General features: G+C 41.0%; 3 protein-coding genes and 1 non-coding gene across 17 annotated transcripts; 3 read left to right on the forward strand and 1 right to left on the reverse strand.

Moving 5' to 3' along the window:
* The first annotated feature begins 8924 nt into the window (after positions 1 to 8924).
* SCYL3 (SCY1 like pseudokinase 3) lies at positions 8925 to 43494 on the forward strand. 7 transcript variants are annotated; one of them, XM_072946148.1, is made up of 14 exons: positions 8927 to 9374; positions 14529 to 14745; positions 21112 to 21297; positions 23154 to 23267; positions 25126 to 25182; positions 26311 to 26413; positions 27554 to 27665; positions 29353 to 29430; positions 30995 to 31134; positions 31780 to 31964; positions 39022 to 39193; positions 40625 to 40786; positions 41596 to 42305; positions 42807 to 43494. In XM_072946148.1, exons 2-14 carry the CDS (start codon positions 14581 to 14583, stop codon positions 42864 to 42866), a joined length of 2244 nt encoding a protein of 747 aa, XP_072802249.1. In that variant the 5' UTR covers positions 8927 to 9374; positions 14529 to 14580; the 3' UTR covers positions 42867 to 43494. The 7 variants fall into 7 exon arrangements, with proteins under 7 accessions (XP_072802254.1, XP_072802249.1, XP_072802255.1 ...); XM_072946150.1 differs by having other exon boundaries at positions 8940 to 9066; XM_072946151.1 differs by lacking the exon at positions 8927 to 9374 and adding an exon at positions 9645 to 9665.
* Positions 25917 to 25989, forward strand: TRNAA-CGC (transfer RNA alanine (anticodon CGC)). Its single transcript has one exon. It is a non-coding gene; the product is annotated as a tRNA-Ala (tRNA).
* FIRRM (FIGNL1 interacting regulator of recombination and mitosis) lies at positions 43495 to 82767 on the reverse strand. 4 transcript variants are annotated; one of them, XM_072946143.1, is made up of 24 exons: positions 82603 to 82767; positions 79688 to 79727; positions 78411 to 78499; positions 76899 to 77003; positions 76273 to 76413; positions 75355 to 75520; positions 73681 to 73765; positions 71893 to 72031; positions 67087 to 67167; positions 65583 to 65647; positions 62331 to 62479; positions 61929 to 62058; positions 60646 to 60832; positions 59751 to 59833; positions 59358 to 59409; positions 57991 to 58080; positions 53198 to 53383; positions 51264 to 51386; positions 50082 to 50177; positions 48153 to 48266; positions 46462 to 46566; positions 45983 to 46063; positions 44941 to 45060; positions 43495 to 43833 (listed from the first exon to the last, which is right to left on the reverse strand). In XM_072946143.1, exons 1-24 carry the CDS (start codon positions 82711 to 82713, stop codon positions 43645 to 43647), a joined length of 2727 nt encoding a protein of 908 aa, XP_072802244.1. In that variant the 5' UTR covers positions 82714 to 82767; the 3' UTR covers positions 43495 to 43644. The 4 variants fall into 4 exon arrangements, with proteins under 4 accessions (XP_072802244.1, XP_072802245.1, XP_072802247.1 ...); XM_072946144.1 differs by having other exon boundaries at positions 79684 to 79727; positions 82603 to 82659; XM_072946146.1 differs by lacking the exons at positions 76273 to 76413; positions 76899 to 77003; positions 78411 to 78499; positions 79688 to 79727; positions 82603 to 82767 and having other exon boundaries at positions 73681 to 73725; positions 75355 to 75463.
* A 58-nt stretch (positions 82768 to 82825) lies between these two features.
* METTL18 (methyltransferase 18, RPL3 N3(tau)-histidine) lies at positions 82826 to 85310 on the forward strand. Of its 5 annotated transcripts, none has more exons than XM_015245077.3 (2): positions 82826 to 83167; positions 83930 to 85310. In XM_015245077.3, the coding sequence occupies exon 2, from the start codon at positions 84140 to 84142 to the stop codon at positions 85262 to 85264; it is 1125 nt and encodes a 374-aa protein (XP_015100563.2). In that variant the 5' UTR covers positions 82826 to 83167; positions 83930 to 84139; the 3' UTR covers positions 85265 to 85310. The 5 variants fall into 5 exon arrangements, with proteins under 5 accessions (XP_015100563.2, XP_031544606.2, XP_006211164.2 ...); XM_031688746.2 differs by having other exon boundaries at positions 82826 to 83152; XM_006211102.4 differs by having other exon boundaries at positions 82826 to 83039.
* Positions 85311 to 107827: the final 22517 nt, after the last annotated feature.

Genomic DNA, 107827 nt, shown 5'->3' on the forward strand with positions numbered 1-107827 from the left:
CCATGTTACTTGTTTATTGTTGGATAGATTTTTGTGATTGAAAAAATGAAAGCGGTCTCTGGTCAAGACCAGTAGTCTCGGGGCTACTCATCTTTCACGCCACTCTTCCAACTGTCTGACTGCATTTTAGCAGTCACTGTGGCAACGTGACTCAGAGCCCTGAGCACCAACGTAGGGCAGCAAGTCAAGGCTGTTTGTTGTTACTCCCACCAGAAGCCCTAAAGAATCCATCTGCCATGCTGCCTGGGAAACGGTACCCTAGGAACACAATCCTTAGACCTATCTGTAATATCTGGTGAGCTGGGACATCAGAGTATATTCGATTGGCTTTCACTAGTTTAGAGCCCAATTTTTACATGTCAGTTGCTTTTAAGGGCAGTGCCAACTCTCAGAATGTTGTCTGAACCCACCTTCCTAACACGTCCATGAAAAGAATCAGTGATGGGCAGAATTCCTACTGTCCCAGTTTTCCTTTTATAGGTGTACGTTTCAGGTTAGAGCGTCTATTTCATTGTTCTATTCAGAAACCTCATCAACCGAGTAGCTAGCTACACGTAACACCAGTGCTTCTGATAGTTTCCTTTTCCGCAGTGGTTTCCATTAATTATCTAGCCATTTTGTTTTCATCTACTTGACTATACGGTCAGTCCATTAGCTATAGCCCACCAACCAGCTGGCTTCCTGTGCTGTCTGCATTGAGTCTGCCTGGAGCTAAGCATATTGTGCCAGTTGGCTTGGTCCTGCTTCAAGGGAATGGACGGAAGGAAGAAGCCCAGCATTTAACCTAATTCCAGGTTACGATAGCCCTGCCATCCTTGACCCACAAGTAGTCTTTGTGTTTCCACTGTTAATTCTGCCAGTGCTGTTTCATTTTAGCAGAGGTCCTTCTTTGATCTCAGCTGACATAGCCATCCCTTAGAATAGGGGAGGACCAGTGTTTGTCCTGCCACCTGCTTGTGAGTGTAACAGTTTGGCCCCTTCCTTAAAGCACCATTGTTATTTTAATCAGGTCAGGATCTAGGCCATCTTCTGGTTTGTTCAGTTTTAACTGATCTAAAGTACAATTAGAAGCTTTGCTACCATGTCTGTAGGCACCAGGCCTATGAGGCTTTTCAACACACAGGTCCCACTAGATAGAAAGTGGTTGTTTTCCTAAGGATATAAATTTGTCTGTGTTCCCTGGAATTCCTTGCATCAGAGTACCACTGGTGGCTGCTGCGCTTTTCCTGACCCCACAGAGATCATTCACAGATCTAAGATCCAAAGCCCACAGCAAGTAATGCCACTAAAGAAAATTCAGGGACAGATGGAGTCAGCTATTTTTAATTGGTCTTATATCATTCAGAGTTTGATCAGAAAAACAAAACCGCTCTGAGTGATACAGCATATGGAATTTGTTATATAGACTATATAATTGTGGGAACCAGTGGAGAAGTCTATGAAAAACTTTCTTCTGTGTCTTGTGTGGGGCTTGAAGTTGCTATAGATCCACTGAACTAGGCAGGTGGGAATCGAATAGAGAACATGGCCAGGGAGCAAAAGCTGGGACCTAACTAAGGAACATTCCCTGACGCCCTGAGTAAAAGGAAGTAGCAAATGTGCCTGCACAATTTCAGATTTGCCATAAACCAACGACTGCCATGTGTCTCCCCTTGCTCCCTTTTTGAATGGGAGTGTACTTAGTGGTGGTCTTGTCCCTGGCTCAGAAGGTCCCAACCGAGGTCCCTGAAGACAAGCAGGATCAACTGCTAGAGGTGAATAAGCTTTCAGAGGATTCCAGCCCCCCACCATCAACACACCCCTCCTACAGAGGACACCGTGTGAGCCAAAATGAGCTGCCCTGCCAAGGCCTGCCCCAGCCCTTACAGATCTGTGAACAGAATAAGTGTTGTTCGAAGCTACTAAATTGGTGATGATTTGTTATGCAGCAATTGATTACTGATATAAATTGAGATCTTTACAAGCCTGTACAAATGTTTCAAATTACAAATACTGTGCCTTCCTTAAAACTTTCAGTTTCTCTTCACAGCAGCACCACCAGTATTTTCCACAGATACGAAGACTCTGGATTCACGAGAATGATTACCCAAATGAAGAGCAATCACGCACAGCAGCATACCACCCTGTAGTGTGAATCATTTAATCCATTTCTCAGCAAAGTTATCATCAGTTCCTGCAAATCATCATCACTGAAGGCCACTTAGAAATATTTTGATTACCAGAGGCCCAACACACAGGGTATAAAGTATACAGAAAGCCTTTTATTTGATCCTCATGACTGCTCAGTAGAGAAACCCTGCAGCTAATTCACGTGTGAGGAGAAAAGCTTAGCATGCACTTTACTGTCTCTACATCTTTTCTCTGCCAGGCTCCATCTTGCTAGCTTGGTAGTTTGGGGAACTGAGGTATGTGATTCTGGAAGCTGGAGGTTGGTTAACTGCTACTTAAAAGCAGCATAAATACCTCTTATGAGTTGTCTCTTTTTCCTCCTTCCCTGCAATTTACCAGTGTCGCAAGTCGGCTGTGTCAGCAGCAGCGGGCTGGGCAAGGCCTGACTGTCAGACTGAGCCCCGCAGAGCGCGGACTTCCGGTTTGCAGCAGGCGGGACAGGGAGCCGCTGGCTGCAGCCCAGGCTCCAGGAGCGCCAGTGAGGGAAGCCTTGAGCTTTCTCAGTTAGCTCGCCTTTCAGAGCTCGTTCCTGGGCTGAGGGAATCCGTTTTAACTCAGCGACCGTGGAGAGGAGGCCTGCGGTTTTGGAAGAGGGCTTGGGCTCTGCAGACTGTACTGTTGCGACACGGGCGTCTTTCCTGTCCGCGAGGCTGGGCACACTACAGTGTCACTGGGCTGAAGAACTCATGCCTGACGGACTCTACTTACTCCATACTGTCGGGGAAAGAAGTGAAAAAGAGTAAAAGCTGGGAAAAGAAGCAGGTGAAAGAACCCAGGGGATCAGTGAAGAGTTGCTGTGAGAAAAGGGGGAAATTCTTTTCAAGAAGCTTTGGTACCAATAGTGAGGGCGAAAGCTCACACGAGGAGCTCTGAACGCCCTGGGGTCTGTTCGTTCACTTGTTAAAATGTTCCCTGACCACAGGAAACTCTTTGCAGAATCTCTTTATCCCACAAGCACTCAGTGCTTCTCCCTTGACTCAGAACTTGGACTGGGGTGGGTGTTTGCAGGGAGGAGGGAAGGAACTCAGGAGCCATGGCAGCCCTGAGCTGCTCTGGGAAGGACTCATGGAGTGGTACACAGAGGAAGTTTTTTCTTTTTTTTTTAAAAAGAAACACAGCAAATAGGTTTTAACTTGTGTTGAGCTAGAAGCACAGCTTTGGGGAGAACTGAGAAACGAACAGAGGCTCACACGTCACTCTTTGTTGCCTTAAGTAGGTAACGTTAACTTAACGGCCATGTACACCTCATCAGGAGACATGCACAGGCCTTCATCTCTCCTGTCGAAGCTTTGCAGCTGCTATGACATGGTCCCGACGCCCCAAGACTGTTACCACATAGTGAGGAACTATGAGCACCGTTTTATCAGATGTAAGACTGACTATAAGAGCTTCCAGTCTTAAGTTTGCATTTCAGTTTCTTATTCCTTTATTATCTTTAAAATTACAAAAGTAATCTATGCCCACTGTGTCACATAAAACAAACAACGTGTAGCTGTATCATGAAGGGAAAAGTAATCCCCTCCCTCCCCGACGCTGTGACTGTTCACAGGCTGGTGTAGATCTTTCCCCGCTTCCACGCATTCGTTCCTCAATAAACGTCTGTTGACAACTTACAGTGAGGGTTAGATCAACGAACAAAAGAAAGATTCTTTTCCTTATAGCAGGGGAGAAAGAAGCCATTAAAATACAAATTTTTTTTAAAAGAATGAGGTCTCTCAGGTAAATAGACATGTTTGGGGCGCTGCATCCCCGAGGCCATGGAAAGACGAGGAGGGTGCGAGCGTGAAAGGAATGAGAACTCTGATTACAGAAGCCAACCTTGGGGTCTGGACCAGTCACAGAACAGCAGTAACAGAATGTAGCACTGATTGAAAGTTTCACGTGGTAGCCCTTTACCTAATCTAACCCTCACAAAACGCACGTGGTAGCTACTCCTTTAATTCCTAATTTGCAGCTGAGAACGCGGACGCTGAGTAAAGTCAATTTGCCCAAGAACACTCCGGACGGTGAGCAGCAAAACCGAGGCTCACACGGAGGTCTGCTGACTTTTTTGGAGCCTGCCCTGTTGGAAGAAAATATGCAGTTGTTACCCCAAAAGGTAAAGACCCCAGTTCTCGTCATACCCAAAAGACAAGTTTACAGTCGGGAGATGGTGCGTTGTGTAGCTAAAGATTTTAAAAGATTTATTTAAAATAAGGAAAAGTACACCTCCATGAACGGGAGGCAGGCTGATCCAAGGGAGGAAGTGCGGTGGGTTTTGTCTCCTCTTCTCTTACACCCTTGCTTAGAGGTGGTCTTTTGGTTGATGGACGGCTCTTGCCCCTGGAATGCTGAGTCGTGTTTGGCCCCTTTTGTGCACGTCCTTACCCATAGTGTACACAGAAAAACCCATGGGGTGTGGGTGGGGGGCTAAATCGCAATGTTGCAATGTTAATTATAATACAACAAGCACTGGGTCCTGTCCAGTTAGGTCCTTTCTGCTACCTTGCAGTCACCTCTGCTGGGTTGTAACCGGTTTCTTGCTGGCGCTTATTTAGAAGAAGTAAAGTCCCTTTATGCTGGAGGCGGTCACCACGCCATCTTCCAGACCATCCTTCCTTTCCTCCACCTATCTGCCCGGTGCCCCTGCTTACCTTACTACCTAACACAATGAGGTTGAAATAGTCTTAGGGAGGGCAAAGCAGGGAAATAGCTAGAAGCGATCTGGTCAGAAAGTGGTGCTGTGGTTTTGAAAACGATGCACAGTTAAGACTATAGGGTATGACCTGAGGAACGCTCGGATGTTTCCCAGGCATGACTCGGAAGGGTGGCCACGGGTGGCTGTGCTTGCTAGATTCTAGTGTCTGGTCCTCAGCTTTGCTGGACTGGAACTGAGAAATTGGACACCAGCTATGATCAAGGTCTAGGAGAAAAAAATAAACTCAAAAAAGACATGCACATAAAAGCAAGAAATAATGTATTAATTTACAATGCAAAGTAGAAACAGAAAGTATGAATACCTAGTTAGGGTGCATGGACTCTGGAAGTATGTTTCCGAGGGTTGGATACAGCTCAAGTGGTAGAGTGTGTGTTTAGCATGCACAAGGTCCTAAGTTCAGTCCCCAGTACCTCCATTAAAAAATGAAAATAAAGAAACCTAATTACTCCCCCCACCAAAAAAGACCAAAATCTAAATTTTATATATATATATATATATATATATATATATATATATATTTTTTTTTTTTTGGAGAAAAGCAACATGAAAGAAAACATTACATAAACCTCTTTTTGTCCAACCTTGATTAAAAAGGAATCATGGTGGTGGTGTGCTCAAGCCCGCTCACAGGAGTCGCTCATACAAACTGATGAGAGCTGACTGAAATGTTTAGGCATTTTGGAAGCCAGTTGTTAAACACAGCCATTACTAAAAATTAAGTTATATAATTAAATAGATTATAATTTAAAAGGTGAGAAAAACTTAAGAACACATCATTTAAAATTTATTTTACTCTTTTATTATTATCTAAGCTCAGAGGTTATTTATATCTATTATATCTCTATGATGGAAATACTATATAATGGTAGACCACATCTCTTCCCAACTCTGAATTCAGTGATGTCACTTTGGTACCCTGAAGTTGGCCATGGTGGGAGTATTCACACTATAGAAATCGGCAAATGCTACAAATCGGGGCTTGTTTAGTGTTTTGTTGATTGTCTAGACTTAACAAAGTGATGAAGAAATGTTAATAACAATTCAAATTAAACTTAAAAGTGCGTCTTGACTGTAGCTGTTACATTGTGATAGCATGAAAAATGGAGGAAAAGTCTTCTAGTACTCAAAACTATAATCAGATTCAGCATAGAAGTTAACTCACATCGATGAAGGAGTGACATTCCAACATACATTGTTGTTGTTTCAATTTCATCTTAACTGTTAATATAAATTGACACAGTAACCAACATTCATGTCAGAACGACACTCATTCATCAATTGCACCCCGAGGTAATTCTCAGTTGGCTAGTGGAATCTGCAATAAAGAATATTATATATTTCATTATTATACTTGTAAATTATATGCTACATATCCTTCATATACCTTTTTCAATGAAATTACAGCAACATTTATTTTTTATCTTGTTTTTTAATTGAAGTGTAGTTGACTTACAATATTGTGTTAGTTTCAGATGTCCAACAAAATGATTCATCTATACACGTATTTCACATACTTTATATCAATAAACTTCATAAACTGTTCAACATTTACCAGCACATCGTTGAATAATGGACAAAGAATCTCACACAGAGAGGAAGTAGTCTCTAGAGTTCATTTGCTAAGATACTGTGTTATGTTGTAGTTGTTTCTCTGTGTTGAATACAGGTGAAGCATATAAGATATCGGGATACTTACAACCTGCTGAGACCCTTATGCGCAGATTTTTATGTCCTATCTAGATGTCTCCAGTGACTCTTCAGACTTGTCCAGCCATCAGTCAATCTGATAGCTCCACTTGGATGTATGACCATTCTGCAAATTTGCTATGGCCTCACCATGAACCCAATTGCTGGAGCCAAACCAAAGGCAGCAACCTTGATTCCTTACTTTCTTTTAGTACGTACCATTAACTCTGTATCTTAGTGAGCCTGGGCTGCCAAAATACCTGAGACTCAACAGAATGACAGACATGTGTATCTTCACTGCCCTAGTGAGAGCTGTCTTCCTGGTCTGCAGGTGACCACCTTCTCACCTGTCCTCACGTGGCAGAGACAGAATAAACTCTCTGGTGTCTCTTACAAGGGCACTAATCCATCATGAGGAGCTCACTCTCATGACCTCATCTACCCTAATTATTTCCCAAAGGCCCATCTCCAAAGGTGGTCAGGGCTTCACACGAATTAGTGTTTCAGGTTTCAAGATCTGAATTTGGTGGTGGTGGTTGTGGGGGAACAATTCAGTCCATAGCCCTCTATCCTAAAATATATTCCTGGACACCTCACCTCTCTTCCTTCTCCCCTAGCTCAAGGCACTTCATCCTCCATGTACAAACTATTGCTAACGTCTCCTAACTTGTCTCCTTGTTGCTCTTCTCTCTTCTTAGGAGTTTCCACATGAAAGCCAGTGTGAGCTTTTAAAACCATAGACTAGATTGTTACTCTCTTGCTTAAAATCCTCAGTGGCTTCCAAATGCTTTCCCACAACCCTGAAGCTCCAGCCTCTCTCAGCAGCCTCTTCATGACCACTCTCCCTTCACGTACTGCACTCCAGCCACCCTGGCCCTCTTCCTGTTCCTTAAACAATCTAAGCTAGTCCCTGCCTTGGGACCTTTCCAGTTGCTGTTCCTGTGCCAGGAATAGTTTACCCACAGATCTGCACATAACTGACTCCTCGTCACTCTGTGTTCAGATCAAATATCACCTTTTCAAAGCGGCCCTCTTTGGGGGTCCATCTAAAACAACTCCCTTTCCTCTCCTGTCTTCCCTCTACCCTGTTGCTCTCTATCACATTAGGGTGGCAATGTTGCATAGTGGGTTAAGAACATGAAATCTGTAGGCCAACTACTCTGTGCTATTGCCAGCTGTGTGACTTCGGTCAACTTACCTAACCTCTCTGTGCATCAGTTTCTTCATGTGTAAAGTGAGACTGATGTATGGTGTCAGTGAATTAATACATGAATTATCAAACATACAGTAAGTACTCAACATATCTTAGCTACTGTTATTATCATTACACGACTTTGTTTTATTTTTTCAGAGAATTTACCATTATATGAGCTTACCTTTATTCGTTTGTATACTTATTGTCTCTCTCTCCCCTTATCATCACTCCCAACCCCCACCTCCCTTCCAAGATGTGAGGTCTGTGAGGGCAGGAAATTTACCGTGTTTTGTTTGCTAATGTTTCAGCAGTCTCTAGGGCAGAGGCTGGCACACATTGAACACTTAGAAAGTATTTGCTGACCAACTAAATGAACAAGGAGCAAATGTCAGAAAAGCCTCAGAGTAACCAGGGAAGTGTAGAGTCATTTAGCGCATATCCAGCTTCACACACAGTAGTTTGAAACTTATATGTTGGTGGTGGGGCAGAGCACTTCGCAAAATAAAAACAACATTCCTAGCACTAAGCTACTAGCATCTCCTCAATCACCTAAAAAAAAATATATATATAGCTCTATTTAGGCCTCTCGAAGAACACACTTTTCTGCAATGATTTTATCTCCTTCCTTCTTTTCTTGGTGGTCAGAGCAATGCATGGCTCAGAAAAGGTGTGTGTTAAATATCTGTGGGATGAACACAGTCTGTAACATGAGGTTTTAAATTCTATCACATTTGTATAGCGTGTACAGTTGACTGTGAGGTTGTAGAAGCATTAAACAGCAGCGCTGACTCCTACTAAGATCACGTGGACGGTAATAGAATATTCTAAAGGGTTTGAGTCGTGTAGTTTAAAAACTATCACTTACATCCATTTTATTCTCACTACACCCTAATAAGTAGGAACTATTAATATTAATAAGCACTACTAATATTAATAATCCTAATCTGACTCTTTGCTTAATTAAGCGCAACTTCAGACTCTGACCAATAGACTTCAGCTGGAATCACCTCGACCTCCGCGAGCTTCAGCGGCAGCTCAGTACGACTTGGGCCGACGCAGCGCAGCCAATCCGGGCTGCGGGGTGAGTGACGTCACCTCCTGAAAGCCCTCCCAATTTCCTTAGTACTCTTATTTTTTTTCTGCCACGCCTCTTTTCTATTTGTCAGAGGCGGCCGGCGGCCATTTTAGGTTCGGGCGGAAATCGAGTTAAGACGGTCCCTTGAAAAGCCTAAAAATTAAAATCAAGACAGATTTGCGCGTTCAACGCAAAGCCAAAGAGAGAAGACATCTTCACAGACCAACTATACTGCTGGGGGCTGTGAGTGAAGCGCGGGTCGGCACGGGGGCCCACACTCAAGATGGCACCGGCCTGAGAGCCACCGGTGCGGCCGCTCTATCTCGGTTCCGGGTTGGTGCGCCTCAGTGGTGGCGTTGGAGGGCTGAAGGCTGGCATTCTGTCCGGCTTCCGGACCCGTCTCTATGGTGTCGGAGGGACCAGACCTCGGAAGATTGTGGGCGTAGTGGCCAGAGCGTCACGGGGGAGGCGAGGGTGGTTGGTGTCAACAGTGGGCGAAGAGGGGACCGAAGTGAAGACCCTCGGCCGCCTCCCCCGCCGCCCTCCCGCAGGTAACAGGGAGCCCCGCGCTGCGTCCCCCGTCAGTGCGGGCCTGGGCCGCGGGGGAGGGGGCCGGGCCGGGAGCGAGGCGGTGGGCGCGCGCGCCCGGCTCGCGGGCCTGCGCTTGGGGCGAGCTCGGCGCGGTGCCGCTGCCGGTTGAACCCTGCTCTCCGCCTCCGCGCAGCCTGCCCCTGCTCTTTGCTGGGCGCCTGGCGAACCTGGGCTTCGCGGGCGGCCCCCGCCCCGCGGAGTCGGCGGCCGGTGCAATCGGAGGAAGTCGCGGAGCCGGGCCTCGCGGGCAGGTGTGGAAAGTGAGGGGCTAGCGAAGCGGGAGCGCCGTCCCCGCCCCTCAGCGACCCCAAGGAGTCGCGGTTGGCCCCCCCCGTCCGCCCGCCCGCGGTCCCGGGGCGCCGTCCTCGCCGCGGGTAGGGCGAGTGTGCGCGGCGGGGCGGGACCGTCCCGGGCGCGGCGGGGCCGAGCTGCGGGGGCCTGGGGTCGCGCCCGCCCTGCGATGCTGCCTCCGTTCTTGACCCAAGACCAGTGCCAGGCCCCCGAGGCCCAGCTGGCTCCTGTCTTTGGGTAGTGCTTTTTGTTGAGAATAAAGATGAAACATTTCTCGGAAAATCCTATGTGGGAAACCATGTGGCTACTCAGTTGAGTGCTGAATTTTCGAATCCCTGTTATTACTGTTTTTAAGGACCCTTGTGCGTACCCATGTAACATTCCTTGTCAGCTGAAATCATACTTAGTTCTTTTGGCCCTTAAGGGCTTCGTTACGTATTGCTGGGCTGAGTTCAGTACAGGGAAATATATACGTGAAACAGATTAAAGCAAAGGGCCGAAGTAGTGTGACCACGAGATAAAATACCACTCGATACAGAGTGTCCTTTGAACTCAGTGCAAACGCTTATCGTTGGAACTTCCTGGCCAAGGGAGCCAGGATCAGGATCATTTCGGTTAATTTCTCCGAAAGGAACAGAGGGAGAGAGAGTTCCCCGGGCGACACTGATTTCTTAGTTTAGTGATGAGTTGCCCAGTGACCTAGACAAGGGCTTTTGTAATCCCACAGGTGGCCGGGAAACTTGATGTGCTGCCTGAGGAGGCAAAAGGATGGAGGAAGACAGGTGAACACCATTTAGGAAAGAAGACCGTGATGCATACTCAAGTCAGAAACTCCCCAACAGTTTATTGTAGAGAGTGAAAATGGCAAATTCTGCAAAATAGTCCATGTGAATATCACAATATTAGAATATCCTTCTCTGCCTTTTTGTAACTTTTTAATTTCAAAGTTAAAAGATTCTGTGTCTTCCCCTTCACCTCTTGAAACAAAAAAGCATTTTGGAAATCCATGTGTCATTGTTTATTAGTCTTCGTGAAGTTCCCTTTAGCTGAGTTACTATTTTTAAAGCACTCTCTCTATCCACAGTCTCTGTGTCTCTTAGGATAGAGTTGTGTAAAGAATTAAGAATTACTGCTTTTAAGACATCCTCAAATTGCAGTCAACAGTTCATCCTTTTATTTCCCCCTAATGAAGTTTGCACCAGACATAGGATAAAACCCAGCTACTCTGTAAGCATTGCTCTGATGGTATCAGTAGATTTCTGTCAACATTAGTCATGCTTTTAAACCAGTTTAACCCCCCAAAATGTCATCCTTTCGAATTCTCACAAGAAAGTGACTCATTCCTTTTAATTTTTAAGTGGTATTTCTTGGGGTCTTAGACCAAATATGCACTGCTAAGAAAAACTCCCAGTTTTAACATCTTCCTAAAGCTTTTATAAAGTTAATGATCTTGTAGTGGAATTCATAATTTAAAAAATTTTATTTATTTTGCTTGGGGGTTTTGTTTTTGTTTGAGGGGTGGGGGTAGGAATTAGGTTTATTTATTTAGTTATTTTAATGGAAGTACTAGGGATTGAACCCAGGACCTTGATGCATGCTAGGCGTGTCCTCTCTCACTGAGCTAAACCCTCCCTGCTCATAATGTTAAGTGAAAGGTTAAAAGGTGCTGTAAGGCCTAGTATTCCCGCAAGGAAGGATTTTGCTATTTAGAAATGACTAAGTGAATGTCCATTGCTGTACCTCTGCTTGCTGGCATGCATTTAGCCGGAGCACTGGCCCTGAATTCTCGTGACCGTTTTATCTCCTTTGGAGACTAATATAAAAACTAAATAGCAGCATGCTTTTCTGCCAGGATTTTCATTTTCTCATAGTTCCTTACGTGTGGGTTTTGGAAGGCTGTACTTTGTGGCTAGGGCGCACTTTCCCCAGTAGCACGTCTCTAACTCATTGCCCTAGTCTGACAGGTTTTCCAGACACGAGTGGTTAAAGAGAACTCCTGCTTGTGAAATGGCAGTTGTTTTTGAAGAACATAGACCCATTCAAGGCACCTCAGGTGTACCTCAGGCTACCCCTGATGGGAAGGGTGGCAGTGAGGCAGAGAGGACGTGAATTTGAAGCTGGCTTTCCTGAAGTCTCGAGATGGGGTAGGGATGTGACCTTGTGAATCTAAGTTACTCTCCCAGTGTTTGCTTTTCCTTCTGCTGCCGGCCGGCTTCCTCTGTGCTTGCCAAGTTCCTGCTCTCACATGGCTTTGGCTTGCTGTAGCCCTAACTCTACCACATGGCATCCTTTTACCTTCAGCTGTGCTGCTAATAGACAGAAGTACCTCTTGTTCATTCAGATTCCTGGGGCAGACAGTGATCATCCAGCTAGACTCTTCATGCAGGCCGTGGGTCCTACAGATGGCTAATATGTCTGTTGACTGCGCTTTGGCCCAGGGCAGGAACCTGACCTATTAACTGTGCCCAAGAAGAGGGGAGCAAGATCCTAGTACTAAACACGACCTTCCCTACTGGGGTGGGGGGTTGGGGGGCAAGTCACAGGCTGGGCGGGCACCACACCATCTGTAGAATAGCGGAATTAACAGTAGTTGCTTCTCTCCATGATCCTACATAAATGTTAATTTTATTTGTGGCCCCAGTAGAAAGGGGAGTGTTACCTACACGGTTGACCCTTGAATGACATGGGTTTGAATCACACGAGCCCATTTACATGCAGATTTTTTCCAGTAAATTCCCACTGCAGGACTTCACGATCTGCAGGTGGTTGGATCCCCTTGGCTGGTTGAATCCACCAAGCTGACCTGCAGGTGGGGAAGGTCAACTGAGAAGCTAGACAGCTTTGGACTGTGAGGGTGTCAGTGTCCTTAATCCCTGTGTTTTTCAGGGGTCACATGTGGTTGAGATACGTGACGTTTTTAATACTGTTTTTTGGGTTTCCTTTACTTCTCTGTCATTCTGAAGAAAGATAAATTGCTAGGTAGGCAGGAACTCAGTGGATTTGTTACAGAACCAGCTTAGTTCTTATCCTCAGATTTGAAAAAAACTTCAGTTTTGCATAGCTGTAGCCCTTATATGCTGTGCTCCTTATGTGATGTGTGTGGGTCTGTAGCACTTAAAATTCTGTTTTGGGTCTGTGTTTTGAGCAACATTATATACTCTGATAACTTCGCAAGTGTTGTGTAGAACTTCACCAAAGTAGGGGAAAAATCCAGGTGGAGGTTCTTTATATAATGATTATTGGGTTTATATCTACCCCAAGGATGCAGATTTTAAACTGAAAATTTTAAAGGCCTACATAGAATTTTTGGCTGTGTTAATTTAGAGCTAGCAACTTGCCACCCTGCCAGAGTTAGAAAAAACTCTTTTTTATCTTTTATTTTTAAAATTACAGTAAAGCCAGAACTGAAAACTGACTGCCCCAGGCTTTTCAGACATATGTTGCTTGTCCTGTACAGGTTTGAAAACACTTGAGCCAGCATTGAAAAACACGGAAATTTCCACATAAATATTCAGACTCTTGGCTCTTTGTGATAAATGGCATGATCTGGCAGCTTCAAGACTGCCGTCCTGGTTGGAATGTTGTGGTGGCGGGTCCCCTTCAGAGTGCACGCTGGGTCGCAGGAGGTGCCTGTGCACACAGTAGGCCCTTTGCTACCCTACCGGTACCACTGGTGTGCTGAGCATTGCCTGTTGTGACCATGAGAGTTTGTATCCCTGTTGTAAAGGGATATGTTCTTAATTGTAGAAGATCTGGGAGGTGCAGGCAAATGTGTGTCTGAATGCGCGTGAGTCACGCACAATCTGACCCGCACAACAAGCCTCTGTTAATACTTCAGCATTTTTCATGTCTTTGTGTGTGTGTGTGTGTAGCTACTGATACATGGATTTCTTTTTAAAACACCTTTATTAAGGTATAATTGACATGTAATAAACCTACAATATTTGAAGTACAGTTTTGTAAGTTTTGGTATTTGTAGTCACCCATCAACATAATCATAATCAAGATGCTGAATATATCCTTTGCCTCCAAAGTTTCCTTATACTCCTTTGTAACCCTTTCCTCTCCCCTGGTCCCTCTAACTGCCCCCACCCCGGGAAACCACTGATCTATTTCCTGTCATAGAGTAGTCTGCGTTTTCTTGAATGTCATGTGCGTGTGTGGGTTGTTTTTTTAGCATTTGAGGTTATACAGTTTTGCACTTTCCCCTTTTTAGCATAACTGGGAAGAGCAGTGGGATTGCACTTTTTCTTATATTTATTGTCGTTTGTATTCAGTGAGTTGTCTGTTTCCTTTCCCATTATTCCGCTGGTGTTTTAGTGTTTTGTTTTTTTTTAATTGGGTGGGATGGTTGTATGAGCTCTCTGTTAACATGCTTTTCATCATTGCTAGAAATGTTCTCCAGGTTATATTGTTTTTCTTATAATTTTAAGTTACTTTAGACATACAGAAGCTTATTTTTGAATGATCAAGTTTTGCAACACTTTCCTCTGTGAGGCAGGCTATGCGAGTGGCTTAGGGAGCAAGAGAGCTCTTCTGTGTCTGACTCCCTTTCTACTAGGAAAGGGGTGGGGGGGCAGGGGTTGGGGCCAACAGTCACTGTGTGTCTATTTGGTTACGTGCATTTTTCCTAGAGCTGTTGTCAGTTGACAAGCATTGCGGGAAACTTGCTGAGCATTTACTGTTTTTAGTGTCAAACGGCCTAGTTATCGAGGGTTGCAGGAACTTGTAGGTGTCGGTGTCTGTGTCAGGGCAGTTGGCTGTCTGGCTCATGTCGCAGATGGAGATACAATGTGTGGAAATCTCTTCTGTTTTCTTTCAAGGCTGCTGGGATTTGAGGAGGAGCTGCAGCAGCACCGCCTCGAGGCATAAGGGATGGGATCAGAGAACAGCGCTTTGAAGAGCTATGCACTGAAAGATCCACCCTTCACCTTGCCCTCCGGGCTTGCCGTGTACCCCGCGGTGCTGCAGGATGGCAAATTCGCTTCGGTTTTTGTGTATAAGAGAGAAAACGAAGATAAAGTTAATAAAGCTGCCAAGGTACCGTAACAGGCAACTAGTTAGTACTTTTTACTTTTTTGTTTTCTATTAAAATATATGAAATTAATAAAGTTCAAAGGCAGTAGGCCATAGGAATTGTATTTTTATTCATGTCCTTGGAAAATAGAGGAGTCCTTACTTCATGGGAATACCTCCAGCCTACATGAAGGGGTGCGGTAGCATAGATCAGCCGGCGGCTTCACACCACTCGGCGGGCTAGCTGTCATCGCATCTTATTTTTTAGTGAGGTTTGGGAGGTGATTTTACATGGCTCACAGAAGATGAAGGGAGCTAACCTAGCTTAGCAAAACTGCCGTAAGTATTGCCAGCATTTTGTCTAGCGTATGGATGATGGACCTGGGAATTAAGCATTTTAAGAACTGTTTTTCCTTTTCCTGAGGCATTGTGATGCTCCTAGAAAGAACGTGAAACTGGAACGTTGGACTGGAGGCCCCAGGAAGACCGTGACCTGGGCTCCAGCTCTTGCTGGGAGGGGCTTAGAGCGTTGGCTTCCGGAGGCTTCGGCTGCCTCCTTCGGAAGGAGGTCCTCCCGGCCTCACTCCCTCTAAGCCTTGCTCCTGGGCAAGGGCGCCGGCGCTGGCGCGTGCGCGTGCTGGCCAGCCTGCTGTCCGGGGACCCTGTCCTCTCGGTAGGAAAAATGATCCTACCTTGGGTACAGTTCAGTAAAACAACCTTAAGTGACTTTTCAAATTGGACAGAGCAGAAGCATTCGCTGATATTTCCTTGGGTAGTCAGCCATTCAGATTATCTTCGGGAAGGTTGCGAAAAGGCAAGTGTAGCTGCGAGAATGAACTCTTCAGTGTTCACTGTGGCAGGCACACTCCTCAGGCTGGTTTGATACTTCTGTTCTGTTAAGAGTTATCTGTGTTACCTTGAGTCGCTTTGTACTATCAACAGGTGTGAAACACTGATGTCTCTTTCATGGGTCTGTTTAAATGATTTGTACCTTTTTCATCATTATAGAGGGCTATATTCAATCTATAATATCAGTCATACAATTTCGGCATTTTATGTGTCACACCAGTTTATTATTTGATATCTTTGAAGAGGCATGACGTTAACAGTTATAAGGTGGTTCCTAAGGAAAATGTTCCTCTCAGGATGCACTTCCACGAATGAATTGTGGTAAAGAGTATGCTGGCTGTTGTACGGCTGAGTAGTTTGGCTTTTTGGTGAGATCACGTGTTTGTCTCTTTTCCATCCCATCTAGGAATTTGTAATAATTTTTTATTATGATTTTGCAAAAGATAACATGCCTTGCCTCCCTGTCTTATTCTTGGGTGCAGTTAGTATCTGACACACTTCCTGTTATTTTCATCTAGTAAGGCTGCACATTTTTTAAATAAAGTGACTATTATTGTGAAGTACTAGGGATTTATAATTTTTCTTAGTATTTTTTTTTTGAAAAGACCGTAAGATTTTTAAAAATTAGATTAATCTTTATGGTATATATACCAAGAAAGTTGAACAGCCCAGCTCATGAAGGTTTTAAAGAGGAAAAACAAAGATCAACACTTGATGTTTGAGGACTTCTGTCCTGCAGGAATTGCAGAACTTGAGAGGGGAGATTTTTTTCTTCCTTATTACGTGTGCATGCCTGTCTGAGCCACAACTGAGTCTTTTCCAGTAGTTTATACTTGTCTGTTATGTTCTTCAGGACATCCTGTGGCTTTGAGTACTGAGCCGTGAGTCTGAGAAATTTGAAATGGCAACACAATGATAGAGTTTAGATTCAGGTCACAGTGCTTGAGAAATGTGTGGCATTGCGTCATATTTTAAGAACTTGACTTCCTAGACACCTGAAATATTAAAGCAATATAGTGAGCTTGCCTCACTTTCTCTGGAGCTCAGGTCCCTAACCCCACCCTTGATAGTTCTAATGACCATGTCAAGCTTACACACAATGCTTTCCTTGCCGGATACTGCTGGGTGGTGAACATACTCTTCCTCCGCTCTTGTAAATAAAAATGACACTCACAACACACTGACTCTGACAGAAGGTGAAATGCTGGTACAACCTTTGGCCACAAAGGAACATCAGAAATACTTCAAAAGTGCATCTTACCTTCTCGTTTTATCTTGAAGTCATTAGCTATAAGAATATGATTTTTCTGACCAGTGATTATGACCCATTTCTAACCCTTAGCCTCATTAAGGAATGACAGATCCTAAGTCAGAACTTGGTTACTGTGTTTTGCTGGAATCTGAGTGCTTGGTTTGGACATAACACAAAGTACAAGCTCAGAGAGTGGCTCCCGAGTGTCTATACCGAGCGGCCACGTTGGGGGGGGTAGGCGTATAGACGCAGAGCACGCGCTCTGTTTGGTGCCTTGGCAGATGGGACGCTCTTCTCCACGATGGGTTCAGGCTGCTTCGTGGAAGGGCGGTCAGCATATTTGAGGACCCACGGTGCATGGGCACGAGAAGGAAGCAGAAGAGCTGACTGCTGTGCTTGAAACGCGCGCCTTCTGTGTGGGGTCGGCTGTGCTGCGCTTTCTTAGAGTGACGTTTTCTCTCTGTTCCCCTCCCTCTCGGCCCTTTTCTGTGCTATTTAGAACCCTTATTCCAGCAAATCAACTTCCCTGCATTGTCAGCTTTTTAAAAACTGATTTCCTTCATCTCGTGATCAAAATCTGGTTCTTTTACAAGGCTCCTAACATTATTCAGAAGAACTTTGGAAGTGTCCCGGCTCCCTCAGGTGTGATAGGGTCACCAGGGGGGCCTGGCCCCTTACCAGTTCCCATCACAGTTTTCAGGCTTCACGTTCTCGCCCTTTCTTCTCTAAATATCCGTCAGATCCTCTCTTCTGGGCTCCAGATCTATCTCTACCTGCCTGTTGAGCACCTCCACCTGGATGTTCCACCAGCACCTCAAATGCAGGCTTTGCAACATGGAACCCTTTATCCGTTTCCCTTTCTGCATTTTGTTTCTAGTTTATGATCTAACCTCCAGGCAGTGGGCATGTAAGGATAGACTATATTTCTATCTTTGCCCAGATCTGCATCTCAGGGGTACAAGGAAGAATATTTCTCCCTGAAAATTCTTGCTGTCTAGGTTAGACGTCTTGTTATTTTGTTGTATTTCCCTAACAGTGAAATTAAGGCTTTCTCCCTGTCTAAAAACCTGCAAGAAGTTAAGAACTACTACTTTGGTTGTTTTCAAAGTGAAATAGCAAACCAGTGGTAGACTGGTAATGAAAAGTGAAGCCCCATAAGGATTGAATTAATTCTCTGGATAGCTGAGTCATAACTGGCTCCTAAAAAGTAGAAATAGTTTCTGTTCATGACAGGAATCTCACACTTAAGATCTCTGTGTGAGCATAGGTAAGTGCACATACTGGCAAATGATCCAGTACTACTCATGTTCGGTAATAAAAGTTCCTAGTCAGAATGCTCTTTCCAAGACCAGCACCTAGTACAGTGGATGGTATCGAGTTGCTTTGGGACAGATGCTTTCATGGCGCTGACTGAACAAGAGTCAGCTTCCTCCACCAGAACCAGGGGCGTTAATCGCTTTAACTGATGTGCGTTGAGAAAATATCTTACTTACACTTAGCATCTTGTTGTTCCCTCTGTTCTTTGGAGCAGCAGAAATTTGAATTAAGAAATATTCCTATTTGATTCTTAACTACTAACCTTTCCTACAAATCTGTGCATAATTTATGCATAATGTTGTGTGTGCCTAAGGGGAGTGACAAATCAGGTTCTCGCTGAGTTAACTGCCTTGTTCGGAATCACGCAGGGAGTTACTCCTTCCTTTCTTCCTTCGTTAAACAAACAAAAAGTCACTTTAGACCAAGCTTTTCTTGCTGTGGATTACGTTAATACTTTCTAGTGTTCCATTTCAGTGTATCTCGATTGGGGGGCTGTATGATTGTGCTAAGGATTTCAGTATCCATAACTAGCTTTTAGTGGTCCACTTGTGGTTAGTATTGTACCTCAGTCACGTAAAATGCAGAAGCCTTGGACTCCTGCTGGTGTCTCCAGCCCCCTGCCCTGCTGTTGTTTTGTTAAATATATATCAGTTGTGCGCGCCCAGGCACACCAACACATCACACACATTGAAAGTACCAGGCAGTGTTACAGTATTGACTTCACATAGTCATATATATTTAAAATAAGAGGTAAAAGTGTAGCCTTTAAATTTATTCTGATATTTACTATGTCCCATGCTCTTCCTTTAATCTTGAAGAGCCAAGTTTCCCTTTGGCATCTTTTCCTCTTCAGCCTGAAAAACGTGCTTCAGCATTTTTGTAGAGCAGGTCTTCTAACTGAAACTCTTCTGTTTTCCATGATCAAAAATGCCTTTATTTTGCCATCTTTCCTGAAGGATATTTTTTTTTTAGATAGAGAATGCAGGGTTGATCATTTTTTTCTTTCAGTACTTTAAACATAGTTCCCCTTTGTCTTTTGGCCTCTATTTTCTTAATGAGAAGTTAGTATCATTCAGTTTGTTATTTCTTTCCCCCAATGTGTAATTTTTTTTCTAGCTTCCAAGATTTTTAAAAATTTATCTTTAATTTTCAGGAGTTTGATGATAATGTGTTTTGACGTAGTTTTCTTTGGTTTATTCTTTTTGGTTTTCATTGAACTTCTTAAATCTGTAAACTTAAGTAATTTGGCCAAATTTGGGAAATTTTCAGCCGTTATATTCTTTATGCCCCAATTCTTCTTTCTTTTCTGGAACTCCAGTTATGTCATGAGACCTCTTGTTATTGTAACACAGGTTTCTGAAGCTCTGATTTTTTAAAAAAAATAACGTTTTCCTTTCTATTCTTTAGATTGGTTAACATCTTCGCGTTCACTAACTCTTACGCTTATCGCCATCGTTCTGTTATTGAGTCCATCCATTGAATTTTTAATTTGTAATTTTTTATTTTTAATTTCTAACATTTCTGTTTAGTTCTTTTATGTAACATTCATTTCTCTTCTGAGAACTTGCATCTTTCACCTTATTTCATAACTGTTTCCTTTACCTGAGGGGAGAATGGTTATAATAACCTGCTTCAAATTCTCTCTGGTAGGAAGTTCTCATATCTGGTGTTTCTGGTCCATCTTAGGGTTGATGTTTGCTGGTTGTCTTTTCACACTTTCGTGTCTGCTGAGTGATGTTGCCTCCTGGGCATCTCGAATGTCATGCAGGGTAGACTCTTGGTTCTGTTATAATCCTCTGGAGAATGTTGGTGGTTTCTGTTTAGCAGGCAGTCAATCCCCTTAGGTTCACGCTTCATGTTTTTTAGCCACTCTCCTCTTGCCCTTCTGTGCATAGTAGTTCAAACCTCAGTTCATTTCTCAAACCTGTGCTTTGCTGGTTTGGGTCTGTCTTGTGCATGGTTGGTCCAGGGGTCCATTTGGGACCTGGGTAGGGATACAGATAACTAGGGCATCTCCTTCTCCAGCTCTCTCTCCTCTGGGAGAGCCTCCTCGTCCTCCGGCCTGCCTTTCTGTGATTCTCCTGGCCAGAAGGATGGCACGGTGTCTGTCAGAGTTCTAGCCACCTTTGCTGCACTTCCCTGCAACTGGGACCTGCCTTCAGTGCACAGCTGTGAGAAGGGGCAGTCCCTGACCAGGAAGCTCACCCCCATGAGCGACCCCGCTCCATGATCTACACGTTGTTGTTTCCTTTTCAGAGTCTCAGATAGTTGGTTTGGGCACTTGGTTCAGAGTTTATAGCAGTAATCACTGGGAGAGCTGGGCTCTCAGGGGCCTTACACTGCCATAATGGAATTGCAGGTCTCTGTAAGTTACCTAAATGTTGGTAAAGTGAATACTGTCACAACAGTCCTTTGCCTTAATTCAAATTTGGGGGGTAGGAGGGGGAAGTAGGAAGCTGGAAAGGACTTTGCATGTAAGTAAACATCCTCTGACTTGACTGAAATGTGTATGAAACTGTAATTAATCTGGTTTTGAATCATTAACTTCGTCAGCTCCTCTGTTTGTATTTTATTTTATTTTACTTAAATTATAGTTGATTTACAGTGTTGTGTTAATTTCTGGTAAACAGCATAGTGAGTCATATATATATGTATATATATAATATGTATTCCTTTTCATATTCTTTTTCATTATAGCCCATTACAAAGTATTGAATATAGTTCCATGTGCTGTACAGGAGGACCTTGTTGTTTGTTTATTTAATAATAGTAGTTAATATCTGCAAATCCCCAGCTTCCAGTTTATCCCTCCCCACCCTCTTTACCCCCTGGTAGCCATAAGTTTGTTTTCTGTCTGTAAGTCTGTCTCTGGTAAATAAGTTCATTTGTGTCCTTTTTTTTTTTTTTAAGATTCCACATATAAGTGATATCATACGGTATTTTTTTCTTTCTCTTTCTCTGTGTTTTTAAAGCACCTGAAGACACTTCGTCACCCTTGCTTGCTAAGATTTTTATCGTGCACTGTGGAAGCAGATGGCATTCATCTTGTCACCGAGCGAGTGCAGCCTCTGGAAGTGGCTTTGGAGACACTGTCTTCTGCAGAGGTCTGCGCTGGGATCTATGACATATTGCTGGCTCTTATCTTCCTCCACGACAGAGTAAGTAACCTGGACACAGTCTGCCTCACAGGCTTTCCTGTCGCCCCGGCCGGAGGGCGGAGGGGACGATGTGTATGGTTGTACTTGTGGCTTACGATATCTGTAGAAATCAGAAGTTACCGTTCTTACCAGAAAGCTCCGCAAGGGAAAAGAGCACATGGGAAGGCATGAGGGATGCTGCAGACAGGTGGTTTGTGGAACGGACAATGAGGTCTTCGTCCCTGGGCAGTTATTTGTACAACTTGATTTCTGTTTACTGTCGTCTCTCTCTAGTTTTGGTCAAGTCTTTACCTGAAAACAACCATGGCTGGTGTTTGCTATTAAGACAAAATAAAGGTTTAAGAACCTCAGTGCTGCTGTGGACCAGAGTTCCTATTTGTTTTCAGTAGGTTTTTTTTTTCCCTATTTTAGATTATTAAATTACCATTTCTTAGAAAGAGGCAGTTTTACACACCCCTTCCCATCGAGTAGGCGGTACCAGAGAGAGACAGCCGCCTAACACTGTGGCGATGTTTGTGCTGAGGGGAGAAAGTGGGAGTTCCTATGTTTACTTCTGGTCTGTTTCTTAACAGTATTATTGAGCTACTGCTTCTTAATCGAATTTACATCTCAAGCATTAAGGCCTTTGGCAGCACCCCCAAGATTAAAAAAAAAACACCAGTCACAGGTTAGAAACCCTTACATTTGACTCATTTTAGTGCTTTTTTTTTTTTTGAAATGTTCTGTTAATGGGAGACAGACTCTCCGCATATCACTTTGGAATTGTCACCTCTTAAAAGTATGTCTGAGATTCATATACGAAGAGGTGTTAATGCTCCCCTGTGGAGGAGTATCTTCCTTGTTGGAGAAGTGCATGAATGTGGTGAAAAGCCTGAACAGCCTGAGAGTGCAGGTGGGGGCCCGTCCGCCTGCCCTCCGTGAGCCCAGCGCCCTGCTCCTCCCCGCGGACAGCCGCGGGGGTCGGCGGGGGGTCGGCGTGTCGCCCAGAGGTGGTGTTTGTGCGTAAACAGCAGGCACCTCTGTGCTCTCGCTCCTTTGCGTTTTCTCAAATGGAAACGCACCACACATACTATTCTAAGCTTCCCTTTGAAAAATATATATCTTGGAGTGTTTTCTATAAAAATGTGTGCATATCTGGTCTGGCGGGTAGAGTGTTTAAAATGCACGTGAGCTACTGGGATGACTGATTTCTGGTTTGGAAAAAAACCGAACTTCAACCCCGTTCTCGTTCTCTTCTTCCCTTTCATTTATTTGACTGTACTTTTTTTTTTATAGTTTTAAATTTGGCTCGTCTGTGGTCTGTGGGATATTTCTGATGGTCCTTTTCCTTCCATTTTCCTCTCCTTCAGGCAGAATTTTTGTAATGGCTACTGACAAGCTTTCAGGTGAAGTGGATCTGGGTTCGTGATAGAATGTAGGTGAGAAAGAATTTAGAGGAGGTAATTAATACAATAACCTCTGGGAGCGAAGATAAACTTTATCTTGAAGGGCACTGGAAGCAGATGTAGGTTATACAGACTTGCAGATTCATGTTTAAGGGCCCTTGTACCTCCTGACTCCCGTGGAGATGGGTTTGTGTAATATCCGTGCAGCGGCCTTAATGTCTTTATTAACCTGCCTCACCCGGCAGGGGGAGAGAACAGAAGCCTTTCCATTGTATTTTCCTTCTTTCTAACCTCGTAATGCTTAAGCAGGCTCATTCAGTTGGCCATTTCCTTAAAGTTGTAGTTCTGTTTATTATGCCACAAGTAGGCAGACTTGCTGTAATTTTTTTTTTTTTTTTGGTGACTAGTACTCAGTTCTTAGAACTCTTACTTAAACTGGAGTGCAGGCTTCTTCCTATTCTTTCTCTCCAGGGACACCTCACACACAACAACGTCTGTCTGTCGTCTGTGTTTGTGAGTGAGGACGGGCACTGGAAGCTGGGAGGCATGGAGACGGTCTGTCAGGTTCCTCAGGCCACACCAGAGGTAAGCTGGGCCGCAGGCCTCCTTGTTCTTCAGGATTTGAGAGCGTCCTGGTGTGCGTTTCGTGCTCAGGGCCTTCCCTTCAGGCTTAGATTTGGAGGTATGACTTTTTGTCAACACTCATGTTCGTAGAATTGTAGGATTTTATTCTCTGGAGGGGCGCTAGGGGTCATTGATTCTTTCCTCCTCATTTTATAGCTGAGGAACGTGAGTTGGAGAGAGGTGAAGCGGCTTGGTCAGATTTTTAATTAAGTGCCCCTCCTCTGGGCTCCTGTAATACCCTGTACTCAGTTCTACCCCTGCGTGTTTCGTGCTGAAAGCACCGCTGTGTGTCTGTCTTCCCTGCTAGTGGTTGGACGCCCCTAGGTTAGCATATTTGTCTTCACACATCCACCTAGAACAGTGCCTGGTGTGTATTGGGGACCCGAGAAACGCTCACTGAATAGTCGTTCCAGTCACGCATTACGTCTAAGAGCTGGCATCCGGGGCTGTGCGTCTGGATGCCTCCTGGTGGGCCGTGTGCTGCTGCCCGGGGGCTTGCTGTAATTCTGTCTGACAAAGCTCAGCCAGCCTTCCTGTTCTCTGTCTTGTTTCTTGTTTTCGCCATTTTGCATGTTGCCACTAGACTGACTCTTTTTAAAAAAGCAAAACCACTCCCATCATAATGTCCCGACTGCCGGGGCGGCTCGCTGACTTACCTGGCTCGGCCTCATGTCCCCTGTTCGCTGCTGTGCGGCCTCTGCCCGGGGGCCTCATGGGATGTGCGTCTTCAGGGGCTTGGGCTCAGTTCAGATGCTGCTCCGCCCCGAGGTCAGAGACGTTCCTCTGATCATTTCTGCTCCTGTCGATCGCTTTCTCCTCAGAACTCGTGTGATCAATGTAGCAGGACGTAGTTCTTCCTGTGGGACATCTCCCAGGTTTTTAACCGCAGCATACAAGGCCCTTCACAGCCTCCCCCAAGCCCACCTTCAGCTCCAGTTACCACTCAGTTACTGGGCCGCACGCTGGTGCAGCCTCTCCATGCAGCCCCGCTGTGTTCTCGTGTGTGCCACTCCTCCGCCCTCGTCTGTCTTTGTGCGTGGTCCTCCCCTGGGCCCTCTACAGGGTGCAGGTGAGGCTGCGGTCCAGCTGAAGCCTGAATCTGGCCGAATCTCCTCTCCACGAAGCCCTGCCCTGGGCCTTCCCTTCCCAGCAAGATCAGCCGTCCTCCTGGGCCTCCACTCAGCACGTGTTACTGCAGTTCCCAGGTTACATTCTGGGTTCTGAGCACCTGGCTGGGGGCGGGGATTTTTTGCATCATTTTGTTTTCCTACTGCCCTAAATGGCTTTTGGGACATACAAGCTCTTGAAAAATTATCTTTGAATCATGGATGCATTTCCTTGTTCTGTGGATGCTGGCTTTGTCTCTGTAGTTTGTAAGGTCCTCCTGTGTCTCTTGTGGCAGCAGGCCTGTGACCGACCTGAGTCAGCGAGCAGATGAATGATGGGTTTGTTCTACTCCAGAGCAGCCTTTTACTTCTTAATATCTACGCACGATGAGAGGGAAGTGTTTCTGATTTCCTTATAAGGAAATTAGATACAGAGATGCCTCTAAACACCAGAGGGTGCGTGTGAAACCAGCCGAAGGGGAGAGGAGAGGAAACTGGTGCTTGTTTCCCACTAAGCCTTGTGCTGGGGCAGGTGCCGTAGTTTCGTTTTTCAGTTACGAGGATTTTAAGTGCGTGTATTTAGTGGGTGGTATTGGTTTGAAGGTTTCGGTGCTGCTGTGGCCGTTGCTCTTTGCTTTTGTAACTTGATGTGAGAAACAGGTTCACCAAACATAATGTGTGAGTTACTTTCCTCAATTTATTTCTCTGTCTAGTTCCTGAGGAGTATTCGGTCAGTCAGAGACCCGGCATCCATCCCTCCTGAAGAGTCGGTAAGAAGATAACCCTTCAGATGCAGCGAAGGCTTCTCTGTGTAACCGAGTATGAAGCTGAGAAAACCTTCCCCCTGCCCACCTCTCTGCTGCGTCACAGACGCCCCACACTTCCTCTGGCCTTGAAGGCTTCTGACATTAATCTTACCTCCACAGCAGGGAGCCTTTTCCTTGGCACTCAGCTTCCATTTTTGTCACACAGATACTGTGATGTCGCTCAAAGATCAGAGGTCCCTCGATGTGAGCGGGGCTGAAGCTTCACAGCCACTTCAGGGCAGGTCTCTGTACCTTACTGGCAGGCGTGATGGCGGAGGAAGCCCCAGCCCCTCCCCGGGGTCGCCCACACCGGTCGTCTGCCTGTCTGCCACTAGTTGGGGTTCCAGGTTGTGAGGAAGAGTGCTTATTCATAGTATGGTGTCCGTGGAGAAAGGTTATGCTTCGCAGTAAATCCAAAAGCAGTTGCTTTCTCCAAATTTGTTCTTGTAACCACTGTTGAAAACACTGGTCCCCAAAGACGCATTTAGTGTGTTTCACAGGAAACACAAGCCCAACTCGAAACTGAAGTAGAAACCTAAGTCTCGAAATAAATCAGGTTTACTCAGATCAGTACTATGTGTATACATTAGTGTTTTTTAAGCTGATGATTTGTGAGTTTTGAATCAATTTAGGAGTCCTGACCAGTATTTTAAGGGAGGGGGAAAAAAAAGGAAGAAAATAGAAAGTAACATTGAGGGGGAGGGTATAGCTCAGGGGTAGAGCATGTGTTTCGCATGCATGAGGTCCTGGGTTCAATCCCCAGTGCCTCCATTAAAAATAAATAAGTAAACCTAATCACCCCCTCCCTCCCAAAAAAAGTTTAAAAAAAAAAGAAAGTAATATTGGACATTTTGGGTAGTAAGGCTGAGTATTTTATGCCACAGACATAAGTTCTGACCCTGTTTTCTTTTTGTTCTTTTGATATTATTATCTTTGATAAGTTTTATTTACTAATAGTTTTAAGAGTCTGTAAATGAGTATATGGTGCTGCGTAGTTCTGAGTATGGTAAATGCAAAAATGGGAGAAAGGAAAGCCTGAGAAACGGCTTGTAAGGCAGGTCCGCTGGTTTTAATGGTCTTCACTGCTTTCAGTCTCCAGAGTTCACCACTCTGCCGGAGTCACAAGGACACGCCCGAGATGCCTATTCTTTTGGGACATTGGTGGAAAGTTTGCTCACAATCCTAAGTGAACAGGGTGAGTTGGAGTCACACTGCACATCCACAGAGTAAGTGGGGAGACCGTCCACAGCCTGTCCTGTGCGGATGCAGAGGCCTGCAGTCTTTGATCTTAGTAAGGAACCTGTTTGCTCACCCAGGAACCTGTTTAGGGCAGATCTTAGTAGCAGTGAAGGGAGAAGCTTTGGGTCTCTTTACTTTGCAGAATAGTTAAAAGAATTTTCATTAGGAAGCACTTTGAGCTCTGCTATCAGCCTCATGTCATTAGCTTATTAATTGGCGTTGGTATTTATGGTCAAAAGACACTGTTCCTTACCAGCCAGCCAGTAAGTGGATGCTGGTATTGGTTTACATGTAGTGATCTGAAGAACAGAGGAAGAGTCAACGTTTTTAATTAATTTCTAAATCAGGCTTAACGTTTCTTTATCTCCGTTCCTTCTTTTGATTTTTTTTCTTTCTGATTTTCACTTACTCGTTACCTTTTCCCGCTGCCCCGTGAAGCCCGGGCGGCGGGGCGCACTGCTCCCTCCCGAGCCCCCCCCCGCTGCCGGCCGCCGAGGCACCTGTTCAGGGTGCGGGCTCCGCGCCGCGCTGAGCCCCTCGCCGGCCTGCGTCTCGCGTTGCCGCAGCTGCGTGCGGCTCCAACGCGGTTTCCTGTGTCTGGGTCGCGCGCTGTTCTGAATTTATAAGCACCGTTCAGCTGTGGGCACACTCTGAGTTTTCCCAGCCTAAATGCCTGAGAATTAAGCCCTCAGGCCCCCCCTGTGGGCGATGAACTCACTCCTGTGTCTGGAATGTGGTGATTATGTACTGTCCTTGGGAGAAGTGAATACAGCCCTTCCTGTAGCTTCCTGTGTCCTGTGGGAGAGGACGCTTGGGTGCACAGGCCCTCGGACGTCCTCCTCCAGGCCTGAGCGGAGTGGGACTGACAGTCAGGGGGCAAGAGGGCCCCTGGGGGGGGGGACGACAGCGAGGGGGCTGCACGCGTCGGCAGGCCGTCTTCTACACCTGCCGCGGAGCTGGGCTGAGGGCGCCGCAACAGCCAGGGCTTTGTTTGTTTGGGCTTTTTCAGGTTGGTCTTTGCTCCCGTCAGTCTCCAGCTGTAGAGGCCCTGAAAGGAGGCGAAGGCCTGGGCACTAACTGTAGCTCTGGATTTCAGTTTCAGCGGATGTCCTCTCCAGCTTTCAGCAGACCTTGCACTCCACCTTGCTGAGTCCCACCCCCCAGTGCCGGCCTGCGCTCTGCACCCTCCTGTCCCACGACTTCTTCAGGTGAGGGCGCCTGCCTCCCGCTGGCCCTTAGGTCCTTAGAGCTCCAGCAGGGGAAGGGGCTGGGCTGTGTCCAGTGATTGAGAAACTTAACAGACACGGCCTCTCCTTTCTGCTCCCTCTGGATTATTGATAATGAGTTTGTTATTGCTGAATTTTTACTTGGTGGGGGAGGCATGGGAAAGCGCTCATTTCTCTTCGGGTAGAAGACTGTTTTCTTTGTTTAGTAAAGCGTGATGGAGGAGCAAAGATGTCGATTTAGAAGGAGGGGCACAAAATAACTGTTAATCCTGTGGCTGGATTCAGAGATGGTTTTGAACCTCTCTTCAGGTTAGTTTTCGTCAGTGTCCTTCCTTTCAAATTCCCATGATTGCGGGATTTACGCACGGGTCAATTCCACGTTCGTGACTTCTGTTAGCAAAATCAATCTTAGGTCAGTTTTGAAACTGAAAATCCTTATGTGTTTGCAGTCGGAAAGCCTGAGAAAGACCAGACTGAAGGGAAAGCTAATATTACTGCTGAAGGTGGGGGGAGCTACCTCCAGGAGAGGATGGAGGTGCACTATTAAGCAGGGCAGAGGGGATGGTTTCCTTGTAGTTAGAACGGTTTTTTGTTCCGGAGAAACTGTTCAAACCTTTCCCATTACGAGCCTTTTCACCAAGGTATTTTCTTGTCCTTTTGGGGGATTCGTGGTAAGGTCTTGTTTACGTTGATATAGAATCTCTGCAAAAAAAAGAACCCTTTACAGCAAGTAGATTCTCTCATCACTGTGTGTGATAAGAGTTCTTTAGTAGGAATTGTGTGTTAAGCAGAGAGGGGCGAGGGAAGCCGGAAACACGGCCCCGCCCCTTGGCAAACTGCCGTGGCTCCGTGAGAGGGGAAGCCCAGCCAGAGTCCGCGGGAGGAGCCAGGGCTGAGGCAGCCGAGCTGGTCCGACCAGACTTCAGTTAAGACATTCGTGCTTTCTCTCCGCTGCTGAGCCGGAGGGAACAGGGGTGAGGAGGAGTGAGACTCCGGGGCCAGCAGCGCAGGGGCGCGGGCTGCGGGCCGGAGCGTCCTCCTCGGGGGCAGCGCCCCCACGTGGTGGGACGGGAGCGCGTCCCTGGAGCCCAGCCGGCCTCGGGACCCCGGGGGCCCTGCGGAGCTGGCCGTGCCCCTCACCCTCCTGCCCGCCTGGCGGAGAAGATGACCAGACACCTTACGACAGGAGGAGTGAGACGATCCCTGTGACTTGTACCAGAAATCCCTCTTCCCCCAGCCTCTTTCATAGTTTCTGCTTCACCAGAGGAGGCCCGAGAATCAACAGCTATTTTGTGGTGGTGATACCATTTCTCCCCGGGTATTTCGTGTAACCACATCTGCTGCAACAGAAAATGTGGATGATTGTGACGATTACGAAAACAACGGAGTTTGCTGGTGTTTGTGTTCGCACATGTGCGCACGCTTAACTGTGTGATCTCTTTACAGATCTCTTTGATGTTCTTAAAGTAATGAACTCCCTTTGGGCTTGTTCCGCAGTATTTGTTTCCTAAGCTTCTTGGGTATAAAGCATCTTCTGAGTGGCACCGGAGGATGTTTCCTTGTTGAATATTATTACGGTGTGGACGTCGGTTTATGGCTTTGGTATTTAACGTGCCTTCTCTAATCTGTTGTCCTGCTTTTTATTTATTTATTTATTTTTGGCATTTAGGAATGATTTTCTAGAAGTTGTGAATTTCTTGAAAAGTTTAACACTGAAGAGTGAAGAGGAAAAAACTGAATTCTTCAAGTAAGTTCACAGAGTTCAGACCTGAAAATTCAGTCACTTGGATTAAGTCCACGTAACCACTCTAGGTGTCCCAGCGAGGACGAGTCAGGCCTGTGGTTTCCTGAACGAAGTTTAGTGACATTTCTTACATGGCAGGCTGTCTGCCAGGCCCTAGGATGGATAGTGACAGAGAACACAGAGGACTGGGGAGGAGGTGGGTAGAGAGAAGGTGTTCTGGGCAGAGGGGCAGCACGAACAGGGCACAGAGGCGGGACGCGGCGTGTCTTGTTCGTGGAATGATGAGCACTCAGCTCCTGTTGGAGGGCAAGTCCCAGGCAGGGTCAGGGGAGGTGTGGGCACCCTTGTTGTGGCAGTGAGGCTGTTGACACTGGTGGTGAGCAGTGGACTTCAGGCCTTGAAGCCATCCAAGGAGTGAAAGCAGGCTGTGGAATGGTGACGTGCCCCCTTGGGCGGATCACCGTGTTGATGGCCGAGGACGCAGGTTTATTTCACAGAAGACTGGGGGTGGCTGGTAGACCGTGGCAGTCAGGCAGTAGGTGTGAGGCCTCAGCGAGGGTAGTGATGGTGCAGTGCAGGAGACACGGACAGAAGTATTAGAACATAAACTTGGCAAGCCTTAGTGACTGTGACCAAAAGAGAGAATCCTGGAGGGGAGGACCTGTGTGCAGGGAAGATGAAGAATTTGGTGTTGGGTGTGTTGGTTTGAAGTGGCTGTGGGCCTTGAGGCAGAGATGTATGTGAAACTCAGGAGAGAAGTTGTAAGCTGATGAGCTTAATGATGGTGAATATTTGGGTTCATCAGTCCACAGTTGGTAACATTTTCCCAGAGTGGGTGGCATGAAAAGAACAGGGGCCCAAATGTAACCTGGGGCACCCAGCCTTTAGGGGAGCATTGGGGAGGGAGTGGGGATGCATGGGACAGAAGCAGTGGTTAGAGGAGGTTCAGAGAGCCGGGGAGGCTGGTACTCCAGGGGAGCAGAGTCTCAGGAAGATGGCATGGACAGTCCCTGCTCACTCAGCAGGCGGGAGCGCGCTGGTAGCCTTGTCTTAGCAAGAGCCGTTTCAGCAGAGAGTCACACTGCAGTGAACTGAGATGTGGGAGAAAGGTGAGCAAGTGGACTTTGTTAGGTAAAACCTCGTGAAAAGTTCGGAGAAGAGAGGACATAGAATTGCTGAAGAAGGAAGTGGAGTCAAGGAAGGATGTTTTTAAGGATGGGAGATGTGAGCATGTTCATGGGCTGAGGGAACGGAGCTGGCGGGGGAGTGGGGAGGGGCTGAGGCTGCCATCGTGCTGGGGCACCGGGGTGCGTGGCCCTGGGGGAGAAGGCTCGCTGTTAGGGGTCCTACACCTGGATTGGAGGTTGTGTGTGTGCTGACTAGCTGGCCTTGCCTCACACCTTCTACATTTTTTCTTAAATACTTGGGGGCTGACCCGTCTGCGTTCCCCAGCCGTGGGGCAGGCTCCTCAGCGGTGGGAGCGGGGAAGGCCACGCGAGTCCTGGCGGGGCAGGTGAGCAGATGCACCGTCACAGCCGTTTCCCGGGCTCTCCCCCTCTGCCCTCAGGCTCCTGCTGGACAGAGTCGGCTGCCTGTCAGAGGAGCTGATAGCTTCGCGGCTGGTGCCTCTCCTGCTGAACCAGCTGGTCTTCGCAGAGCCAGTAGCTGTTAAGAGTTTCCTTCCTTATCTCCTTGGTCCCAAAAAAGGTGAATTTTTTTCAAAGGGTTACTGGTTATTAAGGAGTTTGGGGATTAATTAGTTCAGATTTGAGCAGTGTGAGATCACTGCGTGATGATCTGAACCACCTGGGGAGCTTTTTGAACGCTGGCCTGTGTGCTTGATCCACCGGTTCCGGGTCAGAGCCAGGACGGGGTGCGTGTGTATTTTCAGGGGTCCCCAGGTGATTCTGAGGCAGGCCTCTGGTTAATACCTGCTGTAACTGCTAGGAGAGGGGACTGCCCAGCTCCGGCTCCCGCTGTGGCACGTGACACCGCCTGACTTTGCGGATAAAATTGCATTAGCAGCATCAGTTGAATCTACTCTGTGAAGTCCCTCACTGATTAGACATAAATGTATAAGAAGCTATTGATTCAGGATTCATTAAAAACATGTTTTCTTTGTAGTACATTAAGTGTTAGTGTTTCAGAAACACGTCCACAAGGTGGAGTGTGACGAGGTAATTGAGCCTTGAGTCACTTGGGGCCAACAGCGGCACTTCCCTCTGGTTTGGGACAGGAGGACTCAGAACAGTGCTCAGAGCGTGTATGACGTTCTGGGCTCAGCGTGCGCGTTATGCTTGGCGCTCCTTCCGCTGACGTGACGGTTTGTTTCTCCATCTGATCTGGGGGAAGAGCATGCGCGGGGGGAGACCCCTTGCCTGCTCTCACCGGCCCTGTTCCAGTCGCGCGTGGTCCCCGTGCTGCTGCGGCTGTTTGAGGTGCACGAGGAGCACGTGCGGATGGTGCTGCTGTCCCACCTGGAGGCCTACGTGGAGCACTTCACTCAGGAGCAGCTGAAGAAGGTCATCCTGCCCCAGGTCAGCGGGTCAGGCCCGGGTTGGGGCCTGGGGCGGGGCCGGCGCTGTGACTGGGGGGCCTGAGGCCTCCTGGGATCCGAAGGGCTGGAGTGAAAATTGCGTTTCCAGTCCAGACGCAGAGGCAAGTCAGCTAAACAAATGTATTTGGTCTTACCCTGTGTATAACCTGAAAAACGCTGACTCTGTTTGCTAATTCTTTGGGTAAAACTAACAAGACTCACTGGTGGGCTTTGTGAACACGAACTGCGAGTGTCAGTGAAATCACTATAAATAACTAAATTCTCACGGAGAGGAGCGTGAGAGGAGCCCTGGCGGTGGTTTCAGCCTGCTGCTCAGCCCCAGGGAGCGTTGAGGCTTGGCCCTCCCAGGGCTCCAGGTTTTATTGGTTTCCTGTGGCTGTTGTAACAAATTGCCACAAGCTGCGTGGCTTAAAACAACAGAAATCTGTTCAATCTTGGTTCCAAGGTGGGAAGTCCCAGCTCGGGTCAGCAGGGCTCCCCGTGAAGGCTCCAGAGGAGAATCTTCCCTTACCTCCTTCTTAGCTCTGGGAGCTCCCGGCAGTCCTTGGGGTTTCTCGGCTTGTAGCTGTGTCACCCCAACTTCTGCTTCTCTTGTCAAGTGGCATTTTTATAAGGACATCAGTCATTGGGTTTGGGGTCACCCTAATCCAGTATGACCTCATTTTAAGGTCACATTTTGGGTGGACATGAATTCAGGGGAGACACTATTCAACTCAGTACAAGGTTTGAGATTTTGTCAATCATACGGTGTTTTTCAGATAATTTGTTTTCCTGTGAGATTTACTGATTTAATAATTGGAAGGCCTGGTTTTACGCCGGTTCTTGTGCCTTGGTACTGGGGCCATGGAGGGATGTAACGCACACCCTGCTTTCAAGGAGCTAGTAGTTGGGAAATAACAGGCTTGCCTGGGCTCAGCTTGGGGGCTGTCTTCCAGGAGAGTCAGCTGAGGCAGCCGTCACTGGGCGCCCCCTAAAGGCTGACGTTCAGAACGGCACCTCGGCACCTTGGCGGGGGGGGAGGGGCTGACTGAAAGGCTGGGCTGGGACGCTGGGACAGCTGGGCCTCTCTTGCTGTGAAGTCTCAGGATATCTTGGGGCCTCTGTCTCCCGATGTGACATGGCCACACTTCTCCGGCAGGGTGGGTGGACTTCCTCCACCGCCGCCCAGCTCCCACGGCATGGGTTGGGAACTGACACCACTTCTACCATGTTCTCTCGGTTACAGTGAGGCAAAGCTGTCAGCCCAGGTTCCCCGTGGTGGGGGTTCAGAGTTGAGCTACCACAGCTTAGCGCTGCGCTTCACATCTGGGGCAGCAGTTCTTACCCTGTATGTGGTTGGTTGTGTCTGAAAATTCAAAAGAGGAACAAAGTCCTCCTAACTCTGCAGGAGAGGAGCCATCACAGGTCTCAGAATCGGTGCTGAGCTGAGGTCACATGATCAGTTGACGTTCAGCATGTGAAAGGCCATGAACGCTCTCACTGGAGCGCCTTCCCCGGAGGGGAATGACTTGGCTCGTCTCCTGCGTTCACTTTGGTGAGAGTGTGGAAGGTGGACTGTGCAGCAAGGGGGATCAGCTCAGAAGCTATTAGAATGGTCCTGCTAAGAGATGACAAAGACTGGGGGAAACGCAGTGGCAGGGGTTATGGGAGAGGGACGAATGGGGAGGTTAGAGGGGTGGGGCTGGGTTTCTCAGCGGATGGGTGAGGTCTGAGGATGACTCTTGGATTTTTGGCTTGGATGGTTTGCTATTTTATGATTACTGTATTCATCTCATAGAATTCCAACCATATGCAAAAAAACAAAAACAAACGTTTTAGTTTACTTGTACAGTTTTGTTAGCATTGGGTCCTTTTGGAAGCCTTCATCTTAGACAAATGAGGAGACAGGACCAGAAAAACGAAGCGATTTATTGGTCAAGTCACAGTAAGAATTCCTGGTGGAGTACAGACCAGAACCCGGGGTTCCTGATACCCGGGGTGTCCGGCTGCCTCCACCAGGCAGGCCAGTCGTCCTGGCCTTGAGTCTGGCTGGTGCAGATGCTCTGCCTCCTTATGTACATGTGCCAGCTCAGAGCAAAACCTCTCCTAATGTCTCCATGTGAGCGTCTTAGGGTTCTTCTGGTTGCAGGTAACAGAAACGCACTTAAATGAGCTAAAGCAAAAAAAAAAAAAAAAAAAAACTTCAATGAAAGGATGTCAGTCTGCCGTGCATGGAAATCAAGTGCAGCTGGGACTCAGCCGTGTGGCCTTCATTCTTTTCCTTTCTCTACATCTGTTCCACTTTCAACTCTTGAAGATCAGCTTTCATTATTTGGTGTACACATGGCCATACATGGTTGTCCCATAGTCTCCAGGCTTCTTGTCCTCATTTTAAGCAAACCACAGAGATAACCAGTTTCTCTGAATTCCGGTTTTTATTATCCTCTCCAGGAAGAGAGATCATAATTGGCTTAGTTTGGGGCAGGTGTCATATGCATCAGATATAAAGAAAGTTTTCAAGGTCCTGTCTTTGTGGGTGGGGTGTGCAAGGCTGAGAAGAGGCCAGGGACTGGGACCAGCTGGGTGTTTCTAAGTGTGCCCTGCATAATGTAGCCAGTCTCTGAACTGTTTGCTGTGGTTCTGCAATGAGGTGAGTACAGATATGGAAAACTAATATTTAAAACCTTTTTTTTTTTAAATTGAGGTACATAATCAACATACGACATTACATTAGTCTTAGGTATACAACAGAGTCAGTATTTATATATATTGCAGATGATCACCACAATAAGCCTAGTTAACATTAACCATACAGAATTACAATTCTTTTTTCTTTTTTATGAGAACTTTTAAGGATTCCTCTCTCAGCAACCCTGAAATGTGCAGTACAGTGCTGTTCACGACAGTCATCCTACTGTACATCTCCGACTTACTTAATAGCGGGAAGTTTGTGCCTTGTGACCGCCTTCACCCCTTTTGTCCCCTCCCTCGTCCTCACTTCAACCCCTGGCAAGCACCAGCCTGTTCCTTGTGCCTATGAGCTTGTTTTGGTCTGTTCCTCCACTCCCTCCACGTATGAGTGGGATCATATGGTGTTTGTCTTTCTATGTCTGACTGATTTTACTTAGCATAGCATAATGCCCTCAACGTCCATCCATGTTGCAAATGGCAAGATTTTATTTCTTTGTGGCTGAATAATTTTCTTGTGTTTGTGTGCACACATTGTGTGTGTGTGCAAAATTTTTATCCGTTCATCCATCGATAGACACTTAAAAGTTGTTTCCATTTCATGGCTATTGTAAATAATGTTGCAGTGAACATGGGGGTGCATGTATCTTTTTGAGTTACTATTTCTTTCCCTTAGGTGAATGCTTAGAAGTGGAATCACCAGGTGGTGTGGTAGTTCTAATTTTTGAGGAACCTCCATACTCTTTCCGTAGTGGCTGCACCAGCATAAATTCCCACCAGTAGTGCACAGGGTTCCCTTTTCTCACATACTCTTCAGCACTTGCTCTCTCGTCTTTTTGATGAAGGCTGTTCTAACAGGTGTGAGGTGGTATCTCATTATGGTTTTGATTTGCGTTCCCCTGATGTTTAAATGATGTTGAGCATCTTTTCATGTACCTGGTGGCCATCTTCATGTCTTCAACCCATTTTTCAATTGAATTGTTTTTGCTATTGTCTGAGTTCTTTTATATATTTTGGATATTAACCCCTTATCAGATATACAGTTTGCAAATATTTCCTCCTGTTCAGTAGGTTGCCTTTTCATTCTGCTGATGGTTTCCTTTACTATGCAGAAGCTTTTAAGTTTGATGCGGTCTCATTGTTTGTATTTGATTTTGTAACCTTTGCTTTTGGTGTCAGATCCAAAAGCTCATCACCAAGACTAGGTTAAGGAACTTACTGCTTTTTCATTTTTTCCCCCTAGTTTTATGGTTTCAGGTCTTACATTTAAGTTTTTAATCCATTTTGAGTTAATTTTTGTGTATGGTGTAAGACAGTGGTCCAGTTTTCACAGCACCATTTATTGAATAGACTGTCCTTTCCGCATTATATTATTTGGCTCCTTTATTGTAAGTTAATTGACCGTATATGGATAGATTTATTTCTGGGCTCTCAATTTTGTCCCATTAACCTACGTTTCTGTTTTATGGCAATACTATACTGTTTTGATTACTGTAGCTTTGTAATAGTTTGAAATCAGGGAGCATAGTTCCTCCAGCTTTGTTCTTTCTCAAGATTGCTTTGGCTATTCGGGGTCTTTTGTGGTTTCATACAAATTTTAGGGTGGTTCTGTTTCTGTGAAAAATGCCACTGCAATTTTAATAGGGATTGAATTGGGTCTGTTGATCGTTTTGGGTAGTATGGGCAGTTTATTAACAATATTAATTCTTCCAGTCCATGAGTACAGAATACCTTTCCATTTATTTGTGTCTTTTCAGTTTCTTTCATCAATGTCCTGTAATTTTCAGTGTATAGGTCTTTCACTTCCTTGGTTAAATCCTAGGTATTCTTTGATGCAGTTGTAAATGGGATTGTTTTCTTAGTTTCTCTTTTTTATAGTCCATTATTAGTGTATAGAAATTCTACAGACTTCTGTATATTGATTTTATATCCTGTGACTTTACTGAATTCATTTGTTGGTTCTAAAAGTTTTTTGTTGGAGTCTTTAGGGCTTTCTATATATAGTCATCTGCAAATAGTGGTCATCTTACTTACTTTCTGATTGGAATGTCTTTACTTTTCTTGCCTAACTGCTGAGGTGGGACTTCCACTATTGTGCTGAGCAACAGTGGCAAGAGTGGGCACCCCTGTCGTGTTCCTGGTCTCGAGAGGCTTTCAGCTTTTTGGGATGTCAGCTGTGGGCTTGTCGTATGTGGCCTTGGTATGTTGAGGTGTGTTTCCTCTATACCTTCCTTGGTTGTTGAGAGTTTTTATCATGAATGGATGTTGAATTTTGTCAGATGTTTTTACTGCATTTATTGAGAAGATCATGATTTTTATTCTTATTTTGTTAACGTGGTGTATTACATGGATTTTGTGGGTGTTCAACCGTGCCCACATCACTGGAATAAATCCCACTTGATCATGGTGTATGAACCTTTTGATGTATTGAATTCTGTTTTGTAATTTTGTTGAGAATTTCTGCATCTATATTCACCAGGGATATTGACCTGTAATTTTCTTTTCTTGTGGTGTCCCTGCCTGGTTTTGGTATCAGGGTAATTAATACTGGCCTTTTAATATGAGTTTCCTTCTCTTCTATTTTTTAGAAGAATTTGAGGATTAGTTCTAATTCTTTTAATGAATGTTTGGTAGAATTCACCAGTGACGCCTTCTGTTCCTGGACTTTTGTTTGTTGGTAGGTTTTTGGTTACTGATTCCATCTCCTTACTAATGATCCGTCTGTTCAGATTTCCTGTTTTGAGTATTAGTATTGGTCAGCAGTATGTATCTAGGAGTCTCTCCACTTCTGGTTTGTCAAATTTGTTGGCATAAATATAACTGTTCATAGTAACCTCTCGTGATCCTTTGTGTGGCATCAGTTTTAACATGTCCTCTGTCATTTCTTGAACCCAGGACCTTGTGCATGCTAAGCATGAGCTGTACCACTGAGCTGTCCCCTCCCCCTCTTTCATTTCTGATTTTGAGTCCTCTCTCCTCTTGAGTCTCCTAAAGGTTTGTCAATTTTATCTTTTGGAAAAAAAAAAAACTTAGCTTCATTTTTTTCTTTTGTCTTTTTAGTCTCTATTTCATTTATTTCTACTCTGATATTTATTTCCTTCCTTCTACCATCTTTGAGTTTCCTTTGCTCTCTTTCTAGTTCGTGAGGTGTAGAGTCATTTGTTTACTTGGGATTTTTCTTGTTTCTTCAGGTAGGAATTGCCCTCTTATCAATTTCCCTTTTAGAACTGCTTTTGCTCCATCCCGTGTGTTTTACTTCCATTTTTATTTGTCTCAAGGTGTTTTTGATTTATCCTCTGATTTCTTCTTTGACCCAGTACAATACTGTTTAATCTTCACGTATTTTAATTTTTCAGTTTTTTTCTTGTAATTGATTTCTTGTTTCACACCATTGAATGGGTCAGAAAACATGCTTGATATGACTTAGTCTTAAATTTATTAAGACTTGTTTTATGACTTAACATGTGATCTCTCCTGGAGAATGTTCCATGTGCACTTGAGGAGAATGTGTATTCTGTTGCTTTTGGATTGAATATTCTTTATAAATCTATTAAGTTCATGTAATGTGTTATTTAAGGCCAGTGTTTTCTTACTGATTTCCTGTCTGGATGATCTACCCATTGGTGTAAGTGGGGTATTAAAGTCCCCTACTATTACTATGTTGCTCTATTTCTCCTTTAGGGTCTGTTAATATTTGCATTATATATTTAGGTTCTCCTATGTTTGGTGCATCGATATCTGTAAGTGTTATATCCTCATGTTATCATGTAATGCCCTTGTCTCTTACTACCATCTTTGTTTCAAAGTCTGTTTTGTCTGATACAAATATAGTGACCCCAGCCTGCTTTTGGTTTTCATTTGTATGGAACATCTTTTTTCTGTTCCTTTGTTTTGTCTGTGTCCTTACACCTGAAGTGGGTCTCTTGTGGCTTCATTTAGATGAGTCTTGAGCTTGGTTAGTACTTGGAAGGCCACCTGGGAATACTGAGTGTGGGAGGCTTAGAAGTGCTGAGCTCTTGGGAGGTCTCTGGCCTTGGGTTGGAGGAAGGAGCCAACAGCCATCCTGCACAAATCTAAAACCTTTTATAGCAACTTAACAGAATCATCTATGTTATCTCCAATGTATTTGTCTATTTAGTTTCATTTGGGGGGGTATTTTTTTAACGTATCGGGCTGTGATGGATTGGGAGGGGAAAATATTGGCCCTCAACCACAGATAGTTTGAGAGCTACTGACCTAGATAGAACACATATCTAAGAAACGGCGCTCATCTGAGCAAGCACAGTCTGAGTGAAGCTTGCCTGCTGTTTACAGGGAAGAAAAAGGCAGACAATGTGGTTATCTGCGCTTATGACCCAATTCACTCCTAGGTGTTACTGGGCCTGCGCGATACCAGCGATTCCATTGTGGCAATTACTCTTCACAGCCTAGCAGTGCTGGTCTCCCTGCTTGGACCAGAGGTGGTCGTGGGAGGAGAAAGAACCAAGATCTTCAAACGCACTGCCCCAAGTTTCACTAAAACCATCGACCTTTCCCCAGAAGGTAAGAATGACTAAAAAGCCTACCTTTTAAGTGTTGTTGTTTTAATGTATTAGATTTTTAACATTATACAAGTAATGCAGATGGACTGTATTCAAGTGATACAGAGAATTAAAAGGAAACAGCTAGTAGTTTCCTGCTCCCAACTCCTTCTGGGGGGGGGGGAGTCTAAGGTAAACAGTTTAATGGTTTAGTGGGAATCCTTTCATCCCTTTTTTTAAGCCCACAAAAAGACACACAGATGTATGTTTACACACACAGATAAAGGATTCAGAAACCAAAAAGTGATGAGAAAATGCTGTGCACAATTCTACAACTTGACTTTTTTGTGTAGCAGCTTATCAGAGACCTGTCTCCAGGTCAGTACATGGCTGCCTAATATTTCATTGAATATAATTCAGCAATTTCCTTGTTGATGGCTCTTTCATCCATTTCAGGATTTCTTACTGAGTCAAAGAATATATTTTAAATTTTAATAGAGATTGTCAGTTTCCAGAAAGGTTGTGGCAGCTCTCAGTAACACTAGATGTTTAAGTTCTTTGGGTTTTGCTGGCCTGTTTGGTGAAAAGCTACTGATTTTTAGGTACTTCTTTGATTCCTTGAATCAAGAAAATCCTTACTTCTCGTGTGTTCCCATTGGATGTTACATGGGAAATAGCATTAATTTCTGGTCTTTATAGGCTATAAAAGTCAAGAGTAAGAATGTTGTGGGGTATCTTGTAAGAAAAATTAGGACTTGAGCAGGGGAGACAGTGGAAGAAATAAGCAAGAGTGTGGGGCACTTGTAGCACAGGCCGGGGTGTGAGGAGGCAGGATGTGGCCTGTGATGACGTGGCTCAGTGCCTCCCACCCTCACTTTTCTAAGGCAGAGGAAGTATTAAGCCAAAAATTTCATTAGGATCCTTCTGACTAATACCTACCCTTTAGTATAAACTTTCTGATAAACTGTTAATGATAACATTTTCTTAAAATATTTTTCTTTTCCCAGTTGGAAGGTAAATGCCCATGACACAAAGCTTACCATTTTAACCATTTTTAAGTGTATGGTTTTGTGCCATTAAGTACATTCATTTTATTCTGAAAAGGAGGTGAGTAGAATCAATTACGGTGTTAAATCACCACCAAAGTGTTTTTAAAGGCTGTTAAAACCTTTAGGATACCTAGTTATAAAAGTTCTCTGCCTCCTCCAGCTGCTCCCCTAATGCTGGAAGCCCTTCTATCCTGTCACCACCACGGGGACACTCAGCCCATAGGATAGGCAGTCCGTTCTGTAATAGATGTTTCTTCAAATATCTGAAGATGCCCTCTCCCTGCAACTTATCTTTTCTCTCTGTTAACTATACCCCTTTCCCTTAACTGTTGCTCACCTAATGTGATAGAAAAAGAAGCAATTTACTGTCCCTTTCATTTTTTTGAGTTTTAATCTATCTTCAGATTCCCCTACGCACGTCGTCTGCAGCCAGCGCGGTCAGACCTCGCCGGTCCTGGAGAACCCCTCCTCCAGCGTATTCCCCAAGTGTCTCTTTTCTGGCAGCATGCCCCTGGAGAGCAGGCAGCACACACAGCGAGATTATTACAACTCTCTCTTACAGACAGGTAGGTTACTCAATTTACAGAGCTTTTCCTCTGCTTGGGGGAATGTTCTCCTGAGTAATAAGCTCTGAAACTTAAGGGCACTTTGGGGAACACTGAAGCTTTTCTCTCTCACAATTACATAGTCAGCTGGGGCCCATCTCTTTTCCCTGGACTAGAGGGTATTTACCTGTCTTTTCTTCATAACTGACACACGAACAGGTTGACATTACTTGAATTTTTTGCACCAGATACTTTACTTTGGGACTTTAGGTGCCTTAGTGTAGCATTTTCCACACTGTATTAAAGAATGGTAATTCTGGAAGATGTTAAAAGGTATACCATGAAAAAAAGAGCTGTATGGTTAAGTAAGTTTGGGGAACTTAGCAGAGTCAGAACACACTGCACAAGACTCAGTGACTTGGACTACACTTAAGAAAATCTGTTTAGAATGAGGATATGTTGGGTTAGGCAAACTTACTTGAGCACACGATGCTTTTTCAGGATGTATGTAATTCACATCTCGAGGGTAATGCTGCCTGGCTTAGAACATTTCTGTGTTTGTTTATAGACAGTTATGCCAACAAAATAGTATGTTTGAATATTTAGTAAAGGATTATGTGCTCCAGTTGTTGCTTGCTATGCTTCCATTGAATTACAATTTAAATGTCTGTTTAACTTACGTCACACCTTTGTTATGTATTGCTGGGATCTCTCATTTTTTGTATCACGGCTATTTCCAAGGAGTCTTTAGTGTCAACTTGCTCCTAAATATATTGCTTGCTCTTAACCAACTTCTTATGAGAATGATTCTTGTACTTATCCCCCCACAGGCAATCAATTTTCTCAGCCGATTAAATTTCCCATTAATGGAATCTCGGATTTGAAAATTACCTCAGGAGACAGTGAGAAGTTCCCATCAAGTTCTAAAAAGTCTGAGGACTGGCCTGACTGGAGCGACCCCGAGGAGCCCGAGAACAAAGCCGCCAGCCTCCAGGTCTGTCCCACAGAGCCCTGGGCCGCTGCCATGCCCCCACGCACCAACGTGAGTGTGGACGAGGAGGAGACTTGGGATGACTTTGAGCCCAGCGGCTTAGACACTGAAATAACTCCGGAAGGTGGAACCACGGCTATAAGACCTATTACCTCAGGGGAGCACAAGGCCATTCCGACTTCGCTTCCACTTACTGAAGAGGCCAAGCCTTTGAAGTCAAGCCCACCGCAAAAGACCGGCCTTGCACAGTGCAGGGATGACCCACACCAAACCAGGCCAACAAAAGTGTCGTCACAAGACAGGCGCCCTAAGGTTCCATCAGAACTTGGCTTAGGAGAGGAGTTTACCATTCAGGTAAAGAAGAAGCCAGTAAGAGACCCTGAGCTGGACTGGTTTGCTGACATGACCCCAGACATTAAGCCTTCCACGGCTGCTCTTGTCCTACCTGGGCTGAGGACAGAAGCGATGGAAGTGATGGTTCCCACTAGGGAGCATGTCTCCTCAGTGTTGCAGTTTTCCTCAAAATTTGCTGCAGCAGAAATGACCGAGGTAAGGATCACTGCACTGTGCCGTGCGCGTTTAAGGACCTCCCGCGTAGCTGCCAGGTGCACTGTCCCATTTATAACAGGTGACGTGCTGTTCTAGTGAGAGAAAAGACTGATGTACACAACTAGGTACAATGGTCAAGCGTAAAATGAATAAACTCAGGTCCTGTAAACGGCATCTTTCCTTCCTTGGAAAAATGCAGCAGTGCTTGGCCTAAGTGTTTAACGGGCCACTTACTGCAATAACCTTTTTATTTGGAGAGGGGGATTAAACCAAGAATGTGGTGTCATCAGACTGATCTTAATGATTATGTGGTCACTGGAAAGTTATTTTCCAGTGTACTGCTAGAATCAGGGTAATCCTTTCAGCTTCCTGTTACAGTAGTTTTTACACGAGGAGATGTCTTTTAGACACGTTTTGGGCCCCTTTAAAATTCCTGATCTTTCTAGTCTGAACATGAGTTGTTTGAGCAGGTTGCCCTTGGTTTGCTTTATCTTGTTGCAGGGAGAGTCTGCGGGCTGGGGAGAAGAAGGGGAGCTGAACTGGGAAGACACTAACTGGTGACAACGGGTGTGAGTTCATCTCTAGGAAAAAGGATTCCTTTAAAAAAAAAATCAAACTAATACCTCAAAAGCAGGCTCTGCAGACAAGAAAACCCCAAAGCATCCTGTTTTTCTCATACCAGGAGCTCTTTTTCCAGTCTGTGCCAATGGAAGCGTGAGACGTGGCGTGCTGGCGGGAAGCCCTGGGCGGCAGGAGGTTTCCAGCCCTCCTCAGAGGACGAGCCTGTGCGTCCGACTAAAGCCAGTTTCTGTGAAGAGCAAGTGGCTGTGGAAAGGTTGAATTTACTGCTTTTTTTTCCAGAACAATTCCAGACGTAAAGAAAATAAATAGAAAAATCCAAGCTGATTAGCTTAATTTTGTGCCATTTCTTTGTCAGAAGAGTAAGCTCTATTATGAAACCTACTGAAGATATTTTAGCTGTAGAGTATGGAAATGACTTTAAATTGCTGAGGTTCCCTTAGGCAGCTTATTTATTTGTTTACAGATGTGCTATCTGAATGAGTGGCCCTGTGGGGACCGGGGCAGTTACTGACTGTTCCACCTGTGTTACCTTGTACCAAAGTTCTTAATGAGAAATACCCCCACAATCCTGTTCCCTTAATGTCCAATAAAGACTATTTTCATTAGATTCAACTTTACAAAAGTTGTTTTATGTGTTAGAAAATATACAGACATAATTACATCAATATTTTCACTTAAAGAATCTATTGCAGGATGACAAAAAATGATATCCAACTCTATCTGGTGCTAATGTGGTCCAGTCCACTCAAGTGTCACCTTAAACCACATGGCGTTTTAGCTCGTCGATTCTTTCGTGGAGCGCCTCCATTTCTGTTAGAAGCCAGTCTGGGGGAACGGACTGCTGGAGTAATGACTCAATTGCCCCCAAGGCCCCTGCCGCCGCCTGCACTGCTGCCCTGTACTCTTCTTCCACGGGGAGCTCGTGACGGGCTCTCTTTGCGTAAGGCTGGCAAATGAGAACAACGTGGTGAGTGATGCCATGGTACCATTCCAAAATGATTAAAGACCTTTCCACGTTTTACATGAAAATTTTATGGTTCACAAGGGCTGAAGGGCACCCTCCCCCTGCAATCATCTGGAGAGAAGTGAAGGCATTTTTGCTCTGTCACAGGGGTTCGGGGCACTACCATCAGTGCTCAAGGTCCGAGGAGACTAAGAAGTGCTGCCTTGTCTGGTAGCTTCCAGTGGGTATTCTTTAGACATGTGATCTGTCCTTACAAAAAGCCCAAGTATGAATTTTCTGAACGTTTCCTATTTCCTTTTTAACGCTAAGTTTATAATAATGCTTTTGAGCCACTTAAGTAAACTGTCAGGCTTTCTAACATCATTGCACCAGGAGGGAGAGGAAGGGTTGGGGCCAAGACAGTTTTTATAATCCTTATCTTCCTAACGAAGGTCATAATATATACTCTTGAGGGCTTACATAACACTAATGATATATTTAACTTTATAGATTTCAGGCATAAAAGTTACATGTCTTGAAAACAAGTTACTGGTTTTTGTAAGAGTTGTAACTAAAATTTACCAGAACGTTATTCCCCTTAGAGATTACCATTCCGCACATACTATTAGTGCTCAAAACAATCTTGAATATCCTTAGCAGTGTCAGATTTCTCCCTTTTAATAGGTAGACATGGTTTCTAGACAACGCCAGAAATTCTTAGGCTGGTTTGATGAATGAGGCAAGGGAGCAAACTAAACATTTTGGAAAAAAGGTTAATTGGTTTTGAAACTTGCATTTGTAGCATCACTGGTACAAACACGTAACTTTTCCAAAGGTTACTACAAATAACTGAAAGTTAGAGTCTATTTAGTATGAAGTTTAAACCTTTTTTGTAGTCCCATCTGTTCTGTGTATTGATAGCCTTTTAGGAAGACATGTGACTTTTAAAAGAGCACTCGCTATAAAAAAGGACTTTACGTGTCTAGATCTGTTTGATTATCTTGATATTCAATATGAGGCCGAGAGCCACGCTTGTTGTACTTTTATCAGTAGGTAGAAGGGCAGAATGTCTTATTTAAAGCCTGACCCACACTGACAAGCAGTCCGTACCTGTAAAGATGACCACTTTGCTTCTTCCACAGTAACTTTAGCAAAGGGCTCCCAGAAAATACCTTTCTCCTGTTTGATACGTTCCACTCGGGCATCTGCAGTTTCATCTACAAACCCCGTCTGCCAGAGAGCATGAAAAACCAAGTGAAAAATCAACATGTTACCATTTTGGTCCTAGTACAGAACGCTGTGATGTTCAAGAAGTGAAAGGGCCAAAGCTTGTGTGCTGAAGAGCCAAGTGTTAAGCTGTTCTGGCTTAGCCTGTGAACCAGGCAAATTCTGGAAGTTGGACTCACCTGTAAATGTATCCTTAGTGTAATCTGGGTAAAATTATTCTACAGTGTTCTCCTTCCTTACAGAAAAGTGGTAGTGTCGTCTTTCCAGAAAAAAATGAGTCTGCTGGCCTTTACTGAATCGGGGGGGAACTGGCATAAGCAACATGGACACACACGCACTTAGGTCCAGCTTACATGTAACCTGTGCGTATATGTAAGTAGTAAATAGAAGACTAGCCCAGTTCAAAATGAGATTATTATTTACAAGAATTAAATTCACTTTCTCCTGGCGTTGTAAATTTGTGGTTTAACTGTCCTGTTGGTGCTTCAGTGAACCCTTAACTTACATCCTAACACTGTCCCCACAAATACGGGAGCCCTATGATTCAACAGTTTGGTCAGTATTTGGAAAAGAAGGTCTGGTGTCCCGTCGAAGCAGAAAAGCCATGACTACATTAAAATAGTAAACATGACCCTCTCAGGCCTACGATTCCACATGTGAATCTAATTAAGATCAGTAACAAGCAGGGGACCCCCGTTAGTCATCTCACTGCCCTAACGCTCCCAAATTACAGGCAGAGTTACTGCAAGTGCTTTATTTCTGACTTGTAATGTGGTCCCACCTGTGTAACGTGTCACCACTGTGCTAGTAAGCACTGTGAAAAGTTTAAGCTAAAAAGGTATTTAACTTGGTTATAATTTCAAAAAAGGTAACATGATAACAAAATATGTTACACTACTGTTTTGATTCTATATAAATACAGTACCTTCTCCAGAAAGGATACAACTTTGTTCTTTGTTTCTTCAGAACTGAGACACAGTGGAACTATCTCTTCCTGATTTGTTCCCTATTAGAAGATTGATAAACAAAACCACTGTTAATATATTTCAACAGCTTGCAAAAACAAGTACATGGGCTTGAAGAATGACCTTAGTTAAAATAATCAGCGCCAGAGGATCCTCAGACTGTAAGCTCATAGTTCTTTCAGGGCCTTTCAGAGCACGACACCCTGCACAAGTGCAGGGGTGAACTACGTCCGCCCAGTCATCCTGGCGTCTCGGGGCTCCCTTAGGACCAAAGGCATGGCTTGCATGACAGTGGGTAAGAGGAAGGAGCAATTACCAGACGACTAGTAATATCTCCTCCAGCACAAAACTCTGACTAAGATACAAAAATAGTTTGTTTTGGAAAATTTGAAATACTAAAATATTTTAGAGGTCACTGATTGATCGGCCTTCTAATTACCTCTGCAAACTGAGTGAATGCCTCCAAGGTATGTTGTTCTAGTAACCAGTTCCTGTCAGCCAGCAGTGAGGCAAAAATAGAAGACAGGTTGGGCAGAATTTTGTCCTAAAAAGAGAACCAAACCTTAATAAGTAGAAGAAAACTAAAGCAGAGTACATTCATTATTGTGACATTGTCAAGTGTCCATAATTCTGTCCCAGTGAACACGTCATAAAACCTGTCTGGTCACGTCACTCCTTTGTTCAGGTCCTTCTGAAGGCAGCTTCCCACTCCCTCAGAGCGTGCCTGCCAAGCCCCACGAGCTCTGCGTTGGCTGCGCTCGGTGTGCCAGGCGCTCCCCGCAGGACCCTCACTCACTCTCCCCTGCTCGGGAGCCGCCTGCCCCTCAGCTTCAGCAAGGTGACATGTGAGGACAACCTGAGGACTCCACTGACCGAGTCCAACTTAAGACTCTACCCGCACATACACATTCTTTCTCCCCTTGCCTGCTTCGCTTCTCTCCGTAGCGCTCACCACCATTTCACGTGCGACCCGTGTCAGCGCTTGACTGTCTGCAGCTCCCGGCAGGCTGAGGGCGGGCGTGAGCTTAGTTCATTACCGAGCCCCAGTGGTTAAAGCAGTGCCGGACACACAGCAAGAACTCAATTTACTAAGTCAACCCGTCTCATGGCTTTAAAGTGCCTCTTACATTTCTTCAGACCTTAACTTCATTCCTGGGAATATGTAAGGTAATTCCTGCTAATAAAACATTTGTTCCCTGAGTTCCGGGCCCATCAGGGTCCGTGGCTGTGCACTAATGAAGCAACATTAGGAATACATTTATTTTATGCTAAAATGAAGATAGCTCAAATGCAAGTATCTGAGTACTTTTGTCCAGAGAATTGAAAAGAAGCTATCAAGTCTACAGTGTCTCATGAAACAAACGTACATGATGAAAACATACAGTATGGTATTATTTCATGGTAAGTAAGAAAACCCTTTAGAAACTAACTGGTTAAATTTTTGGTTTCAAAGATTTTAATCAGCATGTACTGAGATAATGTCCATCCATCATGTTTTTGTTGCAGTTACATAAAAAGTTCTCATCAGTGAACTCTACAGTATCTCCCGTGGAGGTGGGGCAGAGTCAACTGTCTAGAATCGTTTTAACCACAGTAATAAGGCAAAACGCAATTTAGGAGGAGGACTTCCTTTTGCTGTGAAGTATGTCTTAAAATTCAGCAGAAGTGTATTAGCAGGGTTCTTTTTATAAATAAATATCCATTTGTTGACTATGTATACTTTGCAACATTTTTAAAAATATTGTCTTAAAAAACAAACAGGTTCACTCTGATGGATATAAAACCAAGAGAATAATTTTGATAAATTACCCTATTTCCTCACTGTACGCTGCTCCCTAGAAGACATGAATATGACTTCCTTCCTCGGGAACTCTGTGTGCTAGAGCCCACGTGGAACGACTCTCACACTGCAGCAAACGCTATGAATTACTTGTATGTCAACATACATTTTTCTGAAAGAAAACGAGTTCTATTTTGACAGTCACCCTCTCTTCACAAAATACATTTTATATTCCCCCCTCAATTTTCATTGTCAAAAATCCACAGAATTCCAGAAACTAAAGCCTAAAAATCCCTTAGTAATTCTTAGGAGATTTTGTTAGCATGGGAACAACATTAAGAGGGTATTACCTGCATAGCCTGAGGTATAAAAAGTTTTCCTACAGAGGATACAAAATCAAGCACTGCCAAACGCACGTGGTCGGGAGGCTCTAGTTTAAGTAGTGAGTTCTGCAAAGTGACCACCTAAAGGGGGCAAAGACCAAAGAACAGTTATAAATGAAAACAAATGTTCTGTAGAGACATGCCTGAGACTTGACGGATACATGGAAGGGGAAATCAAACCAAACCCAGAACAGCTGAACACTCCACAGAGCCTAAACTTCACAGGTAGAATCTGAATAAAATAAAGTGAGTCCATTTTTACAGCATTTGTCCTGCCAACCACTGTATTAAAAAAAAAAAAAAAAAAAGAAATCCACATGTTCCTGAAAAACTATGTACCAGTACTCTTCTTTCAAGTCTTTAAACATTATTTTATATTTTAAATTCTAGAGAAAAAAGTTCATTACTTAAAGCATGGGTTGGCCTTTTCTACAAAGCGCCAGATGGTAAATATTTTAGGCTTTGCAGGCAACATGTTCCCATGTTCCTTGTTGCAAATTCGTTTTTTTTCCCTTAACCTTTGAAAAGTAAAAATCATCCTTTGCTCTTGTGCTGAAAGCAGGAAAGCAGCATCTAGCCAGGAGGCCACAGTGTTACCAACCTCTAGTTTAAAAGAACACTAAGATTGTCTTTTTTCCCCCCCACATTATTTGATTAACTTTCTTTTTCTGGGTGGGGGTAATTAGGTTTATTTATTTATTTAGTGAAAGTACTGGGGATTGAACCCAGGACCTCGTGCATGCTAAGAACGCACTCTACCACTGAGCTATACCCTCCCTGCTGAGATAGTTTGCTACAAAGGAAGCAATGTCTAAATGAACAATTTACTTATGTTGAAATTTTAGAATGTTAGTTATTTGGTTTTTTTTTTAAAGGTAGGCACAATTACATCAAAACTATCAGTATTTAATTTTTCAGAAAAGAATATTAGAATCTTCAGGATCAACATTAATTTGAGTCAATTATTTTACTGTATTCTCATTCTCTTTAGTAATCCATGACACACGTATAATTTAAAATATGCCTAATTAGTAAATACTGATTGATGCTAAATTCCTGATGTACACAACCACTCATCAGACCTACTAAAAGCGAAGCATCGCTCACTTCACTGTCGACATGCTGTGACAGGGCACTACGTCTTCCATGCCCTTGCTCCCTGGGAGGGGTTAGCTTTACCTCATGACAGTCTGTTTCCTGTGTGACCGGAAGCTAAAGCCAACTCCTGAATTGGGGGATCCAGTCTGTTCAGTATGGACTCATTCCAAGGCCTCAAACCACTTCAGGTAAGATGAAGGTCTTTCCCCTCTTACCTCTCTCTCAATCGCTTAGAGCCTCCGAAAGCGGGGCACACCTGAGGCAACACCACAGGGATCCCCCAGTGGCCGGTTCTGCCCGGCCCTGCCACACACTGAGGCCAGAGAGAAAACTCAGCAGTGCTCTTCAGTCATCTTACTTCTTCAAAGAAACAATGAGGATTGTCCTTAAGCCCACACTGGTTTTATACCACACTTCCACAGCTACTGACACGCCTCTGAAAATGCTACCACTGTAAAGCTCACATGTGTACTAGGACTCCTAACCTCGGGGATTTTTCTTGAGTGTTAATAGCAACAATGAAAAAGCTTTGACTATTTAGTATCAGGAGACAGAGAAGAAACAGATAAAGGCTGAATTACCAGCCCAGTATACTAACAAAACCCTACTAGGAGAAAGACAGAAGAAATGAGATATCCTTGGACAAGCACATCTGTCACATTTATATGTTCAGCTCAACAAGAAAGGGTAACAAGCAAACTGAGCAACAAATCATTAGAAAGGACTTCCCAGAAAGTTATTTTAAGTGATACTAGTTTAACAACTTCCTCAGCAAAGTACCAACTTGCTATTTCTTACCTGACTTATCAGCTGAAGATCTAGAGTTTGAATGAAAAATCCCAATAGTGGAAGTAAAAGGCTGAGTGTCTGTTGAACGTAAGGTTGACCTGTTACCTTAAATAAAAAGCACAAAATAATTTTGGTAATAATGTTCAATTATATGAGAATAGCATTTATTATATTTATACCAGGCAATATACTAAGCACTTTATATTTATTACCTCATTTCTTCTAATTCTATGAGGTAGATATTACTTCCCTCACTTTACAAATAAGAAAAAAGGGCCAAGAAGTTAAATGATTTACTCTAGATCACACGGCTAAGAAAAAGCAAAGCCACGATTCAAATCCGGATTTAACTTGGATGGAGATCTGTCTGCTACTGAAAAGCCTGCATATTCCTTAGTCTTCTTAAATTTCCATTTCTCCTCTCCATAACTGTTGTTTCTATCATGATATTGTAAGCTCTATATCACCAGCAGACAGGCCCTCAGTGATCATTTACTGAATGACTTATGAGGTCAGGGGAAAGTACTTGTTGACGTCAAAATGCTGCAGTAGGGAAATCCGACCATACATAAACTTTAATGATAAAACTTCACCTGCAAAGACATTTCTATGATTTCTCAAAAGTGTGAATGTTGCCTTCAGCCTCCATTGGCTGGGACAACCAGGCGTCACACGTTTATTTCTATTTAAATGTCATATTTCGATATTAACTAAATATGATTTTTAAATCACAATAATCTGTGGACCACATTCTACCTCTACACTGATCATCACGTGGCTCTTTGGCTTTGCTGGGGAAACGAATACAAATTAGCCTCACCCTTTCAGTTGCCCCAGATCACTCTCCACTGCCCAAAACATGTTATAAAGGACCATGGAATCGACAGAAACAGGCTACACTAACCAAAGAGAGAAGAAAACAGGGGAAAATGGGGTCCAACCGGTCTTGATAATAGTTAGCTGGACTGTCACAGCTGCTTTACCAGGCTCTAGTTTTACTAATCTAATTCTACCATACTCTTAAGAAGAACTGGCTGAAAGAGCACAAATAGGTATTTTAAGTTCTAATCACAAGTATGACCAGCACCTAAAGAAATCACATACTTTTTATTCGACAGGGACACTTCAGTACTTATTCTTTTTTCAATATTTTATTTCTTCTTCAGGGAAACGATCTGTTGCTTTCCTTACCAGTTTAACGTTTAAAAGAGCCCAAAGCTGACTCCCAACTTCCGTAACTGCAGTTTGTTGTCCAATATCCAAAGCTTCCCCAGCAGAATTACACACAGTAAGCAAAGCAGAGAGCACCGTGTTCTAAGGGGGAGAGACAGGGAAAGGACAGAGTTCGGATACCAGTCTATAGATGCTGGAGCCAATTACCTGGAGGTTAAGAGTTACTCATAACTCTTCATAAAACCCATACAGAATTATATTTCTAAGACCCAAAGCCATCTTTTCAGCTATTTCCTTAGTACATGTATATTTGGCTAAAACCAGTTTTCCTTATACACAGAAACATTAGCTTCATTTTTCTAAATAAACATTCATTTTCCCTTTTAAAAGTCTGAAAATTTAATGAAATGGAAACAGCATCATGTTTTAATAAATAGGCTTGTAGCAAATGGTCAGTATGGTCAGGCTAATTTTATAATATTCATCAACTAAAACTTTTTTTTTTACATTATGCTTAGCAATCTTCTAAAGTTACGTTATTATTGCTATTGTTTTATAATTAATCTTTAAAATTTCTCAGCAACTCTGCATTCAATAAGCAAATATTTTATTTAAGAAGTACACTATCTACAGTTTGAAACTAAAAACAATCTTTCTTGGATTCACTCTCTGTATCATGTCTCTGGCCAGGAATGGGGTTGGCTGGGGTGTGGTTCGAGTAAAGGGAGGCCACATGAGAATGTAATGATCAGTAACTTTGTCTTTAATCTGTTATACTTCAACAAACACATTTAAATTTATGTAATTACCATACTGCTTTTAATTTATGATTTACCTATTTTCTTTTACAAATAAACAGGTTAAATGACCTGCTGAACTGAAGTCTTGGTTACAGAGTGAAGATTTATTAAATTTTAGAAAATAGGTGCTTTTATCTGATACAAAAGACTTTGTCTTTACTATAGAGATTCGTGCACAATAAGGCAAAATCTGAACAATCTCACCTACTCCTACCTAGGCATTTAACAGCTTTTCCAAAATACACATTAAAAATTTCTTTTTGAATATATGTAAATGTTTTAAATTATCCTGATGATTAAGGTCAAGGTCCATTATGTAAGAGTATCAGAACATTTATACTCAGTATAGAAACAGAAGCCCTGAGAAAACTCTGAACTTTAAAATTGCAAATAGGCCCCTAGCCCCTTGAATGCCCTGTCCCCATCCTCACTTGATTTTTTCCTACTTACAACACACTGATATGTATATACATATATATATGTGTGTATGTGTGTATATATATATATATATATATATAACTTCTCTGTCCACAGCTAAGCTAGAATGTAAGTCCATGAGAATAGGAATTTTTGTTTGTTTGGTTCCCTGATATATCCCCGATGCCTCAGACAGAACTTGGCACATTCGAGCACTCAAATTATGCTGAATGAATGAATGGATAAAAGAATGAGCAAATAAATACTCAACTACGTGTACTATATTCAGTCAGTTTTTAAAAACTTTTTTTTAACTGATATGGAATAAAAAAGAAATTCACCTTATTTTAGTAAGGAACATTCTAAACAGAAAGGTACATAAAGGCTCAGAACAGGTTTGCATAAAATAAAGGCTGTACAGTAAATAGAAGAATCGTTTCTGCCTAACCCGGAGATATGTCAGCAAAAATACTACCAATAAAGTATTTCGTGTGTTTCATGATGTTCCAACGTGTCTTGGGTTACAGACACCCTCCCCCAAATATAATTTACGTCAATCAAGATAATAATACTATGTTTCTCATAGACTCTTACAATGTAGAGATCTGAAACTCTTGCTAGATTCTAACCTAAGGGTACGACTGTGTCTGTCTGTTTAACAACACAGCCCCAGAAACTTAAACAGTGCTTAATAAACAGCTGCTGAATGAATCAAAGCCATCAAAGTTTTCTTACCAGAGACTCCAGCTCCCCCACCGTGCGACTGCTGCCTAGCCACTCCCTGCACTGCGCGGTGCACACCCTGCTGACCTCGCGGGCGGTCTGTCGCCTAAGATCAGCAGGTAATGCCTGAAAGGAAATGTACTGCCACAGAAGCAGATTTCCTGGTTCTTTCGGGGAAAATTTCTGGATAAACTCCACCTGAAATGAATTGTTACAGAAACAAGAGCAACGTAAGACAGTCTAATGAATGGATACACCAAAGGTAAGTATTAGCTTCTATGTTCAGTATTTTGAAAAAGTTTTTAACGGAACCGCAGTATCACAAGGTACCAGACCAAGGTAGCTTAAACAAACACGCACTATTATTTTTGTTGCTGTTGCACTGATCTCCAAAATGAAAAACAGGTGAATGGAGCATGATACAAATGCATTAAGAAATGTTAAATAATGTACTTCACTATTAGTGATGTCAGCTATTTCACGTGGTCCTACCCAAGAAGCCTATTATTTTCCTAAGAATTTGTGTACTCACCACCTTGTTAAGTCAAAAGTAGTATTTCAAAATATGCCAAGACTCATTCAGCCAACCTTTGTGGCTTACTACCCAGCTGACTATGGTTAAGAACTTAAAGAAGCAAAGGTCACAGGTTCAGTTTTCCACTGGCCCAGCCAGCTCTGCTTTTAGACAACATATAAAACTCATTCACAAATGTTCAGAACAGTACAGTTAGCAAATCCATTCTATCACTGAAATAATTCAAAGTGCCTCCAGGTTAACAGAAAAACAGTACTGTTTAAAAAAAAAAAAGGCTCCAACAGATTAGACAAAAATGGAAAACAAAAGTTCTAAAAAATCAGTTAAAATGTGAAATTAGTTTCTGGTGAAAAACAGCAAAAACAGTGGTGCACTTAGTTACTAATTTAGGTATAATCCACTAGGAAGTACAGTAATGTAATTTTTTTTTTAATCTGGCAATAAGTCTATTTCTCTTGAGTGAATACCCAAGAGTTTATTTCTGGGTTGTATGGATGGTAAAGGTGTATTTTACTTCATAAGAAGTTGCCAAGTTGTTTTCCATATTATCTCTTTGCCTTCCCACCAGCAATGTGTGAGAGTTTCAGCTGCTCAGCATCTTTGCCAGCAGTCTTGAAAAAAAATTTTCAGACGTTCTAATTGGCATGTAGTGATACCATATTGTGGGTTTTTTTTTTTTAACTTTTTTTACTGAGTTATAGTCATTTTACAATTTGTGTCAAATTCCAGTGTAGAGCACAATTTTTCAGTTACACATGAACATATATATATTCATTGTCACATTTTTTTTTGCTGTGAGCTACCATAAGATCTTGTATATATTCCCTTCCCTGTGCTATACAGTATGATCTGTTTATCTATTCTAGTAATGTAATTTTTAAAAGTAGAATAATTCAGTTTACAATATCCAAAATCTACTTGTTGAATGAAAATTTTCCCTGTATCAGAAACAAACACAGACTCATAGACATAGAATACAAACTTGTGGTTGCCAGTGGGGAGAGGGGTGGGAAGGGACAGACTGTGAGTATGAAATTTGTAGATACTGACAGGTATATATAGAACAAACAAGATTATACTGCATAGCACAGGGAAATATATACAAGATCTTGTGGTAGCTCAGGGTGAAAAAGAATGCGACAATGAATATATGTATGTTCATGTATGACTGAAAAATTGTGCTCTACACTGGAAATTGACACAACATTATAAACTGACTATAACTCAATAAAATTAAATTTAAAAAAAGGAAACAAACAAAAACCCCCACTATATTAAATTTGACAGAGAAACTCTTCTACATTATATATTTCACTTATATTTGGATTTTATTTTGTTTGCAGAAAATATTTAGCTGTCAAAACAAGGAAGAAATCATGTAGCTATCTTTTGGGACAGCAGATAAAGCCAGAAAAATGGATCCCTTGATGAGCTATGTGTCTATTATAATAAGCAGCTTTATTCAGGAAATCAAACTGCATTAGGAAAGCCAAGAGAATTGTGCCAACTGATCAACATCAGTTCAAACAAGACCTTTCCTTCTAACCAAGTCCAGTGAGCCAGTGAATCCCTTGCCAAAACAGAACTATAACTCATAATGCCCTGGATAACACAAAAGGGTAGGTGTTGGCAAAATCTGTTACATACAAAGGCTGATTGATTGACTTACTATTCTGAATTTGAAAACCTTGGCCACGGCACAATTTTCAAGATTTAAAACTGCTAGTCCTGACAGTTCACAAGAAGTGAAGCATAAGGGGATAATGTGCAGATCGTTATGACTTCCCTCCTTAACATCAAGGAGAGAGAAGCAGACACCAGTGGGCTTAAAATGCACATAAATGTAGTCGTCTTTACGTGGAAGTGGCAGCACAACCACCAGTGAGCCCACGTCAGGCGTATTAGGTCCCTCCCCTCAGGCAACCTCCTTGTACTTTTCCCTGTTTCTATAAAATAGGAATACTTTGAACAGTTACACACCAAGAGAAATGACAGGACATTCCATCATTACTCTCCAATATTGAAACAGTAGATACATTTTAATCTCCCTATATACTTGCATTTCCCCCCTGAATTACTATGTATCACAGATACCTTTCTTTTTTTTAAGTAAAACATGTCTTAAAAGAAAAATAAACTGAGCATGCCAGAAGAACTTTGGTTAGATGCTTACTTGATTTGTGTGTGTGTGTGTGTATTTTTTTTTCTTTATCTCCTCAAGGCTCACAACTGCCATCTGAGTAAGTATTAGTACTTCAATTTTAGGATTAATGAACTCTCCCAAGGACTCTCAGAACAGGGATTCAAATTCAGGTTTGCCCCTTAGTTTTAAGTTTTAGTAGAGTAACTTGACCATAGCGGGAAAAGTCAGTATTTGATAACTGAAGGCAAAAATTAAAAGCCCTCCCTTATCCGTGATGTACACATCTGGCAGCCTCAATTATTTGGAAAACTTCAGAAAACTGAGAATGTAAGAGACCTCTCAACATAAACCAGTTTGTCTATAACAAAGCTTCTAGTTCCTTTAGGCTAATTCATTCTGAATTGTATTAACCTAAAAGTTAAAATTTCACAACCCTGGGGAAAGGATTTTATCCCTATTTTATAAGTGAGAAAATTAAGGTTAAAAGGACCCTTCCTTCTCCAAATCTCACTTCTTTAGGAAGGGCATCCCAGTTAATAGGGCTTCTAGGAAGAACAACGTGCCAGGAACCAGGGGCAAGACTTTTGACAGGGGAGTAAAAGGTGGTAAAATTCTAAGAGATGTGGAGCAGACAAGCCCTCAGGAGTTCTGGAGGGAAGAACAGCAACCCTAACACGCTCTGCAGAGGGCTGGCTGCCAGCCGGGCCTGGGGTGCTCTGCCTCGGGGACAGCGCAAGGAAGAGGGCTGGCAGGTTGGTGTGGTTCCTCTGGGGCCTGGCAAACCTCTCTCGAGCAGCAGAGCAGGCATGGACTTGCGGTAAATACTCCCATCAGAAATGACTCCCAGCATTTACTAAGCACCCACCTAAGCCCGGCGCCATGCTGTGTGTTTTGTATATATTATCTCTAAGTCCTTAAAATTTTTTTCAAAATGGCTACAAAGATCTGCTGCTTTGTAGGCAGGGAAATTGAGGTTGGAAAGTATGACCTGCCCAAGGTCACAGTCAGCCAGGACTCACACCAAGGCCTGTAACACCATTCAGTCGTCCAGTGGTTCCTCAGCTTATGTCCATGTCAGAATCATGTAGGAATTTGATAATACTCATAAAAACAAAGTACTGAGCCTCGTTTCATAGCTACCACTCCAAACTCACTCCATTCACAGGTTAAGGTCCAGGACACTGTATTTTTAAAAAGCTCCTACAGGAACCTCAGAGTGACCAGTCCAAAGGACTAGGCCAGGCCACACAGGTCCCTGCAACCGGAGGACGTCCCCCGTCCTGGCAGAGCTCGTTGTCCTCACCACAGCAAACTACCGAGGTTCATCATCCTTTCTGTTTTCCTCTCCAAGTTTAATTTACTTACTGTACAAAAAAAGTTTTAAAGAAGGTATCACTAAGGGCATAAGTGATATTCTAGTTCTTCAAAATAAGTTAAAAGGGGCTGGGGATATAGAACCACTTCATTTCAAGTACCTTAAATGTATGAGAAACATGAGAAAGAAGACAGAGTTAGAACGGTCATCTGTAACTTTCAGCAAAGACAATGACAAGGACTCTCTCCTCGACCAAACTTAAGTCTGGCCCTCGTCTCAGCCAGCCTTGAACCTTGGACTTGTGTTCATCCTTTGTGGGCCTGTATTATCCAGTTTTAGCAAGAATCCTGTTAAGTCAATTCAGAAAGAACCCCTCACACTTAGTATCTGATCACTCTGGTCTGTGTTCACCGTGAACCTGTTAAGCCAGAATCACCCCCTTACTCCTGATGTTTCTTCTTAGCAATTTTTATCCACTGGCCCCACCCTGCTCCTTGACCACAGATTCCCACTAGTTTATGCTGTATCAGAATTGTGCCCAGCTCTACACTGCAGTCTTTTTCCCCTACTGCAACAGCTCCTGAATAAGATCTGTTTTGACCACTTTAACTACTAAATAGCTCTGGTTTTTCTTTAACAATAACATCTAAACCCATCTAAAAGCAATAAGCAAAGCAATCAATACATTAAAAATTTATGTTCAGATCATGTCAACATTTAAATGTGGGGGTGGGTGGTTAAAAGCCTTCAAAAGAGTCTGAATTCAATTCTCAGCAGCTGCTCAAAGACAGTGACAAAGATGACATCCTTACCTGATGAGGTGGGGCCATGAAGAAGAAGAGACGCTTCAGCAGTATTGCTAGGTTGGTGAGCTGGTAACATTCTCCAGGGCAAGACTTTATCTGGGAAGAGACCAGAGAGAGGAGAGACTGGTAACTTTTATATGCCAAAATATTAACAGCAGCCCTCTCTGGGGGATAAGATTATAGGTAATTTTAATTTTTAATTTGGGGTTTTCTATATTTAATGTTTTTCTCTTCCATGAACCTAGATTACTTTCATAATGAGAAAACAATTTTGACATTACATTTGAAAACAATACTTTGGAATTTCTATTTCTTATTACCACTTTGATTATAACTTTGTATTTTAATCCCTCTAACTCAAAGACAATTTATGGAATCTTTTTAGACCTAACCACAAAAGTACAGATATTTACAAAAGTAAATATCTCTATTAGATGGATGCTTCACCAAAAGAGTTTATACATTCCCACCATAATATACTAGGAGAGCTTTTATTTAAAGGAGATGTAACACACGTAATATAAAAATCACTCTGTTTTGTGCAAGACGTGTCAAGGATTTAGGAAAGTGGGTTAAGTGCTCCAGACCATTAGCCATGGAGACGTAGATGTCAGCTGTCTGGTTATGAAACATCTCACCGGATTTAGTCTACAACATCCTTAAAAGGTAAACAAGAAATATATGACACAATAACTCTACTAAAAAACAAAAGACACATGGACCCACATAAGCTCTTTATCAAAGGCCAGGACCAAAAACAAAACAAACAGGTCATGACCATCTTATATGTAATATATCAAACATCTAGGAATTTAAAAGTAAAAAAAGATCAGCATTGAAAAGATTAACATGGGCTGTCACTAAATCATATTTTTTCTCTTTGTATCCATTTACACGACATTACTTTTTTCCCCAAGAGGCACTGATCACCTTATCACATTTATCCCTCTCAAATCATCTTGACTGAAAGAGATACAACAAAACCAAGAGTCAGCTTGTCTAAGTCATATAGAGAGAGTGGGGGAGGGCAGGTAGGAGGGAGGGAGAGTAAGAACTCCTGGTCATCAACCTTTTTAAAACTTAGTTTCTACTTTGCATTCAATTCTAAATTTATCCTCAATCAACCCAGTCTTTCTTTCCCAGAACAATTAGTACAACTCCATAAAATTCTGAAAATGAGACAATTTCCCCAGTATTACACTGCTTCTAGTGTATCTTTCTCAATAGCATCAGTATTAATGCAAAGCAAAGAAACTGCCAAAATAATTTAGCTACCACATTATTTCTCCTTTTGATATTCACATTTTTTAAGATTAACATATCCCCAGGAACTGCGTGGAAAGTGGGTGTTTTGGCCTTATAATTATACTCACCAGATGAGCCACTATGGTGACATGGTGGGCACAGAGTTCAGCAGTCCCATACCTGTAACATAAACAGAAGGCAATCTTCAGACAATTATTCAGAAAAGGAGATGAACTTCTATAAAGCACTAAATATTCTAAATTACAGTTATTTCCATGGCTAAAGAATATCACAATATACAAAACTACCTTAGCAATAGGTTCCACTGACTCAAACCAAAGAAAAGAAAGGGGGAAGCTGGTTTCTAATGTAGTGCTGTGATATGAAATCAAACCATTTTCAGGGGCTCTTAAAGAATTTTCAAGACAGAATTTTTCTATAAACTTATAAGTATAAAGTCACTTACTGCCAATCACTACTATAAATCAACCCAAAACCCAAAAAAAGTAAGGATGATGTACCGAGCAAGGAAGCACCATGCATCCATAGCTAACAGAGAGGTGATCATATTAGCACTAAGCACAGCATCCAACAGAGCAGTATCCTAGAAAAACAGAAAGTTCATGAGACATTATCAATATTACATTTCTCAAAATAAAACAAAACACCATCACAGTCCAAACAACAACAGATCCTCAGTGGGAAAGCTCTACGTTCTGGTATCTGAAAGAACCCATGTTGCCACGCCCTTGACATTTATTGAGCACCTACTACACGTTAAGCATTACGCTGGGCTATGGAGATTCTATGTGGTACCTCAAACACTAGGTTCCCCGAGATTCTCTAAGTAGGAAGAAATCATTAATACAACATGTATGACGTATATGCCTATACTTCAGTTTCACTTTAAACCAAATACAATATTTAATATGTGCTGAATATTACCACAGTATTATCTTAAATGACACTGATTCTTACATAAATTCTAAGAATTCTTTCTCTAGAATTTTCTCAACATCTTTTCTAATCCAATTCCACTTAAAAAAAAAAAAGTTAAGCCTAGACTCCAGAGAATTAGTACTACATACTCCTGTCCACTTCTCTTTTTCTTTATGAAACTGAATTCAGTAAAATCCTATTTTCCCTTTTCTCACAAAGTCTTTCCATACCTTCCCACCCAAAATGTTTTCTCAAATATTTTAGCTAAATATGACATCTGAAAAACTATAGGACTCTAGGACCACCATGTCCTAGGATCCAACTGAATTAAAGAGTAAAATGTGCAAGCTGAGAGAATGACGTTCAAAATAAATACACATTTACTACTCTCTCACTTTCTTCTATGTATGAATCACAGTTGCAATGAAAAGAAGGCAAAGTGTAACCTCAGTTTAGCCCAGCAAGTAATAAACGTACCAGTTCAGGAAACAGTGAGGGATGAAAGGAAGTGATAAATGCACACAGATGAACACAAACGTGCTGATACAAGGTGACAGCAGCTTCAGCTTGCCCTTTACTCCTTACTCCTTGTAAACAGACAGGTAGAGAGAGTTCACCAGAACACTGCTCAAAACTGGAGAAAATGCCTTTGAGTAGAGACACCCTGCGGGGAAATTGAGAACGCTGAACTCAACATCATTAACACTCTACTATTAGCAGGTGTAATAATATGACATATGGAGGGATGTTTTGGCAAAGCAAATGTCTCAAGAGGTATGTATCAACAACAGTTTCCAGTATGTGTGAATACGTATCTGTAAAAATAAAATATAGGCACTGTTAGAGAAATCCCTTAAAGGAAGATTTTCCTATACATTTAAAAAATCATTTAGCAAGTGTTTATCATAGTACAGACCAATACACAGTCAAATGCATCAAGGAACTTAAAATTTAAGTAGCTAAACTAGGTATCATATATAAAAAATAAGTATCATTCAGACAGGGAAGGGTCATTTTAAGAAGAAAATGGTTTAAGAATTCTTCACAGAAGATTTAAATAACAAATTAAAAATGGGCAAAATATGAATAGGTAAAAAAGACAAAGCCTGAGTAAAAGGTAGATGTGAATCACCAGTCTGACAGCAGCAAGGTGCACGTGTAGAAAATGAGTGAAAGGATAAGGAGCAGAAGTAGATGATGACAGCAGAGTGGGGTGGGTTTTAAATGGAAAGCTGAGGAGTTGGGACGTTATGCTTTACTTACTGCATAGAACTTATTGAGTAGGAGGGCTGGGGTTTAGGGTGAGCAGCCTGGTACTGGTACACAGAATGCCACTAAAGAAAAGATAAAATGCTAGAGCACAGCAATAATCCAGGGAGTAAGAAACCAGAGCCTGGTGTTGGTAAGGAGGACGAACACAAGTTCAATTTCCCAGGAGGTACCTTGTAGTAGCTAAGCACTCTACTTATCAGAGCTCCTCTTTAAATGTTACTAACTACATGTACTCTACTACAATCAACATTCATAACAGACTATTAGGCAATACCTTCTACAAAAGTGAACAAAATTAAAATGGTTTTAGCACCTGTTATATAGATGTATGTATATTTTTATTAAGTAGCAATGTATATGAGGTCTACACAGTCACTTAATTAGAATATGTGACATAACAAAAAACTTAATTTCAAGGTCACTGTAAACAACAGGACATTCTAAACCATCATAATATAATTGGATATAAACACCACCACATTTGCTACCTGGTTGTAGCTCCTGAGACCTGGCTGTCTGCGCACCACAGGGCCTGCACAGCCTCAGGCTGCGAGGGCAGCTTGTCCATGATGACAACCAGCAGTAGACACTGTGGAAACTGCAGTTCACACGGCAGCTCTTAAGGTGGTAAAAACACATTATGTTACAACAAATTGGTAAAAACATATGCTACACTTTTTCAGCAGAAATCTGATCGTGATATGTAGAAAAATTAGAGGCATAATTTGTTTTAAATCAGAAATATGTTCTGAGAAAAGAAAGTAAGAGAAACTTTAAGTAAAATTTTTAAAACTTAAAAAAGGAGGACTATATAAGGGAAAGCAACCCCATCTCTAACACGTCATGATTAGTAAGAAATGATTTAACGTTAAGACTGTTTTGAAGCCTACCTAATTTACTGTCCAAAACCACTTGCACAAAAGGTTGGAATATGAGAAGCTGACTGATGAGTGGATCCAGTGTAACCAGGAAAGCACCTGCTATTTCCTCCTGTTGTGCTTTTGAAATCCTGGCAGCATAGAGGCTTGGTGGAAACTTACTAGAAAGGAAGGGAAAAAAATTCATTCATTAATAGCTATTTTCTAATTTCAGACAGAGGTTAAGTACTGCAAACTGATGTTCTTCCAGCAGTGAAAACATAAAACAATAAGTAGCATACATTTTAATAAAACAAAATTCAAAGTACTGAATTGATACCATAATTGAAGAATCTCTGAACTCCATGGCTATAATTTACAAAATTAAAAGTTTATAATCTTAGAAAACAATGTTAGTATTATTTTGATGCATTTTAATGTTTTTGATGAGATTCTTAAAAAATACGGTAAAGATGAATATTAAACTAGTAAAAACATATGTGAAAAGATATTTCTGATAAATTCTGGGGTAATTACTTCTTTTGAAAGTTGTTGTAAAATAAGAATGCTGAATTTACTATGAATTAATACTCAGTTTCTCAGAAGAGCTTTGTAAGAACAAACTGTATATTAACACTGAAGGAAGATGCAAAGATCTTAATGGAAAATGTCTCAGTAACTGGGGTTTAAACTCAACTTCAATCAAAACCTCTGTAAAATAGGATATGTATTCAATATTTTTTGCCATGTTATTTTTAATTGTGGCAAATTTGACAGTACATGAGAAAACCTGTCTAGCGGGGAATGACAGCATTTAAAAGGATGCACTTAAGATAAACAGTTGAGGCCTCTGCAGTGTGATGGAAAAAGCACCAGTCTGTCAATTATTAGCCATGTGACTTTGGTTCATTCATTTGACCTCCCTAAGTCTCACTTTCTTCACCTGCAACACTGAATCAGAGTTGTGAGGATTAAATTGTAAGTGAGATTATAAAGTGAAAGATGCATATAAATACAATGCAGGTAATGAAACTCCACTGATTTTGAAGTACAGCTACTGAGCATCAAAGCAAGTATGTGTCTTTCACACAAATGACACACTTTAAAGTTAATTTACTTGACAAATGTTTATTAAGTGCCTATGTACGCCATGTACCTTTCCAGGAGTATGTGACATAGCAGTAAACGGAATATATACAATCACTGCCTTTAAAGGCACACATTCTAATGCAGGGGGGAGTTAACAAGTGAGTGTGTGAGTGAGTGAGTAAATCAACAATACAGCAGATGTTAGTAAGTACTACGGAGGAAAAATAAAACAAGCCAAGGTGGACAGGAAACTACTGACTTTCTATTTGAAATTCTATGGAACTCTGAATGTGAGGTATTTGAGAGTTTGTGCAGAGAAGTCACATGATCTATTTTATGTTTTATCACTCACTCTGGCTACTGCACAGAGAACAGATCAGAGCAAGGCAAGGGTGGAAGCAGAGACAGCAGGTAAGATGTTCTTTTGCAAAAATGCAGGCAAGCAAATAGTGGATGGGACTGAATGACAGCCATTCAGGGGGTGAGAAGTGGTTGGGGTCTGCACATATTTACTGCATATACGTATTTATACTGAAGGCAATACTGACAGACTGACGGAATTTGCTGATGAACTAGATGAGGGGTATGAGAGCAAGAGAAACATCAAAGTTGACACGTCAAAGTTGACAGCAAGGTTTTTTGGCCGAATCAATCTGAATAATCAAGATGCCACTTAAACTGAAATAAGGAAGCTACAAGAGGAGGATGGGGGGGTGTGTGTGGGGGGGGTGTCGGGGGGGCAGGAATGAAATGATTGTGAATGAACAGTTTGGCTGGGTCAATTTAAGTGCAGATGTCCTGTCTGACAGTTAGACATTAAACAGGAGAGATATAAATTTAAAGTCTTGAGACTAAATGACCACTGGGAAGAGAGGAGAGGCCGTAGGACTGAGCACTGCAGCACACCCAGCTTAAAGTAGCTGGAGAGAAGAGGAGGAACCTGCGAGGAGGCTAAGAAGGAGCAGCCCAGAGATTCAAAAAGAACCAAGAGGGAGAGGTGTCCAGGAAACCAACAGAAGAGTCCAAACGAAAAGATTAAGCGCTGCTGACAGGCTACATAGATGAAGCCTAAAGCTGGCTATCAGATGTAGTGACAGGGAGGTCACTGATGACCTTGACAACAGCTGTTTTGGTGAAGTGCTGAAATGGAAATCCTGACTGGAGTAGCTTCGAAAAAGAAAGTAGAGACAACTCTTTCTAGGAGTCTTGTCTTGTTGCAAACAGGTGCAGAGAAATGGGAAGGCATTGGAGAAGAATTAAGGTCCAGAGATTTTGTTTTATATTGTTCTTAAGGTGAGAAAAGTAACAGCATGTTGATAGACTCATGAGAAAGGCGCAGAAGGGAGGGACGATTGATGATAAAAGAGGGAAAAGGAACAATTGCTCGAGTGACTTCCCTGAGCATGAGAGAGAGGATGAGATCCAATGCAGAAACAGAGGCTGGCCTCGGACAGGCACACAGACAGTTCACTTGCAGGAATAAGAAAGTGACAGGGCCTAGACACAGGGGAATAGCTGCTGTGTCAGGAGAGTGTGGACGCTCCCTTTCGATTGCTTCCATTTTCCTCAGTGACATACAAAGTGAGGACATTAACTGACAATGAGAAATGAGGAAGTGGTGTTGGAGACATAGGATGTTGAAGAAGGGGAGGTCTGAAAATTGTGTAGGAGACTAAATGGATTAAGGAAATGTAAGAGAGCTGCTGGATGAATGAACTGACAAATTCCTTTAGTGTCAAACTGAGGGCTCTTCTGTGATAACTGTCAATGTTAGATATCATTTAGCCCCTACCTAAATTATGATACCCTTTCTGTAATTTCACTTTTTTTCTGAGATGGAGTTCACTGCTACTTGACTTAAATCTCATAGAAGTAAAATTAAAATTAAGAAAGATTAAAAAAAAAACAGTATGCCAATACAGAATACAACCTCTTTTTTTTTTACCTTCAGTATTTATCATCCTTCCAATCATTCATCACTTGGTTTATAAGGTACTAGTTAAGAATATAAAGATAAGTAAAACTCACATGGAATCTATTATTTAAAGCCTCCATCCCCACTAATTTTAAGCAGATAAAAATTTACTGAAATATTAACAGAAATTATTTATTTTACTTTAAAATTATACCCACTTAACATTTGCATGGTTCAGATGGCACTATTACATTTTAATGGTCATGCAGCATTCTTCTTACCTGTGTATCTGAAGATAAAGCTGGTGTAACGTACAGCAAGAATCAGAGAGGAAAGGAAGAAATTCCTAAAATAAAGCAACCCTATTCATTCTTTGTACACAACATGCTTTTCTAATACATATTCTCTCACCAGAAACAAGCAAAATAAAATTAAATCCTAAATGTGCCACATAGGGGAAAAAAAAAGTTTCTTGCATGAGAATAAAAAGGAGGATGAGGCTAAGCACCTAAAATTCTTTACTATTAAAACTATCAACACAAACACAATGAGAAGTTATCATTTACTGAGTACCTACTAGGTGCTCAGCAGACATGTAGCAAGTGACTTTACACATATTACTTTATGTAATTTTAGTTCTCTCAAAGATCTTACGACATGTTACTGTCCCCAATTCTTAGACTAGAAAGCTGAAGCTAAAGTATCAAGTAACTTGACCGAGTCACATCGCTAAGACCAGCAGGGCTGGGATCCAAGGACAGTCATGACTGCTCTACCCACTATGGTTAGACTATCTCTTAGAATATAAAAGAAATAGTTTTAATTGTACTACAAGATATAGAGAAAAAGCTTATGATTAATTTTTTAAAATTTAAGTTCCCCTGAGAGAAAAGAATTTATTTAAAAATGATATAATTAGGCACAATTTTGACCCCTACACACCAAGCAAATATCAGATGGGTAACTACCCATCTGAGGGCCACTGGTGCCAGGACCCTCCCACCATGTACCTCTGCCACTGAAATACACACCCTGTGAGCTGCAGGGAACCCAGTGTCAGAGCAGCCCACCCACGGTTAAGCAGCCCAGAAGCACCAGCTCAAGCAGCACACCAACCAGGATGGCAGTGCGCCAGTAGTCAGTGTGCCTGCCATGGAATTCTGACTGACAGTCATCAGAGGTCCTTACCTTTTCCTCAAAAAGGAGGAAGACAAGGTCAAAAACAAATCCAACATGGATGATAGTGTTTTCAATTACTAATATTTACTACTAACAATATGTCTTTCACTGGCTGCTGAGTACTCTCTGCTCTTGTATCTAAATAGTCTACCTTGACAAATTATCTATTCTATTCGTATATCTTCAAATACCACTTTGCCACCCTGATGACTCCCAAATATGCAAGTCTTAAAGTTATTATACAGTTTGAACATTTAAACTTAACCTAATTTAGAAATATGGTAGAAATAATCTATAAACAGTATCTAAAGTCAAACTGAATTATCTTCTGAAAATTGATTTGTGCTTATAGAAATAATTTTATTTATACTTGAAGAAATAATTTTTTCAGGGAATTGAATAAAACTAATGACAATGATAGCAGCAACTTGGATGACAAAACAGATGCTCAATATTTAACAATTAACAATATTAAGCTAAAAACTCTACAAAATAAAGTCTTGACAAAATAACTTCAAAAGATTGTTTGGCAGAAATCATAAAAACAAGCTAATTTATAATGTATTGTAGATATCACATTCATGCATTATAAAATATTAGCTTTACCTTAGTATAGTGCAAAAGGGAGTTGGCAAAGAAACGACACAATTTGAGTGTTTTCTGAAATAATCTGTAGTCAGCATTATCCTGCTCCAAAAACAAGGAAATAAAAATGCATAATAAATAGGAAAAGAATATGAAATTAGCTAAACTTATGAGACAATATTTTCTAAAAAGTTCTCGCAATAAACAGTGCAAACATTTTCCAAGAAAATGTAATTCTTTGAATTGTTAGAAGCAACAGACAGACACACCAAATGACAGATATTCCAAAAAATTAAACTCTATGTTACTGAAATCTTAATCTATAACAAAAGAAGTGATCATTCTTGATTGATCTGAAAGTGAAAGAAATTTAAATACCTTATTGTTCTTTGCTATATGGGGATCAATAGATGATCAAAAGGAAAAGGTCTTACAAACCAATAAAAGAATAAGATATGAAAGAAAACAGGTGAAATACATAAGACAGTTCACAAAAGAGAAAATACAAATTGCCAATAAACTAATACTGGAAAAATCCAAATTACAATCTAATTATATATCTTTTAAAGGGGGAAGGGAGAGGACTATTTGATTAGCAAAGATTTAGAAGACGGATAATATCCCAGAGTTGAGGAAGTGGAGTAATAAGCACTTTATTTTACCATTTGTAGAAGAATAAAATAATACACTCTTTGCATTATTATTAAAAACTAATGTGTTAAAAAACTCCCTGACCCAGCAGCAACCCCACTTCTGGAAATACATCGTACAGAAATACCAGCATAGGTATTCAATGCAACCTTTTTCCTATAATAAAAATCGAAATGAACCCAGTATCCATCATCTGGAGATGGTTAAATAAGTTCAAGGTATATTCATAAATTACAATAGCACAGAGCAATTACAAAGAATGAGGTAAGTATACCTTCAGGGGTACAGAAAGCCCTGAAATAGATTATTAATTTAAAAAAAAATCAAGCTGCAAAACAATATGTATACTTCTATTATTATTTTTAACTGTGTTATGTGTTAGTATTTCCTCCCTAATCCCACAAAAATAAATCAAAACTTCACCTGTGGTTCTCTCTGGCAGATGAAAATAGAATTTCACTGTTCATGTTAGACATTTGTGTAATGTGTGAGAGTTTTCTGAGTATGGGCTACATTTGCAAACTGATCAAACAGTGGGCAATGCCAAGATATCTATGTGTATGTAGGGGGACTATCGAGGACTGTGGAGTCATCCTGCCTGGACTGAAATCCTGGCCTTATCACAACCTCTGCATGATCTTGGGGAGGTTACTAAACCTCTCTATGAGGTTGCAATGTAGCTTATATCAAGGTTACTGTAAAGTTTAAACAGTGTCTGACACTTAAGCAACTTACCTTAATAAATATAGTTGTTATATGTCACCCAAATGTGTAGTACACACTTACAATCCAAAGAGCTTTAAATCAGTACCCTAAAGTTAAGTCTAACAGATACATTATCATCTTTAATTTATAGGATAATTTCATATGAAATAACATATCTTAACTTTGTTAATTGTCTATGTTTAATTTCTTTTCAACAGTATAGCAAAACCTTAACTAAACCAATCAAAATGGAACTGAATGATGGAACTAATTGAATATAACCCTTCATTTTGATCTTTAATAAAAATATTTAGAAATAGTCAATTTTCCTCAGCAGAAATAGGTTAAATGAAAATTCACCTCTTTGATAACTATAAATATGAACTCTTTTATGAGTACTATGGAAGTTTCAAAGTACAAAGATTAAAAGTGAATCTACACTGACTTTATAATATACTCAATCCTAAATTTCATTCAGCTTAGCTGTCATATCGGAAGAAATCTTTCCTGACTTCATGACTGAGTTCCAACTTTACTCCCATGAGCCAACCCACAATTCTCTAAAGATCACACCATTCTGTTACTTGCTTATTTGTCTCCTGCCCTAAACTATACATTGTTGATGGTAGGAAAATGTGAGTAACTTAGCACCCAGTACATTTTCTGGCCCAGAGTAAGTACTCTGGAAATACTTGTTAAATGAATAAATGGTAATATACAACTTATGTTTGCATACCTTAAATTTTCCTTTCCCAATCAAGAGGAATTATACAAGAATTCACTACTAAATAGCATACAAATTAAATCTAGAGCTCTGACTTTCACATTTTCAAAAAGCAAGTGTACAGCACCAATACTGTCACATCTTAATTCAACTGTTTAGACCAGAAAGTCTGCATCTCGATGCCAGCAAAAAGGGGTAGGGATACAAGCAAGGATGACCACCTTTAATGTGTCAAAATATTGAGTATCCACTCTTCCTTCCTTTAAATAAAACAAGCAAAATAGTGATAAAATCTAAATAAACGGGGAATAAACGTAAGTGCAGGCAACAGAGACAATAATACGAGTTTATTTTCTGAATATAACCTTCTGTAAGCATTATATGAACAAAAGTAGGAATTACAGTGCAAATGAAATTTGTATCTAGGAGCCTTACAAATAAACCTATCTTTATAGAAAAACTAAATTATTGGTGGCTAAAAAACTTGTCAAAAAGTCTAATAGTCTCTTTTTGAAATCATGTTGAAGACTTCAGAGAGAATAAATATCAACTTTACAGACTGTTATGGGTTAAATCACGTCCCCTAAAAGACATGCTGAAGCCCTAGCCCCCAATGCCCCCAAATGTGACTGTGCGTAGTCATTATAGATGTAATCAGCTAAGATGTAATCAAAATGCATCATATACATTAGACATGGAATAATTAAGATGTGTCTATACTGGGGCAGGATGTCCCCTTAACCTGACTGGTGTCCTTACAATGAAGACGATGTGAAGAGACAGGGAGGAAATACCATGTGATGATGGAGGCAGAGACTGAAGTTATACACCTGCCAGCCAAGGGACGCCAGGGATGTCAGAAGCTAAGAGGAAGCATGCAGCAGACTCTCTTCTAGAGCCTTCAAGAGAACATGTTCCTGCTGATATATTTCAGACTTCTATCCTCTAGAACTGTAAGAGAATAAATTTCTGTTGTTTTAAGCCACCCGATTTGAGGTAATTTGTTACAGCAACCTCAGGAAACCAACACAGGGACTGATACATCATATTACCTATGGAATCTGGTGTTTTTATTTTGATGTTTTTGAAAGCAAGGTGAAAAAATTGCTTCAAGACTTTAACAGTTTGATCCCTCAAAAAATACCAGTAGTGAACAGCAGAGGGCGCTGCTGATCAAAATTTACAGTTAAATGGAGACACTACCCAGACCACCTCAAAGCTCCATTTCAGGCAATGGACACTAAGTAGTGCCAGTTACAAATTTCCTCAAGTACGGAAAAACATGAAAATTTGCTTGGACAGTTAGGAAAGTTTAGAACTTAAATTCTCTGATTTTCATACACAAGCAATTTATAGACGCTGAATCCCTATACTTCAAGCACAAACAGCTGCCCTGGTCAGGCACCACCAGGACTTCTCTTTTCTCTTCCACTGCAGACGGCCCTGCTGCCTGGGCTTCCCCCACGCACTCCTTTCCAGGAACGTCCATCTGTCTCACTTTCCAAGTACTAACTAGGGGGTGGGGGTCTATGGTGTCAAGATAAGTAAGATGGAAACTGGGAAAAGAGGAGGTTGGGGTTGAGGATAAAGATGTATAGGATAAAGGCGGAGAAGGGAACAACCTTCCTGCCACTGACAGAGGATACCCAACCAAATGCCTTCTCTTTTCAGCAAGGTGAGAGGAACTGGAAAGGATACAGGAAGCAAGTGGGGAAAGAAAAGAAATGGAAGAAAGAAAGGATGTAAAGAAGATAGGCAAAGAGAAAAAGAAGCAAGAAAGATAAGGCTAGCCTCTTCCTAAAGCTACTCCTGACTTCCCGCTTACCAACTTCAGAACTCCTTTTCAAACTTCCACCCTCCCTTAGGGTCTATCTTTCCAGATCATCCCTGCCCCATGAGTTGTGATCAGCGTTTAGGAATTAGATGAGTCCTTACAAGTCCACCCCCACAGCTGCTGGGCAAGGAAGAGCACGGGTACAAAGGAATTCCCTGTATCAGTCTGCAGGTCTACAACAAGAAGGGATGTTAACTGTTATCCTTTGAAGAAATACTTAACTCATTTCTTCCCATTGAGAATTTTACTTATAACTGTTAGGTCCAGAGTACTATTAATCCTATAATTTAGGACTATTATGAGCTAAATAAACTTTAAAGAGCTAGTCTGAGAACAGAAGGCACTGTGTATAACATTGTTACAGGAAAATAAACTATAATTTCCAATAAGCATATTATAAATTTTTAGAATACAATCTGTTTTATAAAAGGGATGCCAATTTATTAATACTCTAATTTTCTGAAATCAATATAAATGTAAGTATGTACACCAAGTTTAGAAGACTGATGACAGACACACACAACTGTATACTGCATCTCCACAGGTTGCAATGAATTGATGAAGAAAAGGTTGACTGTGGCTCTATCAAGATGACCTTAAATAAATAAAGGATTAAGGAAATTAGATTGTTGTCCAAGGGTAGAAAAGAAAAAAAGGATTCTGAGAATGTCTTAACCAACCAGTTAGTGTGTAAAAAGGCAGGGACAGGTAGATTATAGCGGGAATGAGAGCAGAGAGAAGTCTACTGCAATGCTCCGGGTGAAAAGTCATCATGGACTGTAAATAATCCCACAGATTGAAACAAAACAAATTAAAACCCTCTTAGGTAAACTGACGCACAGATTCAAACGACATTTAGTAACTGCCAAAGGAAAAAGAGCTACTGTTCACAGTGCTTCGGCGCATACTTCACCTGTGCACGTGGCTGTACCATCTGCTCAGCTAACTGTAAACAAGAATGGAAGGAGAAAAGAATGTCTTCACACAAGCTAGTAATTATATCTTTATGTTTCAGCTGACTCTTTATAACCGACTGGTGCTTCAGGCTCTGCCTAAATGAATAAAAAGAAAAGAATACAATCACCCCAAGTAACACATCAAGTAACTTAGGACCATAAAAGTACAACTTGAGAGATGTGAGAAATCAAAATGCATCATATACATTAGACATAGAATAATTAAGATGTGTTGACTTTACCTCCAAAGCTGTCATGCCAGTTTCAACAAATTGCTAATTTTAAACTTCTCCTTATAAGACATTAATTGAACTCTATTATATGTTGGGCACTCAACACAGAGGTGAGTGAAAAGACACAATCTCTGCCCTGTCTGCATGGAATTTCTGGCCTAGCACAAGAGAGAACACTAAATAATGTAAGAATAATGAATTATAGTTGTGATAAATGCTAAAATAAAAAGTCCAGAGCGCTACAGTCAAGAGAGATGTCTGTCAGGGTGAAGATACACAGAAGGCTACCAGAAAGGGGGAACACTTAAACTGAGAACTGAAGGATAGGCAGGGGTCAGCGAGGTGCAGGGCACAGGAGAGAAGCATCCTGGGCAGACTGAAAAGCTGTGAAGAGGCTCTGGGACAGGAGAGTCTGGCATGCTTGACGAACTAAGAGCAGGGAGAGAGCAGCGGAGATGAGCTGTGAAGAAGCCACGAGCCCGAGAGGACTAGGTTGTTACTCTTAGTTAAGTGGGGTGGATTTTAAGCAGTAGGGTGACATGCTCTGATTCACGTTTTTAGAAATTCAGTCTGAATGCTAGATAAAAAGTGAATGGGAAGGGAGCAAGAGTGGAAGATATTTGATGGTGACGGTGACGGTGATGTAGCTAATGCACTGACCATTCACCGTGTGCCTTGCAGTTCCAAGCATTTCACATGATAAACTCGAGTAATTCTCACTATAACCCCATCAAGCAGGTGCTACTGTTACAACTCCTGTAAACAAACTAAGGCTCAGAGAAGTTAACCAAACCGCCCAAGGGTTCAGGAGGAATAAGTGATTTCAGAATGGGTTCAAGCATATGCACTATGGCTCTGAGTTGACACTTTCAATCACTGCCCTATTACCTGTTGATAACTTAATGACCTGGTGGTTCAAGAAAAGCACCTAAGACCTGAAAGTATTACACTGGCCTTGAATGTTTCATGCATGTGTATAAAGTAGAGGTTCTTACTCATTTTTAGATCTCAATTCTATCTCCTCCCACCCCCAAGAATGTGATGAATGCTATGGGTGCTCTTCCTGGTACCCATAGTAACCCACTAACCCTTCCTAACACTCCAGTTAAAATTACTTTATAAATGAAATTAAACTTGAACAACTCAAAAGTATATAATGAAGGGATTATATTCAGCTCTAATTGTAATTGTTAATTTATCTAAGCCTGGAAATAGGATACTTGACAGTCAGTTAAAACAACAGTGGCAGCAGGCAAGTGGTTAAGCCACAAGGCCCATTATTTCAGAAGTACTAGATAGCCAGGTAGAACTTTTTTTTAATTTTAGAGGCAGCAGGGTAAAGCCCAATTTAGTTTGGGAGCTACATGTACAAAATCTGGATCATTAGACAGCAGTGTCAGTAAACATTACACATACCCATACAAAATTCTTTAAATGAAATCTAAGAAAACTTATTAAGATTTTAGATATGGAAAATATATTACAAAAAGTAAAAACAAAACAAAAACTTACTTAATTATAAATTTCCAAGTATTGGCATGAAATGCATGGTCCATACTGGAAATAACAGAGCAGATACCCAACAATGAATGAATAACTACAAAGAAAGACAGCAGAACTCTTAAGACATTCAAAAGCCACGTGGAGAGAGTTTCTCCTGTATTTAAAAATATCTACTGAATAATTTTGATATTTGTTAAAACAGGTAACGCAGTTAAAAAAAACTGTTAAAATAATTAGTGAAAGTAACTGTCACTTTTGATTTAGCGTTTTTATAAATTATGGAAAATTAAGTTTGACGTTTACTCCTACTCTGTGATCTAAATAAAACTAAAAATGCTCAGTGCAACAAAAGTTGTGCCCCTTATAACTGAAACATTACACAGATATTCTAATCCAAAATGAAAACATATACTGCTAAGAAAACCTAACAAGGAAGAATGAAAACGAATCTGCACAGTACCCATTAAGGCTTCCACTCTGCCTGTGGTAGATTATTTGTAAAAATAAGCCCAATAAACCTCCTTTCTGTGTCCACCTTCTTGGGCAGTTCCCTTCCATACTGACCTTGGGCTTGTCCACATAGCCTGCTTTGTCCTATTGAGGACAAAAAAAACCTACATGGCAAGCAGAGACTTAAAAAATGCTTGCCTACTGGGGCCTGCCCTCTCTTGCTGAGGCCCTGAGGCCATCAGCAGGTGACTGAGCCTGGGCTAACCCGCTGGAGGATGTGCTACACATGACCAGCTCACTATTTCTCCCTCTGCTGACAGCCAGATGTGAGTGAGGTCACGGACCACAAACCCACAAGAGAGCCAGTTACACCATGGTGTAGAGAAAGCTGCTCCAGTTGAGCCCGGCCTAAAATGCTAACTCAGAAGGCTGAATAAATCAAACAGTGGTTGCCTTAACATAACAGATCTTGGGGAGACTTGCACAGAGCAAAAAGGACCCGATAATACTGCACAAAGCCAGCTTACTCTCTTTATGCTGAAGCTATGAATGCAATCTTTGCTCTTACACATTAAAGTGTTGCTTTCCAGACTTGGGGTCATGATCCATTGGTAAGTGATGAAGTTAATGAAGTAGCAATCAGCAATTCTTCAAAAATGAATGCAAACTTCACTTCCTACTATGAATTATGGTTTTAAAACTCTATACTAACTAATACATATAAAACAGATAAACAACAAGATTATACTGTAGAGCACTGGGAACTATATTCAACATCTTGTAGTAACTTATGGTGAAAAGAATATGAAAATGAATATATGTATGTTCACGTATGACTGAAGCATTATGCTGTACACCAGAAACTGACACAACATTGTAAACTGACTGTAATAAAAAATATATATATACATATATACACACACATTAAAAAAAAAAACTGAAAGCTACTGCCTCAGAATTTGGACGACTTTAGAGGGTATAAAGTTGCATAACTTTCTTTGTTAATCATTGTGGAGAAACAACCTACTACAAACACTGACTAAATATACAAATCTATGTTCATATATCAAATATCAGTTTTACAAAACCTAAAATTTAAGCAATAAAAAGTTTACTGGGTAGGATTTACATTTTTAAACATAATATATCATGAATCATTAGAAACGTTGGATCCAATAATTTAACTGATGGTCAATATACATGATATACTAAGAGTCAGTTTCCTTCACTCACCTACTACCATCTTCAAAACATCATCATTCTCATCTACTAAAGGGTCCATGCAAACCATATCCAGCAGTTCCATTAGCTGCTTTTGAAGAGAATAGGCCTCCTTGAAAAGAGCTTGCAGAAGGTCTGAGACTAGGTGTAAATGCCCAGAATAGACAGATTCACTATTCTAATCACAAATGAATAAAAACAAGAGAAAAAGCAAATCATAAAAAGCTCAAGAGCCAAATTTATTTCTATCAGAGCTCACAAATTTACTGCTAACTGAATGGTATGTTCATTTATGAAACAAATGTTCAGCGAACATCCATTATACATAGTGCACTTCAAGAGATGCAGGCACGTATAAAGCACGATTTCTGACTTCTAGGGTCTTACAAGTATAGAACTGGAAGGGAGATAAGTAACACTGGGTCCGGTGCATGACACCTTAGTACCCTGTCACCAAACAGAAGCATTAGTTAACTAGCGATTTTCATTCACCCAACAAATAGCATTACCAAAACTGCTAGTGACCTGCAAATCCTAGACCAGCTATTGTGCTTTAAAGCTGCCTCAGGACTAAACTACGGTCAGTGTCCCTTCATAGGCACCTAATCATTAAAGAATTCATCTGAGCCACCAACACCACTGAGAGAACTATTTCAGGATCCTGGTGACTCCACACAAATCCATACCATTTCTTTCCTTATCAAGAGGAAACAGAATAAAACAACAACTGCAAAAGCCACCTTTTCATGACCTTCTTATAAGTACTTATTTTGAAACAAATACTTAGTACATGTTCTCTGTTCTATGAAAAAATTCTATTGCAGTAATATAGGCTAACCTGTAAACTCATGAACAAACACTATAAACAAACTCAGCCTCTGTGCCCATGGATTCTAGGCCATTTAAAGTGTACTTAAATCCATTACTCACCTTACAATGCACAAATGTACTTTTGATTACATGTAGGACTGAGGAGGGAAGACTATGAATGTTTTCTAGAATGACGGATTCCTGAGTGGCACAGACATGCTGAACACATCCTGTAAGAGCTCCTAATAGCTGTACCATTGTCTGGAAATAAGGGAAGAAGTTTCATTCAGAACATATTTTCTGTGTACCTAAAAGGTGTCAGACAATATGCTGGATGCTAGGGATATAGCAGTGAACAAAACAGACCCTCTGTTCCTCCTTACACAAAATGTCAGTCTATCAGAACTACAAGTATACAGACTGGCTAGCCATTTGGTTTAAAAAGAAAAAAAGAGGTTGGAATCCTAACCCACACATCAAAGGATATGGTGGTGTTCTACACATACACTTGTAAATTATGGGGGGCATGCTATCTTGATTATCTGTCTTCTTATAGGAGTTTAGATGCTTACTCAATGAAATTGTAAAAATTCAGAATTTATGTTTCTGTAATAACTTTAATTCTATATATTTAATTCCACCATTGGGCCATCATATAAAGAATCCACAGCTAATTAAGATCAGTATAAAAATTCTCACACTCTTTAAGCTCTCCTCCCCCCTCCCTTTTCTAACATTTGACATACTTGTAAAATATTTCTTAGAGTGGTCTGGATTTCTAAATTTTGGCTTGACAGTCCTCTGGCTTGACTTGTTAACTCATACATCATGTCATCAAATAATTTCACAGTCTGTGAAAACAAAGCTGGTTATAAATAGTAGTAACAAGTCACTAGAAAGGAAAAACATTTATCTTTAAAGAAAAAAATTAGATGATTTGATTTTGCATTATTAATAGCCATGGGATATTGTCTAGTATAAAAACTCACCTAATAAAGTTAATACATATGTTTTGTATATAATTTTTGGTATATTTCTACTACAGAATCTCTTAAAAAAATAAACCTTGAACAAAAATTGGTTTTCCATTTCTATGATTGGAATCTATTCAGTAACGTCCATAAAAGAACTACTAAAAGTTCATTTTTTAGTGCTATAACAAAAATGCTACTCTTACACTTAAATAAATAAAAGATGATGATCTTATTAACCAATCAACATTCCTGTGGACATTTACACGGATATTTCCTGGCAGTGGTAATGAATTTGTGAATTACCTCTTCCCTTGTATTCTAACCAGTTCCCCTTTTTGATCCACTCAAAATACCATTCTTGGTTAGAGGTACACTATGTGACCTCAGAAATAAGTGTTTTTGCCTATGAAAAGTTAGCCACTCTAAGATCTTAACACTCTAAGCAGAAGCATTGCAGGAATAACCAGAGTCAACATACACCGTAATTAAAGAGGATAGTTTCCTATAGGCCTCTTAACACTCAGCATCCCGGTTTTCATCTGCATAATAGCTGAAACTTTTTTTGGCAGCCAAGAACAAATTCTAAGAAACTTTTTAGATGGAGAAAAATCGAGTGAATATCAGTAAAAGAAGTTCTGATGACTACTTGCTTCAAAGCCCAACAAAGAAGTCCATTCCAGTAAGAGATGTTATCATTAAAAAATGTTTCATTTTGGCACCAAAATACATTTAGTTCTTGCAATTAAAAAAAGTATGACTGTGTTTTTCAGAGAAAAGGTATACCACATGTAACTAAAAAGTAATAATGTAGTGGTGAATTGGATGTTTTTTCTTCAGTTATTTAATTTTACCAATATTTCAGTCTTTTTTTATTCTAAGACTTCTTTAATAAATTTTGGCTCCATTTTTCCAGACAATGAGGTTTAACAGTTATCAATAAACTCTGCAGAGAAGATACAAAAAGACAACTAATTTCATTACTCACCCCAAATTTTCAATGAATGGCTTTAAAATACAAGAGTATTTAAAATTAGCTACAAATAATATAAATTCAACTAGTATAAGATCTATGCTCTCTGAAAATATATTTTTAATCACCTAATGATCACATTAACAACATCATATTCTCACATGAGATCAATTCTTAACTACTTTATTTGTATTTCAAATATGTGATACATTAAGGAAAAAAGGGCTTCGATTAAAAATAAATGGTAAAGCTGAGGCAAGATTTTAACACCCTTTATAACATATAGACTGGTTGAGATAACAATAATACTATACCTTTGGCAGTACTTGTGAAAAGAAAGTCTGTTCCAATGTCAGGTGGTTCATATGAGGTAAAAACATTTCTACGATAATTTTCAGAATTTCTATAAAGCAAAACAATAACATTTTGTAGCAATATTAAGTCACATCAGCCAACAAAGATCACTACCTCTTCCCAAATGTGGGAACATGTAAGTACTACCAACCTAAAGCTTTGTACAGTTTCAAAATGCCATAGTCTATCCAGAGAAACTATTAAGAATTAAATAAAATAACAGCTCCCCCCTAAAAAAACCCCAAACAACCTGTATGTCCAGCAACTAAGGATCCGTCAACGGATGTGGGTACATCTACTGAAAGGATCTGCTATCATTAAATGATTGTTAGAGATTGTGTAAAACCATGATTAACTGTTCACAATACTTTAAGGTAAAATGAAAAAGGTTACAAACAGGATAATTTCAATCTTAATATATATAAACATGTATATACAAAGAATAACAGACAGGCTGGCAGGGATATACAGAATCAAGATGAGAATGTTCTATGACAAAATCTTAACTATTTCAGATTAATGATTGTTTTATTATCTTTTCTGTTTTTCTGCATGTTACAAATTTTCTATGACAAATTTGTGTAACTCTTATACTCAGGATAAACAATAATTGTTACCTAAAAAAAATTAGGCCCCACAGGCAGTACAGAGGTTCAAGATTATAAACAAATATTCCATAACCAAGTGAAACGTAAATAGAAAAAAAACTCAAAATATAAGTAAAGGATGTAGGCTAGTCTTCATTCTCTACCTCTTCTCCTAAGTCATGTCAAATAAGATGAATGAAAATAGAGGAAGGTGAGAAAGTCCACTTTTCCAAACAATGCATCTGTTATGCCTCAACAATCAGCTTTTATAACTTAGACAGTATTTTCTAATTGACACTAAATATATTAAGAGGCTGAAAGTTATTAAGTAGACTGCAAATTTTGTTTTATATAGGTCTAACCAGTTTAAAATTTAAAATTTACTAACTAACATTTAAAATTTACAGTGGGCTTATACACATGTTATCAAACAGAAGACTTCTGGTATCTATCTGAAACGGAATTTAAAACTTTAAGAACTTTAACTTGAAGTGATTTGGTCATTTTAAGTAACAGAAGATTACAAAGGCTGTAAAATCCCAACAGGAAGAATAAACTTAAAAGTGGAATACAAAACTGTAATTGAGATACGCGGGACTCAGGCCTTAATGTCATCAAAGTAATCATACAATCAAGATAATCTTACTTACGAATATGCTCAATCCAACCGTCAGAATTCTGATACATAGAGTAAAACAAAAATTAAGGAAGATACTCCTATTACAATAATAGGATAGTCACTGCTGATAACAGGTTTTAAAAGGCCCCTTCTTGAAACGTTTAAGCAACGATCAGTAAGAGGTTGAAATGAGACTCAAATCACTGGCTTAATTTTGCTTTTAAAAACTTAAATGTTTATTAGGTAGATGAACAATATAATGAAACTAAGGAAATACTTTCAAAACTGCTCAAGGATAAACTTATCTTTTCAAACTATATGTAGTTGTGACGTATTTCTAATAGATAAGAAATAGTCTTATAATAATCTATGGATCTCCAGTTTCTGAAATAATCTTCCTTCTCAGCACTCCTGTAGTACTTTATCTGCACCTGTCTTAAGTCACTGATCACTTCCCATCTTCCTTTCAGATTACTTGCACACTTGTCTTACCACCTTCTCAGACTGAAACTCTTCTGCACATAGCTTACAAATATGCGATAATTATCGTATGTTCACTACAAAAGTTAACAGTAATCACATTATAAACTATACACCTTTATACCATCAAGAATAATTGTTAGAAATGCTTTACTATAAAAATAATATAAGAATTATAAAATAATGTATCCATAAGAAAAATGAACATACCATAACCTCATCACAGTAACACAAGAAATGACTCTTCTGAAATCATACTTTGCATACACCTATTTTACGTAAAGCAATCAAAATGAAGTATAGTCATTAATTCATTTTAGTTCGGTAGGGTAGAATGTGCCTCACGGAAAAATTTCAGTAAAACCTCTTCCAAAATTAAACATAAGTTATGATTATAACGTTAACAAGACTGGAAAACAACATGTAAAATGCAAAACATGAAAATAATTACGTTAGGGTGATGGGATTGTGGATTTATTGAAAACTTCTTTCATTTGTTGAAGTGTTAAACATAAAACCAAAAGCTGAAAAAAAATTATCTAATGAGACTTCTAGGCAGTCTTAAAACATGACAATATTTTCCAGCCGTTTACTGAATGCGTACTATGTGCTAGGCACTATTCCAGGTGCTGGAGACAATGCAGTGAAAACGAAATTCCTGCCTTGATAAACTTTAGGGTATTTTGAGGGGGAAAAAAAAAAAAAGAAAAAAGAAAGTAAACAAGATAATTTCTATTAACAGTAACACTGCTCTTTTGAAAACTGAACAGGGCAATGTGATAAGTATGAGAGACTGGGTTTGGGGGAACCAGCTAAGACTGAGGGCTCTGAAAAGGGCCCCCTAAGGAAGTGACATATGAGCTGAGATGTGAATAATGAGACATGCAAAAGGCTAGCAGAGTAACAAACAAGGCTGAAGGATCAGCAAGCAGGAAGATCTTGAGGTAGGTGAGCTTCCTGTATGGACAGAACATAGTGAGTTAGGTAGGACAGAAGGACGACGCTGAGAACATGAGGAGTCTTGAAAGAAAAGGTTAGCCTGTATTCCTAATTTAAGAAGCCACCGGAGGGTGGTTTAAAAAGGAAATGACATGGCATCTTTCATTCTGAACGTTTTTTGTAGAATGGATTATAGAACGATGAGTAGAAGCAAGGGAACCGTTAATTAGCCCAGCTGAGAGGTTATGGGGGTTTGAAATAGTGTGGTAGTAATAGGGATGGAGTTGGATTCAAGATAGTTTGAAGTCAGAAACAACAGAACTTGCTGACTGGAAATTAGAGAAAGGACTGAAGGTTTTGGCTTGTGAAGTCATTTAGATGAAAAAAACTGGGGAAGAACAGGCTGGCATTCTCCTGAATTTCGAGATGCAAAACCAGGTAGGAATGTTGACTTTCAATTACTGAAATCCCCCTGTAGGCTTGAGGGGAAAAAGAGGAACGGTATTCCGTATCTTTGTTCTGCCAAAGCCTAACGCCTGCCAGGTACCTATTATGTACCTAGGAAATGTTTTTGAAGACGAGAATGGCTGTTTCCCACGTCAAAATCCTCAAGGACAGCAATTCTGTATCTGCACTGCGACTAAGAAAGGGCTTTGGTACCTAAGTGGGATTTTGCCAACCCCCAGGTGAATGATTTCAAGGCAACAGTAATGGTTACATGTGGCGTCAGCTGTAAATTATTTGTGCAGTGTTCGGACTCTCTCAAGTGAAAGTCATTTTTTCTTTTCAGTGATTTTATGTTGAAAGTGTGCTCAAAAATGTAAAAAAAAAAAAAGGAAAAAAATTACCTTTTAACATGAAAGGCTAGGACTCCAAGCACATATACAACCAAAAAGGGATTTGACTATTAAGAAATTGTCTGCACCTGGACACCGGAGGCATTAACTACCTCAAACCCAGCAAACAGCCAATTACCAAAGGAAGCAACGCCTTCTCACCAGCTATGAACAAAAAGCGACCCGAAAACAGATGCAGAACATTTACACTGAATTTTTTTTTTTACCAACTTAGCACCATGGAAGAACTACGTATTTGACTCTCACAATCGTGAGGAAGGTAATCCTATTTACCACCCATTTTAGTGATTAAGAGCTCAGAATATCCCGCTCTCTACTTCATCCAGAGTCGGCTCACAAGTCTGAGCAGCACAAGTCTGAGTCCCTGCCCGAACTCCCGTTCCCCCCATGCAAAAATATTCGCATTTGAGAAAACGCCACATCCACCGCCAAAACCACAGCGCAGAACACCTCTACGAGCACTTCCAACGCCAAAGCCAGGCACGCCTTGGGTCTCGGCACCCACGGCTCTCTCGCTCTCCCCTCATTCCCTCGCTTATCAACGGACAGGAGAGGGTTGAGGACGCAGGAACACAACAGGGCCCGGAGGTGGGGGGTGTGTTGAGACTCAGAAGAAAGGGTGAGGCCCGCCCCACACACCTCTCTAGGTGGAAGCGACTATGAAGGATATAAGGAGACGAGGCAGGACGGACGGCAGCTCCCGGCGGCATAGCTCCTCCGGCCAGCTACTTATTTCTTCCAGGGGAACCGCGCTCGCTGGGACCGCGCGTTCCTGAGACATGCTTTCGCCCAGGAGCAAAGCTTCCAAACACTCCCGCCACGGCCAAGACCGGAAACTCCCACAGTCCCGGCAGGCCTTGCGAGCTCCCCGCCCGCATCAAAACCATAGAGAGGAAGCTGGCCGCTTTCCTCAGTGAGCCGGGCCCCTACGCTGCTAGGCAGAAAGCCGGGCTTGTCTGGCCCGCGGAGGACTCGACTCGCTGGTGCGCGCTTTCCGTCTGGAAGGTCTGGCTGGCTGAGGACGCGCGGTCACCTGGGGACCTGCGGAGCGGTGAGCATCTCCAGGTCTGGATCATTGTCAGCTTCGCCTTGAGACGCTCTGGGGAGGTGAGAGCCGGAAGTCCCCAGATTTGCTACCCTCAGTCCGATGAGATTACATATCTGAGGTCGGGTTTGATCTGGGATCTACATCCGGAAATGACTCCAAGCCCCGCGTTACGGTAGGGTAGAAACAGGTGCGTTCCTTTCCACTCAGCTGTGTTGGCCCTACTTTGTACATCACGTGTGATGGGGATAAAGACCCCACCTGCCAGAGTTGCTGTGCAAATTGAAGCAGGTGGTCTATATTAAGTATTTAGCACCGTGGATACAAAGAATCTCGGTAAATTTGATGTCATTTTCTAGGGGCCTCTCCAAACGGTTCAGTGCCTCTATGTTGTGTCAAATTAATCTTTACTTGTTACTCCAAAGTTACCCGACTCCCGTACACTTAGGGCTGCTGGTCTCCACTAAATGTTGTAGTGAGGTGCCCTGAATGAATTTGCGCACTCCAGGGCAGAACGGTGCCTGTTTTTAAAGGGATACTCATTTACCAAAATCCAATCTTGAAGTCATTTTAGTTGAAACAATGACAGACTGAAGTGAAGGAATTCTGGCAGTTTAGGTGGTAAATATGTTTAGGCAGAGTCACAACAGATGAAAGACACTGAGTAGCGAGGCTTGTCATCTCCTGCCTGATAATTTAGGACTTGATGTTATTTCTCGTTGTTGCTGCTGTTGTTGTTTTGTTTGCTTGTTTTTAAAAGTTCGTTTCCTTCTCCAACTTTTGAACCCTGAAGGGTGTCTGTATTTCCAAGTATCTTTATCTCCCTCTCCCTCCACAGCTTTTATAGAGAAGGCAGCTGTTGGTGGTAGGAGGGTGAGGACTGTTTAATATTACATTTTAGTGAAATGTGTCGTTTTGCTTTTTAATAACCATTTTCTGTTTTTTTATTCAGAGCTACACTGAAAGAAGAGCAAAGGCCTCTAAAAAGTCATTCGGAAACATCTTTAAGTATTTGTAACTGTGTATATGCAGCTAAAGAGAAATTGACTTCCAACAAAACTAACTGAATAATCGAAGCAGGTTTATGTGTGCATCATCAATTCTATCCAGAAGTTGAAGAATCTTCCTTTGAGTTTAAGGATTGTGTGCATTTAATAAGAGAATGACTTTTCAATTTAATTTCAATATAGAAGATCATCTGGAAAATGAATTAACACCCCATGGAGGTGGAGCTTTGGCTCTGGATTCCTCAAAAGAGTCTTCGGTCTCAGAAAGAGAAAAAGGTAAACATAGGGACAAAAAATGTTCTACAGAACAGTTCGACTTGCCTCAGGATCATTTGTGGGAACATAAGTCAAAGGAAAATGCAGCTCTGTCTCAAGACACAGACATCTCAGTCAATACAGCTAACAGTTCGAGTAACTTGGAGCCACGTGAAAACTCTCAGCTCTGCTTGAGAGTTGCCAAAGAGCATGCTATACCTAAGGATTTAAAGAAAGTTTTAGAAAATAAAGTCATAGAAACATTACCAGGTCTCCAGCATGTTAACATATCAGTGGTGAAAACCAACTTGTTGAAAGAGAACTTCCCTGGAGAAAACATCATTTCGAAAAGCTTTTCTTCTCACTCTGATCTGATTACAGGCGTTTATGAAGGAGGCTTAAAAATCTGGGAATGTACCTTTGATCTCCTGGCATATTTTACAAAGGCCAAAGAGAAATTTGCTGGGAAAAAAGTATTGGATCTTGGTTGTGGGTCCGGGTTGCTGGGTATAATTGCATTCAAGGGAGGAGCCAAAGAAATTCATTTTCAGGATTATAACAGTATGGTAATTGATGAAGTAACATTACCTAATGTAGTGGCCAACGCCACTTGGGAAGATGAAGAAAATGATATAAGCGAACCAGATGTGAAAAGATGCAGGAAATCAAAAGCAGCACAAGAACTACGTAAATGCCAGTTCTTTTCTGGGGAGTGGTCTGAGTTTTGTAAGCTTGTACTAAGCAGTGAAAAAATCTTTGAAAAATATGATCTCATTCTCACCTCAGAAACCATTTATAATCCAGATTATTATGGTCCTTTGCACCAAACATTCCTTAGACTGTTAGATAAAAATGGACGGGTGCTTTTGGCCAGCAAAGCACATTATTTCGGTGTGGGTGGAGGTATTCATCTCTTTCAGAAGTTTGTAGAAGAAAAGAACGTATTTGAGACTAGAACACTCGAAATAATTGATGAAGGGCTAAAGAGATTCCTAATTGAAATGACTTTTAAGTACCCCAGTTAATGTCTAATGAATGTCCTAAGTGAAATAAACAATAACCAAAACCTTGTTTTGAATGTTTGATTTCTGCTTTGTTACTATTTTTTTCTGAAATTATGATATTTGTGTAGTTTTGTTTATCCAAGTAGGGGAACAGCTGTATTAGCAACATTGTGCTTGAGATTGAGAAAATCATGTCCCTGGGCATTTGAAAAGAACTCCTAGAAAATCATTTTATGAGAAAGTTTTCTGCTCACCACCTTTGACATATAAATTTGTTCCCAGGAATATCTGCCGTTTTTTTATCTCAAGTTAGAATTTCTTCCCAGATTTTGTTAGTTTCTGTTCACGTGAATTGCCTGGTCCATCACCATGCTGTCAGTTCTAAAGGCATACATATGCTTCCCTAAATGGTACCAAGCCCAAATATTGGATTGAAGGCCTTAGGTAGCTAAGGAGAAGTTTTTGTTTTGTTTTATTTTTATATTCATTTATCTTGTATGATAATAATTAGAATGCTGAGCAGTTGAATTCACACTGAGATGGAGAAAATAAAGGGCAGTCATTATAGAGAGTATAGAAGTGAAACAAAACTTACAGTTCTTGTAGCCAAGTAAGTAGGAGGCCCAAGGGTCTTGGTAGGAGGAAAAAGAATAGGAAATGGAGAATTCCAGATTCTGGAAAGTATAGACTCTTCACTATTTAAACAGGGAAGAGAAGGGGAGAAAAAGTTTTTTGATTCTAGTGCAGAAATGTTCACACTTAACATAAAATTGGGATCTGCCTCCTTACCTATAACTATTGTGCAACTGGCAATATTTTTTCTTTTTTGGAGGAACCTGAAATAATTGTATGACTTGGATTCCACGAAATGTGATATTTACTGGACATTCGTTAACTAGGCACTTTGTATAGTATTTTGCTTAATATTTAAAACCTAATAAGGTGTATATCATCCCCATTTTAATAATGATCATAAAGAGCTGACAGTTTTCAGCATTTACTATATGCAGGATAAAAGACATTTACATATACTAACATTTAATAGTCATAAAAGCCCTGAATTAAGTTATAATTACTATCTCCTTTTCATAGATAAAGAAATCAAGACTCAAGAAAGTTAGTAATTTGATCCCAATCATATTCCTCACATTCAGAACCAGAATCTAAACTGAAATCTTCTAAAAAGCTGTACTCTTTTCACCACCCCAGTGATCTTACAATGCCTGTTTTTCATCACAAATATTTGTTAGCACCTTTATTATTCTGAAATGAAAGTCCTAGTTAAAGAAACTTATTTACACACATCATTAAAAATTATATGAATTATACATAATCCCTAATGTGTATATATATATCATAATCTGTATATGATATATATATATATATATATAAAGCTATAATATGAAGAAAGTCATTTATAATCAGATACTTTGTATTCCATCAGGTAAAAGCACAGGTGTAGTACTGAGAAGACATGTAGTAGTCAGATGCTTGTACCTAGGATATTATTACTGGAAATGTCATAGCTACATTTCCAGACCCACCCACTAGATAAGGTAGAATGGCCCAGACAGCAGGTTTGACTAACTGAGCAGGTACAAAGCATTGAATAGAGTCCCATGACAATAGTCAGTATTAATGATTTTGAAAAAAAATAGGTATCTCTCAATTCTCCAAGATGAATTAGACATCCAAAAAGGTGTTATCCAGGAGGTCTATCCAGGAGCAGAAGAGACAGGTCCTGACCAGGAGCTGAGGGCACAATTTCAGCCCAGAGGGAGGGAATCAAAACAAGCCCAGTCCTGGGACCTAGATAATCCTGGGCATTAAAGATGATTCTGGAGGTAGCAGACAGCCCAACAGGGACACAGCTTCCCAAGATAGCTGGCAGCAAAAGAGACTTGTAATAAAATCATGGATAAAAATCCAGGAGAAAGATACGCAGTACACTTTCTCATGTAAATAGTTTAATCATTTGAAGAAGCATATATGTCAAGACAATGAGCTTTGGAGTCCAATACTTGGGATAAAATTCAGTTTCCCCATCTGGAAAACAGGGTTTATAAGAGTATCTCCCTAACAGAGTTCTTAACAAAAATAATATTGAGTATCTATCATGGTTCCTTCCACATGGTTCCTATGTATACATGGAAATTAATATGTCCATGAATTCTCTTAATATTTTGGGCATCCTGTTTTATCAAACAGGAAGCCTTATTTACTTTTGTTAAAAATTGGGTTTGTGACTTTACAGTTTACAAATCCCAGTTCAGAACTTGGAGAAAAAGTAGATTTCAGATCTTTCATTGCCTAGCGCCAACCCCTATTCTCTCCCTCTACACACCCTCCTCTCCCAAGGGAAAAGTGCACATTCAAAATCACCATCATAATTTGGGTGCAGCCCAGCAGAGAAGGTTCTCTGTACCATAAAGGAATTCTTTAGTGCAGCCCAAGGATGCAGCTTCGAGTCAACGAGGATGGTTGGGGGAAGCCACATTATATTTATCACCACTAGATAGCCTCTCACAATTCCGTTTGCTGTTTCCTTAAGGAATTAAAAGTGAACTCAGATAACCCTTAAAAGTAGATGCATCATCTATACAGGAAGTTTGTCAAAGGGAAGTGATTTTTCAGGAGAAGGATTCATACTCTATTTGAAAGAAACCATAAAAATTACAATAATAGCAAAACAGCTTGGTAACCCAAGTATTGCTAAAGACTGTGGGGCGTTTTAACCTTCACAGAATGGAATAGGTGGCCAATAGTTACGACCTTTAAAAATGTAACAAAGGGGATGCTGTAGTTACATTTTTCCACTGCTTATAGACTAACAGGATGGAAAGAAGTTACTGTGAAGTCTTGCCTCTGGCAATATATATCTGAAGCCTTTGCCACAGAATCAGATGCACCCAGTCTCATGGAACTCCAAGTGCCCCAGCCATGCTGCTGCTGGGCTGTGTAGTGCCTTTGTGCAAAGAAAAAGACACTGTCCTCCAGTCAGATTCAGCCCCATGTTAGAGAACACAATGGAGCAGGTAGAACGGGGCCGATTCAGCTCCATTTGTCCCCTCAGCTCTTCCTAGTAGCCCTCTACTTTCGTCCTACAAACTTCCACAACTCCTGACTCATAAGATATTGGAAAATAGGCCATAAACTGATGAACCGCACAAGAACCAGGTGACCCCCCCCACAGAACACAGAAAGTGGGGGCTGTCAGGGACCCTTCGTTTTTTCTCAAGGTGATTTACAGCCTCTCTGTTGGGGGCAAGCAGCAGGGTGAGGTGGAATAAGGTCTTAGAGATCTCACGTGCAGCAGGTGGACGCAAAGGCAACAGCTGAACTGGGGGATGAGTCACAGAGATGAGTATTCCCGGTGACCTTCCTCTTCACTCTGGACACTGCGGCGAAGGTTATCAACACGCGTGCTGAGGGCAGATGGCTACCAAGACCTGCCCCTAATCCCAGTCTTAGAGGTTCTTTATCTGTCCCAGCTGGACCGCAGCAGCACAATCCTGTAAGCCTCCCGACATACCCAGTTAGCCACATGGCATGTGTGTAGTAGCTCCAGCAATTTCCCCAGCCTACTCTGAAATCTCCAACGGGTCCTCACCAGTGAGTTTCAACCCCTGGTCCCAATATGATGAACAACAATCATTCAACCAACCCAGCCATCTTTCAGATCTGCGCCTACTGGGAAGTCAACGCCTCAGCACGTGCTGGCCACAGACCCACCCATCCTGAGAAAATGATTTAGTCAAAGAAACAAATGGAAACATTTATTGTCCTCATTCTGTTCATGGAAATCTGAGGTAGGAAAGGTCAAGGCTTGACCACATTCTTTATGTATGTCTAAAATGTCCTAGAACTCAAAACTCTTCTAGATCTCTGCTCTTCCAGGCTGAATTATTTCTGGTGAATCTCTATACACTTGATTCTGAACTTGTTCTAAATAGCGTGAAAAATAGTGTTTGGGGTGGTGGGGGCATTTTTTTAGAGGAGACTTTGTGTGAAAAGGTAGAATAAAGCCTAGAAACTCAAAACGCACCAGTGGGTCACTGGCACGCCACATTCTCATTAACCAGTTTCTATGCCAGCTTTTTTATTGCCATCGCTTTCTCGCCCTCTGCGATTAAAGAATCTTCAGAGGGAGCTACGTTTTCAGTGATTTGCTTTTCTTCCCTGAACTTTCCACAAATTAAACTCTGTTTCCTGTTTGCTTTGCTGTTTTCAAGCTTCTCCAAGATTTTTACAATAAGAACCCCAAAGGTTCTCTCTTCTAAGGAAGATACCTCAGAGAAACATTTTCTAGGAAGAGCAGCACACGTTTCTAACACTCTGAAATTTTAGTACCTTTAACAAGAAATGTGTTCAAGCTTTTATCTGAAACACTAAAGATTTTAATCTTTAATGTATTTTAAATAGTTCTCATTTTCCCAGAGTAGGAAAAAGATCTTATTCTGTAAACTTCCCCCCAAATACTTCAGAAACTCTTCTGTCCTGTCTCCTATAGTCCTGCCATTTGGCATAAAGAGAAATAACCCTAGAGTCAAAATCATTAGACATTTTTATATCTCTGGTAATTTTAGTTTCCTAAATTCTATTATCATCATATAAACATTTTACCTAGTTCCTTAAAAAATAAAAGACACAGCCAAATGTCAGAGCCTGAATGTAAATTACTCTACCCATAATTGGTCTAAAGAGGCATCTTGGCTAAATTCATTCCTAAGTATTTTATTCTTTCTGATGCAACTGTAAATGGGATTGTTTTCTTAATTTCTCTTCCCAATAGTTCATTGCTTAAAAAAAAAACAAGACAAATAAACAAACAAAACAATACTCAGAGGTGCAGAGGACAGATTGGTGGTTGCCAGAGAGGAAGGGGGTTGGCGGGTGGGTGAAATGCACGAAGCAGATTAAGAGGTACAAACTTCCAGTTACAAAATAAATAAGTTGTGGGGAGGTAATGTACAGCATGGGGACTATAGCCAATAATACTGCATTTCAAATTTGAAAGTTGCTAAGAAAGTAAATCTTATATGTTCTCATTGCTAGAAAAACTTTTTGTAACTGTGTGGTGACAGATGGTAACTGGACTTATTGTGGTGATCATTTCACAATGTATACTAGTATCGAGTCACACCTGAAACTAATATAGTGTATGTCAATTATACTTCAATTAAAAAAGACATCTTGACACAGCAAAGGAAACCATAAGTAAAAGAAAATGACAACCTACAGAATGGAAGAAAATTTTTGCAAATGATGAAACTGGCAAAGGCTTGATCTCCAGAATATATAAGCAGCTCACACGATTTAATAAGAAAAAAACAAACAACCCAATCCAAAAATGGGCAGAAGACCTAAACAAACAATTCTCCAAGGAAGACATACAAATGATCAATAGGCACATGAAAAAATGCTCAATATCACTAATTATCAGAGAAATGCAAATCAAAACTACAATGAGATATCACCTCACATCAGTCAGAATGGCCATCATTCAAAAGTCCACAAATGTCAAATGCTGGAGAGGCTGTGGAGAAAAGGGAACCCTCCTACACTGCTGGTGGGAATGCAGTTTGGTGCAGCCACTGTGGAAAATAGTATGGAGATTTCGCAAAAGACTAGGAATAGACTTACCATATGACCCAGGAATCCCACTCCTGGGCATATATCCAGAAGGAATCCTACTTCAAAAAGACACTTGCACCCCAATGTTCATAGTAGCACTATTTACAATAGCCAAGACATGGAAACAGCCTAAATGTCCATCAACAGATGACTGGATAGAGAAGTGGTATATTTATACAATGAAATACTATTCAGCCATAAAAATGACAACATAACGCCATTTGCAGCAACATGCATGTCCCTGGAGAATGTCATTCTAAGTGAAATAAGCCAGAAAGAGAAAGGAAAATACCATATGAGATCACTCATAAATGGAATCTAAAAAAAAGAAAAAGAACATAAAAACAAAACAGAAACAGACTCATAGACATAGAATACAAACTTGTGGTTGCCAAGGGGTTGGGCGGTTGGAAGGGACAGACTGGGATTTCAAAATTTGTAGATACTGACAGGCATATGCAGAATAGATAAACAAGATTATACTGTATAGCACAGGGAAATACATACAAGATCTTGTGGTAGCTCACAGTGGGAAAAAATGTGACAATGAATATATGTATGTTCATGTATAACTAAAAAATTGTGCTCTATACTGGAATTTGACACAACATTGTAAAATGACTATAACTCAATAAAAAATGTGAAAAAAAAAGACATCTGGATGGGCCCGCTGTTTAGTCATATATAAACATGCACGTAAAGTTTTTACCTCTCAGGAGTCTTACAGTAAAAGGAAGAATTGAGCTCCTCCTAGGAGCCACTTCCAGGTGCCATTCCCTTCAGGTTTAATTTTTTCCAATCCTTGCAAATCAAACAGAATTCTGCTCTACTTTTAAGTCCAAATGCATTCTCATTCCAACAAGAATTCATCAAGTACTTACCGTATGTCGAAAAGATAATTTCCATCTTTAATAATTTCTGTTAAACACAGGTAATACTTATAAGAAAAGTTTGTTTTGTGCTGTTTGGTAACTGAACACACTTCTGGTTGCACCCCATTTCCCCTGAATCCTTATGGAAGCGGTGTGATGAGTAGACAAGCCCTAGGTATACTTGACTTCTATGTGCCCCCTTCACTGTCACTTGGGCACTTCCTTTCTTAATCAAGAGACTTGGTCAGATTTAAGTTAGAAAGGGTGAGAGATTAACTACAGGAACCAGAGCAATACATAAAGGATAGGACTTGGGCCTCAGAAGAAGGGAGATGTATTAAAGCGAAACAAAATAAACATACAAACAAACAAATCCAGGAAGGTAGGAGGGAAAGGAAAGAAATGAGGAATGAGACATATATGGAACATTATGAACTAAAATTTAGAGCACCAGAAAGAATTTTGGGAAAGGTAAGATGGCGACACCCAAGGAAAATGACCAATCAGAGAGTCAAGAGATATCCTGGAATTTGCACAATAGTTCTGGTGACCAGAGGTGGGATTGCTTATGACTCACAGCGGAGACAACAATGAAGGAACAGAGGTATGTGACTAAGGTAAGAGGCCAGGGAGAAGCACTGATAACAGCCCAAGTGACCTTGCTGTAGCTTCATCCTGGTTGGAGATTTGGTCTATGGGGCAACACTGCTGAGCTTTAAACCTAGAATGACCATACATCCCAGTTTACCTGAGGCAGCCCCAGGTTTACTTGTTGTCACAGTGTCCTATCTGGTTTAACATTCTAGCATTCCAAAAACTGTGCCGATTTGGATGATACTTACAAGGTCAGCCATGTATACCAATCCTGGAGCATTATCCTTCACCTTATCATTTGGTGGACTAAATCACAATTGGAAAAAAAAATCAATCAATAAATATTAACTTCCAAGTTCAATCTTTTAGGAAACCCACACGCAAAATTCACTCTTCCTATTGTATGTCAGACACTGAACTTGACCGTGGGATATAAAAATGAAATGGTATATTCTGTGTTTTTAGGGAGCTTCCAATCTAAGGTGGAAATAATAACACAACTAGTGAATCTTCCATGCAAATGTCACACATACTGTGTTGGTTTCTGATAGGGTTGCCCTCCTAAGCTACAGAAAGACTGTAAGCCTGTAATGGGATGTATAAGGGTGGATATTTCCCAGTGTCCATCAGCTGATGGTGACTTGGTAACTTTTCAGACAGAAACAGAATTTGGAAGATTGGTCACAGGGAAATCTTGCTTTTCTTTTTTTTTTTTTTTTTTTTTACTCTTAACTTCAAGAACTGAGACAGTCTTGAAGGGACAAATAGCCTCTGTCAAGTGGAGGCAAGATATGTGGGACCACAGGCTAACGATGAGTAGCCCAGATCTCATAAGGGGAATGTTGGGTGAATACCACCCCTCTTCTTAATTAGAGTCTCCTCATTGCCAATTGTAAAAGCTAGAGAGTTTATTTTATTAGAGGAAATTACTAGCTTCCTTACATAAATACACAAACAATTAAAATGCAACAGAATGGCAATAATGTCAGTCAACGCTGAGCCACTGCTAACAGAGGAGAAATTCCTTTGGGCCAGTGAAGGAGGACTTCTCAGAAGAGATAACATTTGATTTCAGACTCTAATGTAAGTAAATTTTTATCAGATTGCTAGAGGAGTGGGGCTGGGAGGGCAGAGAACTGGGTGCTAACGGGCAGAAGGGCTAGACAGTGAAAAAGCACTGAACCCTGTGAGTATGTTAATTCATTAACTCACTGGATGCTTACAGAACACCTACTATCTGGCTAGCACATTTCTAGGTGCTGGGGTCGGAGGAGATTCTGCATTTCTAACAAGCTCAGGTGCTGCTGCTTCTTGACCCTGGGAGCCACCATAAGAAGCAAAGCTCCAAATCATGGAGCTATATGACCTCAGCCAAATGTGGAGCTGGCTCATGGCGACTGGTTAAAACTTCCAAATTCAGTGTGTTTCCTGTTAAAATTTGCCATCAATTAAATTTCTTCAGAACTTCATTTTACCAATCTAAATCACACGTTCTATGGACACTTCAAAAACTTAGCATTCTTTTAAAATAATCTAATACAGTTTTTAGTTTTAAATTGCGTTCTTGAGGAAAAATATTTTAAAGAGTGAGTTCAGTCTTTGGAAAACCTACACCCAAAATTCAAGGAAAATGCCGCCCTTTCTATCTGTTAAGCCAATAACAGAGCTCCGAGCACAAACCCTTGGATTTCAGTTATCACACATAATGATCAGTCCGTGACGCGTGTCCATTTCTCGTAAGGAAGTGGCTGTGGCGTATTTGAAGAGAATCTTAACGCTCAGGCTGTGTTCTTATTTTAGCATGGCTGACTATGTGGGTTGGTATGTCTATACAATTCTCAGGAAAAGCAATAAAAACTTTATAGGCCTGAATATTTCTTGTGGGCATTTTCACACTAGAGTGTTGGGACTTTCTGTCGTTTCTTAATCACAAAGGACATCTCAGAGCCAGCAGCGCAGAGCACAGTTATGCATCCAAGGAAGCAGCAGGCAGCAGGGCGTGGTGGACAGGTCACTGGAATAGAAGCCAGACGGACCGGAGTCCTAGACCCGACACTTGCCCTTAGTACCTGTGAGCCTGCCCTTCATCAAATTTCTAAGATCTCTCTAATTGTTTTCTCGTCAATAAAATGCTAATTTGTTCAATGCTAACCTATTCAACCCATACCACCAGGTGATAGTTTTCATAGCACACGAATTTCATTACTTCTCATCTCTTCCCTCATTCAAATCTTTAATAGCTTCCCATTTTCAAAGACTGTGGTCTCCAAAGTGGGTGTATAAGATTATACCCTCATTATAATGAAGAAAGGGAGAAAATATAAGACCGTGCATTTCTATCAGCCTTTTTCATACTAAAACATGAGAAAGAAATTAATTCTTGATTTATCTCTCATGTCATAAGGCACACTAGGAGTTCTGCATAATCTCCTAAAACTCTGCCAACATAACTGTCTCTGTCTTCCATTACCCCAGGACCATAAGGGCCATGTATATGAGGAAAACAGTGTCTTCATAAAGTGGTAAAACTGGGGTCACTGAAGAAGATTTTCCAGGGGAAATTCTGAGAAGGATTGACATTGGTAGCACCGATTATTCTGAGGGTGGTCTGCACCTAACACACTTCTGGACCGAGAAAACGGTCATTGTTTTAGTACATCAGTCCTTTACCCAAAAGTTTTCAGAAACTTTATTATCTCAAGAGTAAAGTTCAAACCTCTTAGTCCTCATTCAAGCCTCTCCTTAATTTAGCCAAAACTACTATCTCCACCCTGTCTCTAGGACACGGCTTTAACTATTCCTTCTAAAGCAATCTTTCATTATCAAGGTTACTTACCCCATTATGACTACCTGGGCTTCCTTCTCTCACTCTCTCTTTTATTAAATATTATTTTTTCTTTCAGTTTTATTGAGATGTAACTGACATACAGCACAGTCAGCACTGTTAGTTTAGGCGTACAGCATAACGACTTGACTTCCATACAGTACAGAATGATGACCACAAGTTTAGTTAACATCCATCATCTCATGTAAATACAAAAAAAAAGGGGGGGAAAAAAGAAACATGTTTTTTTGTGCTTGTGGTGAGAATTCTTAGGGTTTGCTTTCTTAGCAACTTTTAAATATCCCACATGGCAGTGTTAACTGTAGTCATCATACTGTACGTTACATCCCTAGTAATTCTTTATCTTATCTTCCAAGTATAAACTGGAAGTTTGTACCTTTTGATCACCTTGATCCAATTTTCCCATCCCCTATCCCCTCCCTGCCTCTAATAACCACAAATCGGATCTCTTTTTCTATGAGTTTTTTTTAAGATTCCTCATATAGGTGAGATCATACAGTATTTGTCTCTCTATGCCTGACTTATTTCACTTAGCATAATGCCTTCATGGTTTATCTACATTGTCTCAATAGCAGGATTTTCTTTCTCTTTTAATGGCTGCATAGTATTCCTGTGTGTGAGTGTGTGTGTGTGTGTGTGTGTGTGTGTGTACCACATTTTATTTATCCATCCATGAACGCTTAGTTTGTTTCTCCCCTTGAGGTCCCTTTGAAAATACAATTATAATTACATTAGAACATTAATACTTTCATGTAGATTATTTTACTGAATCACCTTTTTTTCCTGTAGAGGTGAGGCCCAGGGGCCATGATACCTCTGGTACCCATGGAAGGAGATGACAAAAAAAAAAATGGGAAAGAGGGACTCCAAAGATTAATTTTGTTTGCATGACATTTTTATGCAGTAGTTGCTCTGAGAAAGGGAACCCATTTATAAATGAAAAACTTTTATTTTCAGTTCATATTTACTATTAGCTATCACCATGGATTATAAATCCACTGGTAAGTTTACTGAGTGTACAGCAATTCTCCAGAGGCTAGTCAACCCTTGGTAAGTTTATGGATTTGACAATTTCAGGAACAGAGGGTGAAAAGGTAAAATACAGCAAGCCAAGAGGATGGGGGAAACAACTGACACTCTTTGTCTTACCATATTAGTCACTGATGACTATTGTCTGATTGCCATGGAAAGTGTCTTCTTAAAACAAATCTTGCTTGAGATTGTCTTTCCATTGTCTAGAGTAGTCAGTTAGTGACTTTCTTGTTATTGACAGAGTTTTGGAAACAGTTAATCCTAAGGACCCCAGTGAACCTTGGGACTTTCCAAATGGGGCTTCAAGCTTTTTGTCCTGAACAGGAAGCAACTTTGCAAGATATTAATTGCAACTAATGAGACACCAAAAGTTTTCCACCAGAAACATGTTAATGTCAATGATCCTTTTTGAAATTCTAAGCAAATGATTGCCTCCAATTTTCTTGGGATTCTTCTGTGCTTACTTTCAATGTTCCACTGGCATCAAAGTCAGAACAGAAATTTAAAGCTTCCTGAATCCAGTGCTGCTTTCTTTCTGTTGCCAGTGTCCTCTTCTTGGCAGATCACAAGTCATCCATCCATCCATCCATCTATCCATCATCTATCCAGTCATTCAGTCAATAAGAATTGAGAATACACTTAAGAGTACAGCTGTATGCTAAGTGGTATAGATGTATACAAAGAAGAATAAAACACTGTCCCTGGTCTCAAACTGTTTACATTTCCCATGGAAAGATAAGCCAAGCTAAGCTGCCATGTCTCTGTTCCCTTTTACAGGAAAATGTCTCCAAAGTATTGTCTTTACTTGCATGTTACATTGGCTCATGTTTCATTATTCCCTCAACCATTCTACACAAAGGGCTTTTCACTCTGTATTTCCAAATCCAGTGGCCACTCTTCTGTCCTTACGTTACTCAACTGCCCAACAGTTGATGACTGCCTTGTTAAAGCCCTCTCTTCTCCTGCCTTCTATGTTGCTGCTGCTTCCTGGTTTTCCTCCCCACCCTACTGGCTGCTCAGTCTCAATCTCCTTGGCCCGTTCCTATTCCTCTGATAACCACCTACATGCATCCCAGGGTTCTAGGCCTTCATTGCATCTTTATCTTCATCTGCTCCAAGTAAGCATCTCATTTGCTCTCATGGCTTTAAATGCCATGCATATGCCAACCACCCTCAGGTTACTTCCTTTGTCCCTTACCTTTGTGCTGAACTCTACTCATAGGTAACCACCTGCTGGAAAGCTCTACTTGCATGTCTAATAGGACTCTCAAGATGAATTTGGCAAAACAAAGCTTGTGATTCCTATTCTCCTTCCAAGCTTCCTAATCTAAATTCATAGCACACATTTATTCAATTCTTGAGGCACAAACCTAGGAATTATTATTAATTTCTCCCTTTTCCTTGCTCCCATTAATGATTTATAAACAGACTGTATTTCTACCTCCACAATAGACCTTATTAAATATATGCCACTTTTATTTATTTCCACTGCTACAATCCTAATACAGCCCTCGTCTGGGCTACTGAAATAGCCCCTAATTTATTTTACTCCTGCCCTTTCATGATTAATTCTCCTCCATTATCTTTTAAAAATATAAATCAAGCCTCTCACCCTACCTTAAAACCTCTCCTGGTTTTCAGATGATTTTGGTATAAAATCTAGTTTCCTTTTCATGAGCTATGAGGAACTCTGTCATCCGACCCTGTTTATAAGTGCAGCCTCCGCATACACCACTCTTTCCTTCCTAGTTCACGACACTCTAGGCACATGGGCCTTCTCTTTGTTCCATGAACAGACCAAGCTTGCTCCCGCCTCAGAGCACCTGCACCTACTATTCACGTCTGTCCCACATCTTTGCACACCTAGCTTCCTGGCATCCTTCAGGTCTCAGTTCAAATGTGGTCTCATTTTTAGAGAAGTCTATTCTAAACATCCAAAGCTAAGTAGCTTTCCTTTCCTCACCTTGTCATGATCCAAAACCTTGTTTTCTTTTCTTCACAATAGATGTCATCATCTGAAATCACCTCGTTCGACTATATGTTTACTTATTTACTGTTTTCCTCTCCCTCTCTGGAGTATCAGTTCCGTGAGATCCGGGGCTTCATCTGACCTACCCACTGCTGTGTCCTCAGTGCTTAGAAAGGAGCTCTCCACATAAAAGGCTCGCAATCGATATTAGCGGCATGCTTCAGGAGCTCCCTGCTGCATTTAGGATACAGTCCACTTCACAGGGCTTACAAGCTGGTCCCTGCTTCCTTATGTTGCCTTACCTTTCACTATCCAGTTCTCCGAAGTCTCCTTGACTTTGACCACGTACTATCACTGTTCACCACTTTGGGACTTTCGCACATGTTCTCTTTCCTTGGATGCTCTTCCCGCCCTGTATCCATCTTTGCCTGACTTATTTCGACTGACTTTTTTGCTCTTGGACTTCCTTTCTTCTGTGGTGATGGTTGAGAATCTTGCCAAACTGCTTCCTACTCAGAGTCCTCATTTAGAAAGTTCAGAGGTCTTCTTTTCTTCTTGGAATTGGATGTTCCCATAAATGTCAATAACAAGAAAAATGTTGGTAGTTTCATTGAGACAATGGTGTGACAAATTTTAATGAAGGCTAGTTTTAAATAGTCTGTTACCATAGCAATCAGAAAACAGTTTAGTGACTAATATAGTAATAAAATTTTGAAGGCTAGGTTAACCAAGGTGTTTCCTATGCAAACTGATGGCTTTTCATTCCTTACTCCTGTGTCCTTGGGCCCCTTAGCTCTTCGCAGCATGTTTTCTAAGGAGTGATGTTTTTCGGGAATTGGTCTTTAAGTACCAAGTCTCGTGGGCATATTATTAAGTCAAAGTCAGACATATGATATTTAATCTGGACAACATCCTTGAACTTAAGAATGGGAATTTGTCATTTGTAAAAGACATTTCATTAGGGCAGACAACTGAGGAGGGAAAAACAAGCAAACATCAACTGTATATACGAATTCACTCTGATTTTACAAGTATCTTTTTCATCTTCCAGACTGGATCGTTTCTCCTGTTCTATGTACTACCACTTCTCCTATCATAGGACTTACTGCTCATACTTATTTTTCTACTTCTCAGTTAGCAAATAAAATTTCAAACATGTCTGTAATCTACTTAAAGGCAATAATCTTATTCTGACTTGGAGTTTACTAAATAGTTGTTAAATTTGTTGAATGGAAAGGTTATTGAATGAAAATTAAAAGTAAACATCTACAAGTAACAAATGCTGGAGAGGCTGTGGAGGAAAGGGAACCCTCCTACACCGTTGGTGGAAATGTAGTCTCGTGCAGCCACTCTGGAGAACAGTATGGAGATTCCTTAAAAAAATAAAAACAGACTTACCATATGATCCAGCAATCTCACTCCTGGGCCTATATCCAGAGGGAACTCTAATTTGAAAATATACCTGCATCCCAATGTTCATAGCATTACTATATACAATAGCCAAGACATGGAAGCAACCTAAATGTCCATCAACAGATGACTCAATCAAGAAGTTGTGGTATATTTATACGATGGAATACTACTCAGCCATTAAAAATAATAAAATAATGCCATTTGCAGCAACATGGATGGACTTAGAGATCATCATTCTAAGTGAATTAAGCCAGAAAGAGAAAGACAAATGACATCATTCATATGTGGAATCTAAAAAAAAAACAGGACACCAGTGAACTCATCTATAAAACAGAAACAGACTCATAGACATAGTAAACAATCTTATAGTTACTGGGGGAAAGGGGGTAGGAAGGGATAAATTTGAGAGTTTGAGATTTGCAAATGTTAGCAACTATATATAAAAGTAGATTTACAAAGTTTTTTCTGTATAGCATAAGAAACTATATTCAATATCTTGCAATAACCTTTTTAAAATATATTTTTATTGAAGTATAGTCAGTTTACAATGTTGTATCAATTTCTGGTGTACCACGCAATGCTTCAGTCATATAGGAACATATATATATTCATTGTAATCTTTAATAAAAAAGAACATGAAAACAAATATATGTATGTATATGAATAACCGGAACATTGTGCTGTACACCAGAAAGTGATATGTTGTAACTGACTGTACTTCAATTAAAAATTTTTTAAATAAAATAAAACAAATGAAGCTGCTATAATCATCCACTGTATCAGCATATACAAAGAGATTTATACTAAGGAACTGTCTCACATGATTATGGGGCCCAGCAAGTCTGAAATTTGTAGAGCAGACCAGTGGACTGGAAACTCAGGAAGGATTTTCTGCTGCAGTCTTGAGGCAGAATTTCTTCTTCTCTGGGAAGCCACAGTTTTTGCTCTTAAGACCTTCCACTGACCAGATGAGGTTCATCCACATTTTGAAGGCAATCTCCTTTACTTAAAATCAGCTGATCTTGTATAACTATAGTCTAATATCAAAACTAGGATACTGATGTTGGTATAATACACAGAGATTACTCAGATTTCACCAGTTTTATATGCTTGTATATGTGTATGCATGTGTGTAGTTCTGTGTAATTTTGTCACACATGTAGATTCATGTAACTACCACCTCAAACAAGGTGCAGAACTCTCCAGCCACAAGGCTCTCTTTTGCTACCCTTTTACAGTTACATCCCTCACTTTTCCCACTTCCTATTCCAAATCATAGGCAACCACTCTCTGTTCTCTAGTTCTATAATTTTGTTATTTTAGAATGTTATGCAAATGAAATCACATAACATGTACCATTTTGATAATTTTTTTTACTCATCATTAATCCCTTTAAGATCATCCATATTGTTGTATGTATTAATCAAATTGTAGTTCATACCTATAATTCATTTCTTTTTTAAAAAAATTGAAGTATAGTTGATTTACATATTATATTAGTTTCAGGTGTACACCAGGTGATTTAATATTTTTTTAGCTTATACTCCATTTAAAGTTATTATAAAATATTGGCTATATTGTCTATGCTGTACAATATATCCTTGTAGCTTATTTATTTTATACATAGTAGTTTGTCTCTCTTATTCCTATGTTTACCTTCCCCTCCCCTCTTCCCATTTCCCATTGGCAACCACTAGTTTGCTCTCTAAGTCTGTGAATCTTCTTCTGTTTTGTTATATCCATTTGTTTTATTTTTTAGATTCCACATATAAGTAATAACATGTAGCACTTGCCTTTCTCTGTCTGACTTATTTCACTAAGTGCAGTGCCCTCCAGGTCCATTCATGTTGCTGCAAATGGCAAAATTTCATTCCTTTTTCATGGCTGAATAATATTCCATTGTATGTGGATATACCACATATGTTTAACCATTTATCCACTAAAGGACACATTTGGATGGCTTCCAGTTTTTTAATGAATAAAGCTTCTGTAAACATTAATTTGCAGGTTTTATATAAACAGACGTTTTTTCATTCCTCTGGAATAAATGCTCAAGAGTTCAGTTGCTGGGTTGTACAGTAAGAACACGTTTATTTTAAGAAACTGCCCAACTATTTTCCAGAGTGTTGGCACCATTTTACAATCCCATCAGCTTTCAGTTACACTTCTCTCTTAAGCTCTAGACTTTTTCTTCCAATTGCTTGTTGGGTGAACTGACCTAAACATCTCACGGCTTGTTAAAACATGAGCTTATTATCTTCCCCCTACACACCAGTAGCCCTCCTTTATTTTCTGTCTTGACTAACATAACCACTTACTACCCAAACCAGACATTGAGAGCCACCTTAGAGTCCTCTCTCTCACATAGTTCTATGTTAAATCCATTACTTGGATAGACCCATTGTATCTCCTATCTCTCAAACAGAAGAGAAGACAGATGATCATCACCATTCACCAAAAATTATGACTATCTACGTATTCATATAATGATGTCCCAGCTTGAGATATTTTTTTTTGTCAAGTTCAGAGCAGGTATTATAGAGTTGGCAGGTGTATTAATTCTTAAGGCACAGAGAAGTGAAATAGACTAGCTGGTCACATGGAAGCATGTCTCAATTTCCAGGTAAACTCAAATCTCTCTATGGAGTGGCAGATTGGAAAACATAGACTTAGTCTTGGCAGAGCTCTAGCCACATTTCAGTAGAAACTGTGAACTAATCCTACTGTATTTATGAAACAACTTATTTTAGCAGTGTGGACACTGTCAATCATACGGCAGAGTCTGTTAGCTTGGATTCACTATCAGCTGTAATAATTTGTAAAATAGTCCCTAAAAATCACCTTGGAGTTAGTTAATAATAATTGTGCCTTGATGACTTAGTTACTAAATATCTTCATTTAAGATTTCTGAAGGAAAATTCCCAATTGTTTGTGAGATGAGCCAGAGCACACTTGTTTCTGGTCAACACTCTGGACATTCAACAGAATTTAAGTTGAAGTTAAGTTAGTAACACTTGTTACTAACTATACTTATCCAGGTGGGTCAACCACATGACTCCAGACACCAAGCTAGGTCTTCCTTGTCCAAGGAAAAAATTACACTCGGATAAAATTCTCAGAGACATGACTTAATACTCATCAAATTGGTATTCTGAAATAAAGGCCCTGTCAGTGCTGGGAAGTACAATAAGGGACATGTACAATGCAGAGTCAGGCGCCAATCCATCCAGTGGCTTCTTGGAGACCCTCTGTCTCTCTTCTTTTCCAGTTGGGGGGCCACTTCCACTTCTGGTGGAAAAGCCACTTGCTCTTGCTTTTCGCATAAATGTCTATTAAGAAGCTGCTTATATTGAAATGAATCACTAATATCATGTCCCTTGGGGCTATGGAGTGTGGCCACACGGCATAACTGTAGGCAAGGAAGCCAACCCAGCTTTGTAACAATAGGGAATATGTTCAGGAAATCCCCCACTTAAGCTCATTTCCAACCAGCTTTGTTCAACTAGTGCTGTGGGACACTGGCGTCCTTGGAAGTCAGAGTCATTATTAGTGTTACATCCTTCATATGCTCCACGGTTACTGTGATTGTCAACACCAGCCTCAAAGGGGAAAAACTCACAAGACTGCAGCCTTTAGACACATGAGAAAAAGAGGCCAGACTCCTACCACTTGTCTTCTTGCTTGGAGCGCAACTCATTTCCAATCCCATCATTTCTTCCCAGCTACTCAGGGTCCCCCATTGACTTTCCTCTGGATATACTGGATACAGAGTGAGCCTAAGAAAGTGAGGCTGGAGGACTAGACATAATAGTTTACTGTAGAACCAGCTAATCTGCTGAGAAGATTGTCCAGCATAGGCCCAGATACCTGCAAAATTTTCAAGGAAGAGCTCACTCTCAATTATTTCTCTATTAGCTTTCCACTGATGCAGTAATGATGATCACAAATATAGCAGCTGACAACCCAAATGTATTATCTTACAGTTCTGTAGGTCAGAAGTCTGATGCAGGTCTCACCTGGCTAAAATCGAGGTGTCACAGGGCTATGTTCCTCTCTGAAGGCTCTTGAGGAAGATCCTCTTTCTTGTTCATTTGAGTTGTTGGCAGATTCCGTTCCTTGTGGTTTTAAGACTAAAGTCCCTGCTTTCTTGCTTGCTGTCAAGTGAGGCCTTTTCCTAGTTTCTCAAGGCTACCCGTCCACCTTCCTAGGCTTGTGGCCCCCTTCCTCCACATTCAAAGCCAGAAATAGTGGGAAAACTCATTCTTTCACTTTGAATCTCATCCTTTAATAACTTAGAAGGAAAGGTTTCTTGTTTTTAAGGTCTCACGTGATTAGATTGGGCCCATATGGGTAATGCAGGATAATCTCACTCTCTCAAGGCCTGTACTCTTCATTGCACCAGGAAATTCCCTTTTGCCGTATCATGCAACTAGTCACAAGTTCTGGGAACTAGACTTTGGGCATTTGGGGAGGTCCATGACTGTGCCTACTAAGTTATCTAAAGGTAAGAATTCATTCCTTGATTTATTCATGTATTCAACAAACATTTCTCTAGTGCCTACTACATACCAGACAATTTATGAGGCACTATCCTGTTTCACTAGTGAACCGTGGGAGGTGATCAAGAATTTGTGCACTGAGCAAACTTATCTGCTGAATTTTTCTTGTGCCACATATTGTCCAGCAGGAGAAGAGGCCTGGGAGGGAACTGATGACATAAGAAACTCTCAGAAAACCATAATTGCTGTGCGTGATCATCCATCTCTAGCTCTCATGCTGATTCAGTTCATTTTTCACAGAGCAGGGGCTCAGTGCGAAATGGGGAATTAATGATGTCGACGTACTACTGTAGGAGTTATCTTTAACTCAGAAAGAATCAATTCCTGTAACAATATAGAACGGCTTATTATGTGTGCTACAGTATCGCACTAGCATACATAAATACAGCTTTTGCTCTGCAGGAGCTTACAATTTAATTCAGAAGATGTGGCAGCACTTCAACCAGTCTGAAAACAATGCAGAGGAATATTTCATTTAACTAAAGCAAAAGTCATGCTTCACTCACAGGGAGCCTACAAAGAGCACAACCAGTGTAAGCTTGAGACACAGGGGAACTTCCTTTCTTTCTTGTGCATGTCAACCGCAAGGATGGTGATACTGGGAGAGGAGGATCAGAGTTACATATACCAACTGTGGCTGGAGCATCTCATTAATTGATGGGCTACAAATAAAAGACAGCACTGTCATCATATATCCTTTCTCTGTTATCTGTTATCGTACTTCCTTGAAAAAGAAAATCTGGGGAAATTACATCAAAATGTAATGCTCAAAACACTGACACCACCAAATGCCAGGGGAGGGGGGAAATGGGCCAACAGGAACTCTCCTCCATTGTTAGTGGGGATGTAAAATGGTAAAGCTACTTTGAAAGGCAGTTTGGTAATCTCTTACAAAACTAAATACACCCTTACCATATGATCCAGCAATCCCGCTCCTTGGTATTTACCCAAATGAATTGAGAAGTTATGTCCACATAAAAGCCTGAACACACATGTTTATAGCAGCTGTTCTTTTTCACATTTGTCAACACCTGGAAACAACCAAGATGTCCTTCAGTAGGTGAATGGATAAGCTCTTGTACGTTCACGCAATGGAATGTTACTCAGTACTAAAAAGAAGTAAGCTACCAAGCGGTGAAAAGATACGAAGGAAACTTAAATGTATATTACCTAAGTGAAAGAAGTCATCTTTCAAGGCTGCACATTGTATGATTCCAACTATATGACATTCTGGAAAAATCAAAACTATGGAGACAGTAAAAAGATCACTGGTTGCCAGGGGTTGGGAGGAGGGAGGAACGAACAGGTGGAGCACGAAGGGTTTTTAGGGCAGTGGAAATATTCTGTATGATACTACAGTGGTGGATACATATCAGCGGTAACAAATGTGCCACGCTAGCGGGGCCTGAGGATAGTGGGGGAGGCTGTGCATGGGGAGGGGTAAGGAGTTATATGGGATTCCTGTACATTCTGCTTAACTTTCCTCTGAACCTAAAACTGCTCTAAAGATAGTCTATCTTTAAAAAATGCTATTGCTACTATTTTACCAAAAAAAAAAACCAAACTCTATTTTTTGAACACTGTTTTCTACCCAACACCAGGCCAGGCTATGTTAGCTATCTCTTGCCCTCACAGCAATCCACAAAACAGATGTTATTAATTTTGTTTTACAAATGAGACACCTGTTATTTTTCAAGAATAAATGAGTTTCTCAAGGTTACAGATCTAATAAGTGAGAATCTGAGATTCTAACCTTGTTTCTTTGGCTGCAAAGACCAGTACTTTCTTTACTGCACTATGCCATAAACAACCAATACATTTTCTTTTTTATAAATACAATGGGGGACATTGTATTTAACAACACAAACGACATAATAACAATCTCTGAATCTTCAGTGATTGAAGGTTCAGAGGGCAGAGCTCAGGGCAACCACAGCAGCTGCAAATGGAAAATCTAGAAAAGTAGAAATTCAGAGAAAGGGATCATTAAATTCTGTATATAATGTGCCCAAATCTCTAGCAGACCCATGAACTACATGTATGAATGGTAGATGCCAAGCATATGGCTAAAGCTCAAAGAACTGGACAAAGATTTCTGCTGCTGCCCATTATGAAGGAGCTAGAGTTTGGATTTTGAGTTCAATCGAGTTACCTGCCTGGTGGAAATAAAACTCTATACTCCTCAAAGAGTCCAGAGTCTCTACAATGAACAGTCCAAAATGTCTGCATGGCAACAAAAAATTATTATGTATATGAATAAATAAGAAAATGTGACCCACACTTTTTAAGAAAGTCAATGTATTAGAGACTGACACCAAAATAATTCAGGTGTTAGAATCTGAGACAACAATTATAGATCAGCTATTATAATTATGCTCAATAATGTAGAGAAAAATATGGTCATAATTAATGAACAAATAGGAAATCTCAGGCAGAAAAATGGAAATGACAAAAAATGTTGAAATTCTAGAACAAAAAATATGGTGTCTAAAATTTTAAAATTTGCTGGATGGACTTACCAGCAGATTGGAGGAGACCAAATAAAGTTAATGAACTTAAAGTTAGCTAAATTAGAATTATCCAGTTTGAAGAGCTAAAAGGTTGGATATAACAGAAAAAAAGAAAACTGAAACAAGCTTCAGAGACGTGGGTGGGTAAGATAAGACAAAGATGTTTTCTTCCTGGCCTTAACTGACATTTTCTACATTCCAAGTACATGCTTTCTGCCTGTACTAAATCTCCTGCTTTCAGGATAATGTCAGTATTTGGCTCATAGTTTTCTTTGCATGAGATCTGCTACTCCTATCCTTACTTCATTCACTCAGCTTTTATTGAGACTTTTTCTCATATCAGCCACTGTGCTAATTGTTATGGAAAATAAATGAGACAGACATTTTTCTTTAAAAAGCATAAAATGAGTGCTACACTAGGCAAAAGGCTATTAATATGATGTGAGGTCCACTGGAGTAATTTTTTCAGTCACTGTCCACCTCCTTACATGGGAGAGATCAGGAGAAGGAATTGACCCCATAATATCTCAGCTTCTCCCTCCCTTCTCTTTGGGATCTGCATGTCCACAGAGAACCAGTGTCCTGCTCTGATACGTGAGAAAAGGCCGCTGCCCCTACAGGATAAGACTTTTGTTGGCCATATGAAGTCAGTGACTGAGGGGGTAAGTCCAATTCAGGGGTGCAATGCTAAGAAATCAGTTGCTTATGACCCAACCTGAGTTCACCAAAAATGATGTCTATATTAATATTTCTAGTGGTGGTGTAGTATTTTGATGGCTTAGACATACCATAGTTTAGATTGTTTTCTTTTTGCTTCAATAAGTAACTTTTTATATGTATATCTACATGGATATTTTGAAGAAAGAAATGAAATTGCTGGGTCAATGGGTAAAAGTCTGATTGCTACTCACAAAATTTCTTCCAGAGCACATTGTAACAATATTTACACCCACTAATATTTCACAACCTCTTATCTTTCGGGCCATCCATTTGTCCTCACACAAACTTGTAGGAGCTCCATTTTGACTTCCCCATTTATCCACAATTCAGTACTGTTAGTGGCCACAAATCCCTGGGGATTGTCCACTGTCTAGGATATTCTATAAAAGCTGGCGTATTTGCTGACAAATGTGTATTCCTCTTTCTCCTTAATAAT

Source organism: Vicugna pacos, chromosome 21 (genome assembly GCF_048564905.1).
Source record: "Vicugna pacos chromosome 21, VicPac4, whole genome shotgun sequence".
Classification (NCBI taxonomy): Eukaryota; Metazoa; Chordata; class Mammalia; order Artiodactyla; family Camelidae; genus Vicugna; species Vicugna pacos.

Excerpts from the sequence above, each read along its gene's own strand:
- SCYL3 (XM_072946148.1), top strand. The coding sequence starts at position 14,581 with ATGGGATCAGAGAACAGCGCTTTGAAGAGCTATGCACTGAAAGATCCA. Across the intron at positions 21,298-23,153 it reads TTATCTTCCTCCACGACAGA|GGACACCTCACACACAACAA; the intron begins GTAAGTAACCTG and ends CTTTCTCTCCAG. Across the intron at positions 31,135-31,779 it reads TCTCCTTGGTCCCAAAAAAG|AGCATGCGCGGGGGGAGACC; the intron begins GTGAATTTTTTT and ends ATCTGGGGGAAG.
- FIRRM (XM_072946143.1), bottom strand. The coding sequence starts at position 82,713 with ATGTCTCAGGAACGCGCGGTCCCAGCGAGCGCGGTTCCCCTGGAAGAA. Across the intron at positions 79,728-82,602 it reads CCGTCCTGCCTCGTCTCCTT|TCTATGTATCAGAATTCTGA; the intron begins ATATCCTTCATA and ends TTTTTGTTTTAC. Across the intron at positions 53,384-57,990 it reads TCATGGCCCCACCTCATCAG|GTGGAGTTTATCCAGAAATT; the intron begins GTAAGGATGTCA and ends AATTCATTTCAG.
- METTL18 (XM_015245077.3), top strand. The coding sequence starts at position 84,140 with ATGACTTTTCAATTTAATTTCAATATAGAAGATCATCTGGAAAATGAA.